This window comes from Melozone crissalis, unplaced genomic scaffold (genome assembly GCF_028551555.1).
Source record: "Melozone crissalis strain CALT ecotype California unplaced genomic scaffold, PUWL_Pcris_2 ptg000006l_1, whole genome shotgun sequence".
NCBI classification, from domain to species: Eukaryota; Metazoa; Chordata; class Aves; order Passeriformes; family Passerellidae; genus Melozone; species Melozone crissalis.
The window spans coordinates 16,201,475-16,345,653 of NW_026535784.1; positions in this window are offsets into that span (position 1 = coordinate 16,201,475).

Here is a 144,179-nt window from a genome sequence, read left to right on the forward strand (position 1 = left end):
CTCAGCAGCTGCCACTGTCTGATTCAATACTGCACAGACATGATTCCAGCTGCTGTGTTTAGCTGCAAGGTTTTGATAGCAAAGCCAGTCCTCCCTGATTTGTTAGTGTACCATCTTGTACTTTGAAATTTTATATTCATTTCCTCGATTATATTGGTTTTGTCTTCTTCAATTCTTCTCTACCTTGTTGTTTTGTTAGTGTACTTGTCATTAGTGTATTTGTCATTACTTCTCATTTTTCCATTCTACTCTGAAGCCATCAGTTGAAATATTAAGCAAGATCTTTATTCAGAATAGATCCCAGTGGCTGTTCGTCTGATGATGACAGAACAGTTCAAGCAGTGTCTGGATTCTCAGGAATCTACATTTTTTGCCTTGTATCTGTGTGTTTATCTGTGTCTTTGCTGTTATCCACAGGACAGTCTATTCTGTTTCCTGCCTGCCAGCTGCACAGTTAGTCAGGCTTGATGGGAGAGGGTCACTGAATCAGTCAAATGCTAAAAGTCAAAATGTGCCTTAAGACCCTCCTCATGACAGTGCCACTATTTACTTACTGACCTTCAGAGAGGTCAAGATTTGATGCTGCTTTGCTCCTCTTCTCTTGTGGCAGCAGCCAGTAAGGATTCTTCTGAATTATTGGATCTACTCAATGTTTTTGTTGGAGACGGATGAAAGATGGTCCCAAATGAACCATCTCAACTGATGAACTCCCAAATGGTCTGGGAGTTCGTGTAAGCAAAGGTCAGTAGCAGATGCAGACTAATTCCTTTCTTGAATGTGTTGGCTCTCCTGTAAATATGTGGGTTGATGTGAAACTGTTCACTGGAGAAAGAGAAAATGGTAACAGCCTTGAAACCTATTCCGTACCCTGGCTCTTACAGCTGCACAATGAGATTGATGCTCCACTACTCCTAGCTGTTGCAAACCTGAAGAGTTTTTTGATCCGTTGTGTCCTACACACCTGCCAGCTTTGTTATTCTTGGGTAGCAGGAATAGGACTCTGGCACTGAGTGTGAACAGCTCATCTCTATTTTAAAATAAAATAGAAAATTCTTTTATACCTTATTTTACTATCTTTGCAAGATGTAATTCTCCTTGAACCTTGGCAATTCTCATGATACCCTTGCGTAACTCTGAGAGTTAGCAATTTTTCTCTGATCAGATGACCTTTTTGTTCCATGTAAGTTATCAGCTTGTTTGACACTTCACAGATGGTAATTCAGGCTAGATCTCAATTATGCAAGTTCTTTCCACACCCCCTTTGCTTCAAATCCCAACCCCTTGTAGTTTTATTGATTTGTATAGTCTTGTACAGTTCTGTACCAGCTCTGTACCAACTAGTCCTTTAACAAGTTGATTCTAATTAGTTCCTTTGACGAATGAAAGATTGCCTTTCAAAATTGAGAACTTCATGGAAGGGGTGTATGATTAAGTATAAATTATGCAGTAAAATCCAGCATGTCAGCCTCTCCACAGTAACCAGCTGCACCTTTGCACCTGCCTAATCCTTCACTAAGAGTAAATTGATCTGACTCTACAGTATGACCATAAGTAAAATTGACTACTTTGCAAGTTTTCACTGCATTCCACTATAACTTGCATGTCAAGATTTAAATATCCTTCTTCATTTAATGTTCCAGGGAAATTAACATTTATTAACTCATAATTATATTCTTACCATACTGTGATGTTATTTGCTCATTGGATTAAAAGATACTTAATGTTGAATTTTGCAAAAACAGTCATCAGTGTCTACACCACATTACTATTTACTACTACTACTACATCTGTGTCTATTACCACATTACCAATTCTGCTGTCTATGTGTGGAAGAGGTTTTACAGCAACTTCTCTGAGCTAGAGGGAAGTTTGATAAGAGGATCCATGTTTACCCCTGGAAGAATTTCCTACCAAGGTCGTTGACATGGAAACCAAGAAAGAGAGAAGGATAAATGAGAGAAACCTGCAACTGTGTATTCCAATAAGCACTTTGTTTGTCTCTTCTGACCAATGAGTAAAGTGTAAACTTAGGAGTTTTTTCAGAGTGAATAAAAAGCACGCATGCTAGAATAAAGATGGTTTTGAAGACTTCTGAAAATGGGGTGTGTTGTTTTGTGTGGTCTCCGTCTCAACTATGACATCTATGCATTGCAGCAACATAAAAAAATCCTAATATTTCTCAAATATTTTGAGAAATCCTTTCTCAAAATATCCTTTATAATAAATATATCCTTTAATAAATCCCTTCATGTCATGCAATATTTCAAACTCTTCAATGTCATTTCCTGGAAGAACCATTTAACAAAGATGGAATTCATTTAACTACTGCTTTCAAAAATATTAATATCATTTTGGATGGTGTCTGGCCAACTACTCAGGGAAATCTATCACCCATTTGTTAAAATTTTTTACCAACTTTTCTCTCACATTAGCCCCCAATTTCTATAATCTCTGAGCCTCATGATGAGAAGGTAGTTGGAATAGGCTTTTTCATTCATGCCTCCTAGGTATGTGAGCTGCTGCCAAGTGAGGGGAGATTGGTTTATGTGAAGGTTTGTCTGTAGTGAGAGTCAGGATTGCTAAAGCTGGACTTAAAGCTAAATGAGAATAAGGCTGAGGAATTAGATTTCTTAACAAATTAGATTTCTAAATAAGTTATGACCACATCTTGTAAGTAAAGTAGCTAATTCTTATCAGGATTAGAGACCTCGCTGAACTCAGGCTCAGCACTGTGTGGCTGTAATGATCAAACTGTGATTACTTGCTAGGAGAGCAGCTTTAAATGGAAAACAGTTTGGCTACCCCACTTATCAACATTGTTTAAGACCTCTGAACTATCCTTTTAGCCTTTAACTCTGCCATGACTGTGCATAGACAAAAAGGAAGGTGGCAAACAGAGATGTCACCCAATAGCCCTTGAGTGTGCTGCAGACATAGTTAAACAATCTGCTCTCTGAATTGCCCTCTAGGAATATGTTTGTGCACATGGTATCTATATAAAGAAGATGAAATTAATCTGATTCTCAGGTTTCCTTTGCTTTGTGCATTCATCTTCATCAGGAGCAAGTGCAACATTCAGCTGAACCCAAGGAGAATTGTTCAAACCCAATTAGCACTCTAAAGGTGTGAAATTATTGCAAAAGCACCAGAGCAAGGTTAGAAAAACATTTAAGACAGTTTGAATCTGAAATAACACTAACCTGATGCTTAATGGGTATCTTTCACAGTGAAAGATTACTGGCCAAGTCTGTGATTCAGTTATAACATTATTCTATTTGTATTACAGGGAAGGCAGTTTAAAACACCCTTTCTGTGGTTAATGAACACTGGAACAATGTTCTTCATTACCACAAGGTGTCACTTTTACAACTGTTGGATGAACAACAAAGTTTAAAAGTGAAATATTAGATGGAATCATTCCCTACTTTTTCCTGAAATTGCTATGCTAGCTTCTCTAATTTGCTTATTATATTTGGTATGAAAATTGAATTAGCTACATATTAGATCTGAGCAGACATCTCATGAAGAATAGTATGTGTAGTTTAGCATCTGTTTCTGCTTTTGAAATTTTAGGAACAAGATACAACTTCCTTACATTTGCTAATTATTTAGATTTTTATAATATTTGTGATATAGTTAATATTACCCCAAATTTAGGTATTGCACACTGGGTATTAGTTAGATAATACTGCTAATAATTCTGCCCTTTGGCTAATCACTTGTGCATTTATAGAAGCATAGCTTAGAATATTTTAAGATAAGGCTGTGACTACTGTTCTTTTAAAAAAATTTTGGCAGTAATCCTTTTTTAATTTACTCAGTTTACAAATTCACAGACTCACATGCTCAGACTCACCTCGAGCTCACACAGAGCTGCAGCAGCCTCACCCCTGCTAGGCTACTGAATTCAGCAATCCCTGACAATTGCAATGAAAAATGTGTGTGTCCTAAGCCATTGTGGGTCAGTAAAAATGTCCCCATGAGCTTCTACACACTTCAAATAAAACATGTTTGAAGCATTAAATAATTGCAGTTTATTTAAGACAATAGAACAGCCTAAGTTATGTCTTAAGCAAACCTATCTAAATAGTTGCATGATTTAAAATTTCAGTCTAAGCCAGAAAGACAAATAAAGTATATCACTATTGCTATTATTGTTAGAAAACTGATAAAGGAAACTGGAAATGTACAGAACTGTTTTCAGGGAAGGTCTTGGTCTTAAGTGGACTTGTTACTGCAACTTTAATGGAAAAACCCCAAATATTTAATTGTAAGGGTTTGTTTGGAGTTTTTTTCCTGTGGTTTCTCACTCAAAGAAAAAAAAATTTTAAAAACCCAATACATTATTTTAAGAATTTAAATGTTTATTTTTTAATATCAACATAACTTATTAATCTTCTCACAGCATAATTTGTAAAATTATCAGCTACAGTGATACTTTTAACAAATCACGTATATCTATAACATTTCTCATCAATTTTAATAAGCTGGTGCGATTTTATAATTGCCTTGTAATCACTAATGTGGTAAATACCAGTGCATTTCTACTTGGTAAATGCACTTCAATTGCTCAAGAGAACATTTACTCTGACATCCTCTTTTATAAATCTGGAAGGCCTGTTCTTTTACTTATATAGAAGTAAAACCTTTTCATTATAATAAAACATTTAACTTTAAAAAAACCACTATCATTTGTCTTGAGATGTGCCATTTCAGAAATTTGTTTCCAAATTTGCCGGAAGCCTCTGAGGGAAAATGCAAATTAAATTATACCTATCATAAAACATTTATGCATTTTTAGTGCATGTTAAAAAAAAAAAAAAAAAAACAAAATCAAGGAGTATCTCTCAAAACAAAAGGAGGTCACAAGAACCAAGAGGAAACTGGCTAAGTTAGTTTTGCTAATCAGATATCTTGAATGCATTTTGGCATATTTTAAGCCACTACTCCAGGGTGACTGAGATCCATAAATGCACTGACAAAGACTTTGGGGAAATGAAATGAAACTGACAGTTTTTCCTTAAGTGATCATCTAAATTTACCACAAAGGTCATTTAGCAATATGCACATTTGCATAATGATACATAGCCTCAGACAACACGCAACTAATTCATAGATGAGTAGCTGGTTTCAAAATCTGGCTGACAAAGTAACTACTTCTAACAGATTAAGCTATGAGTTCTAGAAGGAAAAATAATTGCACTTATTCTGCTGTTATTTCTCTTCTTTTTAACAAAAAGAGAAGTTATTTTTTTTTTAAAATCATGATGGTTTGTGTGAGGTGTTGCTGATGAGAAACTGATATTAAGTCTCAGACTACACTGTGTGATACTGTCTTTGAAAGGTCACAATCTTTTAATATTTCTGCAATAAAAACATTCTGTTCCTGTAGGATTCAATGCAATTCAATGCACAGTGTTAGCATATTATACATTACCAATAAATCCAAAACCAGGAAATTGGTGGATTAAACCAGTGTGTGTTGAAATTCCTCACTTATATGAGGAACTTATTCCACATATGTTACATATTTCACAAAGTTATTTTGGAATAGATGGAGTGTGATTCTTGGACCAAATGCCTGTCATCCTAGAGCTATGAAGCCACGAGGCATTGTTACCAAACACTGAGGAAATTATCCCAAAAGGTCTTAGCTTATAAAGATTTGCAAAAATGCTGTTGTCTCTTAGCTTTGATTAAGTTTACTGGAGAAATACAGGACCTACTGATTAAAATTCAAGCGTGCATGTCAACTTTTCCCAGGATGAAAGTGTCCAGATCTTTGGTTGTAATTCAGAGCAATGTACACTTCATACCCAGTTACCCATTTACAACAATAGACAGGCAAGGAAGAGATAATTGGATACTGTCCTGTAGCATACTGGTATATTAAAATTTCCAAATGATTTTTTAATTATTGTGTTCTAACTTTGTGAATAGAACTGTCTGACTAATCCTTTTGTTTTAAATGAAAGGAAAACAAATATAAATCCACTAACCTTCTTTCTCAATGAGTAGCAGTAGAAATTGTACAAAAATTTCATGAAAGATTTTGGATTAATTTGCTTCTGTATAGGTTTTTACTAAGTGCAAACATGAATAGGACAATTAATTCAGGTTGCCGTTTTTAGTTTATAATAGAAAAAATTAGAATCAGAACATCTTCAAAAATACATAATAGCTTAGTTCTTTCAGATGTGAAGAAACAGTCCATATTTGAACACTGACATTTTCCATAACTTATATCAATCGTATATCTATTGGGAAAAGATTGCATGGGTAATTCAGGAAAAGAATTAAAGAAAACCATTAATGGTCTGGAAGATTTGATTTAGATATTTAAGAACAAGTGGGTTAACATAAGCATGTGTGTCTTTGCTTAACAATTACAAAGGATGTGGTAGAAATGTGAGCATTTAAAATCTCTAAAAGCCATGATTTCAAAAAGTGTTTTTATTACTTGGGGTATATCACAAGGATTAGAAATAATAGCTCAAAACTTCAGAGAAAAAATTTGATTTACTAGATATGTAAAAATAATTTGTCAATAAAATATCAAGTAAATTACCCAAGTATTCACTCATATTGTCAACTGGAAAACTGGCAGTAGTAGTTCCCAGTGAACACCATTTCCATTATCTGACATATCCATGATTTCTACTGATGCTGAGAACTATCTTTTGGGGCAATCTGGTATCCTTTGGAGGATGAACTCATGTCAGCTCTCTATTTAGCACCTACTTTTAATATTTAGGTCTTTCCTTTTTACTTCCTTAGGATAAGTTCTATCTCTTCTTTTGACAGCAAAGGATAAAGGAGTCCATGGTGGTTGATTACCTTCCCAAGCAGATGTGTCCATATAAGTTTTTGCAGCTGTATTCCTGTTGAACATAAGCCAAGTTAGACATAAGCCAAGTACAGGCTGATGGCTCAGACCTATTCCTCTTCTACTTTGTCTAAATAGCAGCCCAATACTGTCATCAGGTGCTTCTCTTCCTCCCTTCACAGAGAGAATTCAGTCAGGCTTTCATGTGCTTCAGAGATGAAGGACAGAGTAAATGGGGTTTTTTTCCATTTCAATACCTGTAAATTAAAATACACTATTTAAAATGCATTCATTAATTTAGCTGCATTTGTTCTTAAAAAATTCTTGAGCTTGGGATTAGAATTTCAATGAATCTACATTAGCATGGTCAAAACATGCCAGTATTTCTACCATATGGAGCAGTTGCTCATATTTAGCTCTCTGCTGTGAGGATAAGGTTCTCTGACATTGACCACACAATCTATACAGACACTACACAGGGAAGCATGTAACATTCAAATATATATCAATATGATTTAGCCACAATGGCTTCAATTTTTTTCCCTTCAAATGTTAATTTACATCCTCATCTCCTCCCACAATTTATTTCTTGCAGCAAGACTCAAAGAGGTTTTAAAAGACTGTTGCAAATATAAATTACTCACCACTAAACCATAATTCTTGCTCATCTGTGAGATATGATCACTTCCAACTAAATGAAAACTTCAGCCTCAAGATCTTTCCTTCCTCTTCTAGCAAATGATTTACACAGGGCTTTACACACTAGTCTGTGGCTTTATTGGCACTGCAGGTGTAATGCACTTATAAAAGTTGTTGTACCAGCATGTAAACAGTGCAAACAGTGAGCAGCTGATGAAAAAAATGCATAAATTAGAAAGACCTGACAGCTTTTTCCTTACATCTTTCTCAGTAACTCTTATTTTAGAACAGGCTCTAATAGGATAAATACTTTTCTTGAACTTAAGATTGTAACAGGTGCTCTCCTCTCAGGCTTGTTAAATCTCACAGCATAGACAGATTCTTGATTATGAGCAAACTGGGACATCTGAACCTGAGCAAGCAAAACAACTTTATGTAACCAATCTGTTGATTCCATCAAAAGCAGAAATAATTTTAGCATATAGTGAGAATAAAATTGCAAAAGGTAAATGTTGATTTTACTCAATTAAATGTTGTGAGAGCAGACCTATATGCACTTAGTCTTAATGTTGGCAACATGAAGAAATAAACATGAGCTTTAAAAGGAAAGGAGGCTTTCATTTAGTAAATCTCTTAAAGCAATTTAGAGGCATGCACAAGATAAGAGAAATGCTCTTTTGAAATATAATAAAGCTATTATAAGAATAGTGTATATGAATATTGAGACAGAAAAATCTATCTTGAAAAATATAAAATAGGTCAAAATATATATCATGGTGTAAATGGTACTTGTAATCCTAATATGAACACCACAAAGAAGAGTATAATGCAATTATACTGCATTTCTGCATGTCAAACTGCATTTCAAACCCCATTAAATGTGTATTACATTCACTGAACTCAATGGCAACAGTTAGATATTTACTTGTAACTCACAGTATCTTTGAATTTCATTTGCTTTTAATTTCTTGCTTTCTTGTGTTGTAATTCTGCCATCAGCAAAAAGTTTTGGTGACTACTGAATTCCTGAATTCATCCATAAAGTATGATGTATTGTATTTCATAGCCAACAGATAAAAACCAATCACTGGAATTACAATCCCCAGCATTCACACTCAAATTCCCAAAATCCGAGAGTCACAGGAATTATTTCACTTTGGTATTTGTTCTTTTAAGTTTTAGATTTATTTGTCTCTTTTCCAAGAAGAATATCTTTAACAACAGATGATCTATTTCTCCTAGTTATTAATATTAGTAATTGCAAGACAGGTAATTGAGTGCAAGTTAATCATGATTTATCAGTAAGCAAAATTTATATGAGATATACAAAGAGTTCTTGGAAGACAGAATAGTAAATTGTCCAAGTAGATGAACCCAAACCGTAAGTCTTAACTGCTAGAAATAATTTTGCCTTTCTCTTTTACAGTAATTTCAGTTGCCTTTTTCATGTTTAATTTATTACCATAGATGGTTTTGTTTTAATCTCCAACAGATAGAATTCCTATTATGTATTTCCTATTATGTATTCATTGTTTTGTATTTAAGCCTGTGTTCTCTTCTGTCTCTGATTCTACAAAAGAGGTAGAATTTTTCAAATATTATTTTATATTTTCAATCTTTTATCACCATTTCTTCAATACATTTTTTTTCCTGTTCATTTATCTGGGTTTTGCAACAGGGAACTTACTTTAAGTATTTTAAATTGAAATTATATACTGTGTCTGGAGCAGGATGTCAACCGCTTCCATGTTTTGCTGTTGAGATTCTGCATTTATTGAACTTCCAACCCTTACCAAGTGCAACAGCAATGAACATTTCTGAAGTCAACTTACATGACCTATTACTCTTTCATTTTTTGCTCAAATATATAAATTGAAAAACTCTGGACAAAAAGAAGACAGTGTGTGGTGAACATCTGCGGGTTCAGGCATTGGAGACAGACAAACTTGAAATATATATGTGATAAAGCAGCAAAATGGCACAAAGGAGAGAGAAAGCAATGAAAGTCTTCCTGAGGGAAGGCGGGTTTAAAAGTTTCCAACATATCAATCAGCACAGATATTTCTGATCCCTTCCTGAAATACTGCTGGCAAATAGTTTATAGAAGTCAGAACATCTTCCTCTATGTGAAGCCCTCCATGTGTGTTGAAAAAAAATCTCCCAATTTGTTTTAAAGGAAAGCAAAAATGCATTGAGAACCATATAGATGGAGGGGAAAGGTTTAAGGAAAAAGACAGCAAATTACCATGTACTGCATTGTTTTCACAAATAACTAAAATTCACATAGTCAAAAATGAAAGTTGCATTGCATAAAATGTTGTTTACTGATTAAAAGCCATTATATTTGCTGCTATATCAAGATAATTTATGACAAGACTGATTAGGAGAACAGTTCTACTCACTGATTTGCAGAAGATAGATGGGATCATTTTGAACATATATTTTTATTTCATATAAAAAAGTCAGAGAATATCTACCTATTATTGAGTAGATCAATGTTAATCCAAACAGCCTTTGACCAAAAAGAATTAATTAAATGTCATGGTTGGACAACCTTTTCCATCCACTAGTTTATTAGTTAATTTTCATTTTATGTATATTCAAATTTATAAAGTGGAAACTCACTTCTGAAGTTGATCAAAACTTGCAGTCAGCCTTGGAAACCTGGTTTGTCATTATTTCAACCCATGTTAATGCTTGTTTATGAACTGCAGCACCAACTTGAACAGATTCTGTGATAATACCTTTTTGCAGGTGGAACAAGACATGAGCACAATTCCTCCAACCTTAGGCTAGGAAGTCTTCCAAATGCAGGAGGAACAGGAAAGTATTGCCTAAATGTGCAAGAAAACTTTGAAATTCTCTATATATTTTAAGTTACAAAGTGCTAATATCAGTGTGCATTTATTATAAACAATAGATTTCTTCTGTACTGAAGGAGAGCTAGAGCTTCAGCAATTTAAACAGGCAGCATACTTGGAAATAAACTCCACTGTCATCTACTCCACTGAAAACACTGGGACAGTACCAGTAGTAGTGATTAAATATAATCTCATATCTGAGTTGATTGAAATCTCCAACATAGAGCATGCTACTGTGTGTTTCAGGAGGCTTCTGAAGATTATTCTAATGCTGCATTTCCTGGGACCTGATTAAAACTTAATTGAAGTTTTTGAAGGTGAAATGTTACATTTCTAGATTTTCCCAGACTTACTTTTAGTTTTTCAGTACTTTTTTCCCTGTAGAAAATTTTAACACCTACTACCAAGACTTTGTCAAAGCTTAACACATCAACTTAAATCTTCCTTAAAAAATGTTACTTAGAAGATCAGCATCAATAAGTGCTATCACATGGGACTCCTCAGCTGGATTCATCTATGGAGAAACCTTCAACTGACCAATTCAATATCTACTTTTCCCTCAGCTACAGCTGAGATTAGCAGCTGGCCATAGAAAAGATGTATTTAGTGGCATTTGAAGCTTAACATTCAGACTAAACACTGCTTTTCTGAGCTTTTCAAGTAGAGGAAATATGATTTAATTAAAGCAGAGCCTTTCACTGGAGACCTGTCCTAGAAGTCAGCATCAGGGATCCCACATGTCAGGACAGATAAACCCTCATCTGTGCTGCAAGTTCTGAATCTGTTATTTATTTCCAAGGCACATGTCAGCTTTCAGATCCCATGAGCTAACTTCAGTGTATCTGCCCATATCTACTACCTGTTCCCAAGTGAATTTTATCCCTTTCTAATCCTCCTTCCCTGTTTTCAGTGGGCCTGCTTCTCATCAAATATACCAAACATAAAGCTGTTAAATACCACTTATGCATTCTACTAAACTCATGACTCCTGCTGTGTTACTGGCTCTCTGGAGATGAACACAGGCTGCATTGCTCAGAACTACACGAGGCTCTGCAATTTTCTATGCCTACATCTGAAACGAGATGCTGAATATGCCAATATAATAGATTGCTCCTAACAAAAACCAGCACTGTACTCCCTCATCTTTTCCAGGTTCTCATCCAGCCCCAAGGTGATCTCATGCTGTTATCTTCTAGTTCATCTAGGTGACTGAAAACTGCCCCCTGGACGAAGAAAGAGATTCAGTCCATTGACAGTGGGACAGGAGAGATTGGTGTGAGCTTCCTGGGTTGTCTTCAGTGAATTCTTAGATCAGCTGGGCCAGTCTTAGATACTGACACCAAGAAAACAAGTTTCTTATTTCAGTTTCTCCTTGGCTCTTGTATTTTAATCTGTGCCCATTGTCTCTTGTCCTCTTACTGGACACTGCTGAGAATTTACATCTTCCCATTTGGTATTAATAGAATCTGGTTGGTTAATTGCATGGTCTCTCTTGCCCATATTATTGTGTGACTTTTCTTGCCAATACAGTCCAATTCTGTTGCTTTATATATTTAAATTTTACTTCTCACAAGTCTTACCCCACAAAAATCACACTTTCTTTTTACTATGGAAAAAATAGAATGGTTTGCTTCCTAAATGTTTATTCATAAAAGATATCAGTAATGTCATTAAATACAGTAAAAGGCTTGTAGGACTGAAAAATCGCTGTTGTCAAAGGCATAGGCTATTTGAGTGTGATAGAAATATCTAACAAATTTTAAAAAAACAAATTCCCTTTTGTATACTTGGCTTGACAGCTCCTTTACAGATTATTCTCCTATGTTTTCCCATTATAGAGAGCTGTTTATCAAAAATTTTGATACTTTTGTCCTATGACTGCTCTTCCAGTGTGACATCTTCTGGTTTCATAATAACTGAATTTGATCAGATGTTTTTAGTCACACCACTTTTTTCCTGAACTCTGTATGTGGCTGCATCTGTATCTCAGAAGATACTTATTCTGTACAAGAGACCATATGCTTATTTTTCTTTATTTTCTTCAATGACACCTTTAAGACAGGCTAAAGATAGACAAATACACAATTTGACAATTGTATTCATGATGGTCATATATTACAGCATTCTGCAGAAAACAGAAAATGAAAAGTTCTTCCCAATAACCATGAAAATCTGTCACAGGGATGATTTTAGACTGAGGTAATTGGGCAGATGCCAGACAAAAATAGTACTATAAATTTCACAGTGGCATTGGCTTCTAAGCTGCCTGGATTTTACACTCAAAAGATCAGTCCCTTACACAAATTCAACTTCTTCTATGTGTATTTACAATGGAAAATTGACATTCTTGCACCATTGGGGCTGCATAAACAATGGAAAGAAAAAAAGATTTTAATAACATCACTTAGCTTAACTGCATAGATATTGAGTATTTTGTTTAGTTTGCTGCATGTCTTTGATCTCTTCACTGGCACAGCTCCCTAGCAAAATATTTTGTCTCCAGGATGATACTCTGAAATCTAAAGCCATGAACTGACAGAACAATGATAACAAAATAGAGAGTCAGATGATAATGGAAAATAGTCTATGGTACCATCTAATAGTAATTCCTTCTCCTAGGAGTCACAGAATCAATGCATTTTCTGGAAAGGGAGAAGGAAGTCTTTCCTTACAAAAGAATAAGAACAAAATTATTTTTTAATTAAAGCAATGCAGGAACCTCACTTGTAAGGGTTACTGGTGATACATGATCCTGGCCTCTTGCATCTTTGTTTACCCATATAAGTGAGATCTCATTTTGGGTAAGCAGAGATGAGCAGTTCTGCTTTCATCTTTTTCTTTAACATAAACTTTGGTTTACAATTCTGAGCTATCACATTTCTTCTCCTCCCCTCACAACAATGCAGCTGTCACCCAATACAGTATATTTGTATGAAAAAAATAAAAACAATGCTATTGCAATATGCTGGTTGACATAATAAGTATTTGTGCACAGCCAGCAATGACAACATCATTTTGAAAAGATTAATATGACCCCCACCTTGCACTTTGCATGTTACCTCAGTGATATCAAGAACTAAAATATTTTGCACTTCTTATCAGCAAAGAAATTAAGAACAAGTAAAACCACTTTGTTTTATCCAGTGACATTTACAACTCAAAGATATTCTACTTTTAGTTTTAATTAGTAGAATTTCTTCCCAAAGTTTTAGTTTTTTCAAGCTCACCCTAAATCCTGATTTTCATTTTACCCATCTTATGAAAGTGTAGCCAATTTTGTTTTTTTCAAGGAAGGGAAGCAATGTGTGAAACACAACTTCTTTGTAAAGCTGAGTAAGTAACAATGTCTGAATCCAGAGATCAGTTTTCTAGGCTTTTTCCAAACAGTGCAGTGGCACTAACATGTAATGCATCCAGAACAGCTTTTGTTTTCAGCTACGTGTGACATTGTGCTCTTTCTGCAAATACACATGTGCAAATTTTTGCAAAGCAGTAACACCCTCTTCAGCTAGAATGCTCAAACATCCTAGCAACATTTCATTTCAAGATCTTTACTGGTTCAATTTTTTTCATATGTTCACCATCAACTGCTCCATTTCTAAGAAATGTGCTTGTGGCTTGTAGAACTGATTAGAAAGCTACCCACACACATGACATCCACATATGTACCACTTAATACTTAATGTGCCAAATTAAAGACATGATGTGAAGCAACCTCATGACTCCTCATGACTTATGCATAAAAATGCATGTACAATTTAAGACAGACAGGATAGAAACACTTTTAGCTGTGATTGTAGCAAGAGATCACTGGGACAGGGTTCCCTTTCTGCTCCCTTGTTCTCTGAAAGTGGGTTGCCAAGACTGTTTCAGAGAAAGGAGAGAGGTGGGGAAAATAATATTCATGTCAACGAATCCAGGTGTGCATTCATGGGAAGAACGGATTCCAGACAATTATTTATATGTTAATAAAGGCAAGTACACATACCTGGGAGGGATGGACTCCTTAGGGAGCTTGTTATCTGACTCAGCTGACACTGTGGAAAGATCCTTCTTGGTGGAGCCTGTGGGAGCACCACATCCAGCATCAGCTTAAGTCATTGCAGATAGACAGCCTTCCAACAGAAGGGATTTTCCTTTTGTTAGGATAAACTTAACTAGATTTCTCAAAAATATATTAATAATTTTTCATGATACCTGTAAAGTTATTTTTATTGGATGATTCCTGACAACTCGAAAGGATGATTTCACTATGAAAAAGAGATAGTCATAAGAAAGACATATAATTATACAAAAAAACTGAGCCTGTTGGTCTTTTCAGACTTTCTGAACAGCATGTTAAGTGAAAATTAATGTGTATAAGAGTATATTTTATTTGCAAAAAAGCATTTAAATGTGGAAAACATTTGTTTTTAATTATTGAAGCTTGGCATTTTTTGTACCCTATTTTTGTATTATGCTGGCTGTCGAAGAGTTCTTGAGACTACAATCACTAATATTCATATCAGCCAATCCCTAGAGATCAACTGCAGCTTCCTTTGCATAAATGATGATTATCTTCATTAGTGACTTGTTTAATTTTCACAATTCCTTGCTCTTTTTACAGTTGTTTTTGATAATCAGAATGGAGATGGAAAAGTGAAGCACTGAAAAATAGCTCTCAGGAAAATCCTGCCATTTCAGGTGCATACAAGAGGGTAGAATTAAGTCTCTTTTAACTTGTAAACACTTCATGCAGTTTTACTGCCAATTTTCTACATGTTTGCTCTAACAAGGACATATACGAAGAGTTCATTGGAATGTTTATGCACTAAGCTTCAGAGGATTGCATCTGACAATCAACCATGGCGTGACAGGAGATTTTTCATTAGTGACAGAAAAACTGTGGTTTGTAAAACCAGGCTTGGGACCACTATGAGAATTATATGTGTGTACAAACATCTCTTTAAGCCCTTTATTACTATTATTTGGAACATGTATTAATCATACTTTTACAAATGTATTTATTTAGTCAGATACCAACCTGTCTGAACAATCTGTTGTCTTTTTATTTAAAAACGAACAGATTTAGTTCGTTCTGCATTATGGGACTAGAACAGATTCCATTGGAAAACCAGTGCGGGCACTCTGCCCAGGCTGAGGTAGAATTGGTTGGCATTTAGAGATTACTCAATCAGAACATTTTATTTAAACTTTACATGTAAATTTACTAGTGTAATTTTCTGCATAGTTTCACATAAGCTTTTTGATAGTTTCTAGAACAGATTTGGACTACTCTGAAACCCCAAGTGCAAGCTGATAAATGCCTAGTTACTGTTATACTCCACTTAGTATTCCAACACAGACAAACTGAAATATGTGAATGTACTTTTCAGTTGTCTCTCTGTGTGTATGATAAGAACTCTTAATAAAGATTCTCTGACTTACCATATTCCTACCTCACCATCCGTGTGAAAGTATTCACAAAATAGTCTCCCAGCTGAGGGGCAATCCCTGTCTGCAAATGACAGTTAAGATTTCATCACAGGTCCTCTTGCCTGCCTCACTTCCAGCCTTTATCAAAATTGTGAGAGTTAGGACGCTCTTCTTTCTTGTGCAGCAGATTGGAGCACACAGATTATGGCTTTCCCTGTATTCCAAAAAAGTGGCTGTGGTGATTTTTATTACTTACTGATCATGGTCTTTTCCAAAGGAGAAGTTTCAGCTGTGACACAGAGGTATAAAGTAACCACAAATTCTGTTCTGCACAAGATTTTTAGTTAAATCATAGTTACCTAATTAAGAGACTGAAGATAAAGAAAAACATTGTCTGGAAAAATTTAAATCCTTAGAAAAATTTCTTTCAGGACTGGGATTAAAAAGATCTGGAGAAGGAATCTGTTCCTTTGAGAATTTGAGGGAGAGGGACTGTTGGGATATATCACAGCTGATCGGTCTGACTGGTCTAAAAGAAGCAGATACCCTAAAGGAGGTCTTATTATGCTATCTCATTTCTGTGAAAACATAGAAAAAAGCCCCTCCCTTTATTCAAATATGATACCCATGCAAGAGGCTAAGGATACAATTACATTAGTGTATTAGTTTGCATCAACAGTGTCCTATTCAATCTATTGATGATCAACCCACACGTGGTTTTGGATTACAATGTGGAGTGCACTTGGAGCAAATAAAAACTTTTCTGAGTTGAAACAGGAGCACAAGATCTAATCCAGGGGCTTTCTTACTGCATTCCAACCATTCACTTCACAGATCAAACTAAAGCTAGTATTAAAAAACCAATTTTAGTCTGCATATGAGGTCCTCAGCATCAACTGTTTCACTTTGCAGATCTCCTCTTGTAGCAGAATTAGTGCTAATACAGATGGAATCAATATAAGAAAGGTCAGGTCAACTTCGCAACAATTCTCCAAAAAGCTTTGCTATCCACATTTATTTTTGGGAGGAGAAAAACCAAACAAACTATTCCAAATCGCAAATCTCACAGCCTTTAAAAATTTACATTGAATCTGAGATGTGCAGTTGATAATATTCTATTTTGTGTACTTGGAAATTGGAGCTGAGTTAACTGGCTCATTAACACCATACAGGCATTTTTGTGTCTGAGCTGACTTCTTCTTCCAATTCCCAGTCATATATACAAGGAAAGGTGACTTTACCACAGCTTTAGAGAATTGAAACTCCAATATGAAAAACATGCTTGTCCTCAGAAATATTTACATATCTTGCATCAGTAAAGCAAAAGCATTTCTGCTGTACACACAAAAGATGAATATATATATATATTTAAAAGATGAATATATATATATATTTTCTCCTCAAATACATGTACAGATCTAAAAAATTTAGAAAATGGACCACTAGCTATAATGACATAGTAATATTGTAATTTTTCAGGGAGGAAGACACCTGTGGAGGTACCAGTCGTTGGTTTCTCTGGGTGTGGATTGAAGGCACTTGAGACAGTAGTTCATATTTGGACTCAGGTGTTTATTATTTCTTATCAGTAAAACAGTCCCACAACTGTGAGTTTGGCAGCTTTTCATCAGAAGGCACAAAATGGCCAACAATCTCTTGTTACATGGTCTTTTAAGACTAAACTATCCAATTAAGAACTGACACCTAGATTATTTTCCTTTTTAATCCAATAACTGATCCCAAAGAGCCCACAATGGGACTTTTCTGCCCAATTACAAAATGCCTCCCAAAGCCATGAGGAAGAAGGAAGAAGAAGCATGAAGAAGAAATCCAGGACAAAACCCTGTCCCCTCCATCCTGCTTCCATCCACAACATACTAAAAATCCCAAAACCTAAATTTCTCACCAAGTGATACACTTACACAACTATGTCATCTATTTCACACTTTTGTGGATTCCAGTCCATCTTGAAGTCTAGGAAACTTTCTCCATGAATGAGGGTCAAAGTCAGTGCTCCCCTAGGGGTCAGGGCACCCCAGAGCAGACAGAGAAATATTCCCAGTGCCCTGGGTTTCCATGGACACAGGTATTATTCTTTCTTTCCTGGTCCCAGAGATTTTAGATTCTCCACAGCCTGAGGAGATTCACACTCCTCCATTACCATGGAGATGTTTTACCCTCAGAGTTGCATGCTTCCAAAACAGTAAACCCTGTTTATCTGGTTGCAAGAATGGCTGCCTATTCTAAGGAGTGATTTTGGAAATTTTGTGGGAGTAGAGGTGTTTTCTCAAAATACCTTCTGCTCTGCAGAGAACAGTAGGGTTTCAAACACACCTTTTTGTGCTTTTTCTTTTGACTAGCTCTAAGGGACAGTATGCATGTTTTCCTCTTCTGCCAAGAGTCCATCCCTAGGTGCCTATCTTACCACATTTGAAAGTTTCACCAGTTAACAGAGGGAATAAAAAATTCTAGAGGTCAAGAGCCTGAAAGGTATGCCTTGTAGTGTACAAAGCATAGCTAAGTATAAATCTTTCCTTTAGGATTTTCAGGAATCAGACCAATTACATTGTCAGTTCTGCTTTGTGTGTTGAAATAATGACACAAGGATTTCAAATAGCAATTACCCAATGGGAATGCGCTCTCTTTTGGCATAATGTAGAAAATCTGCCATTATGCTTCACATGTAGCATCAAGCTTGTTTCACTTACAGTCAGTGTCAGAGATTAAATAAAGTTACCCAATGTGATGGGGTACTTATTTTACTGATTCATTGTCTCCACTAGCATTCAGTAGAATGCCAGTCTTTTCACAAGAGACAGCACTTTTCTTCTGCACTAAAAAATTGCTTGTACAAATCTCTCTCTATTCATCAATGCATAAATTTTTTTCTTAACTTGCATTATTATAAGACTTGCCAGTATGATGCTGGGGTATCAACATTTCATATGGGTCATTTCTTCATATTTCTTTCAGAAAAGAAAGAGGAAACATGACTGGTTAAAATTTCCTGGTGTGCTTCAAGAGTCACAGGATATAAGACTTTCAACACACAAAATAAAATTTGGAACCTGAAGAGGTTTTGGTCTTAACATTGAGTCTTAATTTAGTGTGGTGAACTTGGCTTCTGACTCCTGGAGTGCAGTCTATAACCCTAAATACCCTATGCACATGCTTTAAAATGCATCACGTATCAGCTGAGACAGCCAAAACAGATCTTGAGGAGATATTTCTTAAATCCTGCCATTTCGGGGGTATGTCTTGGTTATATCTATGTCTGAGCAGGCCTTAAAGTGTGTATTTTAGGATACAGCTCTTGCAAAATCAGTGACTGTGCCCAGAGAATTCATCTAAGGACAAAGATCATCCATCTAATTTCAACTCCTTACAAGAAATACTCTCAGGTAATTAAACATTCCAACCTTCTTGTAAGGTTTTCTAAGTATCTTTGTTCAATCTCAGTGGCTAACTGCAGATTTTGGGGTGAAGTGGGAAGCATCTTTAAACACAATCTGCATAGACAGAGGGTGACTTGAAAACACCCACAATTAGGGTCAGCTTTTACCTGAGAGCCAAGCTGGCAGAACTGCTCAAACCTCACTGATACTTTTATCATTTTGTACCACTACCATCATGAACTACAAGGCCAAGGTAATTGTAATATGAACACAATGTGTAGAATGGGGAGCAATGTAGGGTGGGTGGGATTTGTCACATGTAGCAGGTTTCCCTTCCCATGAGCCTTCTTTCATAAATGTTCATGTTAGTAGAGTTTGTACTAATGCAGTAGAAAGCTCTTGAGCAAAGTCAGTTGTAGTGTGAATTTCTCTAGTAATACAAGCTAAATAATAAAAAAACCATAACAAAACCAAAACAAAAATAAAAAAGCAGAGGGATATGTAAGAAAAATTTACAAATATTTTCTATTTTCTAAAGTCAAGCAAGAATCTTTTTGTTTCTTTGGTATTGTTTGGATAGCAAATAACCTAAACTCTTCATGTTTTCTGTTTTATTGTTCTCCTAATTCACTGGTACATTATTCACAAGCATGTATAAACACAAACTTCAGAATAATCCATGGAGGTCCCCAGAAACCACACAGCATTAAAGCTGCTACTGGTTTAGTCCCTGGATGAAGTATGGAATTCGACCAGAGGCTCAGTGTACAGTTAAGTTATGAAAGAAAGAAAAGGTTAGAAAATACAGATGTAAAACAGTCAGAGAGGGTTTTTGAGGGGCAAATGGTGGACATGAGAATTATTCTTCTCTGTGAGGAAGAGAGGAAGGCAAAGAATATCTTGTCTAAGGATCACTTTAGCATTGAGAGGAAGGAAAGCCCAGAGCTACAAAGGAAATAATAATAGAGAATAGCTGTCAAAGGAAATTAAGCATTTTTAAATAACTATCATTTTGTTTCTCGATGAGTCAAAGGGCCTTGGCTCCCTGTAGTTCAGCCTAGGGTAAAGGGTGAAGATTAAAGAGAGTGGATGCTTGGAGCTACATACAAGGCTGGGAACTGGAAAGAATTATGTATGAACAGCCAAGGGCTGATGCTAGAACTCTCCAGTGGAGAGTTTGGTTCCTGGGGGGAGAGGGATCCCCTGGGGTATGATAACCTATATATGGTTAGAGATGGGGTTCAGAGCAAAAGAGCGCTCATAGCTACAGCAGGAAATGGGACTTGGGAAAGGGGCTGCCAGAGGAAATATCACTGAGGAATTTTTTTGCCTTGCAGAGGGCAAAGGTACCTTGCCCAAATTTCAGTGTAGCAATTGGATCCAGGGAAAGAATAAACCCAGAACTGACATTTTCAGGGGGGGTTATATAATACTTTCCAATGTAAACTAAGGGTTGATTTTCATATGCTTTTGTGACTGTGTCTTCTCCAGACAAGATAATCTATCAAGGACATTTTGTTGCTGGACACTTTGTTGTGCCACTGGACCAAGGGAACTAGCACAAATATCTGAAAACTTTCATAACAGCAAATTATGTACTTCCAACTGAGAATGGAGATGAAATTTAGGAGGCAGAGGCAGATCTTGGTTTTAATAACTTAAGGAGAATATTATTCCAGTTTAAAGTAGAGTTAATATCAACAGAAAAAAACATATCTGTAATTTTTGCTTATTACTTGGTCAAAATGTTGGACTGACATGTCTGCAGATGTTTCTGGGCCTTCACATTCTGGCTCCATAGCAATACATTAAGTTTGGAAAGCAAGAAAACAAAACAGCAAAATGATATCACTAACTAAATAACATCTCGTTAAGATAGTGTTTCAAAAGTGGTGTTAAAAAAAGTCATTTTGCAGTTAAATTACAGCAGGATTCTATAGGCTTCTTCTGTTACCCCAGCAATAAGATAAATGAGGTCATATTGATAGGAAGGGGAAATGGCATGCGCTTTCTCTGTGGTAGAGCAGGAGTGGTGAAAATAACACAGTGGATCTGACTACCACCTGATTCATCTACAACCATTCCTGAGAAATAAGAAAGGCTTTAGGAAACCATATATTTTGTGAATAGACTGTTTTACCTTAACTGTATAGAACACTGTCTGGGATTTTTCAATTTACTTTTTTTCTTGAACTATAATACAATTTGTAATACTACAGATGGAACACTATTTTAAAGTCTTTTTCCCCAGTGATTTTTTAGAGAAAAAACACATAACCATTACAGTTTCCTTTCCCAATGTCAACACATCTTTTTCTTATATATTGCATCATTTCAGGGAGCTTTGCTACTGGCATCTGAACATCGCTGGATTTCTAATTAATTTTCTTCTGTCTTTTAAAAGTGATGTTTTGCTGCATAAAGACAGTGATAAATTTTAGACCACAACTGCTAAGATTTTAGGAAATTACTTTATTGGTAACAACTTGGCAGTGTGAATCCCTGAATCAATAGTAAAGTGACTCATGTGTCTCGGCTTTGTCTTTGGAAAGGCAGTGCAGACTATTAATTTCTTGGTGCTGCAGGTTGTGCTCATACATATGGAAAGGACATTCAGGCACACATGAGCACACTCTCAATGAAAGCATAACACTTCAGCCTTATTCAGAACACAGAAATTATATTAATTTTAATTTAGCTCATACAAACATCTATATGTTATTTCAATAGTAAATAAGCCAATAAATTAGTAGGAAGGACTACTCTTTATTACTCTTTCTGTACCTAAATTCAAAAGGCCATTTAACGCAGCAACTTTGTGAATTGTTTTGACTTCTGGTTCAACTGAAGAATGGAAATTCATGAGAAAAACCTTTAAGCATTTTTCTATTTTCTAACAGGAATACCAGGTAAGTATTAGTGTTCAGGAATGGACAGAGGAAAAGTATAATACTTTATATTCTCAGAAAAGATACAGTTTCTCTTGACCTACAATGTAAGAAGTAATTGCTGTTATCTTTTGGGCTTGACTTCAAATGCTCTGGGGTTAAAAATGTAATATTTGATTATATGCATTTTTGTGATTCTTTGACTACTCAAAGTAGTTGTGTAGCTTCAGACTCTGGAGATGTAGGTAAATAAAATTTAAATCATGAATACATGAAGTTAGCATTTATTATACTCATCTACTTACAATGATTTGCAGTTTCAATAACTTTAATGAAAATGAGATAGCTACTGAGATTTTATCATTGAAATCAAAGTAAATTCAGGTAAATACTGGAAATTCTATTTCCAGATCAAGGTATGTACAATAAAAATACCAAATTAGACTACATATTCTTAGGTAAGCTATATCATTCAGGTCTTTAGAACCGATATTTTACATTGTGATACTATGAAAAACCTACAACTGATCATTTTAAAGCGGCAAAGATCTATCTTTGAAATAAAATTCAATGAAAATTCAATGAAAGAATTCTTTTCGGACTGAAGATGAAGAATAAAGAAATAAACAAATCAGTTCTCATTTATTACATTTTGAATTTTCTCCTGAAAGAATATTCCTAAAAGTTTTTTTTATACCTTTTGGGCTCCAATTGAATTTTATTTGGGTCATGAATGTGAAGGTTAATAGAACTTTCATATTTTTTAATACTTGCATACCTTCCAGTCTGACTGGAAGTGAAGATGCTCTTTGCTTAGAATAATCTATGGACAGCAGTATCAAAGTGACAGTGCAAGATGAAGCAGGGAAAATTGATTAAGTAAAAAAAAGTACCTGATATCTTCAGCTGGATGATTAATAGTGTATCACAGAACTCAAGGAACAGATGTTTATTAATGACAAGAGGAATGGAAATGCCAAACAGAAAACTGAAAGGAATACTAACTCTTGAAAGCAGAGCTGTGCCAGGAGACAGGGGGACATAAGGGAGCCATGCCAGGAGAGGAAGGACATAGGGAAGCTGCTGAAGTAGAGGCTTATCTGTCATTATAATGTTAGAGGACATTTGGGCTTACTTGGGGTAAGCAGTGATTAATGTCCAGAATAGAGAAAGCTGTTGGACTAATATAAGACAAGGAAGCCTGGGAGATGTGTATTCAGAGAAGTTTGGATGATGAACTACAACAAAAACACATTCAAAGGCAGAAATACCCTTGCCTGGATCCTGCATTTAGTTCCTCAATTAGTAAGGTGTAGGAAGATACAATATAAGAAAATAAAGATAGTGTAGAAAGTAATCTTGCCCCTAAGGAGTTGCTGCTGGGCCAATTTTCAAAGATTAGAAACAGGCCTGACTTTAACAGGCCACAGCTGTGACCAATGAGAAGAAGAGTGCTATAAAAAAGTGGGGTGGCTGGTTGAGAAGGGAACTGGTGTCAGTTGGCTGCTTCAGGAAGATGAGAGAGTTAGTGTTCTGAAAAGCTGCTCAGGAGAAGAGACCATGAAGGTATGAAACTTTTACGATAAGGAGACAACAGTATGGAACTCCTGCAATAAGGTGGCAACGGTAAGGTAATTAGCGATGCTCTAAGTAGGGCCAAAATAAGCAAAGCCAGAAAGAATGAGGCCTTTTTTGGACTGGAAGACCTGAAGTCTCTGCAGTGTTTTCCAATTCTTCTTAATCCTTTATTGGGAGGAATAAATTGGTTTCACTAAAATGTATAAATCTATAAAAGGGAAGTGCAAAACCCACTAAGGTGGCACCCTGATTCCTGGCAGCACAGGGCAGATCTGCAGGATTCAGAGAGAAAAAATGTCTGTGTACAGGCAACCTTTAGTACATTCACTCAGCTCCAAAACTCACCTTAGGTGTGAAAGCTGAAATTAAAGCAGGATTTTCTACCATAGCTTTCCAGAGGTAGCAAACATCCAGCACACTGCTGAGGCAGAAAGGACACATCAGCCAAGGCCATGAACCATCAACCCTACCCAAATTTTCTAAAAATACATTCAGTGCTCAGTATCTGCGTATTTGATGGTATTTAAAAGGGTTATAAAAAGTTTTCAGAGACAGGAAACAACACTCAATCTATATACATCGTGCATCAAGATTTTGGTACGTTTTGTATCGTGTCCATTGCATTTGGAATATCCAGTGTGAAGTTTGTGGGCTGTATTACATTTGTAATTATTACCTCGTGCAGATCATTGCTGGTTTTTTCTGACTCATTGGGAAAATATTGCAGTCCTATCCCTGGACACCTCTTAAACATGTTACTACAACTTAACTATTGGTATTTCAGTGGGGATGAATTGGGTAAGCTTTGGTCCAAGTCCCTGGACTTCATGGCATCCCATGCCTTTTCATGTCTTTCACTTTGGCAATGATTTTTTTTTTCAGTATCCGTGCCAGGTCTCTCATATCTGCCACTGAAAGTCGTGTCTTCCTCCTTAAATTTTTCCCATGCCTTTTGCAACATCTGTGTGCTTAGTTTTGGCATTTTTGGGTTCTTTGCACTGCAACAGATTTAATCCTGGTTCATTCTCTGGTAGTCACTGAATTTCCCAATTTTCTGGTTTTTTGGGTGTTTTCCAGTTCAATTTCGATCCTATCTCCTTTCCAATGTGTTTGTAAGCCTTTCTTTTTGGGTTCGCTAGATTCCGTTTCCCTTCCTGACAGGAAATTAAATTCCATTTCAGTGGGGACCAATAGGGAAATCTTTGGTGCATGTTCCTGCACTTGATGGCATATGGCCTGCCTTTTGATGGCTTGGACTTTGGGGAAGATGTTTTCTTTTGTTTTTTTTTTTAAAGTATCCATGCCATGTCCCTCATATCTTCCCGTCCAAGTTTTGTCTTCCTCCTTGACTTTTTTCCCTGCTTTTGCAACATCTGTGAGCTTAGTTTTGGTATGTTGTGGTCCTTTGCACAGCAACTCGTTTCCTCACAGACCAATTTTTGAAGACACTAAATGTCCTGATTTTCTGGTTTTTTGGGTTTTTTTTTAATTGCATTTCATTTGATCCTATCTCCTTTCCAGAGTGTTTGTAAGCCTTTCTTTTTGGATTCGCAAGATTTCAATTAATTTTAATTGGGCAAGTCTTGGTCTATGTCCTTGCACTTCTTGGCATCACATGCCTTTTGATAGCTTTCACTTTTTGTAAGATATTTTGGTTTTGCTTTTTCAGTACCTATTCCATATCATGTTGCCTTTCCAGAGTGTTTGTATGTCTCTATTTTCTGTTCCTAAGATATCCACACAACCAACAGAAACAGATCTTATTTCTTACCACACTTTATGTACCATAATAAACTTTTGCTTTCACATCACTGTATCTTTGCTTTTGCCAATGACTTTTTTCCTTTTCCTGTATAATTTTGTGATTTATTTAAATCTGAAATTATGCAGGTCGTCTGAAAAGTCTCTTTAATTCCAGTTTTCTTCCAATGTAATAATAGCTTAGGTAATGTAGTCACTTAACAGTGTCTCAGCAGAACTGCATGCAGAAATGACATCATTTTGTATTCACTTGTGTATCAAAGCACAGTGTTTGGTCAGCTTATTCCCCAGAGATACTGAAGTCAAGCAACTTCAGGCCTCAGTCATCTTAACTGCAATTTTCATATATTACAGGTAAAAATAGAATGCCATTCTTTGAAGTGCTGGACATTATATTAAAGCACCTTTTGTGCATGCAATAATTTTAAACTTCAGGTGGTTTGAGATTCTTGGTATTTGTAAGCAATATTTGTGTCTTTAATTATTGTGCTTGCATCATAACTGAACTGAATGTCATATTTTGATTATATATTAATTTTTTTAAAATGTAATAATAACTTGGATTGTTTCAAGAAAAGTAGCAATCGACTGATATAATTCTTTATCATTGCTTCAGGGAGTTTTAATCTAGGCAGGTAATATATACACATGTGAGGGTAGGCCACACAAGAATTTTCAAATATGATATCAGCATGTGCAATGTTAATTTCTTAGGTAAAAAGAAAATAGAGTGTGATGGCCAAAAAGTCACAAAATGTGTATGTGAACTGAAAAAACATAACAGATATCAGAGCAACTTATATGATATAGCTGAAAATCTTCTTATAAATTGCAACATGTGGCTTCATAACCCAACACTAGTGTAAGATCTTCTTTGGGAATGACAAAACTGAAAAGTCTTTTTTCAAGAAGGGTTATTCATAGAATTTTGTCCAATAATCTGTTGGACAATCTGATATAAATGTCTAACATTTAAGATGAAAGTTCAAGGGGATTAACTTTGTATTAGAACATAAAAGTTTATTATTGCTCTATCAACAGTTCTTTCTTCAGGTCCCTCACACTGATATTTTTTATGTCTGACTACTAGAATAATTTTGACTGGTTAACAAATACAAGAATACAAGGAAAACTACTATTTGAACTTTTCTATAATTATGTTTTAAAAGGTAAGTCTAATGATTCTCAGTACAGAACAGAAAATTTAGGACAAAAGACTGAGGTAACTATTGAAGTGGGCTGAAAAGCGAGGAATTTGTCTTTAGAATATTTTTCTTACTAGAGTTAAACAAACTTCCATCTGAAGAACATGGCCAAATGGGAAAAATGGCCCCTTGAGCATGCTGTGATGGCCAGAGGCAAACACATGAAGAAGAGGTCTGGAAGAATTATTCTGGGAAAACTGACATAACAAAATGCGGAGCAGTTGGGTAATTGCAGTGCTCCAAATACATCCATTAGAATGATGAAATCCCATATGCTGGAACAGCAGGTTTCTCTGCCTTTTCCCTCTTTTTAAGAGTAAAAAATATTGCTTTTATTTACAGAGCATCCCAACAGATGAGTTTATCTGAGTAATAGCACGTGAGACCTTGGGCTGAAGGTTTCAGTTTGTTTGACCTCTCTATAAGGGAATTCATAACTTGTTTTCCAACACAGATGCTGCTCTGATAATTGTAATGAGCTTTGGGGAGCTTTTTAATCCTCACAGAAGCTGGAGCTGGATATACTAAAGTTCACTACAGTTACAAATATCAAAGAGGATAAAAAAAGATCCTTTAAAATTTCTAAAATGTTAGAATTTCTTATTGTCACCCTCAACATACAGTCCATATATATATAATCCATGGTAAATTCTCTGAGCTAAATCATATCAGCTAAGGTCTACCAGGCTTTTTATAATACATTTCCAACTTAAGATTTACATTTCCAGCAATCTGTGTTCATAGTATTTTGTGCACTAATGTTAGATGAGTCCTGCAGCTCTTCTATCATAGATGCTGTATGAACCCTTGCTGTGAGGAGACAGTTTTCCTGAGAGAAGCCAATTGCACTGACAGATGCATGGATGCATTCACTATAGGAGTTCTTTGCTGATATTGTTTTATGAAAGTGCCTGCAGCAAGGTCTTCATACATATATGCATACTTACATGAAGGCCTCAGGAATAGTAATTCTGTTGTAATCACAAATCAAATACTATTCAAGAAAAACTGTGCCAGGTTAATTGTGTTTCTTTTGGGAGATAACTACTAATAGTGTTTTTTCCTTGGTGACTGTTTAGTACAACTACTGACATTTCAGTGTTCCTGGTATTTCAAACTGCAGTTCATATCACTTCCACTGATTAAAAGTTCTATTCCTCTTGCATTATAGAATAATTTTTTGCTTAAGCAACTCTCTGCCAATGATAGTCTTTTCAGGATTCAAATATAAGCTTGGGTGTGACCCAAATTCAGCTGAAGCTGACCAAATATTTTAATTTCTTAATTGATTTTGTTTCTCAGCATTTCAATTCTGCTTTTGTCTAATAAACTTAATCATACTATTGTTTCTCAGTGGCATTGGTGCCCAGTGGGGCACTCAAATATAAAACCTCCTACTCAAAGCAGGTGGAACAAATTAAACATATGGCTAAATGGCCCTAGATGAAACTTAAACTTTATCCATCTGAAAAATTATATTGGGATTTGTACTTGATGCAATACCATGTGCTGCGGTATCTGCTCAAGCATACTTACAGAGTTGTTCCACATAGATAAAAATTCTATTTCCCTATAAAGGAATTATGGATCAACAGAGTAAAAGTGTATGATTTGCAAAGTAGTTTGCAAATTTCTGAACAGAGAGAATTATGGTTATGACAGATTCTGTTCCTTTTTTTAATTAATGTTTTAGTTGTGAAAGTAAGTAAATATATCTAACAAGAAAAGATATTCAGTTTGTTTACATTGTCATTATCTAATTTTTCAAAGCAAAAGTCAATATTTTCATAAAGAGTTTGTAGGAATAGTTTTGTTGGCTTATCACTACATTTTGTACGGTATTTTCAAGGATTATGTCATAATCACAACTGAAGTTACTAATGTATATTAAGATGTAAAGGAATTAAGAGAGTAATGGAAGTCCAATCCAATTTCTTTGCTGATGGGAGAAAATTTTTTCAAGTTTGTCTGTACAATCTGTGCCATTATGCGGTCATTTTTTTATAGAGAGCCCCTTCAACTTATGTTGTCTTTGACAAGGAAATAGTCTTACTGTAGCATGAAGAAAAGTAGCAGTGTGATACCAGAACGAGCAAATGCCTTGTTAATGAGAAATGTACTACCTGTCAGGTTCACAGTTGCAGAAGCAAAGAGTTAGAAAAATTAATTCAGAAGACTACAATGGCCAGAAGAAAAAGAAAGGAAATCTCTTGTTTCATTCAGGAGACTAGGCAGGATCAAATATGAGGTTTGACAGGCAAATGCAAATGTGAGTGATTTTATGCAAGCTAATAGAATAACATACCAAAACAGAGTTTGCCTATAATTAGAACTGGCAAGCAGGAAGGAAAGCCCATTAAGCTTGGAAGCTTGTAAGGTTCACAGTGTGTTAGACCATCCCAGAGAGAATTAAATTTTCAAAGACTTTCTCCTCTTCTAGGAGTTATCCCACATCAAGAACAAAATTGTTCAATTATCAACTATTTAGAATATAATTGAAATATAATTATATATTCACTTTGTATCATGATTGATTAATCCTCTGGAAAAGAGCATAGTCTTTCATTGTCAGTCATTGTCCCTGACCATCCACAGGAAAAAAGAGTGCCCCACAGAGCTCAGCCTAAGTCACTCATCAGTAGCCTTCAGGTCTGAGGGAATGAATATTGAATCAGATCACAGAGGGAATCAGCAACAATTTAGAAAGGAATAGAACAAACTTACAGAAATTATAATTCTTGGTGGAACTATACAAAGACAAGTGAATTCCATCTGATAGTCACTCCTGTGAAGACTGAAAATTTGAAAGCAAATCTTAGAAATCTGTGCTTAACTTTTATACTAAGTAGTGAAAGCCATGAAAAATAAATGGAACAGATATTTTAAGAGCAGATAGCATATCTCTCCACAGATAAGGAGATAGATGGTGTTTCCATTAAGCTTAGCAGTTTGTAATTCAGAACTGCCCAAGGAAGGAGGAATACAGACAGCCTAGCTAGACTATTTAGCTGTTCAGCCCGGAAGGAAGACTTTTAGCAATCAAACCTCATTTGTCCAACAGAGCTCAGCCCTCCAACAATATATGTATTTGACAAGAGCATAGACATGTCTAACCTTCCATAGGCAACTCATGTAAATAGCCACAAATTCTGTGTCATAGTATTGGTTTAAAAATCATCTTGGTTTGCTCCACAAAGAAAACAAACTGAAATCCTGGAAAAAAACTTTCTGGCAGGGCTACCACTTTCTGTAGTTTTCTGTCAAAAGCAAATTGATTATAGGTGTGGTTTACTGAGGATCACCTTTGATTCTCCTTCCTCCCTGATGCCTACCTGATGTCACAGGCTCTAGACATCACACAGACTCCCTCTCTCCTACACTCCAAGATTATACTTCAGCTATCCTTGCAGCACACTCTGGAACTCCTCTCAGTCCATAAAGAGGGATTGGACTAGGCTGAATAAAGCTAGGGTGAATAAAGATCTGGAGCTAGAGCAAGGGAAATTATAGCTTCAAAATACTGCCAGCAGAGAGCAACAAGACAAGTGAGTGAGTGGGCAGAGGACAGGCTCCACAGGGATTATGAGCAAATCACCTGTGGTCACTGTTAGGAATCCCATTGACAGCATCTCACTGCTGTTTTGGCTTTCAAGCTCCTACTCTTACACTGCCATCTATAGGGAAAGTAATTCAAGATGGGAACCATAAGCAAACATCATGCGCACAAGATGCTCTGAGCAGTTCTGGAGGTGTCAAAATGAGTCTGTACTCATCTGCTATCCATGATGTAGCTCTGCCCTTGGGCCTGACCAGCCAAAAGTGTGGCATAAAGCAGTTGTACTGCAAAAGTAGCTAGCATAGCCATGGTGATTATCCCCCTTTTCCTGTAACACCTGGAGTCTCAGAAAATATTGGACTGGAATCATCTACTAAAAGTCACTACCAGGGTTATTACCTGCTTTATGGCAAAGTGTGTTTGTTAATGTTCCCTAATCCCTTCATCTCTGAGAATTTATCCTTCTGGGAAAACATTAGGAAATGCGCTATTTGAAAATTATGGCAATCAAATAGCACGTGTGTGTATGCAAATCAGCCATATTCTTTCCTTAAGAAAAAAAGCAAATTTAATACCCCTCCATCATATGGCTGGCTAAACACTTAGATCTAAAGAATGCAACTCCTCATCTAGTCAATGTAATTCCACATGAAAAGTTTTGGATATTAGGAGAAAAGATTTAAAACCTCAATTTACAGAGAATTGAAATAATTAAATAGCTTTGGTTTTAATCAGAATCAGTTACCTTATAGGTCCCAGAATGCCTAATTTCAGAGATAGTAATCTGTATAAATCTTAGACTATGAAATGCTAAATTGTTAGGAAAGAAAAAGATAAATAATTTATTTAAGCCAAGATACGTTTAAAACATTTTAAATTCTGGTTTATATATAATTATGTTTTAATCTATCTGGCTGGCCTTTCACATACTGAGGTATTATTAAATAGAAGTTGCTATGAATTTTACATGTGAAAAATTACAAGCATTTATGCCTCTGACAACAAAAATTTTTGTTTAATAGACTAGATCATTTAACAGAGAGATGTTTAACATTTCTTATTATTTAATTTCTTATAGGAGTAAAAAACATTTATTAAAACACAAAAAAAAACCCTTTTGGCCTGAAGAAATTTAGTTATTCACAGTTATGTTAATGAAGAATACAAGCTAAGGTTCTAAGTAATTACTGAGATCCAAAATATTTACTTAATAGATCAATCAGAATCAATTACATGAAATAACTAACAGGCAATTTAGTTTGTTTTTTTTTTAAGTGAGTAACTAAATGCAGTTTTTTTGCCAGAAGTAGTTCTGGAGTTGACAAGGGTTGGGACATTTGAAAAAGAAAATTTGGCTTCACCTCTTTCAAAAAGCAGCCTAATCTTTTTGTTTGTGGATAACTCATCTGCAATTGGGATCCCTAGCAAACTAATGCCCCTTAGATACTCCCTAGGAACACTGTGGTGGTTGTCTGGTTTCAGTGTATTATAAATTGTAATTTGTTTTCAAATGTGTGTATGAGGTCCTTTTCCTTGCTTGTTTTGTCCTGGGTCAGGTGAGAATCTCTAGAAGAGTTTCTCTTCTTGGAAGAAACCATGTGTCTTGGTTTAAGACAATTTAAAGAGATGGATTCTCTAAAATGACTTACATCCTCTCAGTTTTAACCAATCCTTTTCCACCAATATGAATACGAGTAGATATAAGTGAAAAAATAACAATTTAGTAACAAGCAAATGAGCAATGGGCAAAGAAAAAAAAAATAACAGTGAATAATCACTAGATACAAAATTGCTAACTCTCAGAAATTCCAGGGGAACAAAGAAACACCCAAAATGTTTGGATACCACCCTTCCAACATGGCAGCCCCCACTGCCGGTTGTGTGTAGGAAGACAAAGAGAGAATGGCGCCAGCTCTCTCCCCTGGTTGGTGCCCTCCAGGCAACCACATGGTCCGAGGTAAAGGGAAAAGATGGTGCACAGAGCTGTCCCGGGAAGGCAGGGGCTTACGGAGCAGTCCTGGTGGCAAATGAGAAGTGCTGGAATCTGTGAGGTCAGCGCTGCCACCCTCAGCTTCCTCTTGCCGGAGCCCGCGGGTGCTGGTGCCGCTGTCCTCAGCGCTGTGCGTGCGTCGGGAGGAGCAGACACGCCTGCCCAAGCACCATAAAGGCCACCCCAGACCCAGGGCCACATTGCCAAGCCTGCTTGGGCAGCTCTGACTCTTCAAAGGGACTGGTTCATCCTGACCTCACAATTCCAAAAGCAGGCCTCAGAACTGAGAGAAAAGGAGACTTTCAAGGCATTCTGGTAAGGCCATGTGGAATTTGTGCAGCCAGGAAGGCTTTTTAAAATTTGACTTTAAAAGAAACAGATAAAGACGGTTCTGCCCTAAAAAAGACACAGGTGGCAAGTAAAAAGACGTTTTCAGGTCTTTTGTTAAGGCAGGCCTTTCTCACCTTTTTGTCACATTACAATCAGTGCAACTTTAGGCTCTGATCTAACTTTGTAATTGGTCCTGCCTTGGAGCAATAACTAGAAAAAATGTCCAAAATTCCAGTCAAACTTATTCTACAGTCCTATAGTGGAAATAAATGAATAAACAAATCATCTCTATGAATTCAATATGTGTAAGCTTTTCCAAGGATCTGAAGAACACAGGAATTCACTTATTGGCCCATGGTAAAGCCTCCTACCACCTGCCACTACTGGTGAGGTTCTTCCAGCACCTGCGATAGTAAGTTACATTCCCTATCACCAAAATGACAAACAGATTCGATCTTCTCAACTGAATAAGTCTCAACCAAATGCTTACAAGTTGTGTTATGTTGGTATACTAGAAACTTTTGTGTAAATACGTTCTCTTGAAGTCACTGGATCAAAAAAAGTAAATCAAGGATCTGTTAGACAGGTCTATCCAATTAATTTCATTAAAAGTGCCTGTGAAATGTTGCATGCTGAATATTCACTTCTATTATTGGAAATATAATTGAGACTTTCAAAGCTCTCTATTTTTAATCTGAAAATCAGCCATGCCCTGAAATCTATTACAGAAGGGTTCCTCAGAAAACCGTTGGGTCAACAGGAAGAACAGACAAATTAAGAAAACTTTTGTATAAACTGTCAGTGCAGTGATGGAGTATTTTGCCTAGTATCATTTTAAGTTATGGAAGACACAGCAATTTGTTTCTTCCATTAGAAGACTATTCTGACTTGCTGGATCTGACTGTAAGGAATATTTTTCTAGTGCCAAGTTAAATTCACACGGTTTCTTCCCGTGTAAGAAGTGGAATTAATTAAAATATTCAGGTAGAGGTATTGGAAGAGGAAGCAGTGAAACATTACCTTGTTTCTCAGAGTACTTTTATAGAAATTAGAAAGGAAAACTTGCAAATCTTTAACACTTATGCATGTGGAATAAGCATAGCTTTATTTGATGTTTACATCCTCTACATTTTCTTTCCCGAGAGGAGAAATCTATCGCTAGATAGCTCTCGGGAACATATGGAAGGGATAGGACAAGGTCCATTTTAAGGACCAATAAATCGCAGAGCCAATTTATTGTCTTGGCAAATGTTTACCAGTAGGAAGCTGAGAAAACTCACTGAAATTGCTTCTACACATAGAAGCAATAACTTACATGGAAAGTAAAGTAAAGCATATGGAATAAGCCCACCAGCTCAGGACAAGAGCCACATCCATTGTCACACCCAGTGACAATGACTGTTGAGTTGATATTGCCTACATTCCTAGATGTCTGGTTTCCACAGCTGTCTCCAGTCTTTTGGCTAAATGCATTGGCTCCCTACTTTGTTTATGTAGCAAGGTGTCTCAGAGAGGGAAACATAACAAGTATTTTCAGCAACAATTTGCCAAGTTTCAGACATAGAACCTGAAAACAAGCTGAGCAGAATTACTATATCTGCTTTACTGTAAAAGTTTCTAACTTAGTGCTTCAGAATAAAAATAAACATCAGTTTATTGCAGTGGGTCCCACTTCTAACACAGAGCCAGGCATTTCTACAGAGAACTGGTATTTAAAACCTATTTCTCTTCTCAGTTCTTTACTAATCAATTTATGCTGTCCTTGAAACATACACAATGGATAGCAGAATTCCTCCAATCACTCAATGAAGCCAGGATTTTTTTCTTTTCCTCATTCTGTTGAAGAGTGGAAGTATTTCAAAAGGGAGTCTTGAGAGTAGTGTATGATCTTAAGTTTCACCTCTGTCTAGGGAGGTGGAGATGTGGGCTTGAAGCATTAAGAGGCAAACAGTATTCTACCTAGGTCTCTTGTAAGCTAAAGGGCTATTTGGAGAGAGTGGATAATAGTCCACAATCTCCACATTTTTAAAAGAAGAGTAATGCATATGTAGACTTACTGAGTTTGCTTGCTTTCCTTTGCTAGCTTTCACACTTATCTGAAGGGTGTGTAAATAGGTGAGAGGCACTGTGCTCCTGGATTGAACATCAAATGCATCATGAACTCAGATCAAGACTGTAGAATAGATATTTTCGGAGCACATTGATTTGCGTGCATTTTTCAAGCAAGAGAGATCAAGAACTACTCATTTTCAGATTCAGATTTGTCTTATGGAGAGGTGAACAGCATGCAGTCATGTCAAGTCTGACAACATTGTCACAGCATTTGTGTTCCTGACATAGCTGTGCACTGTCTGAGAAGCAAGGTAAACTGCTTGCACAAAAATGCCTTATTCTGTGACTACTTTGCCAATGGTGACTTATGTCAACTTTAACTTGCAGCTTGCTCATTTCTCTATCTGAGACACAGCAGTCACTTGTCTGCCTGCACTGTGATGCCTGTACAGCTTTGTATCTTTGCAGCACGAACAGATAAGGATCTCATGGCCCTTCAGAAACCTGTGTGATCCTCAAGTGCACTGTGCTGCTTGCAGGTTCACAGGACTTGGCAGCTATTAATCAGAATGTTCAGGCTCTTCACTTGGGATTGAGGGATCTCAGTTCTGCTATCTAACCTCTAGCACTGTGTAAAGCTGAAGCTGAGTAAATGTTAGATACTCTCATTAAATTATAAAATAATAGACATTTTTAATAGTAGAGTTGAAAAGGAATGGGAAGAATCATACAGTCCATCCTATTCCTTTAAACCAGGATCAAGTCTAAATGTACCACTTTTAACATTTGTCAGGAGTGATTTTAAAGTTCATCCGCTGCTGAAATTACATGACATTTCTATGCAGTCCTATTTCAGTGCTTGGCTGTTCTAACCATAAGAAAATGCTCATTATGTTAAACTAAATCCTTAATGTGACTAGGGACTATACTCAATAAATTAAATAATTCATATTCTTTATCATGCAGACAACTGTTTTTTTGGAATAAGCTTTGCTTCTTTAAAAAGCTGTCAAGTACTTTCATTCTTGTGCATTTCTTTCATACAGGCTTTTTTGATGTGATCCAAATTATTTCTTTCAGAAAGTTTCTTCATTTTATTAATGGAATACTCTCAATAAAATTTATTATTTTATGCCAATGTATTCTCATTATGTCCAGTGCAGGCTTGCATAAGAAAAATAACAATCCATGTCCCAAAATAGATAGACAAATGCATAATGGGCATTTCAGTAGTGTTTTCATAAATTTCTGAAAGCCTGATTTAACATCTCCATTTCTTTTAGGATTAGCTGCTATCTGACAGCCTGTCAAAGGGGTGCAAAACTAAGATCTGATTTACTTACTGAGCCATTTTTACAGTGTAGATGAAAAATGGTTTTTTTCCTATCTCACCAATGGCATTACACATGTGTACATTTTCATGCCCATCATCTCCCTCAGAATTACAAGGAACCTAGTCCTGTAATCTCTCTTTGCATGAAAGATGTTTAAGTTTGGGCAGATATACCTAGATTCTTTTCTCCTAGGTAATCCAACAGCTTTAATGATAGGTCCAAATATTCCCATGTCTTGTTTCTGAAGAAAGCCAGTAGCAAATAATTGGGAATATATGAATTAGGAAAAATACAGAACTTTTTTTCATTTCTCTGTCCTTTCATGTCACAGAAGTAAGAGTATGGCTCTGCCTGGCCTGCATTACATAGCTAATTTGCTTAATCCAGCTATGATTTCTATTTATTCTTTTAAATACCACAGCTTTATGAACAAGTTTCACAGTGAAAGTATACATTTTTCAAAAATAATTCAGATTGTTTACCTAAAATCTTCTGCCTGGCACCATCCTTTAATGCAACCATATATTTCATTCTAAGAAGCAATGAATGTATTTCCTGTGTAAACTCTTTTCCATATTTTTTTTAATTTCTCAGAGTTCTTTACTATAACTTCTCTCATTCAGTTCTTTTACTACAGCAATTACTAATTCAAATACCTATTTAGAAGAATGCAAAGACAGATAATTTCCCTTTCAGTATCTATCTTGCTTATTATCTTGTTATTGCAGCTTTCCTTTTATATTGTCACACTTTGTTGAAGTGAATTTGTACTTGTTTCTAGCTTTGTTGTTTTGTTGGTGGTTTTTTTTTCCAGTTTTAAATGGTGATTCAAATAAGAAGATAAATAATTTCTGCTATTGCTGTGCTAGTGAAAAAATTTGTAAATGAAGAATTTGGCAAATTTTTTTTTCCAATTTTATTGCAGTATCTGACTGAAAACTTCAAATGTGAAAATTGATCTTGTAGCAGAAGGTTAATATACTTATTAGGGCTGAGTTTTGCTTTAGTTGTTGAACTAAGAACTGTTATTTACTTGAATAAAGAATTGCACCATTTGATAAAAAAAAGTTTAAAAGGTTTTGGTCACTTGGAAGCCATCTATTTCCCTATTATCTGTAACTGGTTTTTTTTACAGCTGTAACTGTAACTTACCTATTAGCTATAAGAACATTTAAAATGTTATTAATATCAACTAAACTCAATTTCCCACAAAGTCAAGAAACTTTTAAAATATCCATCTCCACTGCTGAATCTTAGAGAGAACAGATTTGGTGCTCTCATTAAGTTTTTCTAGAAAGTCAGTGTTAACTTCCTCGGAAACTGCTTCTGGCAGTGCAGGGTTAAGCCGGTGTTCTACAGCCAGTCACGCACACCTTGGCTTGCGTGTGTGAATACGTGCAAGGGAGACACTGAGGCAGAAACTCCAATGAATCCATGAATCATTCTCATCCTGAGCATGCAAGAACAAATTAACCAGGCACCTCACACTTGAGAGAGACTACCAATGTCCCCCGGACTTCAGCACTGTCCACTTCCCAGTTTTGGAGAGGAGAAGGAAAGGCTATTCCTGAGGTAACAAAAAGCACTTTTACACTATTAAATATTATATGCAATGTCCTTCCTAGCTACTTTCCTTCACATAAGAGTGTGCAGAGGACTTTATAAGCTTTGAGGTTATTTAGACCATCAGATCAGATGATTACTAGCTATAAAAGAAACAAGTCTGTCCCATTCAGGTGCAATATAGCAGCAATTTCTCTCCCAAAGGTTTTGGGAGAGAAACCAAGATGATCAGTCCAATTTCTAGAATATTGATTAGTTTGTTGTCTAATGTAATGGTGAAACTCAGATCTAGAAATTCTCCAGCAGATTACAGTTGCTGCTTCTCTCATTCTTCTCCTTTCACACCCCACTTGGCTCCAATCCAGAAAATCTACAATACAGAAAACCTTGTATAATCAGTGTTTACACTATTTGTGTCATAAACGGCAGAAGAAATTGAGTCAGAACAGTAGAACTCCTCCAAGAGACCTTTCTCATAACTTGTATATCAGAAAGACAAGTCTGTCTCAACAGGGCTGTAATTTGTCCAGTCAGTTGTTGCAGAAAACTTGGAAGACTGGGTATAAATTACCTTGACATTACTCCAGTAATTTTTATAGGTGCCAGGGTGAATATTTAATGTTGAGATCTGCTAGTGTAGGTATTTTTCCATTTCAGTCATGATTTATAATGAATGTTTATGTATAGGGATCTATTTTTTAAAAATAATAATTCAGAGGATACAATAACCTGCTTTATCTAGCAGAGTATTATCAGGAAGACTTAATTCTAACAATCTCAAAAAGAAAAAACATATTTTCCAAGACTACACAAGTAGAAAAGTATGAAGTATGTAATTTTTTAATTTCAATAAACCTCTTTTTTATCTCAATAATCTCATTTTCCTAAATTGAATTCAAAATGCAGGATGTATTACACATGTTCAGAGAAAACCCCCCCTCCAAAAGCAGTAGGTAATGAGGGGATTCCATCTCTATTTTCTACTGTTCATAGGTTGTTGAGTATGCTGAGAAAATAACATCAAATTTGAGAAGGTATATTAGAATTTAATGGCCTTTTTTAAAAGAAATTATGAACTAAGAGACATTTTCTTTCTAAATATTTTCACAATGGACTAAATCACTAGAGTACCTCTGGTAATTTTTTAGTGTTCTGCTATCCACAAAGCATAAATCATTGTAAGAAACAGCATGTATTAGTTTTCATGGGAAATTGATAAGAAGAAAAAGTATTTTTAGAATTCTTTTCTAGGCTAATTAATCTGCCTTGAGCAGTCTATGTATGTAAGTAGGAGGCACTTAATCATCCTTCTGAAGCAGCAAGTGCAAGTTTTGTAACATGCATCCACTTGTCAGAATCGACCACGCACCTTTGAAACAGAGCCTTATTTTTAAAGCTGAAAAGATGGACACCCCTGAACTCTCTGAGTGAAATACATGAAATTGAAAATACACCCAAACATAGTCCACTTAAATAAAATTAAGCATTCAAATCTCTGCAACTCCATTCTCATTGCTTTCTACACCTCTACTATTCTGAAAACTTCCAGTATAAGGAGGGCGAACCAGAGATATTCACTGCTTTATTAGAGAATGGAAATGCCCTTAGCTTATTGCCTAATTTACCATGTAAAAGGATTAATGTATCTTTTTGTATCTCATGATGTTGACATAGACAAAAATAGTACACAGATGTGTTTATTACGATTTAAAGGAAATATCTGAAAATACCAGTGGCATCTGCCTTCAAGGTGTGGGTGGATTGTATTCATAAAAATTACACATGTTCAAATAAATAAAAATCACGTTTCACATAAGCTTCTGAATTTAAAATTTTACTATTTTAGCTTTCCTGAATTTCTGTATAAAATCCTATTATCACTCTGGAAAGAAACACCAGCCTTATTTTCCTTCAGGTCATATAGGATGTGAAGATGGTGAGGACATACATAATTCCAAGGCAGCTCTTTAGGATAAGATGCAATTGGACAAATAGATACAGAAAGTGTGACTTTCAGAATTTGAAAAGCAGAAAGAAACATTCAGGTACCATACACTTTTAAATGCAATCTCCTGTATTGTAGAATGAATTTATTATTTATTAAATACTACAGCTGTAATGTCAAAAAGGTTAGAGGTCAAATATTTTGATAAGGGACATTGAGACAAATGAACCCATGTATCTGACTTCTCATGTATCTGCACTGTCTCTTGAAAACTTAAAATAGCAGAAAAGAGTAATTATTACAAACCCAAGGGCATGGATAAATAGAGTGTCTGCCATCTCACACGCACTAAATGTCAGAGAAGAAAGATTGAAAGTACTGACTACAAAAACTGATTCTCACCCTGTCAGAACTTTGCACATATTGAAAAATGAATATGATATCTGTAGTAATCACATCACACCTCTTCCATCCATTTTTCATTAAAAAATGGTACACAGAAGAATTTCAGGGGTACTGTATGCCACATCCTTGTAGCCACAAAATCCTACACAATAATGAGGCAGATTTTTATCTAAACAGGTACTGATGTTGTTTTCCTTTAGTGGCCATACCTGATAACTCCATTGATTTATGTCTTAAACTATTTAATTTCTATTTTCTTAACATGATAGGATTGTTCAGACACTAAAGAGTGACGTTCAAAATGTGAGCTTACTCACAAAATTACTAATAAACTCCAGACACTGCCAGGAAATTTTCCTGGAAAAGCCTGCTAATTATTTTTCTTGATTTTATTGAGTTCATTCTTCTTTGGTTAAACATTTGTATAAATATTTTTTTTCACCCTGTCATGAAACACCTCATTTTCTTTAGACTGCATTTTCTTCTGTGATATACTAATAGGAGTCTAAAAAAGTCATGCATATCAACCAGGAGAAAAAAATAGAATCCTTTGGGGAAAAAAGAAAACAAACATCATGATATTACTTGATAATGCAAATCAATGAACATTTTCATCCAATTCAACTTTTAACTCTATGTTCTGCCAGGGTGTTTCACTCACGTGTTGCATGACAGTCTGGAAGCCTTGTCATCATATATCCTGTACTTAATGCTGGAGCAGGAGCAACACCCAGGGATATCATTTGCAGTACCCAGTGACATAATTTTCCTCTGCATCTTTCCCAGAAGAAAGGATAGTGCTTACTTCTCTTGTAGCTGCTTGTGTTTACCAGAAATAGCTGCTTATGCAATTAGATTTTCACATTGTATTTTCTGTATTTTCCCTAAAAGCAGGATCAGATATGATCTACATAAGCAATCCACCATTATATTTACTAACCATAGAAGCTAGAACATTTTTCCTTACTACAATGTAAATGATCCTGACTGAAGCTTCATTGTGTATAGAGCATAAACTCCAAATGCCAACTTGCTAGGCTCCAGTGTTTTTGTGCACTGTTTCCTTAAGCTGAATTCTATCCCCATGTCGTCTAAATCAGTGTGAACACATGGAGCACCAGATATTTTCATTTTATTATTGTCCATTTCTAGTGTCTTCATTCTAGCACGTTGTTGACCAATGTCATGTAATTCCCCAGCCATATATGGCAAATATTTTCACTTTTTCTACCGACAGAATTGTTAAGTAGTTAATTTTGTAGACAGATATTTTATTAATTAGACTTAGTTGTGAACGAAAATATTTCACTGATATAATGGAATGGGACCGTAATTAGAAAAAACACAGCAGAATTTTAGGGGAGAAATGTTTACTTTGAGAATGAGAGTGTGATTAATCTTTCTTCAATACAAGAGAGCAGTGCATGATGTGACATTGAAAGAATAAATAGTTACTCCTTACTACAGACAACAAAACTACAGATTAGAAATTAAGTGGGGACTCCCAAAATTTCCTTCTTCAACAATAAGGGCTAAAGTAAAAATTTAACAGAAGCAGTCATGTTTATGTTTTACTTTCAAACAAAAACTTTAATTACTACACTTGTGTGTCAAGGTTACACTATGGTTTTACTAACATGAGAAAGACTGAACCAGTTATTCAGTCTCAGTCAAAGGATAGAGCAATAGTTTCAAAAATGTGCTGATTTAATAATCAAAAAGTACCAATAGGCTAAAGCAAATTCAATGTGTAGCAAAGAGATCAAATTTACTCTAATGTCTAGCTGTCCTTTTTTTTCTTATCTAGTTATTGAAGAAAGAATTATTTTGGTTGCATCTATCTGCACTAATGAAATAGAGCTACTAGCAAGCAAGTGGAATGGTCATAGAGACAGCATAATGTCTCTTTCCACAAAAAAAAATTAAGCATCCTTGATGCTTTGAAGCTTGCAAAGACCAACTTCTTTAAGGAATAAATCTTGTGTTTCCATGTAAAATCTCCATACTCTTCCTCACATAGAAAAGCACCAAACTGGAGTCTCACCTGTCTTATGAAGCTAATTCTGGATCATTGGTTTGATTTTTTGGTTCACAAGAGCTATTCATCAAACAACACTGTAAAGCAAAACAAGGTACATAAAATATTATTAGATAACCAAGTCATCTAACTTTAAAAAATAGAATTTTCTGAAGTATAAGCACATTGATCAATTAGGCAGTTTAATGAATCTGTCATCTTGCATCAGTAATATTTTCTAAATGAAGTCATATTCAGTATAAAAGCCTTATTATTATTCAGAACACTTTTCAGCTACAGCTGTAAGATTTGATTAAATCAGTATGTGCCTAGTAGGAACAGTTGAGAAAAGCAGTGTGAAAATACATGCAATGTTCACAGTTCAAGAGGAACAAAATGCCAGGCCAAATTCCACAGATAAAATCAAAGTAGGTATTAAACTCTACTTTTCTGAGATGTTTCCTATATTAAAGCGAAGTTTTTCTCAACTATTTAAAATTGTTAAAATTTAAAATGTTTTAAAATGCTAAAATTAGCAAAAATAATACATGTTTTTTGAGATTACTGTTCATATAGTCCTGCAGCAGTCTCTCTGGCTGTTTTTGCTTCCTGCATACCAAAGCATGAAAGCTGATATAAAATTAGAAGAATGAGAAGTGAGAGGTCATAGAATCACAGAACGGTGAAAATTGAAACAGACCTCCAAAGGTGACGTTGTCCAAATCCCCTGCTCAAGCAGACCCATTTAGAGCAGGCTGCTAAAGACCATGTCCAGGCAGCTCTTTAATATCTCCAAGGACAGAGGTTCTTCAGAGAACCCATGCCAGTGACCAGTCATAATGAAAAAGTCTTGCCTGGTATTCACCTTGAGCCTTCTGTTTCAGCTGGCGTTCACTGCCTCTTGTTTGCTTGCTAGCACACCTGAAAGGAGCCTGACTCAATCCCTCGTGCACCCTCCCTTCAGGTTCTTGTACACACTGCTTAGAGCACCCCCAGGTTTTCTAGGCTAAGCATTGCCTTCTCCCTCAGCCTTTCCTAATACTCTGGGCCATTCACCATCTTTGTGGCCCTCTGCTGAACTCTTTCCAGTATGTCCATGTCTCTGGATGCTGGATGCAGCACTCCACTTGCGGCCTCACCAAAGCTCTAAGCAGAGGGGAAGGGTCACCTCCCTCAACTTACTGGCAGCACTTCAAATGAACCATTAACATTCTTTGCTCCAAGTGCAGATTGGTGGCTCATGTTCAGCTTGGAGACCACCAGGATCTCTAAGTTCTTTCTCAAAGCTACTTCCCAGCTGCTTGGTCCCTAGCATGTATGGGCATCTGGGGTCGTTCCTTCCCAGGTGCAGGGCTGCACTTTGTTGTACTTCATTAAGTTCCTGACAGCTCATTTCCCCAGCCTGTTAAAGGTCCTTCTGGATGGCAGCATGACCCTCTGGCATATTAGTTACTGCAGCTGATTTTAAGTCATTTCCAGAAATCAGTGCTCGTTCATAACAGTAGGACACAAAATTCACATGAATTTAATATGAAGAGGCAACAGTTTCAATTAGCAATGTCAAAATTTTATTTTGATCTGCAGATCTTTTCTTATTTACATCAAAGTATGTCTGATTTATGTTGAGAAGGCAGAGTTTCTGGCATTTACTAGAAAATAGGCTTCCAGGAACAGCCACCTGTAATTAAAAGCACCCACTCCTAGGTGCATGTCAACAGGATTGATACATATTCCTAAAAGATCAGCATATAGAACATGTACATCCTAAGAAGACTTATCAATGTGCTATGCTAGTAGGCCTTAGAATCTCTTCCAAAATGGGTATGTATTTTTTGAATCATTATGCAGGAGTTGCTAAGAAACTGAAATATATTCTTTTTATGTTTAGTATGCCGAATCTTAAGTTTTGCATACCCTTTTCGTGACTCCTCTATTTTACCATTAAGTTGCCTTACCCACAGGAAAGTCGAATCAAACAAAAAACATGAGACGGACATTATAAATTTCAGATGACAAAGCAACATCAAATTAGCTATCAATTATTTGAAAGAAACTCCATATGTGTAGATAAGTATGTACACAGAAAAATGTTTTTCTGGAGATTGAAAGACTGGGGAAAAAAAGGAGATATAAAGGAGATATAAAGGAAACTAACATGATTCAATATTGAGGAAATATCAAATCATAAAGTTTTTACATATTTTTTGCATCAAAGGACCCCCTGAAATCCAACATAGATTACAACAAATTGTTCATAATGCAACAATTTGTTTATAACCTCAATGAAGAGAGGTTGCTCTGCTCTGGGGAGTTGCCCACAGTAGCAGTACAAGTATAAATTAGGTAGATACTCATCACGTTCCTGCCCCTGCACTAGAACAAGGATTCTGCCTCAGGAAAAGGAGGTCTTTGGAAATCAGTTCATGATGCATGATGACACTTTGGCATGGCCTTCTGATACAATGGGAAGAGCAGAGCTGCTCAGATATACAAATAGAAACCACTACACACACCCTTTTACGTCATGGTTCTATAAATGCTTCACTCTGTTTCCTCAGGATATATTATCTGGAGCATTATAAATTCAATAAAGTCAATTAATGTGAACTATTTCTAGGTAGACTACTCTTAAAAATCATGGATTTAAGTCTAAGTAATGTCTACTTTTCCAGATCGTGTTCTCTTTTGTATCGGAGATAAATAACAGATTCTGACGCAAAAGAGGGAGCTAGTATTCTATTTTAAATTCAAGTCTAATTTAAAAATATAACCTCCAGCAACTTCACTGTCACTACAATCAATCAAAGTGATAGCCTTGGAACTGCAAACCACTTCCTAAGTCACATCTGCTACTGCAATATTTATGAATTGCTTTCCTCATCATAGCAATTTAACTGGTACTGTTATTACAGAGACAAGAACAGAGACTGTTCTTGTCTCTGTAATATGATTAGCTATGATACCAGCTATCATAACTAATACTATTATTTTCAAAATATTTTAATTGCTCTTGAATTCCAAAACATATAGGCTACTTTTAAAGTATACATACCACAAAAGATTACATATGCTCTTGTACATGCACATAAATATGCTGACATGTGTACTTTTTTTTCTGTCAGCTGAAGGTCAGTGCTGTTTTTAAGCTAAAAAGGCTCCTCCGTTCTATTTTATTGAGAAGGAATATGTACAATTTACAAGCTGGAACAGATGAGAAGGAAAGCAATACTCTGTGTCATAAACACAACATAGGCATTAATTCCACAGTACCACCCAGCAGTTAGAGCTACCTTCCAGGAAGGACACAATTGCCTTCAAGACCAGTGATGAGAACCCTAAATGCTCCATGTCTGATCCTTGAAGAGGGTTTCCAAGCCTGAAAAGAGCGCATAAACGGGCCACAGGGACTGGACTAATGTATATCTGGCCAGGAGGGAACACACAGGGCTGCTCCCAGGCTTCATGCTTGTGAATGTGCCTGAAAAGAGGTGTAAAACTGGCGCTATGACCAGAAGACATTCTGAGCACAGAATCCACTCCAGGGGTAAACACTTGAAAGCTCAGATTTCTTGCCCAATTCTTTTGAGCCTAGTTATAATCTTGGATTTTTATTCTGGGAGGTATTGAAAAACACCTGAAGAACAACACAGTCATTAGTCACAGCCAGCCCAGCTTCATGAGAGGAAATCCCAGCTTAGCAAACCTGATTTCCTTTTATGACCAGGTAACCTACCTAGTTATCAAGGGAAACCAGTAATAAGAGGTAATCTGTTAAGAATTCAACAAAGCTTTTGATACTGTCTCTCAGAGGATCATTCTGGACAAAATGTCCAGTACACATCTGAATAAAGACATCATGGGGTGGGTGAGCAACTGGCTGACAGGTCAGGTACAAAGGGTTGTAGAGAATGAGGTGATGTCAGAGTGGTGACTTGTCTCTATGCTCCACAGGGCTCCATCCGTGGCCCTGTCCTCTTCAACACCTTCATTAATGATGTAGCAAGACTGGATGCAATACTGAGCAATTTTACAGGTGATACAAAAGTGGGAGGAGCTCTTGATTCCCTCAAAAGCAGAGAGGCCCTTCAGAGAGACCTCAACAAATCACCAACCACATGAAGTTCAACAAGGGAAAATGCTGGATTCTGCAGTGGGAATGGGGTAACCCTGGATGTATGTGCAGACTGGGAAGTTAGATTCTGAAAAGCAGTGCCATGGACATGAGATCCTAGGGGTCATAGCAAATATGAGCCAGCAGTGCCCTGGGAGCCAGGAGGGCCAACCCCATCCTGGGGGGCATCAGGCACAGCATGGCCAGCCAGGCAAGAGAGGGGATTGTCCTGCTCTGCTCTGGGCTGGTGCAGCCTCATCACAAGTGCTGGGGGCAGTTTTGGACACCACAGTGTAAGAAGGACATTAAGCTGTTAGAGAGAATCCAAAGGAGGGTTTTGCATACCACAAAGATGATGAAGGGCCTTGAAGGGAATCCATAGGAGGAGTGGCCAAGGGCACTTGGCTTATTCAGCCTGGTGACAAGGAGACTGAGGGGGGACCTCAATGCAGTCTACAACTTCCTCATGAGGGGAGAGGCAGACTCTTCTATATGGTGACCAGCAAGAAGACCCAAGGGAATAGCCTTCCCTGTGTGAGGGGAAGTTTAGATTGGATATTAGAGAAAGTTCTTCACTCAGAGGGTGGTTGGGCACTGGAAAAGGCTCTGCAGGGAAGTGTTCACAGCACCAAACCTGAGAGAGTTCAAGAAGTGTTTGGACAATATCCCTGGACACCTGTGTGACCCTTGGAGATTGTGCTGTGCAGGGCCAGGAATTGGTCTCAAGGATCCTTGAGGTCCCTTCCCTTCCCAGCTTGTTCTGGGATTCTGGTGTGACGGTGTTCCCAGGGGTTCTTGGATGAGGGAAGAGACAAGGATCTGACTCCATGTTTCAGAAGGCTTGATTGATTATTTCATGATATATATTACATTAAAACTATACTAAAAGAATAGAAGAAAGGATTTAATCAGAAGGCTAGCTAAGAATAGAATAGTCAAGAATGATAACAAAGATTTGTGGTCCACTCTCCGTCCGAGCCAGCTGGGCTGTGATTGACCATTAATTACAAACATACAACATGGGCCAATCACAGATACACTTGTTGCATTCCACAGCAGCAGATAATCAATGTTTATATTTTGTACCTGAGGCCTCCCAGCTTCTCAGGAGGAAAAAATCCTAAGGAAAGGATTTTTCATAAAAGATGTCTGAGACATTCTGTGATTATTTTTATTGCTTGTATCTGTCTAATACTTACTTGCAAGTTCCATAAAAAATTGCAGGAATCCCACACTATTCTTACAGCCATGATTTCTGGTGAGTACATTTTGCAATATTTATAAGTCATTTGTGAACATTGGCAATTTGCTGAATAAGGATTTTACTAGAGCTGCCCACTGCATCTTCTTGTTATGATTTAAACATGAATAAGCCAACCAAAGACTGATCTGTGGCTTAGGCTTCAGTGAAATAATAAAACATAATTCTCAGTGTCATTGCAATTGTCACACATCTAAGAAAGGACCCAGACAAAAATTGGGAATTGTACCTCTCTTCTGATTTATTACATTTTTATCAGACTTTTTAAAAATATTACATTGGGATCTTACACCTCAATTAAACACAGTTGTAAGTTTTCTCAAGACAGTTGAGGCTACAGGCATTTTTTTTTCCTTTTCTAATTTACTCTTACTTCTTTGAAATTCCTTATAACTACAAAATAGCTTGATTGAAATCCAAAAGGGTTAGTAAAATGGCTTGGAACCATACATAAATATTTTGACTTGCAAAATTTTTGATTCCTGTGCTTTAGCTCTAGCCTAACACAAGTAATACAGTTGTGTGAACTCAAGCAAGAGCTAGGATGTGCTCCAAAACTGCAGTGCTATCCTGATTATGCTCTGTTCACAGCAAAATCATACAAGCAGAAAAACAAGGCTTCCTGTCAGACAGGCTGCTGCACCTGAAATTTTTAAACTTAAAAGCCTAAATTTAAGTAGGCTGCAACAGTTCCACCGTTCCTTCTGGAGCTAAGTATATTTAGACACTGATGACAGTGCCTTTGAGAGCAGTCCCTGAAGTACAGTCTTTTTTCATTTACCAGAAACAGTATGATAAGCAGTGTAATACATAAATACTGCCCTGATATAATCATATAATTATTCAAGTTGATTTGTATTATCTGCAAGTACACAGGAAAGATCCCTCTGACCCCAGCTTCATATGCCCTTGCTTTTTTCAACAGATGTTGAAAAGATGGCAGCTTTAAAAATCTCATTAGTGTACTATTGATGGGGCCCAAAGGAAATTGTCTGTGACAGATCATTCCCCCCCCCCCCGACCTTGCTGAGCAATAGAGAATAGCAGTCCACTTCTTTGCAACTATACAAACTATATACCTTTACAGTTTAGCCTACTTTTATTTTATAAACCAAAGAATATGACCTAGCCCAGTCTTAGCTCATAAAAAACTGTGAGCAGTCACAAGTCAAAACCTATCTCACGGCTTTTTTCAAGTAGGGAATTTTATGGCAGATTAAGGGAGATTTTGCTCCCCCTCTACTCTGCTCTATCGACACCCCACCTGGAGTACTGTGTCCCACTCCAGGATCTTCAGCACAGGAAGAATACGGACCTGCTGGAGTGAGTCCAGAGGAGGGAACAAAGATGATCAGAGGGATGGAGGACGTGTCCCACAAAGACAGGCTGAGAGAGATAGGCTGAGAGAGATGGAGTTGTTCAGCCTAGAGAAGAGAAGGCTCCAAGGAAACCTTATAGAACCTTCTAATACGTAAAGAGGCTCTACAAGACAGTTGTGTAGCCATGATATTTTCTGAAAAATCCTTTCCTTAGGATTTTTTCTCCTGAGAAGCTGGGGTGCCTCATATTGGAATATGAATCCCAGTATTACCAGTTATATTGTGCCTGGGCCAGTCTGACCCTCGCTGCTGGGCCAAAGGCAGCAACTGTGGTGTAATCACCCCAGAGATACCTTGGCTTGCTGGAGATTGCTGCAGGGCACTGAACAAGTCCAGGCTTGTTAGGAACTCCGTTTACCTCAGGATGAAAGCTTCAGGCGATGGTGAAGAGAAAAAGGAGAGGATTCTGCTGGAGGGTTTAAATCCAGAGGTTTATTCCATGGTTACAGAGGTCTGAACGTGGGCAACTGCTCCAACAGAATCCCGGCCGCATGGTCTGATTAACCTTTTAAGCGCAGGGACAGGGGGAGGGGAGGGGACAGGTGAGCCACCAACCAGGTGAGAGGGGCAGGGTCTCAGGGGAAGATGATGCCCAGACAGGCCAATGACCCCTGGGCATAGGGGCATCCTTTGAACTTGACCAACCACACGACGCCTTGCTGGAATGTTAAACCTGATTGACAGGGCTCACTCAGAATGGGGGCAAGGGGGAAGGGAGAGAGGTATAGGCACACCTGGGGAAGGGACCCAGAAGTTTAAGACACACCACAACATCTCCCTCTAGTTTTGTTTAAAAAGAAGAGGACTGTGTTTGTGGTGCAGAATGATTTCCAAACCATGGTTGGTAAATCGGTTCTTCCTCTACAGGAGGGTCAGGGTTTTCCACTGAGGCCTCCAGGTCATCCATTGGAGCACTGAGGGCCTCCAAATGGTAGACCTCAGGAGGGGGAGATGAGCTTGAAATTAACTTGAGAACCATGCGTTTGATTAGCCCAAAAACAATGCTAAAAACTACAATAACTATAACTAAATAAACAGCACTAAAAACACAGTTTTCAGAATAGATCCCAACCAGCCCGAGAGTCCCCAGCCTTTGAACAGTCCATTCAGCCCGTTGTCAGTTTCTCTGTTGATGTCCGAGAACCTTTGTCAAGGTAGTCCATACGTGCTTTGGGCTGAGGGACTATGCAGGAGATCGCAGGTGGGATGATCACGAGTAGGACGAGAAGCAGGCTCAGTCTCATGGCGTCTCGAGGCTACACACGAACAGTGGGATCTAAACTGGTACAAAAACTTGAAACAAACATATGTTACAAACTATTCCAGATAGGAGGCTTAAATGGAATTTCCTCCAGAGAACGCGTGCGGCACCGCAACAGCCTCAGGAGCAAAATGTAAACAATAATTATCTGCTGCTGTGGAATGCAACAGGTGCATCTGTGATTGGTCTCATGTGGTTGTTTCTAATTAATGGCCAATCACAGTCAGCTGCCTTGGACTCTCTGTCCGAGACACAAGCTTTTGTTATCATTCTTGGCTATTCTATTCTTTGCTAGCCTTCTGATGAAATCCTTTTTTCTATTATTTTAGTATAGCTTTAATATAATATATATTATAAAATAATAAATCAAGCCTTCTGAAACATGGACTCAACATTCCCGTCTCTTCCCTCATCTTAAGACCTCTGTGAACACCGTCACACAGCTGGAGAGGGAATTTTTACAGGGGTGTGTAGTGAAAGGACAAGGGCTAATGGTTTTAACTGAAAGACAGTAGGTTTAGGTAGGATGTTAGGAAGAAATTCTTCACCTGTGGGGGTGGTGATGCACTGAAACAGGTTGTCCAGAGAAACCATCAATGTCCCATCCATGGAAGTGTTCAAAGCCAGGCGAGATGGGGCTCTGAGCAACACAGTCTGATGCAAGTTGTCTCTGTCCGCTGTAGGGGGGGCTGGAACTAGACGGTCTTTACTAAGGCCCATCCTGACCCAAAACATTCTGTGATACTGTGATATCATACTGCAAGGAAAACAAGAAAAAGAACACATTTCTCCTCATTTTTGCTTCAGCGCTCTACTAAAGTCTATTTGCCACAGGCTCACCATAACCTTTTTTCAACACATTTGACAGAATATGTTCTATCACTGTTGTTATATTTCAGTCCTTGCAGAAAGTGATGCCCTAAGTGTAAAAAAAGGTGTATTTAAAGTATAAATTCAGGGAAGAAAAATACCAATTCTTATGGATAAAAATGCTCATTGATATTATCACTCAAATATCCAACCTTTAAATACTTTTATTATCAGAATTTCCAGTGAACTAGCTGTTCTGCCCAAGATTGACAGTTAGTTGTTCCCTTGATAGTTCACAATTATGTAAATCAATTATCCTTAATGAAAAGGGACTTTGTTTACAATACCTACCCTTTTGTACGTGCTCAGTTTGATTACAACTTGGCAAGGCATTTCAGAACTTGCTTGTTCATTATGATTTTTTGCCATTGTATCTAATAACTCTTATTTTAACAATATATGGTAAAAGAGTGACAGTTAATAGAGAGACTATTCCAGCTTATTCTGATTTTTTATTATTATTACTATTTTAGTAATAGTAACATAATAATAATTTCCTACATGCTTTCAAAAAGTTTAAGTTTACAGTTCTCGTATTTCTAGCTCTTGGCTATTCAACTCATGTTGAAGAAGAAATGTCTCAGGAGCCCCAAAGCCATGAGTAAGCATGAGTAAGCATTCTTGTTTACTAATGTCTTTCTCATGCTGCTGCTCATGGCATAAAAAAGTTACAAAAATGAGATGAATCACATAAGATACAGCCTGAAAATAAAAAAATAAAACACATAAGATACAGCATGAAAATAAAAAAATAAAACACCAAAACCTTCAAGAATTTACTTTCTACTTTTACAAAAACTCAAAGGGGTAAAAAAGATTCGTTTTATAAGGGATATTGGTTATATGTAAGATAGAAAACATAGGTAAAGACCAGCATGATGCACAGGGAAAGAAACCTAAAATTAACTTTCATTTCTGTTTTCTGTTCATCACTTTTTTAGTTCTTACATTCAATTGTTTTTCCCAAGAGTGCAAGTGTCCAACACCACTACTGTCTTGGATGACACTTTGACAAGCTGTTCTGAGTGTTGTCTTCTCAGTATCACAGCCCACTGAAAGAGAAATTCAGATCATTTGGTGGCTCCAGAACAAGAAATGTAATTTTTCTATATGGCCAGGTAAAAGCAAAAAGTTTTTGTACTTCATCCTTGCTCTTTATTGTTTTTCATCTACACTTAAATACACACCTGCAAGAAAAAAACCCCAGAAATATGGAAGTAGGAATACACATGACATTTCAATTTTACTGCCCAATTTCTCTGTTTGCAGTATGTGTATGTGTGCATATACACATACAAAAGAGCAAATTAAAAAAATTAGTGAAATTTGAAGCTTTCTGTTCTGATAAGAACAGAAATGTGGCACTAGAGGATTTCTGAGTCTGCATCTTTCATCTCTTTTGCATCAATATTCACAGAAAATTTACTGCTCAAACAGTTGACACAATACAGACTTAAGGCTGAGACCAAAGACACTTTTTCCTCTTTCAATATTCACAGGGTAGCTAACAAAACATGGGCATACTTGTTCAGGTCCTCTTGGTGCTTCTATAGTAACAGAAACAACAGTTTCTGGTACTGCAGTGCAATACCTACTAGCAGAAATTCTGGGAAGCAATTTAGAAAATTATGCTATTTCAACCTGCCTATTCCTTTTATAAAGTAAACTGAAAACATACTGACTGATTTTTGATTAATTTTCATATAGCAGTAATTTTTTGTTTCGTTTTCCTATCAACTGTTAAAATGGGAAAACTAAACTTTCAGTTTTAGGCTATCCCATCTAACTTCCAGTACAGACATACACATGCCTGAAAAAAAAAAGAGTCATTGTGCCAAATTTGTCTTTCTGATATCCCCCTGGGTCCAGAGTTCCCAAAACTAAAGAGCATTCTCTTTCAGCAATATCTAAATGCAAATTAGTTTAATTTTAAGGGATATGTATATTAGGAAACATGGAGGCTATTCTTAGGTTTTCAGGTTTTTAAGAACTTTATTCACTGTGAAAGCCTAGTTTCAATGTCCATTATAGAATAAAGTGATAAAGAATGATCTCAGTCTTGGAAAATTTGTGGTCATTTTGTCTTCCTTGTGGCCCTACTTTCTGCCAAATCTTGCTGGCAGTAACATCTGGGATATTTTTTTTGTTATCCAGCATTAACCTATTATAGTGAGTATACTGAACTCGAATCATACATCCTTCAATTTTGAGGTGCCTTTTTGGGCACCAGGTAAAAACTTGCATATAACATCAGCAGATTAAGACTCATTTGTCTATGGAGCATAAGACAGTTTTCATTCCCACTTCATGTAGCAGTGCAGTATTCAGTCCCTGTGTATCATAAGATGACACAGATAAGTGAATGAGATGCCAATGAGCTGTAGCTTTTTACACAAATAAATACAAACATATCTTTTATTTGCTTTTCATGTCAGACTGATTAAAAATATATCAACATTTATTTATGGTATATAGATGAGTGAAATTACTAGATAACAGCAATAAAATAAAATAGAGCACAGTATTAGGTTATCTGATAGGAAATCACACAATAAAATTATGGGTGTGATAATTTGAAAACTATTATTACCTATCAATTCTCGACTGACAAAAAGTGCAGAATCGAATAATTAGTATCTAACATAATATTTTAAAAATACACCACACATTACTGTATATGGATTCTTAATGAAGCTAAATAAAAATTTTTCATTAAAGGTAAATTTTTGATACTTCAGTTCAATTAATACTAAAAATTAAATAACATTAATTTACTTTTTGTAATGTAATTAAAAACATAAACATATGGAAATATTTCCCTGAATTGTGGCATACAAAATATGTATTAGCCTGATTAGAATCTTATTTTGGCAGTTCACTGAATGATTTTATTTATTTATTTAATAGGATTTAAATACCTACAGGATGTGTTGGCTACCAGAGAAGTTAGACTTTAAGTTGTGGCTTGGCAATCCAAATGCCAAAATTACATTCCGTTTTGAAAGGTATATGGGAAAATTAATCAGACATGGTAAGCAGACAATTTCTCTCAGCAGTATCTTCCATAGTTACTGAGTTCTGTCATACATCACTGGAAAGATTTTTCTTTTCTTCCTAAAAAAAAGGATACTAGGACTATTAGGATGCTTGCCTTTTCAGAAAACTATGAACTGTTTTATTTGCCCTACAATCTGGAGTAAAGCAGGAGGAATTTCTATCTTTTTCCAGCTACAAAGTGTTTCTACATACTACTTTACCGTGGATTTGCCACAGGAAAAATAGACACAAACATCAAAGGAATCACAGCAATGAAATACCTACTTAACAAAATCATTTAATGGTTTTTTTGATCTCTAACAGCATTACACAACTATTACAGCCTACTCCTGAGTAGCCTGGATCCATCATTTGGCCTCCAGCAGGTGATAGGAACAGGAATAAAGAGTTTAGCTAAACAAACATGGCATTGATTGATAATGGGGATAGGTGCTTTGATCAATTTATAAGAAGATGAAGTATTTGAAGCATCATGAAAAGAAATCTTTTCTGCAATAAATCTCTAAGAGGCTTTCAGAGCTGTGATTACCAGGGGGATTATTTCCTACTGTATCATACAATAGACTTTTCAGGCATTTACTTGAAATTGTAAGTACATGGAGCTGGACCAGAAGCCAACAACGAAGGGTGCCTTGGAAACAGTCTATATGTGGGTTTTAAAGCTCTTTTCCATTGCTTTCATATCTACAAAATTAAACATTAAAAATTATATGTTCAAAACAATACCTTCAGGAACAATGTACAGCCACTGTCCCTACCTCAGCACTTCCTTTTTCTACTATCATCTCTTTCTTCAGCTCCTTAATTTTTTAATAATTTTTCTGCCAGTTTCAACTTTCTGCAGCTTCAAAGTAATTTTCTCATGTCGTTAAAGTGCATATTTTATTACTCAGGCATAGTACAAAACACCCTGTAAACCTCTGTCTAGCTGTCCTTATTAAAGAAAGATATAAGATGTTATATCATATCCCGTTCTTTAATTCCCCATTCCTTTAAATACATTTTTTTCAAAGTTAGATATACCAAATGTATACTTGGGAATAGCTCCATCCAATAAAAGAGACCCAAGAACTATAGGAAGAAATTATTGATTTGAAACTACTCCTGTGTTTTCATCATTTTCCTGCATTTCTTAATGGCTACTATAACAACAGAGTGGGGACACAGCTAAGCAAGTAGAATTACACTGTAGTTCTTGAATTTCCTCTGTATTTCTATCTCTGACCGCTGTAGAATCCCAATTTCTGATCTAGCTTTAGATGATTTCATTGGATAAAAATGGAAAGGGAAGATAAGATGGCATAAAAGCAAAACTAAAAATCTATCACAAATGCTTTGTTGCATATCAAATCCTCATTTTAGATAGCTTTTCTGAACTCTAGTTTCATTAATTTATTTGAGGTGTGAAAATATTTTCTTATTACCCCTCACCAATATGATATGTTGATCCTATTTTGGAAGCTAGTTTTTCCTCCTTATTTTATGCCTGAGGCTTTCATGTATCTGTTTTTACCTATTTGACGTTACTTTGGTTGGCTCTGTGAAGTGAAATCAAAGGGATCTGCTAGCCATAAAGAGCAGAAAACAAACTATTGTCTTCGTTAGGATATCTTCAGTCAGAATATTAGAACTCCTCATGGGAAATAATTGGTGAATCAATCAGTAACAAATATCTTTCACCAGCCCGTTTCTCAAGGTTAGAAAGGCACTGATCTGTAAGGATCTCAGCCTGGAGGAAAGCAGAGGGGAACATGCAGCAGGAAGAGGAAAGTCTGTCTCTTGGTGCCAAGTTAGACAGAGGCCATTGCAATGGTGTGGCAATGAGCTAAGGCCATTTCTCGAGACTGCAGATCTCAAATAAGTGTTGCAGCAGGTGATCCCCAGGCTGTTCGCATCCTGTGTACTTTGGGTGAATAAACAGTACGTCTATTTAAAAGACACTATTCCATGTCTCTGTAACTACTCACACGCCCAGGCCTCCTGGATGAAAGTGTCCTTTAACATTAACCCTGTTGCACTTTCACAGTCAGAGGATTTCAAACACATGAGAGAGCTCCATACTGAGATGGAAGATTTGTGGGCATCCACACGGAAAGATGTGAATATATCAAGGACTGATACCTAGGGATTGTTTCTTCTCTTAAAAAAATACAAAGAGTACAAAGCCCTCTTTTACCACTAACCAGACTGAGGACAAGCAGTGTTATCAAGTCATCTATCTGGGTTAGAAAGATTCCCCCAGTAGGAGAACCCACAGAGAGAGAGTATAGAAGAGAGCTCACAGGTGCAATTTACCCAGAAGCAGTCAAAAGAAAAAAGATGTGAAAAAAGAATGACTTCTTATGAAATATTTTAATATAACAGAAATTAAACAAAAAAGTTAAGCAATTCATTTTGACACATTCCTGTCAAAAATGGTGTTAGAAGTGATGCAGGCCCACAAGATGGTTCAGTTTTCTTTAGAAAGATGCTGTTTTGTCAGAATTGCTCAGTGTGACACTTTTTATCCAGATTTACAGCTGTGGCAGTAACTGCCTCTTGACATTAATGTCGTTCCTCCATAACATCTGTCAATCTCAAGATGCTTTGCTACAAAAGTATAATCACTAAATATCATCACTACTCTGACTACCACTCCTGCTACTGCCTCACTCCTTAAGGAAAACTACTTACACCAAATATTGGTAAGGTTTCCTTTAAAAAGAAACAAGCTGTATTCACAATCAATCAAGAAAGAAGACATTCTTGCCAGGTATAGTAAAGGTCATCTAGAGCCATGTATCATTCATCCTAGTTCTGTAAATATAAAACAGCAGAGGAAGTATTACTGGGATATGTGAAACACAGCACCTCCTGCTAGCCATCTCCCCATCCATCCAACACTACAGCACCCCAAAGGGCAAAGTTCCCATCTGCACTTGAGTAGTTCATGCAAATATTGGTGCTCAGAGCCTGGAACTACATTAAGTCCAGGACCATGTTAAATTTCTAATAATTTAACTGTGTGGGAGACCCAGATGACATCTGCAGCCTGTACTCACTAGCAGAGAGAAAAAGCACCTAGTTTATTTCCATACTTATTTTCTTCTAGAAAACTCTCCAAATTCCTTAATTATATAAAAAAGTTTATTTGTGGACATGTCTCAGCTTTCCATGCTGAAATCCCATGACAGGCATTATATATCTATGTTTCTATTCCATTTTTTTTATTTAGACTAAGACACTATATGCACTTACATGGTGCATTAAGCTATGCAATTCCAGATTCAACTAAGCCCTACAGAGTTACTTATAATATTGTTAGCTATTATTTTGATGGTTGTTTCTTAAGTGACTGTATTAAAAGGGAGATTTCACTTTTTTATAATAATTATTTTGGTGAAATTTCTGCCAAGGTCTAAGAAACGTCTTCATCTATTTCACAAATTTTATGTGTACTAGCCAAACTAGATCAGGATACTCTTTTTAGCATCTCTAGATTTGGTTTCTACATTATAACAGCTCCAGATCTGTAAATTAATGTTCCAGCATATCTCTTCCCTTAGTAAGAAAACAAGCTCAAGTTCAAACTATACCAGAAGTGTAAAACTATAAAATTATCATATTAAAGGCTGGGAGTCCTATTAAAATCAAGAACATGTTATAAATTATTCTGGAACATTCAGTTTTACAATTTCACTTCTCAATGAGAAAAGGCTGACATGCTATAAGCAGAGAGAGCATGAAGCACCAGATATAGCAGAGTAAAAACTGTGAAACAGCAAACAGTGATCCTTCTGATAGCATGGGGCAAACGTGTATAGAAATGTCAAATGATAGCCTAGGGATTAATACTCTCTACTTGGTAAACATTAAAAAATACATGGTCAAGGTAGAAAAGCTAAAAGTCAGACATTAAAAATATTTGAGTATTCTTTTCATCTTTTGGATAATAATTTTATCTGACAGACTTGTAATCTTTTTTTCTTGTTGTTGTTTATGCATTCATAAATAAAATCTGTCACAGTATTCACCTTCAGTGAAGACTCGGAACCATTGTATTTTTTTATGGTGTCTTTAGTGCTGGTCTCATTTGTGTCTAGAAATGTTTTGGTTGCTATGGAATACAATGCATTAATTAGAAATTTCTCTCCCAATTGCGGTGCAAAAGATTTGGTCAGTGCTACAATAATTCATAAAAGAACTTGGGGAAAAAAAAACCCAACAGGAAGCAATTAAGAACAATCCAGCATTTTTCAAATTGCAGTTCATCAATATATGTTTTAGTAAACTGACTGCTTTATTCTAAAAGGCCTTTCTAGAAGGGCTTGATGCCTCCCACAGCAAGGCAGGTGGTGCCAGTTCAGTCAGCTTGCCATTGATTGCTTCTTCCTTGCCAGAGTCTGCTATAGGCGCTGCAAAAAATACACATAAGCTGACCTTTTCCTTAGGGGTACTGAAATGTCACCCATCAGATCTAGGTATCCAAAAAGCAATTTAGCTTCTGGAAGCATAGTTTGGACAGATGTCTCTCAAGCTGAAGCTGTGGTCTGAAATCTGTTCATGCATGTCACCAATGCTTAGTGTGCAGTCATAGCAGAGATCAGACACTGTTGGTTTTCCTCATGTTAAGTTGGAGAAAGGATCAGAATCCCTTCTCCAGGTCTATCTGTCTCTGGAATTTGGAATGATCACTAGGCTTCAGCATCATGTTCCCTATCTCTGAAATGTCATATTATTTGTTGCAAAAGGTTCCATCCAGACAGGATAGTTCAACTTATTTGGGTCAGGTTACTCTCCTGACAGAAAATGTGAGGTTTACCTCAGTCAGAGAAGATATTGAATATTCATCTTCTACATCTTGTGGCAATTTGGGGCTAAAAGTAAAAAGTGAGCTTTGGTCAGTTATTTGAAAGATCAGTAGAGGTCTCAATTTTCAACCCTGATTAGTGTATCTGAGAAGAAAAGCAAGATCTTGGACCCGACAGTCAGCTTGTCTCATTGGCTACTCATGGTTGCTACCCATACTGGTTCTAACTCACCCAGGTCCTCTTCTCAGGAGCTTCAGAGTCTGCCTACATGGGTGGATGGAATTGAGCTTTGCCTGCACCCTGAGCTCCTCAGACATTGCTCAAGTCAGTAAAGGTGCTTTATTTCAGTGCTGTGGTGTGTCCACATTACTGAGCCAGGCTGAACCAGAACCCAGATCAATCACTAAAAGGTTTCAGCAGAGCCAAAATCGAAGATTGTGTGTCCTTTCTTCATCTCTAACCATTGTGTGCAAGTTCAAGGCACAACCAGCCCATTTAGTGGTAGGCAACACTATGCCATAATCCATTAGAGGATGTTACCTTTCCATTTAATTAAAGTAATAGAGAGATATATTGCAGTCAGGCTTACTAATCAGTCACTGTAAAAATATCTTGGCCAAAGTCCTGTTGCTTAACAACGGTAATAGCCTTGCTTTCTTCATAGCTTCTAGGATAATTCACAAAACAAATCTAATAACTTTAACCAAGCAAAAAGCAATACTTCACTGAAAGTAGTAACTAAATAGTTACCATGTCTTCCATTACACAAATGAAACATTTTCTTTTTTTTCCACCATCTTCCTAAGGAAGCAAGGTTTCCATTTCATCCCTATGCATATGCACAAACAAGCAGGAATATTCACATTTTGTCTGTTGGTTCCCTCCTAAATTATTTCAAAACTGTAGGAAATCTTAACCACACTGGGAAAATCGTAAGAGACTGAACAGGTATTGCAATTTTACAATCAGCAACACAGTGGAAGAGAATGAACCTTGGGGGGGTTAACAGAGCATGAAATTACTTTCCCTTACATCACATAACATCTGTACAGGGGGAAACATTTTGAGTGCCCCAAACACAAGGACAGCTTTGATCAGCTGCAAAAGACTGCTGAAAACCTGACTACAAGACAAGCATCTGTCCATCTACACCCTGTTTGTCCCACTGCTGATGAAGGCACAAGCAGATATGAGGACATGATTGATATGACTGGATGACTGGCTTTTGTCTCTTCCTACCCCTAGCAGGAATGTTATGTCACCAGCACAGTGCCTGTGGTTCCTGAGCTGAAGAGGACTAAGGGGACATACTGCTACCTGGCTTCTGAGGAGGTTTTCTCAGTCTGAACGTAACATTGAGATGATGTTAGTGAAAGTGCAGTCTTAAAGATGCCAGATCTGCTTTCTCATAGATGGGCAGAAAGAGCAGGAGATATGACAGATAAAGTCGTTTATCTGTGTCCATCTCTTGTAGCAAGCCCACAGAAAAGCAGGTTTCTAATGTAATATCCACTTCATCTGTTAAGAAAAAGCAGAATTCTGAAAATATAACTGGATATAATACTCATGTACTATCTACCAAAAAAAATCCAATGGTAAACAATTTCTTCAAACATACATATTCTTTCTAGAAACCATATTTTAAGGGATGTGAAGACTGTGTGGCTTTCCTTCCAGCACTTAATAGAAATTTAAAAGATGCTAAAGGGTGAAGCCTACATTCCATAATTGCACAGAGTGTCATTTGTATGATTTTACACTTTCCAGTCACAAACTGTCTTCAAGAAGAAATGCTACTGCTCACTATAATGAACTTCAGGAACATTATTACTGTTACAGTAATTTTTTTTTTAACAGGAAATCTTACATTTAAAAAAATAACATTAACAGTTGCTTAATTAGATTATAAAACAAAAGAACAGGAGACAGAAAAGTGATTAAAAGAACACAGCATTAGCATTTTCTTCCTGCCAGAGCTGATCATTTCAAGCACTGCCTCTGTGGTTGGAAATAGGTAATTACAGTAGTAATAGAGAAAATTGCCATTGCTACTGCCTTCTTGCAGAATATTCACAATTGCTTAAAACACAATATTAAACATCCACAGTAATAAATGAGAAATAATTGCTGTTTCAATATTAATCACCAATGTTTTAAACAGTGACTTACACAATATAAATGAAAAAGAGTAATTTGAAAGATCAGTTGCAGAAAATATTAGATTATCCTTTTTTAAGAAAAATCCTAAAATATCAAAGTGACTTCACACTTGCAGCTGCATTTTGCAGCTTGACAATATCTGACCAGTTTTTCCAGCAGGGCAATTACTTCTGTCACCTCATCCATTAGATCAAATGTCCTCCATGTTCTTAAGGAAATTCTTTACCTTCATTTGGTAAATTTATGATATCATTCCACTTGCACAAATTTTTCTCTGAAATTTGTGGGGATTTGGCCATGGTTTCAATAAAAAAACAAACTTGGCAAGACAGAGCTTGACCATTCCTTTTCTCCCAGTCTCACCATTTATCTGCACATTCTGCATCACTGCTTCCTGTGCAATTTTTTTAAAAAATAAAACTTATTCAGGGTCACATCCAACTCTGTCTGCATCTTAATAATATTCTGGACATTTTCCTCTTTGGCTGCTGTTCAAAGATAAATGTCATCAACGGGTTTAGCTCTATTAGGTAAAGACCTAAGCTGCATAGTCTCTAGGAGAAAGTTCTGCACAATTTGGACCAGGAAGACAGTGGCTCTCTGTATTTGAGGATTAGTTATTTTTTCTTATCTTACACTCCAGGAAGAATCTCTAAATAACTCCTTCTCAGCAGCTATTTAATACTCCTCCAAGACATGTAAACATTTTCTGTTCGCTTCCCATGTGCTAAGAGGTAGCGGGGCTTATTAGAGATAACATGAGATATTTCAGTTTAGCTGAGGTTTCCTGAGTGTGAAAGAGGAGGTCCTGACCCTCTCCTTTCAGCCTTCTCCTATACTCTAACTCCTGGATCACTCTCAGGAAAATCATAGAACTCTATTCTGGTAGTTAAAAAGGGAAGTTTAATAATCTATCTGATTTACCATGCAACCAGCACAAGAGAAGCAGGGAAATCTGCTCCTGGAAGGAGGACAGGGAAAGAAGATAGCAAGTAAAAGAAGACTGAAAATTCTCTTGAACTGTTAACTCAACCTATGCCATTGTGTTGTGCAACTTCATCCTAACATATCAAAATATACTTCACTTGGACCATATTGAATGAAGCACAGTGGGCAATTGCTGCTCTTTTCCCAGAAATTCTGAATTAATCTCTCTTGGCTTTTATACCATTCTGTTTAGAAGCAAGTAGAAGAGGCTGTAAAATGGCATGAACTCACAATCTGATCAATTTACAGGTCTCTTATATCAGAAAAAAACAAAATGCTAGCAAAAGCCATAAAGGCTTCCTAAACATGTAACTTTTTCCTTCCATTTCACTTTAAATTTAAAAAAAAATGTCTTTGCATTGATCAAGGCAATGTGTATTTCAATATATGGTTGGATTTTCATATTTTAAATGCAATGAAGTAAACTTTGAAATACCAGAATCTTTTATGATCTCTCAAACAATAAGAAAATACCTCAAAATTCAATAAATTCCCCAGTGACACTACTGCTGTTCTGTATCTCCTGAGACTAATTTTCAGAACAATAAATGTTTAACAGGAATTTATTTCTGCTTGTAAACAATACTCTGTCAGAAAGATTGCACAGTAAAATGCACAAGCAGTGAAGAATTATGAATTAAACAGTACATTTATCTCCATAGTCTGAGGAAAGCATGTATAATGTAGAAATTTCAGTTTCAAAATTCTATGCCATTTTCCTGCAACCTGGGCATTACACATATGCATTGCATATACATGAGACAAAAGAATAGACTGATGGTACCACAGCTAAAATACAGAATAATGAACGACAGAGAAAAAAAAGACTTGGGAGACTGTTATGCACTGAAACACATGAACTGAATGCCATAAAATATGAACTGGTGTCCTTTAATTAAACCTGTGTCTGCTCCTATCAATGTACAGCTTATTGCTTTCCATGGGCTGCTTACATGGAGGAACAGAACATGCTTGCTTGTAAGACAAAACTTGAATTAAAAGGTTAAAATTTCAGCAATATATTGCAACAGTCGAAGTCCATGTTAAACTTTAGTTGAATTTCAGCAAAGATGCTACTTGTTGCCATGGCAACAGCTGAAGTGAGAGATATTGACAAAAGAGAATTCTATGTTCCACATAAAGCATGAGTTATGTGTTAGCACAGACAAAAGAATAGTAAATGGCCTCTGTCTTCAGAACTTCATGGATACAAACACCTCAGAACCAGACTAGAAAGGATAGTTTTCCTGCTCAGTATAGAGAACAATATATATGAGAAATCTTTGACATTGCAGATCGCTGTTCTCGAATAGCTCACCCCTCACATTGGATCTATAAACACCATCTGTGTACACTGCAGAAACATTTCCAGAAAGAGATGAGTCATATACCATTATCTCTTGTCAGAACACAGCAGATAGATTTGTAGCAAATGATAAACAAAACAACAAGACTTATAAAATAATTGCTTACATAGGATGGATAAAAAACATTGCGAGTTTATTTTCATGCTGATGATCAACTAATCTAGCTTTTCAATACTCCCTGCTTTATTACTCTCCCACTAATCATGCCTAAATTGACAACTCTCAGCATACACCCTTCTGGGATTTTACTCGAAGTCTCATTGTTTGAACATATACTAGAACACCTGAAAGATACTACTGACATATTACCTACCATGGCTTTCAAAGTGAACAAAGGAAGAAGAAAAGGGAGAAGGAACACCTGCTAAAGCATACCAAATCAGAGATTTTTTCACTAGCATAGGTATAGAGGTTTCAGGATCCAGTGAACATGAGGGACCTGCACCTGTGCATATGGTTCTTGCAGCTGATAGTGCCTTCCAGGATAAAATCACAGCTTGGATAGGAGCAGCATGGGCAAAGTCATGCACCTGTGCCTACAAGGCAAACATTGTTCTAAAGACCTTACAAAAGCAGAAAGAAAGATAAAAGTTGGCAGACAAGGAGACCCAGAAGAGTAATTTGCCTGGTTGGACCCATCATTCCTTAAAGAGGTCGATCACCTCCTAGCCTCTCAGAGAACAATCAAATGCTCAAAGGACCTTTCTTAAAGGAAGCAGCCATGAGCCTTCTGTCTGGGCTAAAGCACAGATGACTCCTTCTTCCACACACTGAATTTGCTGAGCTGAGGTCAGTTGAAATCTGAGCTTGGTGTATTTATATCATTTTACTTTCATTAAATGGTTTACTTAGAATGAGAATATTTTTTTCTAATTAATATTTCTATAAATAACTGTCATACAAGGAATTATATATATTGAATAAAATGCTGCTTTCCATGAGGAAAAATACAGTGGGTATATAAGGCTATGCTACTCATATTTAAAGAGTACTTTCCAAAGGGCTCTTTCTGTCTCAAAACAGCAAATAGAACTGGAGAAAAGAGTGAGAGTTGATCAGAGAGTACAAGAGTTGATCTTTATTTCTGAAAATCATAAATATGTTTCAAAACTTCCTCAACAGAGAGTGGCCTTATGAACCAACCCAGAAAAGGTTTTGCAACATGGAGACAGAAAGCATGGACATGACTCTATCAGCAAAAGAGAATGAATTGTTGAGAAAGATATCTTTTGCAAATGGCATACAGTAGCAACATGAAGACAAAACTTAGAATCTTGGAGGTTCATAGTTATGCAAGATGCTTGGAAAAAAGATGTAAAAAGTATGATATTTTCTGCAGTATGAGAAAGGGGAAGGGAAGCTTCGGGGGAAAAAATAAATATAGTCAATCAGGTGGCACAAGGAGATCCCCGAGTCTTTGTGGGAATAAGTACCTATCAATGTGAGTAAAATCTGCAAAAGCAACAGTCCTTCACATTAAAGATTAAACTCAACTTTCACCTCCAAGGACAAGGTCCGACTTTTCAGTATAAAGGTTCTTCTAGAATGAGTAAAAGTGGGGAGAGAACTGTGATTCCATCTGTAATGTTAGCAGAATTTATTTGGAAACAGAGAGATTTAATGTTGGGATCGGAAGGGAAGTCAGAGAAAGACAATTGAGCTTGGCAATAAAGAAGCATTGGCAAGAACTGAGTGCTCAGCAGAAGTAAGAGAAACAAATTTAGAGATGGTTTCAACAGCACAAAAGTGGAGAAGATAGTCTTCTGGAACAGAAGTCATATATTTGAGTGAAGGAGAAAGGCTTCACATGTTGCCTATTCTGGAATAAGGCATGACAACAGGGTCAAGAGGAAAATGGGGAATTTCATTTTATAAAGGTAAGGTTTTATAAATAATTTTATAGAATTTTATGAGGTGTGAGGAAAGAGTATTACCTGATAAATTATGAGCAGAAGTAAAAATTCAAGAGTGAAAATATGTTCCTCCACTGATACCAAAAAAAGATAAGACAATCACAAGCTAATTTTAAAGAACAGAATTCAGTATTCAAGTCAGACTGCTCTCAACAAATGGAAAAGTTTATAATTATCAAATAGAAAGTATTGTATTCAGAAAGTACAATGTCAGTGAGAAACAGTGGTGTGACACTGTAACTTTACAATATAAGGTCTCATTAGTGCAATCTCTCTCAATCTGTGCATAATTACATCTTTCACTTGTTTGTGTGATGTTGAGGTTTTAGACCCAGTGTTTGCTTTTTCTAGCTTTGATCTCAAAACATTATTTTCTGTGTTTCAGTTTGATTTTTGTCATTTTTATTACCAGTCTATCCAAAGAGAGCATTCACATTGTTCTGACCAACAACTTAAAAGGGAACCCATTAGTGAGATGTTGAATTCGTACTTTCTGTTCTGGTGGAAAGGAGAGTTATAAAATATCACCCTTATATTTTAGTTTTATCCTTTAGCAACAACAACACTTCTATTTTTGAAAGTTCAACAAGTGAAAATGGGGGAAAAAAGGTTTTCAAATTATAAGACATGGTTTTCTTGATACAGAATATTGAAAAAAATCTCAGTTTTTCTGTCAAATAATCACTTAACACTTTAAATTCTTTCTCTGTCCTCCCCTTTTATTTTTCATCCACCTATCTTTTTATCACTTCAAAGATGAATTTAAAACTGAAAGACTGTGAAATATATAACACCATCAGAAGCTGTTATACCACATATCATTGTTGTTTTGTGATACCTCTAACATTTGTGTAAGTAACCATGAATCTCTTCCTACCATCTAGACTCGAACGTCTCATCTTGACAGAGACTGCTCTAATCACCCAGGCTGTCAAAGGGGGCATATCAAAGTGTTTTAACAAAAAATGAAGACGAAAAATAGAAGGTTAATGAGTTGTGATTGTGAGTCCCTCTTCAAATATTTTTGTATTTTAATTAATGTCTGGGTAGTAGATAAAATGCCCCCTCCCCCCCTCCAATAAATTATGGAAATATCTGGCAAGGCCTGAACCCTACATTCTTTATCATCATGTGCAAATTTTCAGCATGTTGTCTTACACTTTCTGTGCTTTGTGCTACTGACTACCACCTGCTGGGCCCGATGCAGAAAATGTTTTGGTTTTTATCTCAGGTCAGGTTAGGTGTGAAACAGATGTTTAACTCAGACAGAGTTGTTTATTGATGTGCCCAAAAAAACATCCACGTCAATTCTGCATTGAAACTGTCACCTGCCTAGCAACTAACTGGAAAGAGAAGCCTCAGGACCACAGTTTTAGATACAGACACTAAAATAATGATTGATGGAGAAGCCACTTGGAACCACTTAGCCACTATAGAAACTGGTTTTTAAAACCAGTTCTTATTGCATATGTCATGCAACATAAAATATGTATCTGACAGCTGTGAAAACTATGACTTTCATGTCTGCATTTTCTAATTTTTTTCTTAATTCAGCTTATGTGGAATAGCCAAAAACGAGCCTGAGTCACTGTATGGCATTGATACTCTTTAGCCAAAGGAAACTGTTTTGGCTCAGCTACTGAAAATGTTGCCTAAGAGTCATAGACATTTTTTTCAATTCATGATTAATAAAGACTGCCTTGTGCACACACCAGAGTTAAATCTCCAGATGGGAAGGATGAAGGCTTTACTAATTAGGTAGGTCCGCTCTCGTACCCGTCCATCACTTGGCAGATGTACAATGATCTACTCTAAGCTATTCTGTGGTTTCTCAGCTCCTGCAGAATTTGTTTCTGCCATTGGTTATTTCCCAGACTCTCCTCATTATTTTACCTGGTGGAGCACGTTCAGGCTCTATCCTCTGAGACAACCACCACACAGATTAATTACATTGATCTATCACCTCAGACCTGGACAACTTAAGATGATGATTCTGTCTTTAGCCTTAAATCAAAAAAGTATCTTGCAATTTATGTAACAAATATCAATTACATAAACCTCATTATTGCATTCACCAGAGTAATTTAATCCTGTGCTAATGTAATCAATCAGTTCACCTTCAGATCAAGAAACTTACTATCACTATTATTTGACTTTAGATAGATTTAAAAAAATCCATCTTTATGTTATAAAAATGAAACAACAATTTCTCTTTTTAGTTCAACTGAAATATTTTGTGTTGTTTGGCAGCAGTCCTGTTAAATAAAGCTTGCATTTAGTTCTCATATATCTTTAATTTTTAATATCTGTAACTAATATTTATTGAATCAGCAAATGAGATTTTAATCCTACTACTTTAGTCTTTGGATTATTAAAGGAGGAAAAATTGTCCGGTATTTACACTGTTCTGTCTTTATACTTTTTCAAAAGTTTAAAATTCACATCTTAAAAAGAACTAAAACAATAAAAGGGCTATTTTTTGTTTTCCTCTTTGTATTTTTTCATTAAAAAATAAAAATATTTTAGAACTTCTAGCACCTCATAAACAGTTTAACTGACCTTGCCAGATACTATTCCACAGAGTATATATCTCTGGTTAGCAAATTAAATTCTTAAGTTAGAAAACAGTAATGCCTGGAAGCACCAAGACTTGTGTTGCAGTTAGAACAGAACTGGATACAGCAGCAGCCCCTATAGCTATGCCAGCATTTGCCAGAAATGCACCACACAATAGTACCTGACATACTGGAGCTCGCCCTGTGTAAATTAAACAGGGTGAGGTGCTGAGTGCCACTCTTAGCAGGCCTTGGAAAATATTTGCTTTCATTGCTCTAAGTGCATTCATAAATACAAACACACTCTGGCTCTGAATTTTCTGCTAAAATATTCTCAAAAACTGGATTCTAAAGAATACCCTCTTGGTTGCGCAAATCCCTGTTCACTTGAAATAGATTTGTTTACAACCATTATGTCTTCTTCTATGTTTCATAAAGGCAGAAATGGATGTTGACTAGGAAGAATTTGAGTAGCTAAGTTCAGTCCTCAACAAACAACTGATTTCTACAAAATGAACCTATTTGGGTATCCTACAGAGCTGTATGTATTTTTATTTCAATTTTCTTTCATTATTTTTTGTTTCAGATGGGTTTTTTGGTATTGTCTTCTCTTCAGTTACAATGAGGTTCATAGATATAACATGGGGCGAAGCACCTCTCGTGGCAGATGGTTGATTAAAATCATGGACAGAGATTAAGCAAGAAAAAAGTTGCAGGGCTGAAAGAGGCAATTAAAATGGCAGCTTGCTCAAGAAAGCAGAAGAGAGGTCATTTTTGCCCTTAAGAAATGCATTAAACCATGCTACAGTGGTCAGGATTACCAACTGCTCAATGGTTAGTGACAGAAAATCCTCTCTTTATGTCAGTATTTTTCAACAAAATCAGTTCTCAAATTTGATTCCAGTTATGTGCTGTTCTTTTTTCCAAACTTAGAGGAGTAGCTCAACCAGCTCTTCCAGAGTCAAAGACAAAGTCTTAGAGTCTTTGTTGCAGTTCAAGTGATCCATTTTAAGTTCAGGAAGCACCATTATTTCCACTTTTAGGGTGGTGTGTCTTCCATTTCATGGATCTTTTAAACTTAAATATTTCACCCTTTTATTTGTTTGTTGCTCTGTTTCTGGGCTCAGGTGCAGCCAATTGACATGACTTTTTTCAAATGTGTTTCCAGTTAGAGTACAGAAATTGCTCTCTAGTGTGCTTTGCCATCAATCTTTATCCAAAATATTGATTGGATAAAAGATTGCTGAAAGATGCGTGTGAACACAGAGAGTAATTCAAATATGGTCAAATAAAACTTCTTCTTTACCACAAAAAACAAGGAATAGGGATTGAAGGAAGGCTGTGAAAAAAGGTGTCAAATTCAGCTCCTAAGCAGAACGCAAAACTTATTTTTCAAAAATATCTAACATTTAAACAGGCATGACACCTTCCCTAGAGTTCATCAATTTAAAGTACCATTCCCTAACAATGCTCAGTGCTATACTACAGTAGCATAGCAATACACACTTGAGTGCAAAATGCTTTCAGTCACCCCTTTACCACCAGAAAAAGATCAAGACAGAGTACAAGTAAGACAGACCTACTTAGACTCTTACCAATTGTTGCCGTGGGTTTATGTAAAGCCCTCTCTTGTGAGGAATTAAAAGATAAAAATTAGGGCACCCTTCAAAACAGATTAAGGACAATAGAAGCTGATTATCTAAATGAAAACATGCAAAGCTAGATGAATTCTCACATCTAATACAGGTATGGATCAAGCTAACAGGTTTTTGGGAAAGAAACAGCACCAGCTCAAGTTACATCATTTATTTATAAAATCTGTTGCCATTCTTGCAATACATCATTATTATTATACTATCATTTGAAATTTAGTATGGGGGAAAAAGCAGCCCTGTACTTCAGAAGTGAAAACATACAGTCTGTGTAGAACACCAGCTAACTGTTATAATTAACAGCACAATTAATAGCAATCTGTGCACAATGTAAGCTGGCTGTCAAGATGCACACAGCACCAGGGTTTCAATTGATCCTGGTATCAACAGAAAGACTGGCTCACCAGAAATATGAAAACTTTAAGTCAATTTTTTTTAACCAGAGTTATTATAGAGTGTCCATAAAAAATCAGGTTCAAGATCACTCGCCTGATATTCCCCTGCCCAGAACTGGTGCTGATGAAACACATCACTCTAAAGCAGCACGTGTGGGAAGGCAAATGGAAAGCTGCAGACCCACCTCTTTTTTTTGGACATGGAGAACAGTGCTGGGGGTGCGCCCACTGAATCAGCAGGGAGAGCAACACAGCTTGAAACACTTCCTCAGTGTTCAGCCTTCCTTTATTGCCTCTTGCTCCCTGGAAAAAACCACACAAACATCGAGCAGGTGCCCATGCATCAGGTCTGTGTCTTTCAAGTCTCTACATTTTTACTGTGTTTTACAGCACTTCAAATAAAATTCAATGGATTTTAGAAAATTTTAAGTATTACTGCCTTTGAAGCAATAAGCAATATTCAATCACCATGGAAACACAGCTGCTGGGAGTTTATCTACAATGTCCACAAAAGTAACTGCAAGGAAGGAACACACTGTATCATTGTAGCACAGGTCTTGTAAAGGTCCATTTAAATAGGTAAACTCATGTAAAAAATTCCATTAAAACTTTCAGTTTTATTTGCACAGTTAGCCCTCCTCAAGATGCTACAGAAAAACCAAATAATCTAGGGATGTTCGCTTCATGTAAACTACCAGATGTTTCTTGATGACCAAAAAGTAGCCTGGCCACACAAGAAATAGACATTTTGGAGCATTATGCATATCCTAGTACACAAAATTGTATTAAAAACAATATTTTAAATAGAACTGCACAGGAATTACTTAGCTCTGACCCATGACTGATGAAGGGAACAAATGACACTGGAAGGCAGAGAGAAGTGTTTTATACAAAAATTATAAAAGTTAGGAGGCAAAGAGAATGATACAAAGTTACAGAGGGTGGTGAATGAAATTAGTCAAAAATTTAATAACCATTTGGTAGATTTTGATCTAAATTCAAAATTCCTTTTTGGAAACTTTAATGTTATCAGAAATAACATAGTAGTAAAAACAAGAGACAACTTCAGTTCCTATTTGTTGTCTTTCTCTTCAGAGGCAGGATACAGCACAGACATTATGTTGTAAAGATTTCTTGTAGAAAATTGCTAAATTTAAATTATCCAGTGTAATGGATTCCTTATTTGTTCCAAGTTAAATGTTGGTACATCTATTAATTTTTCAGAATCTTTATGGCACATAGATTGCTCTCTGTCAATGACTCCTTCATTTGTAATTGCTGTGCTGCATCAAGCATTCATATTTCATGCTCAACTTTTGTCCACCATCATTTTTATGTGGTTAAATTTAACATATAATTTGTTTAAAATGGTGAAGATTTTTTTTCTTCTATAAAAGTCCTTCTAAATAGGACTCAAGCAATTAAGAATTTTTAAGAATTCTACTTTAAATTTTTTTTCTCTGTTCAAATTTTTGCAAAAGTTATGAATGTACAATGCAGAGCTTTTTTGAGTTTCAAATCAACTTTTTAAAATTAACAAAATTAATTTTTTCACTACTTTTTTATATTTCTGACTACTTAAATTATTATTCATTTTTCACCTTCTAATCATATGATATTTATAAATTCTGCAAATTGCTGAGCAATTTCTGGAAGATAAATTATGTTTCATTCCTTCTTTACTTATGGAGTATGTGATATCCAGTGAGTCACTCAATGTTTCATTCAATTAAGTTAGAGTAAATAGACATCAACTTTTTAAAGCAATGTCTAATCTTCTGACCTCCATTACAGTTATTGCTTTGGCAAACACACTAAAAGCTGCATTCATAACATGTATTCTCTATTTTAGTAGTGTCCCAAGTGCATGAATTAGCAAACCTAGAGCTCCAAAGTGTGATTGATTAAGCTTCACGATAGATGGTTTTAATGCATTTTGCTTTAATGCTTGGGTTTAAATTATGGCAAAGCCATCAAGGTGATTAGTTTAGGTGTGGCAGCTTCTAATAAATGTACTTAGCATAATTGATTGTCTGTGTGACTCAGCTAATTCATGAATTGATTATGAAATGCTAAAACAGCAATGCAATGTTTTTAAAAGGAATTACTTTTGCTGTTTCCTTTCTACAGATTTTACTTTATGTAAGTGAAGTATTGGTCTCTTCTTGGCTGGCACCCATAATGCAGATCAGCTTAGCAAATGAAAGGCAGAGTCTGATTGTGCCACTTTGCCCTTTCTGGGATCATATTCACCTCCCAGGCAATCTCTTCCAGTAGCTGTGAGTACTAACATCAGACAACATGCCTCAAGTTACTCACTGGACAACAAAAGAATGACATTGTACTTTGTTTAGAAACACAAGGTGAGAAAAAACTTGCAGAGCCTTTCCTGCACTTCCCTTCAAAAAGCAACTAATAGAGGAGACTATAAAATCCCTGAAGCAGAAGCCTTGATTTATAGACTGTGAAGCAGATAACACATTTTCATCAGTTTATCAGTAATAAATAAAATTTGTGACCTCACTGAGGGTCATAGTTACTGTAACTCGTGCACTGTGCTATTCCTGAAGACTTCACCCTGTGGAAGGAGGAGTTAATGAAGAAGGGCAGCCCGTGGGAAGGACTCACACTGAAGAGGTTGGGGAGGACCCCATCCTGGAGAAAGTTCTCCCCGAGGAGGAAGGAGCAGCAAACAAAACATGTGATGCAACAACTATAAGCCCCATTCCCCATCTGCCCAGGTAGATGATGGGGAGGAGGCAGAGAACTGGCAATAAAATTAAGCCCAGGAAAGAGGGAAATAGAGGGAGGAAGGTGTTCTAGGAGTTCTTTTACTTCTCATTATCCTGCTCTGATTTTGATTGGTGATAAATTCAACTGATTTCCCTAAGTTGTCTGTTTTGCCCATTGGTGGGCAAAACATTATTCCATTTATTCCTCCCTGGCCTTATCTCAACCTGTGACCCTTTCATTGTATTTTTCTCTCTGCTGCCCAGATGAGGAGGGGAGTGATAGAGGCTTTGGTGCATCCCTGTCACTCAGTCAGGGTCAAACCACAACACAGCATTGCTAAGATCAGCAATTTATGTGAGTTCTGAGCTAGATGGAAAGGAAAGAGATCCCCTTGGATGTATGCAAAGAAGGTTTGGAGAGCAAAGAAAATAACAAAACTGAGAAACTCGTGAGGCGATGTTGTGTGGATGCTAAGAGCAAAGAAAGGAAATTGTTCATTTGGCAGTCAGTGGAGATTCAAGGTTTAACGTGGTGCTTTATACAGTCATTAGCATTTTTCCAACAGAATTTGCAAGGCACTAATGAAAAAACAGGGAATTGCCATAGCAAAAGTGGTACTACAAGCCTCATGAGTAAGGTAGTAATCAGTTGTCCATGGGGGGGAAAAGGGGACACAAATATGTTCATTATTCTGTACTGTGAGGGTGTGAGGATGGTGAAGCACTGGAACCGGTTGGATGGGGTTTGAGTAACCTGGTGTAATGGAAGGTATCACTGCACACAACAGAGGGGCTGTAATTAGATAATCTTTAAGGTCCCTCCAAATCCAATTCTTCAGTTCTGTAAATACATTATCTTTATACTACATGTAAGATATTGTAACATTATTATTATTGTTATTTTTATTATTGATATTGCTCCAGATATAATAATTATAATGTAATAGAATAGATTATTATTTGATTCTATAACTCTGAATAACCATTTGTCTCTTTCAATTAATTTTAAAACACTTTTTAAAAATTTTGATTTGGATAAACAGTTTTTCTAATGTTTTCTTTGTTCAGACTTAGACTCATTTTCACTCACAATGCTCCTCTTTCTTTTCAGTCCTCAAGGTCTGTATGACAGCCTTGGACTTCAGTGAAGAATTTTTCATTTACTTCTGTAAGGAATTAGGGAATAGAAAGATTTATAAAGGAATGAATATGATTTTCCTTCTTCCTACCATCATGAGTCCCCTGAGAAAGAGCACTGTATCATAAAAATATAAAAGCACACCTAATATTTCCTAACTATTTTCAGTACTTGACAGTAAAAGATAAAATTGTCTGTAGGGAAATTCATAAAAATAGTGTGAAGCTTCAGACTCATAAATGTATTTACTTGGTAAGCCTCTGCTTGTTATTTTATTACTTGGAGTAGAAAGTGTTCCTGTTTTATAGCTCTATTGAAGTTTCAGGAATTTAAACAAATTGTATTTTTTCCCTTCTATGGCTATATAATTCATCAAGCCAGGGTCTTGCTCAGTTTATTACATTATTTTTCCATGCATGAAAATCCATTTGCTGCCCTGGTTCTTATTGAAAACGGTAATTTCCTGGGTGGATGCACATCTGTTATCATTTCACTGTCCAGTGTGATGAGCCTGAGTGCAAAACCTCTTCTCAATGGCACTAGAGCAATGGTAATACTCTTTTGGTTTATCATTTACTCAAAAAACCTAAGAAAATAATAATAAAATAAAATAAATAAAACTTTTTCAACACTGGAAGATATTGAGCATCATTTCTGCTCTTTTCCCATTGCTAGGTTTCTATTCTAAGTCATGGAATCATACGACTACAAATGAATCAAGGAGTCAGGTATATACACACCTCACAGCAGGAGAATACACCAACAGAATAATGGAGGCCAAATCAATCATAATTTTGCTGCTGACATCATGGGCAGAAATTCCCTAGAACCAGGGAGAAAACAAAAAACAGAATACTAAACTTTTTTTCATATTAAAAATTTGTGTCTGTGCATGAGTGTTAGGTGTGCATTAGGAATAAAATATGAAAAAAACTTCTCAAAAAATTATATCTTTAATGAAGCATTTTGTTTAAGCAACTTTCAGAGCAAAATTCATAGAATCACAGAATATCCTGTGTTGGAAGGGACCCGATGAAGATCATCGAGTCCAACTCCTGGCCCTTCAGGACACCCCCAGGACTCATACCATGTGCATGAAGTGCTGTATAACACTCCTTGAACTCTGTCAGGCTCAGTGCCATGACCACTTCTGTAAGGAACCTGATCCAGTGCTCAACTACCCTCATGGAGAAAAACCTTTTCCTAATATCCAACCTAAACCTCCCGACACAACTCCAGGCCATTTTCCCTCAGGTTCTGTCTCTGGTCACTAGAGAGATCAGTGTCTGCCCCTCCTCCTCCCCTCATGAGAGGGCTGTAGCCTGCAGTGAGGTCTCTCAGTGTCCTCCTCTCCAGGATGAACTGACCAAGTGACCCCACCCACGCCTCACATGGCTTCTCCCCCATATCTTTCATCATCCTGGGCTTTGGACCTTCTCCAATAACTTGATATTCTTCTTAAATTGTGGTGCCCAAAAATGAACACAGATCTCTATTTAAAAAGTTTTCTTATTTCCGAAGTCAGGAAAGCTTCCAGATGAAGGAAAAGGGATGCATTTTCATGTATGGCACTGCATGAATTGGTAATCCAATTTATATTTTGCTCACACAGACTTTATTATTTAGTGAGAAGTAACACATTCAAAAGCAGAGTGACCTTCAGTAACATATGGGGATATTTTTCAAGGAGAACACTGATGCCAAAAAGGAATTTCATTTTGTTGTATTTCCTTCCATTCCTTCAGAAAGTCAGAATGACAGGAAAGACACTTCAAGAGGTTTCTGTACAAAGCCACATTTTGGGCAGAACATGGTGCTCACAACTATGTAACAAGTCATGGTGATGAATGAAAATGTCTAGGAAACAGAAGGTTAACTATCTCAGTGCACAATCTTGCAGCCCTGCAGTTGCTTTCAGCAACCCAACAATTAGTTTTAATAAGACAGCAAGCATTCCATGGGGAAATAAAGACAAGAATAATTGACAGCATGCACCTGCTTCTCTATGGAAGAGGAACTCCTACCTGTATCAAGGAGAAAGATTGTGAGCTGGACTACTGTGTCCGCAGAGTGCAAATGGGCAACTTTCATTTTGTCTTTGATATTGGGTAGTGGTAATTCCCTGTGTGAATATAGAGTACATTTTTAATTACTAAAAACATTTTTTGCACTAGTCTAAAAACATTAGCTTGCTAACAAGTACAGTTTCATCAATTTAAAACTAGAATATATTCTTGTCCTGACCTTAAAAAAGTCAGGTTTTTTTCAGATGGCAAATTTGTCCTGTATGGTAACAAGATAACTGGTTTTCCTCCTGCAGCAGAAGTATAGGGAATTTATAAAGATCTTGCTTCTTTTATACTATATAAAGAAATTATGAATGACCTTTTCTAAATTTGCAAGCCAACTGCACCACATAACGTCAAGTTGTTATCGGGAATGTAGTGCTAACGTAATGCAGAGCATGCTCTGTGAAGTATACTGCTTCTGGTTCGATCAAGGTTAGTATCTGAAAATTTACTTTCAATACATATTCTCTATGCTATTTGTGAGATGGACCTATGTTCTCAGACCAGCTTACTCATAAAAATAACACTAACAAGAGAATCAACATACCTCCTACATCTTCTGATATTCAGGTATGCTGGAAAATTAAATTCTTCAAAACAGAGTTTTGAAGATAGAATGTTATCTACTATTCAACACATGGAAACACACAACTTTGATCTTTATATGTTCTCTGGTTGAAATGTTAACCTTTTAAGTAGCCAGATCAAAAATGGTTTTTTGTTGCTGTGCATTTTCTCAATACACTTGCAATTGCGTCTAATTTCTCTGCATGTACTTCTCCAAATCCATAACACTTTCTACCAAAAGAGATTTATTCTGGTCATTTTTATGATAATATTTTTATTTGTCTTATTGTAGCTGGAAAAGCATTAAATTTAACACAGCTGCTTTTCTCTTGTGTTTCAACACATTGTCACTTCTGTCAAGCAAAGTACAGATGACAATAGTGTCATTAGACTTTACTGAAAGATTAATGGACCCATCTGTCAGTAGATTTTTTTCCTAGTCACATGCTAGCTTGAGTCCTGCTATCTACAAAGCATCTCAATACACTGAAGTTTATATCAACTGTACATCAAAGGGAAAGGAAAGAATCCTAAGAAAAAGGGTCCTGCTATCAAGCAACCAATACCTGTAAAAAAAAAAATAGGTTTTTAGAAAGTAAGTAATTTCCTGTATTACTTACTAAAACCAGAAGAAAATAGAAAAAAAAATCTAAGTTAAAACATAGTGTTGGGACAATTTCCTTCTGGGATGTGTGACTTGCAGAAATAGACTTTTAGAAAGAGAGAGCAGAAACTACAAAAGCTGATGCCCTCTTGTACATTGACAGAGCTGAGGTCCTACAGCTGCTCAGTCCCTCACACCCCACCCCAACAGCTGAGATCTGTTCTGTTCCATTCTTTGGGGGCCAGAGGCAGCAGGAGGACCAAGAGCATTTTAGAAATCAGCTTATTCAAACAAACCTGAGGCAGCAAACAGTGAAGTATTTTCTCTGGTTCATTGTGACTGTTCAGTGATTGCCCTGCACGTCCTATGAAAGTCAGTGAGAACTGGGAGCCTAATTTCCACTTTTTCTCACCAAAAGCTCACTGTCTTGGGCCATGCTCTGCCATTATTATACAAAAAAAAAAAAAAAAAAAATAGGTCCTTTGCTACATATATTTAAATTCCACAGAATTTCAAGACAAAAATAGACCAAAATACTGAGAAAATCATATTGAATGATTATCAAAGTGCTGTTTCTACCACTGGAGTTTTCTGAAGTCTAATTCTATCTTTCCAAAGTCTGATCCCATTTATTTTCTAGTGGAAATATTATTAAATTTCCATATTTCAACATAATACTATGATATATTAAATATTGAGTTTAAGCTGAGAGAGCATGAATAGTGTAATTATGTCAAAGAAAGGTTCATAAGTCAAAGAAATATTGTACTATTTCAATGCACAATCACAATGATAATAATAAACCTGAAGTTCAAAGAACTTGAATGTGTGAACACTCTAGTGTAATCCTGTACGATATTCATGTTACAAATAAGTACACTCTGCAATTAATGAGGTATACATTTTAACGTGCAAGCTCTGATCACACAAAATTATTTTTAAAATCATTTCATTAAGGAGGAGGGGAAAATAGTTTAAATTTTCCCTTATAATACACATGCTACACTTTGACTGTCACATCTTTAATATCCAGTATCTCCTCAGGCCAAGTAATTTACGATTAAGAAGGCCCAGCAGAGCTCTTGCTGAGCCAGCAGGTACATTGCCCTGCACATGAGGCTCACAGCTCCTCCCAACCAAAGAATCACATGCAAGCTGCCTACTGGGAGAGGTCAATGGCTGGCTGAATCACCTGCTGTGCCTCAAAAAGCATCAAGTAAATACTATACAAAACAGCCGAGACATGGAGAAATATATCTATCTTCCCAGTGTTCATTTTAGGCAATTAATTTATCAACCCCACCTCCAAATACTTTCATTTGCTGCCAGTGGGAAGTGGCGGGGTTCCCAGAGATGTACTGGACTTGTCAGTCCAGCTGCAGCTCCAACGTGCTGCCTCAAGGAGCCTCTCCCTCTTCACTGACAGTGGGGGGAAATGACACAACCTAACCTCCTCCTAAGCTTAGGTGCCTACAACAGGCGTTCCTCAAAACCATAGCAACGAAAAGTTAAACTACTTTGGTCTCTTTCATCCGTAGATCTATTTCAATCTTACTGTTGGTGAACTCTCTCCCTTCCTTCCAATGTTCTACTGGCAAGTTCTTTATTGTCCAAGCAGTATTGTATCTGATAAAATTTTGATAGCTGTGCAGCCATTTTTCAACTTACACTTTTATGAACTGAAAAAACTCAAGGCTCAAGAAAGCTTGAGTTTTTTCATCATCATGCTTATTATACAGGTTTAAACATCAAAGGGATATCATCACAAGTGCTTAATTTTGATCATGCACTCTTGGGTGTGGTTTCCTCTCTCATTCAACTGTTTAGCATCAAAAATACTGTGGTTTTGCAAGCTGAGAATCTATTTCCACTGCACTTCAGATAATGTAAGGTAGAGAATGGAGTCCTAGCAAACTAATTGCAGTTTAGACAATGAACAGTTTTCAGTGAAGTACTGTGTCTTTAAAGAAATTTAATTGCTTGGAATACACTGATTTTATGCATTACTACCCAGATTCTCATATTCTGCTGGAATAGTTCAGGCAGGAAAAAAAATTCATAATTTAAAAGATTTTTCGTTGTTATTTTGTACCATTTAATGTAATTTTGGGACCATGTGTGCTCATTTATGCCTGTATAACCTAATGCCTTTGGGCATTTATTAACACTGCCTTTGACAGTAATTCCCAGGACAATTATTTTGATACTGCTGGCACTTATCATTTGTCATGGAACTAGTGCAGAAATTCACCTCCAAGAGTAGCTCCCCCCTACATTTCACAGACATCAAACATCTTTTCAATATCTCACATTAAAATCTCATCAAGAATACTGTAAAAACAGTTTAGAGTCTTCCAGTCAACATGTTACGAAACCCCACAACACCAAGTTTGCTCATTATGTAATATATTACTATGGAAGAGGTGAGAATTGTTGAGAACAAATTGGATCACATTTTGTTTCCCTGCTCTGTTGGGATTCTCTCGTGGTTCATAACTAGATAGCTACAGAAAGCAGCAATCCCAGAGATCATACTGGAGAACATAATTTTCCTTAATTATTCCTTAGCTAGCCTGCCCAGGCTGATCTTGAGGTGAGGGCAGTAGACTCCCACAGCCTGATATTTAAGTAGTAATTTTACTTGCTTTCAATTTTACTTTTGTCCTGCTGGCACTAATAAGTAAAGTTTATTATTCGTAAAGTGCATTTACATTTTGTACCAGCACACAATAAGGCCCTTTTAGACTCTACTGACATGGACTGGAATTCACATATATTCCCTTTAAGTTGGCATTTCCAGGAAGCAGCAAGTAAGAACTCAAAAAAATTGAAAAAGCTTAAGGGCGTACTTCAAATATGCCTATCTATTGTTCTGAGAAAAATTTTGGTCCAGGCATGAAAGAGCCGAAGTGTTCACTTATCAAACCAATAGCAACACCAATTTCCATAGTGGGGTGCAAAAAAACCCATAATAGCTTTTCAAACTAATAAAATACATAAGTATAAGCTTTCAAGCTTACAGTTCAGCAAATGAATCAGCACTTGGACAAAATGGTAAGAAGAAAACAGGATCAAAATAATTTTTATTACTGAATTTTTTTTATGAGGCAATTTTATCACTAGGAAGGGTTTTGAATATCAAAATCCATTAAGCAAGGACCTTGGCAGTCTACAGGTGGTTCCTGTGAAATGGAAAAATTATTTAAGGCTTATAAATTAAATATGGGACTGCTTTTGTTTGCTCTGATGATGCTGTTCTCTTCAGTGATTTTGAATGAGGCTGAAACATAGACCATTCTTTTGATGCAACAGCAACATCTAATTTCAAAACGTCCATTATGCCAAACCAAGGGCAGAATAATTCACTTTTATGCTAAACATATGTCAAGAAACATGCCACAAACAGCTTTTAGACAAGTAACAATGGAAAACACTTTTATTTCCCTGCAGTTCATCTACCTCTTCTTTTTGCCCATGAACTTAAAGTTTTGAAGCCATAAGCTAATGAAAATTAGCTTTGAAATTCTTTTTTTGGGCACTTTTGGTAAAAGACTGAGAAAGCATTCATTTGTATGTAGTTCAGTGTAATTGGAAAATAGTTTTACTTACCCTGGTATTACCATGAAGGTAATTTTCTCAAGTTTGGATCCTACATGGCAGCATTTTAATAGTGTGACCTACCACAATTTAATAGCAAGTCCCACTAAAGATGAAGCCCTGTGATAGACAGTCTAAATTCAACACACACTAAAAAAGCTATATCTCTCAGCTCTGAGTGCCCCATCCAGCAGGGGATTTACTGTGCCATGCTGCAGACACAGGGGTTTGCTCCATGGGAAGTCATCCCTCCTCCTGAAGTATTCCAGTACCTGCCATGTATAACCCAGCACTAATTCACAGTGGCCAAGGCAAAGCACTTCCAGAGGCCCTGATCTCCAGCAAACGCCGTGGCCAGCACAGTTCAGCCTGGCTGGCACAGGCCTTGCATCCTGGATTAAATCCTCTTTTTTTCAAAGCTGCTCTGGTAGGTTCAACTGCATACAAGTTACCTCTGTTTTAAATAAAGCAGTTATAAAGCACTTTGTCAAAAGTGCAAAGGAAACAGAAAGGATGAGTTCAGAGGACATCTGAAGAGATGACTCATCTGGATGTTTATAAAACATGGACACAAGTGTTTAAAGTAGAGCCTATGAGACAGGCAAAGGCAGAAGCTGCTCTGGCACAATGTCAAAATGCAACCTAGGCTACACACACCTGGTTCTGGTGTGGTGGGCTATACTGAATATTCCATTGCATCAGAAAAATTAAATGCATTGCAGAAGGATTTCCCAAAGTAGAGCAGCTTCAGAACTACGGTAACAACACAAAACTAGTCTGAACAAGTTCAAAACTGCCACCAAAACAAATGTCCAGAAAACATGATCATCCCGTTCTTTTATCCTTTTCTGTTGTGTTTTGGTCTACATGTCCTTCTCCATTAACAGACCTTGCCTGGAAGATCAGAATATAAATAAATCAAGATGTTCTACAGCTGAGAGAAATCTCTATGTGCATGAAGCCTGTTAGATTTTCTTCATGTGCCCAATATGAGGTAAAATGAATCACAATCTGCACAGGACTCACTCTTGTCTCTAATACAAGGAGACACAAGACCTTCAGGGCAGGAGTGTTTTCTAATTTGTTTTGCCACTTCCACCCTCCCAAACCAGATAGCACTTGGTTGGAGAACTGAACAAGCTGAGCACCTCCCTGTGCCCTCCCCCAGACAGGGGAAACTAGCAAAGAACAGCACACAAAATGCCATGGACCTCTAACCCATGAGGAACCCAAACAAAGCACCTGCTCCCTCCACAGAGCGCTTTACCAATGAATCTCACTCAATATTTAGGATAATCATAAGCACTCTTTGCATCTTATTTCCTGAAAGATACTGGAATATTATTAATGTGCTCATTATCAGTCACTACTGCTTTAAAGTAACTTAATTTGAGGCAATATTCTCTCTTTCATCAGGACTACTTTTCTCACTAGAAGTGTGCTTGAATAGGCTTGAATAGGCTTGAATAGCTGAAAAGCTATCACATGCTTCAGCTGGAAACAATACCCAAAGTCACAATTTTCCTGTTACCTAGCCAGGATTTGGAGTAGATGAGGATATAAAAAAAAAACGTGCTCCTTGATTAATTCATAAACAAAGTTGGATAACTGAAGAGAAGTTGACATTAAACAAAGCAACCTTCAGGGAACATCCTGGGCTCTTGCTGCTCTACTGGGAAATATTCTGCAGGACTCTGAAAACCACTTGTTTATCAAGGTAAATATGTCAAGCAGGAGTTATTCAGACATAGCCTGAAAACAATACAGCTTTTAAAAATAATACACTTGAGGTATTGTGAGGACACTTCCCCAGAGAAAACCATTCAAAATGTCATACAAAAAACAAATAAAAGTAATTAAGTTGTAAAATGATAGAAAAACAAACAGCAATAAGAAGACAAGGACAAATACACAGCTGTCTTTCAGGAAGAAGAAAAAAAAGGTAAATACTGAGTCCAGAGGACCTACACTGGCACTTTTCTACCTGCATTCCTATGTACCCTTCTGTCTTAACAAATCCACCACTTCTACCACCATTTTCAGATTTAACCTTTTCTTCTCCCCTTCCCCACACATGATGGGTCTGGTTTTTTTCTTGCACCTTACACCTATATCACAGCTGGTATCATCGAAGTGAGGAGGAAGAGGAGGAACAACCCGAGAAGAGAACTAGTCTAGAAGGCCAGGGAAGGCTCTGCAAGGCTTTGATAAGCAATGCTGGTGGGGATGGGAGAGCTGAGGCAAGCAGCAACCACAGCCCCACCGAGTCCTCCCTGGCAGGAGCTCTGAAACCTCCTTCCCATGTGTCTGATAGGTATCACAGGCTCTCACACACTCCCTGACTCAGCCTATAAAGGAAGAAACAGGCAATTATTCCCACCAACATCTTCTAGACTCTAAGCTATGACCTACTTAACCTAACAGAAAAAGGTACATGCTTTATCTGGAGGTTGTAAATTCCTGGCTGAAGTTCAACACCAACAGACTCTTGTTACCTTACCAGGAAAGTACAACATAGAAGATTTTTTTTTTTTTTTTTAATTAGAAGATACCATTTCAAGTGTTATGTCAACAACTGTTTAATGTTGGCAACACAGCTATCAAGACTGCATAGACACAATGTGCAAGCACGTGCAAATATTCTTACATCTGCTTCTACATGCAGCAAGTCTAGAAAATCAGCACTAGCATTTAATTCAGTGCAGAGAGTAAAAAAGGTGCTTTCACTTCAATGTTAGCTTTTCCAGTTTTTTATACAATGCAACCTGAGACAAATAGAGGTCATGCAAGAACCTTAAACTGAAGCTAACAGGCTTTTAACCAAACTTAGGTTAATAGTGAAACCAGAAGATACAGCTTTCCCAAAGCAGATTTTTAGCTAGTCAGAGATGAGTGTTTTTTAAATACCTGCTTATTAATACTCTCATCTTCTTAATTTTGGATAGTCCTATTAGGCCAGCTCTGATGTTTGAGATAAGTGATGGAGGGTAATAAAATACAATGTATATAAAGAACACATTGATCTGTTGGGGGTTGCTTTCTTCAGACAAATGCTGATAATATTTTTGAAGGCAACCTCTAAGTAATGAAAATTTTAAACTCCAACATTAACAGGGAGAATGCAATACACATCCCAAGATTTAACACTATGATAGGAATATTATCCAGGAAAATCTTTACAAAAACTTTACTGCATTAGGAAACACTTTATACAGAGCTTGAGGACTAATTTATTGGAACCAAAATATTGCAGAATGCCCTACAACATTCTCAGAGAATTTACAGGAATCAGGCAGCTTGGAGTAAAATCAGGATCAAATTTCAAAGCTACCCAAAGATCACAAGTCTGTGCAGCAGTTCATTATACATTTTTGCAAAGCTAAGACTTTGAATTTGTCTAGAAAGGAGTGTGGAAGCCTTTTTAATACAAGGCTCCTCCAGCTCATCCTCAAAAATAAAAGGATCATTAGGATTGCAAAGACAGATCTGATTTTTAAGTTGCAGAACAAATCTTACTTCTACATGAGCTGTAGTGTATGTATGTAGGTATGAGACAGATTTCTTTCACCATCGCTTCTGTAGTTCAGATTTAGACTTATAAGAATCATCTTCAGGGGTAATTTTTTTTTCCTTTTCAATTCTTGTCTTCTTCCTTTCAGACATCACATTTTAGAAACAGTCTCCTCATCTCAAATTTGATCTGTCCAAACGTGACCTTTTCTACTTTAACAATTCTTGTCTTTATCTTTTCTAAAATATTTAAAAATTTCACCACACTTTCTGTCTCTCAGGATCTCCCATAAGAACAAACAAGTAAAAACTTTTTTGTAAACATAATAAAAAAGGAATTATTTTTGTTTTCCACCATTATCAAAATAATGACAAAAAATATGTCAGGCTGAACTGAAGCTCCTTAAGTCCTTATGTGATATATTCTGGAATTTTGAGAGGTTTTCACTGGCAAACTAGTTACCAATTAGTCTAATTTAGCAAGCCAAAAAGATCAGGTCATATAGAAATTTTGTTGTTCTTCTGATGAAAAATAATGCAAAATCTCACACCCCTAATTTAAAAAATATCTAGCTGTCATTTCCCAGTCACTATAGCTTTAACTGAGAAGAAACTGTTCCGTCTTCTTCCTGTTCTCTAGGATTTCTTTTAAAAATAAATCTTATTTCCTCTCTAAGCTAGTTTCTTTTTTAAACTGCTTGGTTTTCCTTTCCAATTATTGAATTGGGGCTTTGGGGGCATCTAATTAAATGTTCTTAAACTGCTCCCAATTAATATCATTCTATTTCAGTTTAAATTGTCTTCCACCTGAATGGGATTATAATTGCTTTCTAATTGCTAAGTTAGTCTTTTCAAAACACCAAGTAGATATCCATTAGTGATGTGAACTATGGTGTATATTTAACTCAAGTTAAATCATTGTCTTCATAAGTTAGATTTTTCATTTTTCATAGATTCCATAGAAGGAATCAATTTTGTAGTTTGCCTCATTGATTTGCTGCATAAATCAGCTTGTATACTGCATTATACTACAGTTTTTAAAATCCTAATCAATGTAAACTAATGTAAATAAACACAGGGAGTGTTATTTTTCTGTTTCATTTAAATACTTGTGAAACTGTGGGTTGGATACCAATGTCATCTTGTTAAGAAAAAAAGGAGAAATACAGTAGTTGCCAGTTTGTTTTCCAGCTACCTTAGAAGGAGAAAGGGAATTTCATAACAATATTATGACACAGGAAAAGCATAATTTTAAAGCCATTCAGCCTCTGTTATAATATTTTCATTTCAGAATAGACACTGCTTCTCCAGATCCTGACTTTATTAACACACTTGTGAGTGAATTTAAAATTGAAAGACACACAAAATCACATTGCACATTTTTATCTGTGTGCAAATGAACACTATAACTGGAATTCTTACTGACTTAACTTTTTTTTTCCTGCAGAAGCAGGGCATATTTGAAGCCCTCTTTAGACTGAAGAGCAAAAATCATGCTGTACTTTTCAGAGTTTTCACTATCTAATTATTTTCTTATTACCATGACCAAATTCTAATAGAGAGATATGAAAAGTTAACACAGGAGGTTTCTTCAACCTTCCTCCAGTTACAAAGTTTGAAGTTAAAATTTTTTAATACACTCTTACAAAAAATTCTTCATACTGAAATAATTAATAATTTGAATTAATATTAGAAACTGACGCACTTCAAAGGAATAGAAGATTAGTTCAGATTAGTACACAAAATCTGAAAGCTCAAGTAGACATCTTAGTGCTAGAAAATCCTCAAATATGATGCCTGACTCTAAAAAAATAGGTGTTACAGCAATACCAAAAAGCTCCAGAAGGATGAGGCACCACTCTCATAAGAGAGCAGATTGTGACAAAACTCTAGTAGATGGGAAATCTCAAGGAAAAAAAATAAAAAGGGAATTTAAAGAAAAAAGCTGAAATGCAAGTTAACAACCCAAGGTGAGCTCAGTATGGCCATGGTTAACTTCCTTTCAATGCTGCAGGTAACTCAGGGATTTAATTCTGCTATGTACCACTGACTTATTTTGTATCATTATTTTAGCTGCCCAGTAGTAATAAATTTAGTCAACAGCTGAGCTTCCACCCCGTGGCAGTTTTTAAGGAGCGTTGGGACCAAGTTTGATCATGAAGAGGGGTATCTGTTTATGTACACTGAAAAACAGACAAGTTCAAGATATGGCCCTACTGGAGAAGGCGCAGCATAGGGTCACTAAAATGATGAAAGAACTGGAGCATTTCTCCTGTGAGGAATGGCTCAGAAGCTGTGACTGATTAGCATGGAACAAAGAAGGTTTGGTGGAGTCCTATCAATGTATAGAAAGACCTGAAGGGAGAGTACAAAAAGAACTTGTTATAATGATGCCCAGTGACAGGACCAGAGGCAATGGATACAAAATTAAACACAGGAGGTTCTCTCTGAACACCAGAAAGCACTTTTTCACTGTGAGGGCAGCTAAGCACTGGAACAGCCTGCTCAGTAGATTTTGGAGTTCTTCATGCTTGAAGATATTCAAAAGCCATACATAGCAGGGCATCTTGCCCCAGAAAGTCTTACCTGTTGCTTTTAGCTGGTGAAATAACTCAGGGCATCTCGACCCCCACAACAGCTTATCTGCTGCTTGCTACCTGATGAAATCACTCAATCAGGACAGCTTGTCCTGTAGGGAGTTAATTTGTCATCATGACAGTAACACTTCCAGCTAGCAATAAACACCTTGCTGGGGAGGTGAGGCCTGGAAAAATAAAATGAATTTCTGACTGACAGACACAAACTACACCAAACTTTCAAAAAGCAGGAATTTTCTGCATGTTTCCAGGAAAAGTGTTGGGATTTCTCCCCAAAGCTGGGACACCCACTTTGTTGTTATTTCTCTGGAGGCTGAGTAAAAGGACTTTGTGTTCGCTGTTTCATTTTGGCAGTAAATTACACTGACTCCTTATCTGCACTATTTCTTTGCTAGCTTCAGTAGAAATACCTTGATATTGTGTACTTCCATGTCATCTACTAGCAGTTCTGTTTGATTTATACTGCGTAGTAAGTAACTCTGTTTGAGGCCTTTTTCTGCTATCTCCTGTCTATTCAATAAATAGAATAGACGGTCCTTTTATAATTGACCCGATCTGCCATCCTTAGAACTTGCAGGCCAGAAAAAATTTAGGCGCAGGCCACCTAAATTTAAGCCGCTGCCAAAAATCTGAGGCTAAGGCAGGGCTTGCCTGAAGCTGCCACTCAATCCGTAACACATCTGAACTTGGTCCTGGACTATCAGCTCTGGGTGACCCTGCCTGAGCAGGGGAGGGTTGGACAAAATGACCTCCGGAGGTCCCTTCCAACCCCCAGCAATTCTATGGTTCTAATACCATTTTATTCCAGAACATTCTGGAAGAAAGAAAGTCCAGTAAGAAGGAAGATTAGGAACCTAAGTGGTGGAACACAAGTAAATGTCAAACCCAAATCAAAGCTTCTGCTGGTTCAGTGTTTCATCTGTTTGAAAAACTGAGAACATTTCCATGACTGCGTGGTTGCCTCAAGTTTTCTAATATACTTCCTTCACACTCCATACATGTGCACTTCATCATTTAAAAACAGTAATCTATAATTCAAGAGAAAAGTGAACTTCTTCATTACATAAGATATTAGCAGTTCCTAGTTTGATATAGTAATGCTCTCCAGTGTAGGACATATGTTTACATAAAGGGCTAAAAAGACCTTTTATCCTTTAAAGAAAGCAGCAAATCCCAATCAAACAAAGAATCCTCTCAAAACTAAGTTTCTTAGTCCAGACTTTTAATCTGAAGAGGTAGTTTTATTTCTGCAAAAATACCTGCACTTTTAGCACAGGCATGTGCCTGTGTGCTTTGCAGAAATACAGTTTCTGCATTATTAATAACACAAAAGCTTTCATTACCTGTCATATAGGATTTCAGTTTTCAACATTTTTCTGATAGCAGTGCTAATTTCCTGAAGTACCAAGACATTCTTGATGCTCTCAGCATCTGAAAATGCATCTATCAGCACTGAACCTAGCTGTAGAACTGATATTAAAGGTCTACATTATGTACTGTTGAACACATAAATCTAACCTGGCATTTCACAATTTCTTTAACCTTCTCTCTGACAAGACAAACACAAAAAGAATGTTACAACTAAAAAGGTGAAGGCAGCAATGCACTTCCAGAGTTTAGAAGAAAGTTAGGTGCTATTCACTCCTGAGGAAGGTGTTATCCCAAGACTGATCTAATGAGGAACATTTCTTTAGTCGCATTCACCTCAAATAATACAGTGGCTGATTTTCTTCTTTATTCAAGACATCCTCTTTCTGTTAGGCACAAAACCTGTTTAAATTGAACGATGTTTTCTGGTTTTAACATTTTTGATCATGAGTTATCCTTCACCCAAATGTTATTAATTTGTAGGTTGTGACCTTCTAACAATGTTTCAGATAAACTATTAGATGAGAAAACAAGAGGAGACCAGAAGAGCAATGCTTACATATTTCACTTGAAATAGGTGTAAACGCCTGAATGTGTGAATATCAGGATTTTCCAGCAACTAACTGGCACTTCCAGTAACTTTGGCACTTATCAACAAATTTTTTTTACTATAGAAGTACTTCAAACTAGTTTCTACAGAATGATGTTTCTTACACTTCTGTTTCAGTCTTTATCTTTCCAAAGACTGCGCACTGCTGTATGTGAGTGCCTGCCACCCTTAGGAAAGACCTTCAGCCTTCCTAGTTATGTGGTATTCACTAAAATATTATTCAAGGTTCTCTAACTTTTATTTAGTTATCATTTCTACCTAAAAGCTGGATTAAGCCATAAACCCATTAACAGTCAGCAGTTAAAAATCTAATTGAATAAGAAATATTGAAGCATCAGGATAAACTACTCTAGGCAAATTTTACTTGCAAATTGGTTCATTAATTTTTGTATATAGGAAGAATTTTAAAGAAATTTTGGAAGTAGAAATAACTAATAACTTTTTATTCAGGATGGTATTCCTCTGGATTTGCTAAAATGACAGAAAGACATGTGTTTTAAATAAATTTTTAAAAAAAGGAACAAACAAACAAAAAATCCTACCCAAATTATATGCTAGAAAAGCCCTTAATCTTCTCATTTGAAATTTAAATTTTGATGTGGATTCAAGAAATATAAATTTTCTCTATTATGCATTGTCTTGAACAAAATTTCATAGCAAAACTTTGCAAGTTTTCAGTGTATTTTTATCAGCGTTATTTCCAATCTGTTTAATGAAAACACCAATTTTCTTCCTGCTAGTTATTTTTAATTTTCCATTATTTTATAAGAAATTTAAAATACAAAAACTCCAGGCCAACAAAATAGAACTTTCCCCCAAGCCTCAGAACATCACACTCATAAATAGAACAAAATAAACTTATTCCAAGAATTTTTTCTCTCTTCATCTCTGGAGTGTGATGCTTTAAATATTGAAATTGTATTATTATTTTAACCTAAAACCCATGCACAAAAACACATATGTCACGGTGTATATCACCTAGCTAGCCAGAGTCAGGAGCACCAAGACTTCAGTGAGGAAAATATTTGTAAAACTTTTGTAAAACAATTTAAAAATATGAGTAACATCTCAGTGTGTGATTTGGGACTGAACACTAAAGGGTTGGTAAGGACCTTTCCCTTGCAAAAAAAAAAGGGATACTTGGATCTTATTTTTCCATCCTCCTTTGTTAAGAGTTACTTTGCTATTCTTTTGCATCCCTAAATTGTGGAAGGCAGTAGAGACTTCTCTCGGCCACATGCAACAAGTTGCAGGTGCAATCTGGGAAGGAAGGTGCAGGTAGTTATGTCTTGGACATCCCCGCTCCAGCTCCCTGCTCTCCACTGCTCGCCCAAAGACAGAGGCTCCTCTCCAAGGGTAACGGGGAGAGGGAGAGGTAAGTGCCTACTCTGCTTCACAGACATTTCTCCCAAAAGGAAAATATGCCAGTCAGGTAAATGGGGCTCAGGTACCTTGCTTCTGACAAGGAAAGGAAAAAGAGATGAGTGCTATACAGCTGACTCAGGATGGCAAGTAATGGTTCCTTACAGTGCAAGATTCTTATGCCAAGAATATTGCAGTGTTGGATTCATAATCAACCGTAACTATAGGATTTCCCCAACACATTTCCCTTCTTGTAATTTACAGAAAAATCACAATGACATTGTCATCCACTTTGCATTCAATTGCCATGAATATTCAACAGATAGACTTTGAATGTTAGAAAACTTTGGTAGAAAGAATTCTCTTGGAAAGAAGAGAGAAACCCATTCAATGACTGGTGTATCTATCCCACAAGCTAGGTTTTCAGGTAGTGGATAGAAACAACAGGTTTTTAAATAATTATGTTGAGTCCTGTAATGATTGGCAGGATGATTCAGGAAACAGCTTGGGATAGCTAACTGTTTAAAAACAAAACAAAGTCATTTGTAGACAAATAAGATGACATTAGAAATAAATATCAATTTTATGTTTAGACCCTTTAAGGGTACAGTTAGACCATTAAATAGTTAAATTTCAATGCTAATAAAGCCTACTTTTACTTTGAAACTGAACATTCATTTTCCCTGAAAGAAATTAATCATATGCTTAAATACAAATATTACATTGTCATCAACTGAGAAAAGTTTGAATAACCTTAGCCTTCATCTGCCAAAATCTACTATTTCAAAATATACTGCTAGAACTGAATGCAAAAATTGGTCAAAAAATATTTTAAATCCTTGAATACCACTACAGAATATACTCTACACTAACATGCAAACATTAGCTTATAAATGTTAAAAGCTTTTAAAAGTTACATTCTAGTCAAATATATTTTTAATGAAACTTAATTTTTTACATTTTGAAGGTTCACTGAACACTTGAACCCAAATTTTTCCACTCGTAATCAGAAGTTCACAAATTAAAAATACAAAATTACTCAAAATGCAAAATTGCCTTACTAACTCTATCTTCAAAAATTGCAGTCACTACATAAATTATGGTCTTCTCAATAAAATATTGCAATCTCCTCTTAAAATTGGAAAGGTTGTGTGGGAACAAAAGCTGCATTTCCAGTAGTAAATCACATTTGTGATTTACAGGTAAGTTTTACAGTCAATAAACCTGTTGAAACTAATAAATGATAGCAAAGTTCTTTCATATATCTTTAAAATATCATGTCACTGGAAACAGAAAAAACAGTTTCAACAGGAAAACTATATCACTCCTGAATTATATTCATTGCATGCAATTATTTTTCACAACTTGCAATCTTGATGGGTAACTGAAGGAACACCTGAGCATTAAAAAAGTTCTAACTTAAAGAAAATTAGTCCTTAATTTGTTCTCAATCACACTGTGAAAGCTCCTGTTGATAGTTCTTGGTCACAGCTCCTGTTTACATCTTGCACACGAGTTGACACAACTAATGGGAAACTATAAAAGGAATAATCTCCACCCTTATTTAATGAAATTTATCTTTCATTTTTGCATAAATAGATTGTGTTTTAAAAAAAAACCACACAACTGTTATTGTGGGATTCCACAAAATTTCAGCATTTCCTACATAATGCATGCAAAGTTATTGCATAGTTTTGCATCTTATTGCATTTTGGCTCCTATTTTCCCAAGAAAAACATATATATACACTCTTGATATTCAAACATACATAGTATATGTATCAGAAAGAATAATTTTATGTTGAACCTCAGTATAAAGCTGAGCCTCTGAAATGGATGTGGCCTGGTTTTATTAAGGACCTCCTCTATTTGATCATATTAACATCCATTGCATTTCAATGAAAACCTATTCTTTGTCATAGGTAGAATATTCATCTCCACCATTTTAAAATGCATTGAAGTTATTTAGATTTCCTTAGGAGGGAAAAATACATTAGCCTGCTTCATGTCCATTTCAGCAGAGCAATTTTCAAAACGTGTTTAAGATATCATATGTCAATGATATATGTTCATTCAGTTCTATGCAACAGATTCAAAAATAGATAAAACCATTCCAAATATATTTCTAGCCCATTATTTTTCATGGATGGTGAAGAATCAGAGACACCCTAAAGCCTAACTGCAACACTTCCTGTATATCAAGAATTATGAATTTCATCCACTATAGAGAGTTATGAAGCAGATCAAACTTTCATTAATGTCAAGGGTTAAACACATTTCTGTTAATTGACAAGTGTACATGGAGGATCAGAAATGTGCTTTTTTTTCAAGGCAGTAATAATTTTCTTTTGCACTGATTCATTTCAAATAGACACTTACAGAACAAAAGAACTCCAGACATCACAAGGCAAGTTCTAGTGCATGTCTCCCTTATGGTGTTGTAGGATAAACAGAAAACCTCACACAAACATTGCCACACACTAGGATATGAGTAATTGAAATATTTGCAAATGGTGAGATTGGTATTTTTTCCTTACTTTTTTGTAAACAGCCTAACCAGACAAGTAAATTAAAACATGCTAAGCTAAAATTCTTGCTGATGATTATCTGAAGTGACACCAAAAACACTTTTAGAAATAAGGTGGGCCTCAAAGCCTGCCTTCTTCCTCTTCAGATAAACACTTTGGATAAAAGTTGGGTCTTGTAATACTCAATATGATGAGAAATGTCATTGCATGGGTACATTTCAAAATTCACTAGGCTGTCTGGAGCAGATGAAAGTGTATTTTTAACTGATGCATGGAACAAAAAGCACATGCATATAGCACGATTCATTCTGCTAAGAAGCACTTTTACTTCTGTCCTAAAAAATGCATTTTGGTATGAATGCAGAGAAGCAAAAATCCCTGACAAAGGGTATTATGCAAAACCTTGGATTTCCATATTCAGTCTATAACCAGCAGTGCTCAGTAGGTATTTCTGAAAGTTTTCACAAGGAGACATAGGCAGGAGACATTTCCCTCCCTCCTTCCTTTTTGGTCTTTAACAGCATTTACCCATTCATCATTTTCTTGTTTCTTTGAGAATAATAAGTAGTTATTTTCATCTCATCAAAAAGATTGATCTTCAGCCTCATCATCCAAAGGATGAAAGACCTTTTCCTAAATAATACAAACACAAGGACCGGGCTGAAATCTGACAGAAGAATGACTGAATTCACAAGTGAAGTGCATCAGGTAAGACCAACAGGCAGAATGCTTCTCCTGAAATCAGACTGGAGAGCTTCCAGATAGAGAGTTTAGATGTCAAATGGAAACTAAGCAAAATCAAGCCCATGTACTGGCTAGAACACACGGGAAGAAAAATTATTTCAGAACTAGCTTTGAGCATGCTTAACCACATTACTGGAGACTCCACTATTATTAAAAGGCAGAAAAGGTATTATCTAAAAATTTTCGTGGAAACACATTTGAATTTTAAATGTCTCTGTTAGATTCTGGGTTTCAGACTGCAGAATAGACTTTCATTCATTCATTTTTCTGAGGAAGTGATCTCTTCTTTTAGATTATTTGAGACACTATATAGTTCAGTCTTTCTTAACCTAACATTTTTTCTGATGGTTCTTAAGCTATGGAAGATGAAAGTGTGTGCTATTTTTTAACCCAAGTGAGGTCTTCATATAAATCTCATTTATCTCAGACACTTAATAATTGTGTGTCTTTGACACAGCAGGCTGTTGGAGTTAAATGTTCCTATTTAACTATGTGTTCCTCAATGTTATATGAATGTTATTTTTTGTTTGTTTCCTCTCCCTTGCCACACTCACTTTGTATAATGAGATGTGGCACTCCTGCAAGTTCAAACCCCAGCTTATGGATTGCATGAAAGTAACTGTCACTTGTAATCATTATCAGTAAGGACTGGTTTGGGGTTTTTTTGTCTTATATGCTGTGATAGCATTTTGTTTGCCTGCTTCTATTATTCAGAGCGGGTAACTTAAGGTTGTGATGGTGCAATTCATGATGATGCCTGGAGACATTTAGAGAATTCCATTCAAGGAAAACTCAATGATTATTTATTTGTCACTAATTCATTCATGTACTGAGGCAAAGAGCATGCTTAAGGAGAAAGAGAATAATTTCCCTTTTTTATTTTTAAAGGGTTGCAAAAATTCTCTTGCATGAAACACTGTCCTCATAACCATCTCATTTAAACTTCATATTGCTAACTAAATAATAACTTGAGCTCATTAGACTATTTAGGGCATAATCAAAAGAGGAAATATACAGCTTTCAGCTCATGAAATTTCTCATTATCCTGGCTTTGTTTAGGACAATTGCTTGAATATGCATTTAGGACAGGCAGGAAGCCAACTATTTGTCCCTTAAACTGAATAGGGACTTTGGCAAACTCCACCCTTCGCAGCAAATGAGTTTTCAGAAATAGCTGTTCTCCTTTGAGCAGACTAACTGGTGCAGTGCCAAATTTGATACACCCTGGAAGAGGATGAGAGGCAAGGGCAGGGGAGGGCAGGAAGTGCAGAGAGGAGAAAACCAGCAAGAAAGATAGATAAATTAAATCAAGCATTAAAAAACTTCAGAGAAATTCAGAGGATAATATGCTAGAAAAAGGAGGCAGGAAGACAGAACAGTGTAGTGTAACACAAAAAATGTTCAGTTTATATGTTGTCCATCAGTTAGAGTGCTTGCACCACAGTACCTAACTCCTTCCACTCTGAGATTGGGTTTGCAATTTCCTATACCTCTGGCAACTTTTTACTTTACAGAGTGAAACATTCCAGTTGGAACTCTTCTTTTTGAATCTGTATCCATACCTTCATTGGGCCTCTTTCTCCTATCCTGTTGACTATCATAAAAAGAGTTGAAATACAATATAATATTACAAGCGTTCTTACATTCAAAAACTATTAAAATTAGGCTCTTATAAAATAAGTTTCTATCTTGACTATGAAGATTTCAGCCTTCTACAGAGGGGAAAAAAGTCAAACATCTTTCAAGTAGGGAAAGGAGAAATATTTGTGCTTTTATCCCTCCTTCTAAGACATCGGCAACTTACAGGCAATCTATAAGAGGATTCGCACTCACATGTGCACAGGATACATTTTTTAAAATTAAGAGATGTTCAATTTTATTCCTACAGTGTATGTTGCAGCTGCTCTGCAGATGTCTAGTATACGACCATTCCATCTAAAATTTTCCAGCCCAGGCTGGTGGGGACCTGAGATGCTCTTGTCAATAGCCTGCCTTGGCTCTGTGGGGGCCTTCATCAATGGTTTCTCTCCATTGGTGTCAAGTGCTGAACTCCACCTCTGGATATCAGGAAAAGGACTGACCTTCTGGAGGTTCTTTCATGATGCACACACAGTCCCCTTCAGGCTACACACAAGAGGAGCCTGTCTATAAAAGGTGAGATGGCAAAAGGATTAAGAGTTGTAGACATTGAAGAGCAAGGGTTACAAAAAGAGCGGGTAATGAACTCAGAAAGGAAATAAGAAAAAATTAGTCAAAACCAAAAGAGTGAAAGGAAGATGAGACTAATGAGTGCACAGCAGTAAATCATCTCTAGCTGTGCACTCAGTATCCAATGCTAACAGAGTTTGCATTCAAAATTCCTAAGCAAGCCTATTCATGAACTTACAGAAAGTAACTGACCCATTTTGGTTTTCCTTCTCGGAACAAAAGTAACATCTATGGATCCAACTATCTGAATGTGTTATGCATCACATAATTCAGAAATATTTCTCCTTCTAGCTTTCCATACTCTTTTCTGTGACTTCATGCATTATTTTTAAAGCAGATTAGAGAAGAAATCCTAAAACTTAGGCCTAGCAGGAAAAATAGTACATCATTTTACCCTGGAACAGGTTGCCCAGAGAAGTTTTTGATGCCCCAACCTTGGAACTGTTTAAGTTCACGTTGGATGGAGCTCTGAGAATTCTGGTCTAGTGGGACGTGTTCCTGCCCATGACAGGAGGGTTGAAAAAAGATGAGCTTTAAGTTTCTTTCCAAACCAAACCATTCTATGATTCTAATATTTAGTACTTTTTCAAAGACATTTATAATGAACCTTACTTGACCCATTGTTTTAATTAGACCAAAAAAATTGGTAAATTTTGTCCTGTTGTTTTCCAAAGTTTGTCAATTTAGTTTTTGGATCATAACAATTTGCATATGTCTTTTCTTAGACTATGAAGGTGAATCAAATAATTTGGCTACAGAGTCCTGTTCAACTTTCTGTTTACTGTGCACAGACACAATGTCACTGGCTCATAGTCAAACAGACAGTCTGAAAATTGTATTAAATACACAGCTTTCCAAAATCTCTGTTCATCCAAATTCAATTTCTAAAATCTAATACAGTTTTGTCTCTCAGTTTCTTTAAAAAAACCTAATGAAATGTTACAGTCTCATATTGTAGAATGAAGTCATCACAATATTCAGGCTAAGAGACAAATTCAAAAGATTCATCCACAATGCATATTAAATCCTCACCTCATTTTTAAACTGCACTTAGAGATCATTACAATAAATACAATATATTAACTGGTTTTTTTTCTCTCTGAGGGCATAGAGCAAGTGGAGCTGTACTTGATGCTCAGTCTTGTATATTTTTAACTGTAAAGTGGATGGATATTCCTGCCCTGTTTCATGCACCCACTTTTTTCCTTCACTAGCAAAACAGACCTTAAAAGTGCAAATTAGTTGGTGTAGAAGGATGTATGAAAAAACTAAATACTAATTCATATTACTGGAGCAGTGAAGCAGGGTTACCAATCTCAAGAGGAAAATGGTAGCAGAAATGAAGTAGAATGATGTTTATCACTGCTGGTGTGGGGCAGGGTCACCAAAAGGCACACTCCAGAGTGCGGCAGCAGGATCACACCCAGCCCTTGAGATGTGTATTGCAGAATAGGGAATGAAGCTGCACATTTCACAAGTGAGGGAGAGGATGGAGCCAATGACTATGTCCTTCCCCTTCCACAGATCTCAGCATTTTCCCTCTATCACAAAACATATAAAAATCCACAGAGAAGTATCCTGGGGATGACACACCATCAAAAGCCTTATGGATGGCCCTCTGAATTAATGAAAGATGGAGAAGAATCCCTGTGAGTGACTGAAACAGATAATTGTTAAAGCACAGCACTGAGGCTAATCTGAAAGGAGCTCAAAGCAATTGGTCAGTTGAGCTTGACAGACCAGTGTGGATTTTACTGGCTGACATCTCTCCATCATAATCTTACAGTTTCTAGGAAGAAGAATCTGGCCCCATTTCCCTAGCATCTAGTCAGTCAGTAAAGATAAGTAACAAGTATAGGCAGAGATTTGTCTATGGAAGACAATTTCATGTGCCATGCAGAATTGGTATGTTCACTGGTTTAATTCTGTATTTGTTTAGGCTGATGGTCTTTGCTGCTTCTTTATACAGTGTCCTTTAATTTGTCCCATTACTGCAAAAACATTCTTTCAAAATGCTTTAAACAATCATTTAACAAGAACAAGGTATATTTATTGGCCTACCAACGCGCCTACAGAGCATCTCCCAAAGCTATTTGTGGTTGATATCATGTCACCAAATTGCCTGAATAAGTGGTAATAACATGCCATTACTAGTAATAACATGCCAACCTACAGTTCTTCCTAGCCAGAAAAAACCCACTGAAATTGCATGTCATATATATATAAAATCTCTAATATAAAAAGTGGAAAGTAAAACATCAAAATAGCTAAAGACATAAAGAACAGACTAAAACTTAACTGACAGTTCAAATATTAGTGGATATGCTGCAAAATAAAATTAAAATAATGTAATGGCAGAAAGTGAAGTCATTGTCATAATAAAATTTGCACTTATATGAAATTCACATTCAAACTGAGCCTGAGAATTTTAAATTCCTTGTAGAATCTTGCATGGATTTGTTTTTCAGGGTCCTGCACGTCCTGGTACCATGGGGCAAAGATTGCCCCAGTGAGTAGCTGTGATCAGGAGCAGATCAGGATGACAAAGCTGTTTTGCTTTCAGCTGGTAACAAGGTTTACTAAACATCCTGGGAATTCTTATCTAAAACATGCAATTCCTCAGAGTCCCAGGGAAAAGTGCAGAACCTGACAGTGATGGCTCAGAGGAAAAGGGACAGTAGCAGTGCTGGTTCAGGCATAAGAATTACTGAGAGCCCTGATAGTGCCAGAGGAACTGCTCCATCTTCAGAAAACAACAAGAAAGTATCAGCACCAAGGCCTTCAGCAAGCAATCAAACCATTTAAGAGACTAACTACTCTCCAAAGTGTTGTGGGGCATCTGAATTCAGCAGTCAATAATATTTCATACATTGCAGAAAGTCAAATACAGAAGCAGTGAGAGGGCTTAAACTTCATATTTCATTAAGTTCAGCATTTCATTATTGTTATTTCAGCTGTTTGGTACTTTCTGTTCGTATATTCAGAGTTCTTTCCCCAAGAAAAATAAATTTCTTTATCTCCTGCAGAGACCTGGGTATTAGTAATACTCCAGAGCAGGAGAGGTAATTCAGACATGATGCTGCTCCATACCAGAGTAATAAAGAAGCATCCAATCAATAGCTTTGTCTTCTATATAGAATAAATTTAGCTGTGCTCTTTGCATCCTCACAGGTCTCCATCATACCCCAAAATATTTCTTATTTCCAGCCCATAAATAGAATAGCTAACACAGTTTAGATTTTTATTCCGTAGTTCCCTAATAAAGGCTTGTCTTATTTATAACAACACAACATACAAAGCACTGTAGCCTAAAAACTAAACCAACCTGCCATAATATGCTGGGGATATTCCACAAACATCACTCCTCTGAAGAGAATTCACCTCCCAGTGCTCTTCTCAACACACATCTCACACAAATGGAGTTACTACTGGAGTAGAGCAAGAACACCCCAGGAGGCATCATCATCTACTAAATAAATATGAATAAGCAGCGTCCACAGTTTAAAAGTCCAGTGTAAGATCTAATAATGAATTTTAGGGATGCTAACTATATCTCCAGTGTCCTAATTGACAGAAGTTACTTTATAATAGGTATCATACATTGAGTATTGGGATTAATTTCTCTTCCATTCTGTGCTTAGAGTTGTTACAGATCTGCACCATGAGCACCCATGACCAGCTCAGAGTTTGTTCTGTCCATAGTTTCAGAGTACTGAGATGCATTATGGTGCTTTGCTGTCTGAGCTTTTACATGATAAATGAAAATTATATACCAATTTTGATAAAACAGAATTATAATTAAATTTCTTCAATAATAACTATGCATAATGTATCAATGTGCATAAATAGTCTTAAAATATACATATTTTAAAAAGGAACAAGAACATCTTTCTTTAAATACTGACAAGAATAAAGATCTTAGGCAACAGATTGGATTTTTTTTTTTTGAGGCTTCAAGAAAGAGGCAGAAAACAAAAAAAATTTCTTCAGAATCCATCACTCAAAAACCTATAAACAAAATTGTTGACAGATATAAAAGGTCAAAACATGTTTTCTGAGAACAGAAAAAATTATACAACTGACCAAGATGAAATATTAAATTGCAAAGATACCCAATTGCAAGCAGAGTTCAATCCACTCTTTCAGAGCATATTGCCACATCTCTGCTCTCATATTTGAAGAACAAAAATCCAGGATATTTTAAATAAATTGCATTTAGCTTAGGAAAGAGAGAAAAACAAATTTAATAACAACTCCAAAGTATCAGATTTACATGCACAAAAAGTTTCATAAGCAAGTAGGCTGAGATAGGCAAGAAGCTGGAAGGGGACACAGAGGGGACAGCTGATCTGATCTGATCTGGCCAAAGGGGTATTCTGTACCATGAAACATCATGCACACTAACAAAAGTTGTGTAGAGGAAGAAAGGAGGAGTGCTTCCAAGTTGGTCATTGCTCAGACTGGCAGGGCATTGCTCCTTGTATGAGAGGTGGTGAGTGGCTGCCTTTGCATTACTTGAGGTTTTTCCGTCCTTTCCTTCACTTGTTTAAACTGTCTTTATCTCAATCCAAAGGTGTTCTCCTTTTTGCCATTCCTACTCTGTCCACTGTCCTCCTGGAAAGGTGGGGTAGGGAGGAGCAAATGGCACTGTGGGCACCCACCTTCTGGCTGGGGTCAATACACAGCACAGCAGAACATAAATACACCTTGTCTACCTACATATTTGAGTAAAGCTCATTTGAAAAAAATTTTTACTCTGTAGCTATGCAGGAAACACAAACATCCTAAACACCTTTTATCACTTTTCTATATTTTCTTCTTTTATTTGGTGATGGGGTGGGTGGATGCTATGTTTTAAGAATTGTTGTACAATTCTGTAAGGTCATTTTTAAGTATATACATGTGATACATTTAAGTTTTTTAAAAATTCAATAGTTTATAATGAAAGGTGTTTTCACTGAACTGGATATACTTCTTTTCAGCCATTGTGGGTCAGTTTGCTGTTGCATTCTCCAAGGCAAGCTCTCAGAGGTTTCTGATTTTCCTTTCCACTGGGTCCAGTAATATTCTGCACCACACCTCAGCCACTAGAGTTTTCAAACTAAAGACTTGCAGGCAGCTAATAAGTTAATAATTTTTGATCTTATATGTTGAAATTTACCTAAGCAGATGAAGGATTGTGAAATGGTTTATTTTTGAAACAGTAATGCTCACATTCACCTGGTCAGACTATCAGTTTTCAGTTCATGTGAATGGACAGATAGGAATGTCCTGTGGACAAGTTAAGATTAAAATTAAGACTTCAATTAAAAAAACCCATTAACCAGAAAATCACTTTTATTCACTCATCTTAATAATTAAAGTGCCAAAATCCAGAACTCTTTTTTTGTATATAGCAGAACACAACCTTTACTTACATATGCTTGCAGCATTCTTAAATAAGAATCAAGCTTAATTTCCTTATGAAGAGTGAACAGCTTTAATTTCCATGCTTTTTTGGTTTTAATTGAGATAAAACAAATATATTACATTGGATGTGGTTTGAAAATAACTGAGTATTATTAAGAAACAGATGACTACTTACACATCCTTAAAACTTTTTTTTCTGTAGTTCAGAAAAGGCTAAGTACTACTCTGCTGACTTCATCAGCAACATGGAAAATTCTGCTGCAATATCAGAGCTTGGGTGGGAAATGGCCAAAAGTACAAGCTCTGGTCATCAGCATTTTCATAGGAAAAGGAGAAAAAGAAGAGCTTCCAGGAGAGAAACAGCCTTTTGTTTCAGCTTGAACCACACTACAAGAACTGACTCAAACACTCATTAAATTGAAAGCATTAATTCTGCAGAGTTCAGCTCAAAATATAAATAATTTCATTGACAACCTTTTTCTTTCTCACAGAAAGTGAAGTCGTGAGATATTAACTGTATTCATAGGTTAAAAGACAGTAATTTAAAAGGTAATCTTTTGTACCTTATCAGTATGCCACAATAGACACTTGACTGATCAGGAGTGGATTTTAACCCCAGAAGTAATAAGGCTCTGAAACTCTTCAGTGAATAATTCAGGGTTTTCAACAGCAATTCATTAAATAGTTGCATTTTTCATAGATGTAGTATATAATGGGTTTAGGGACACAGGGACAGAGCTGGAAAAACATTCCAGAGCCAAAATCTCTCTCTTGAAACCAGAACTCAGTTCTGCACTACCTCAGATACTTCCTAACCCTGAAACATTCCATTCCCACAGGCATTTCATATTTCAATATGGAATTTCAATCAGTTCTTACTGTTTTGCTGGTGAGAAAGTCCAGAATCTCTACCGTCTTGAAAGCACCAAGCAGTTTGGTGCTCAGTTCTGTCAGGACCCAGGAGCAGACTGAGGACGTCGCCTGGAGGGATTTTATTTCCTCCTGCAACAGGTGGTAAATTGTTCTGCTGGTGGCAGGTGGAGAGGGATCATCTCTGCATCACTTGTTGGGTTGTTTCCTTCTTCTATTAAACTGCCTTCATCTTGATTCATGAGTATCCCTTGCTTTTGCCTTCCAGGGAAGGGGGGATGTGGAAGGGGAGCAGAAAGCAGGTGACTGGGTGGGAACTTAGCTGCTGGTTGGGTTCAACTCACCACAGCACGAAATATTTAACATTTAACATTTCAAAGTGTAATATTACAATTACAAAATATTACAAGTCAAGAAAGCAAAAGACAGAGTACTTCATTCTGACTTCAGAACTTCTGTTTGGTATGTAACAGAGTAAATTTCTCCAGTGCTTCCCTCAGTGCAATAGCTATAGCAGAGTAGTATTTAAAAAATAATTTCACCAACATTGAAAATAGTTTCTGGTTGCCTCACATCACAGTTATTCTAACTGACCTTTACTGCAGCATTGGAAGCACACAAATAAGATGGCAAATACACCAGGGTCTGGATAAGATTCCTGACCTTAAACCAAAAAGCAAGTCCTCCACCTGCTGCCAAGCCTGTTAACGCATGATTTTTGGCAACTGAATGGTACTTCAGAGCAAGACCATAACTGCTGTCACACAGGAAAGCCTGTAATATAGTTTCCACCTCAGGCTGAGGACTGAAGGACATCATTCACAGCCAGCAGCTGCCCAGCCTGCATGTTCTGAGAGGTCCAGTTGGAGGAGAGTCTTTAGTCCTGCTGGGCAGAGTGTGTTCAGCACAAAACACAGCAGCTACACTGATTTCCACAGAAACTTGAGTTCAGTCTTTAGCTATCCAAAGCCTTTCTTCTAGCCTTTCTGAGTAGCACTCTAACTACCCCCCTGAGGTCCTTGATACAGACATCTCCTCATCTCCTGCACCACCCTGGAGCACAGGCACCTCCTTTGCTTGTACATTGGCTGCGCTCTGCTCCGCTCTGTTTGATGCCGTCATGACAGGGCTCTGATGCTCAGGAGGTGCATGCAGCAGTTCTTCCTGCTGCAAAATACTCCACTGATGCAGGATGGTTTTAAAACCATTCTTCTGGTCTCTCACTAAGGGCTAAATTGTTTTTAATGCACAGTCTGAGGAATTTAGCATATTGGTGGGCTTTTTTTCTCTCCCACATTTTTAGTACTTGTAACAAATGTCACTAACTGGATTAGTTCAGTTGGAAAGTCTCATTGTTTTAGCTAGGACCCAAAAAAATCCACCACAATGAGTATTCAAAGTCACCATGCAATTTTAAAAATTTAAGTATATGAGAGCAGCTTTGCACTGGACATAGCTTGGTGTTATCCACAATAGATTATTCCAGCACTTGCAGGGTATGAGAAGGAATACACTTCAATCATTACAATCTCTTGAGTAATCTCTGCTTCAACATCCATGTTCTATAATGACAAACATCAATATTTGACTCTAAATTGCATGTTTCTGAATCCTATAGCATATTTTTCCTACTGACAATGGCAAGGCCCCAAGTGCAATTTGAAAACTGTGTCACAATTCAAATAATGCTTCATCTTTAGATTTTGAACCCATTTAGTTTAATGGTTTGATTATAATAGGATCACATTGTCACAAATCACAAAAGACAAATATTTTTACCAGGAAACTTTAAATACATTCTAGGAAGTCCAACTAACTATGGATTAAAGCTGACCTTTGATGTTACCATTTGCATGATTTACTTGTCTAAAATAAAAATCTTCGTGAGAGAGTGACACCTGCAAGAAAAAATACAATGGAAAAAAATGCTAGGAAGTGCAGATATCCTCCTATAGCTCTACCATTTCTAGACTGATGCTGTCCAAAAAGACCTAAATCCTACTCCAAAATAATACTGTGCCTAACATTGTACAGCTAATTTCAGTTCCTGAAAGAGTTTCCAGCTGGGTACACAATAGCATTTGTTATTTTCCTCTTATTAGTTAATCTCATTCTCATAAATAAAATTACAGGATAACAGTGAGACAATTTAAGTTACTAGGATTTATTCTGCTGTAATGAGCTAAATGCATGGACTAAAGATATGGAAGCTGTCTCTTTTGTAGTTTTATGTACTGAAAGATTATTAGAGATATCTAGAACTGTAAGTTATTTTAGATTGTGTACTACAATAATCTCAGAGGCAGAATGAAAATTCTGTGTTGTGTTGCATCCCCTAAGGTGTATTTCTGTACATTCTTCCAAGGTGTTACTGCATGTGCTTTATCGTAGCCAATTCTGCTAGACTAGCAAAGTCACCTGGTGATTCCAAGTATCAGTACCCATAGATAAAAGAAGAATCAAAAGAGAATTTTTCAGAAGTTTGTATAACAAATCATTACTATGAATCATGTGGTCTTCAGCTAAAGAAACTCCCAAACTTGCCTAATTCCCAAAGTTCTGAGTTATCTGCTGTAACTAGTGCTGAAGCTTATAAATACTCGGCGTAAATACAACATTCTGAACACATTTCTAGAAAAATCAGGCCAAATATATGTGATTTGTGATACATTTTAGTTATTCCCTTGAAGACTGAAATACAGTGGGGATGATTACAGCATTCCTGATGCTGATAGGCAACAAGAAGCAGATAAGAATCAACAAAGTGCCATGGAAAACAAAACACAACAAAGAGTTAACAAAAAGTTATTTCTGCCATTCTTAAGAACCAGGTATAAATCAGGAGAGGCGTTTTCTAAATATTTACATCAAATATTACAGTAAGCACAGAACAAATAGTAATCAAGAATAAATACAATCATGTTCCTTCCAGCTAAGTTATCAGACATTTATTTAATTCTGTTACAGTTAAGACCTGGGAGAAATATTCATAATTATCCATATCCTTTATATCACCAGAAAAAAATGGCAACCATCAATTCAGACTTTTTGACTGTCAAGAGAATTATTATAATCAAAGTAAATGCAGAAAAACACTGTTAGTCCATGTGTTTTACCCATGACAGTATAGTCCCTTTATTTGATGGAGGCAGCACTATTATTATTATTAAACAGAATTATGTAATTCCTAACTTATAACTAAAGGAGCAGAGTTCAATAATATATTTGTTCTGTGTAACAAGACTTCTAAGGCCTCTAAAGATACATTAATTCAACTGAATTGTCCTATATTAACAGATATAATAATTAGAGACAAAAGTTGCCAGTCCATCATAAAATGAGACCTTTTTGGAAAGATGATGCACATTTAAAATTATGACAAGAATAAGGAGCAATGCATGACTTAAATTACTGTTCATTCCAGAGAAGTCCTTAAAATCACTTTAAGGGTGATAAAAACAAAGACAAAAATTTACAGAATCTGCTTATATTTTAATTTGCCTTTAAAATTTGTTCATATTTGTAAATCAATTTATCCAATATTTTTATGACATAAGATAAACTGAGGTAGCTAAAACAAAATTTCTCAAATCTGATGAAAGTGCTCTAGCCTTAGGGCTATTGTATAAAGCCATTTCTGGAGAGCAGTAGCTTCTAATCAACTCCTGAAAGCTGAGCTGGATGGGTGCCATAGTGCAGTTTTTCCATGGGCTTGATTCAGGGCTGAAAGCACAGACCTTAGGTAAAGTAATGAAATGTCAGTGACATCTTGTTCTTCCCTTTATCCAAATTTCCCCTTTATCCAAATCTAGTGGTCCTCTCACTCAGATTGCTGACTTTTAGGATCACTTTACTGTACAGCCTAAAGCATTATCTTAGCAGTCTGAGCACAGCACCTTCACTCCAGGGTCTGGACATTAATAGCCAGAGGCCTAAAATCTCTAAATTACCTAAACCTAGACCCTCCAGAAACAGAACAAGATCTACTATTACCATTTTGTATAAAATTTATAAAATCTGCACCGTAGAAGTTGCCTCTTAAACATGCAACAAGGCCTCCAGGCAATATTCTTTTTCTTGTCATCTCTTTGGTCATTACTACAGAAAGGAAGGATAATTTCCCTCAACCTGCTGGCAATGGTCTTCCTAACACAGTCCAGGAGGGTGTTGACTGCTTTTATCACTGAAAGACGTCGCTAATTCATGTTGTTTATTGACCAGGATTCCCAGGCCCTTTTCTGCAAAAATGCTTTCCATCCAACTGGTCCCCAACATGTATTGCAGCCTGGGGTTATCCCTCCCCTGGTGCAGACTTGCTATCTCCTTTTGTGGAACATCAGGACACTCCTGTTAGTCCATGTTTCCAACCTATTACAATCTAGCTGAATAACTGGTCTATTGACCACCCCTCCCAGTTTTGCATCACTTCCAAACTTGTTGAGGGTGCACTCTGACCCACCATCCAAAAAATTAACAAAGATATTAAACTGTATAGGAACCAGTATCATCCTTGGGTACTACATGTGAATAGTCTTCAACTGGGTTTCGTTACCACTGGTCACAACCCCCTAAATCCTGAAGTTTAACCACTTTTCAATCTCCTTGAATGTCTGTATATCTAGTTCATAGTTCTTCAGCTTGTCTGTGAGGATGTACTATATTAGAAAGCCTTGCTAAGTTCAAAAAGCAGTACTACACTCCATCCACCAATCCAGTCATCTCCTCATGGAAGGATGACATTTGCTATCTACCCACAGTCAAAAGTCTCTCCAAGTTACTGCAGCCTCTCATACCTAATCAAGGTGCACAGCCCCTCAGTGATGTTGGCCAACTCTCTTTGCACTAGTGAGTACCTCTAGGCTTAAATACAGCCCATGTGTTTAGACATTCTCTAAACTGATCCCCTTCCACTGAGGGTAAATCCCAGTGCTCCAGACTTCCCCACACATCTCAGGGATGTGGGATTCCCAAAGGCAAAGAAGATGTGGAGTACCCCAGCTCTGTCCATACCCTTCATCGCCATGCCCTCAGATACATTCAGCAGCAGGCCCACACGTTCCCTCATGTTCATTCTGCTGCTAGTAAACTGGCAGAAGCCATTATTGTTGCTCTTCCTGTCCCTTGCCACATTCAACTTCACATGGCTTTAGCTTTCCTAACCCTGTCCCCAAGCATGATTGGGCCAGGTCTTCATGTTCCTCTCAGGCCATACATCCCTGCTTCCACCCCTTGTATGCTTCCTTCATTTTGAAGGCCTCCTAATATATGTATATATGTGATGGATTAAAAAAAAAATTACTTTATTTACAATTATGTGTGTGTGTGGTTTCAGTGCCACAAAAATATTCCCAGCATTAATCAACCCACAAGAGATAAAGCATGTATTAAATGCATCCTTTTAATGCTCCTGTAGCAGGATTCAACCACTAACAACAAATTAATCATGTTCTGAGGTGAAGAAATTATGCAGTTCCCCATGTAATCAATAATCAGTGCAATCATTTACAACCCTAACTTCTGAGGTAATCCTGATTTCGCTAGAAAAAACTCTGCACTGCTAAAACTAGCGTGACTCATATGCCAGGGCAATCACTTGCATCCTCAGAATTGCTGGTTGTCTCGCTGAAATTATATGACTATATAAATGTTTGAGTAGCTCATTATCATGAGACCTCTGATTTTTGAATAGTCTTGGGAATCCAAAGAGATGCCCATCAACTGGGAGCTGCATGTCCTAATTTACAAGAAGGTCAAGAAGAATGTTCCTGGAAACTACAGGACTGGCAGTCTAACTTCAGGGCCTGGTAAAGTTACAGAGGAGATTATTCTAGGAGTTACTGGAAAACACCTGAAGGGCAATGCAGTCATTGTTCACAGCCAGCACAACTTCACAAGACCCAAGTCCAGCATAATCACCGATATTCTTCTATGTCTTCATAAACTTCAAAATTTTCAAAAAGTATACTAAGTAAGTTCGCCTATGACAGATATTCTGGAGGAGCTCTTGACTCCCTTAAAAGCAGAGAGGTCCTGCAGAAAGATCCTGCCAAATCAGAGGGTTGGACAATCACCAACCATATGAAGTTTAACGAGGACTTATCCTGGATTCTGCACTTGGAATAAGGCAACCACATTGTACGTACTGACAAGTGAGTGGGAGGCTGGAGAACAGTCCTGCAGCAAGAGACCTGGAGATCCTGGTCCTTGACAAGCTGAACAAAAGTCAGCCAGGAGGGCCACTCATTTGGGCATCAGGCACAGCATCACCAGCCAGGCAAGGCAGGGGATTGCCCTGTTCTGCTCTGAAGCAGCCTCACCTTGAATATTGTGTGCAGTTTTGGGTATCAGAGCATACAAAGGTTGCTTGATTTGTTCAGCCTGGAGAAGGGGAAGGGGACACCTCACTGCAGTCTACAGTTTTCTCTCAAGGGGAAGCAGAGGGGCAGGCACTGATCTCTTCTCCCTGGTGACTAGTGACAGCACCCAAAGGAGCAGCATGAATCTCCATCAGGGAACTTTTAGGCTGGATATGAGGAAAAGGTTTCTCACACAAAGGTTAGTTGGACACTGTAACAGGCTCCCCGGGGAAGCATCCACAGCACTAAATCTGCCAAAGTGCAAGAAGCCTTTGGACAAAGCTCTCAAAAGCATGATCTGATTCTTAAGGCTATTCTGTGCAGGGCCAGGAGTTGGACTTGATGATTCTTGCTGGTCCTTCCCAACCCTGGATATTCTAAGATTATATGAATATGTATAGAAAAATAACCCCTACAACATCTAAAAGGTGCAAATCCAGGGGTTTTCAGAGATGGGTTCTGCATTTGTGATAATTTTTCCGTACTCATTTTAGGCAACATTTGCTTAGCACTATTCAGAAACATTCACAAATGTTATCTTGTCAAAGCAGCTATTGCATCTTCTTAAACAACAGCTGTAATAAGCCTGCTTATATTTCCACCGAGAGTTTCCAGAGGGATCTCTGAGGAGCATTTACTCCAGCCTTTGATTTATATCAGTTCTGGTTTGATCAGTTTCGTCAGATGTTTACCTATTTAAGATTTGGATATCCCCAAGGAGGAAAGTTCTATGTGGAGCCTCTCTGGGAAACATATTCCTACATTTGATCATTATAATGGTAAAGCACATGTTTGATATTTAATTGAATTTTCTGTGGTTGTACCTTGTGTCCTCATTCCTATTTAAAGTGCACAAGAAGGTTCCAGCTTCACCTTCTCTTTCCATCAGGCAGGTGATGACAGCAGTAAGGTCCCTGTTTAGCTTTGTTATGACTGAACAAACCCATCTCTCCTGCACATTATACACTCCATTCATTTTAGTGCCATCTGTTAGATTTGCTCCACTACATTAGCATCTTCCTCACATTGGGAATCCAAAACTGTAGCTTAGATGGAGATTCACAACTGATGAGTCAGGGGCTGAAGCACTTTTTACACTGCTCGTTACCCTTACCCCCATGTGACACTCCAGCTAGGCAGAGTGTCATTTGCCTAAGTGGCACTGACTGGGTCCACCTGCTTCACATATTCTTAAACACACTCCCCTCTCTGCACTTTAGCAGGAAACCCAGCAGGATGTAAAGTTAGAGCTGTAACCCTAAATTCCACTGTCTGGGGATGGAAGAACTATTTGATTTGCTTTGTTTGTTGTTGGTGGAGTACATGTTTTGTGTCTTTTAGCTCTGTAATTGCTCCAGAACAATGAGGCTGTTTAGACTCATGCCACAATCTGGACTACTTTCCAGTTCTAAATATCTAAACTACCAACTCTATTTTTCTTAATTTGTTTTATTACATAATATTTTCTACTTTTGGCAAAGAGCTGCAGAATATGCAGAATAGCCACCATGGCAAACCTGTAAATCATAAGTCACATGGACGAAATTGCAAGTGAGTTTGCTTTTCTTGGCAAAAATCTAGCTGAAGAAAAACTAATGTCACTGTTTTGATAATAAAAACTGTGGAAGAATAATAATTTATCATAAAAGACATTGTATAGAAGTTGGAGTCAGAAGACTTGATTTTGTGGAAAATCCACACAGTAGAAGACATGGATGAGAATGAGCACGTTCAATTCCATATATAGTCCAGTATGAAACAGAGGAAACTGAGACACAAATATAAAGTAACTGTCATACAAATAACCCATTTATCTTTGTTTAAATTAAAGTTGAAGGATTCTTTGAATGGATTGGTGGTTTAATGTTAAAATTTTGATTGGTTAATCACAGTCTTTCTTTCACAGACTCTTCTGAAATCTCTTCGACTCCAGAGAGGAGAATCATGTGCAAGAGATTCAATACAGACCTCCTAGAAAGCCACCTCCAGGTGGATTATAAATTCTTTGCCTCTTGCCTCAATGCATCCACCCCACTAAACTTATTTTTTCAAGTCTCAGTAAAATACCATACGACTAAATCAGAAAAACAGCTATCACCAGAAATAGGAAAATGTCATTCCTGAAATACAGATTGGATAGTAGAGGTTGAACTCAAAAGATCTCAAGCACTGTTCCATGCTTCTGGAGTACCCTGCTTCAATAAACATATTCATAAAAGAAAGCAGCAGTATGATGGGTCAGTAACTAAAATAGGATACACTGGAATATATAAATAACTCTCACATAGTAGCCACTTACATTATTTTAAATTAGAAACAAACTAGGCCTTCAGGTAGCTCTTACCATACAGAAATAAAAGCTACTGAGGGAAGAGCCATTTTGTCCCATGTCCAACACAGCCCATGGTGAAGTACCAGATAAAATCACAGCACTACACCTGTGAGGGGCAGGAAAAAGTGCTGGAGGCCAGAAGCATGATCCTGAACTTTATCCCTGCTCCTCCCCATCAGTCAGTTCCTGCCATAAAGAAATGCAATTCCTGAACTGCTCTCACATGCAGCAGGCACAGAGAGCTGCTGGTACGGACCAGCCCCAGCGTCCTGCTAATTGTGTGACCGCAGGTTCATCACTGCACTGCACACCAGCACCTCACTCCTGCACAGATGGGCCTTTCACCACCTATGGCTCCTGCAGATCTCTGCACCATGTAACTGATGTGCTGGGGACCACTTTCTTGTAAAAGATGGATGACAATGGAAATCCCCTTCATTCTGTCCAAAATTTACTGCTTTTGGACTGGGGCCTTCCCTGCCCTCCGGAGTGAGAGGGTTCAGTCCCATCTCTGCACTGCCCAGTGCTCCAGTGACCATCTGCAGGACTGTTCATGGGAGGTTGATGCTTTCTCCAGCCAGGGCAGGCACTCTGTCCTTGCATCTCATGTAACTTTAAATGGAGATCAGCTGCAGGGAGGAGGAAAGATAGGGAACCCTGCCTCCTCTCACTGGCTCCAGGTCTGTCTCCATAACATGTGCCCTGTGCTGCCCAGTGTAAAATACAGCTCTGGCCTTTAGAAAGATGGCCAAGAAAGAAGGAGTAGAAATCCCCTCTGGCCAAGGAACTGCTACAGCCACTACTGTATTGCGTGTAAAAAGGCACTTTGCTCATTCAGAAAAGATATCCACTCTCTTTTGGGAGGAAAAGTGACATGGAGGGAGGGTGTTTCTGCCTTTACAAGAGTTTCTGACTCCACTTTTTAGTCTTGGTAGAGCCCTGGTGACACCAGCCCAGTGACTGTGTAGAGATTAACTGGGTGCTGACTGCACACATCTGTCTCAGCCTGGTGGTACTCCCTTGGTACCAAGATTCGGTACTCCAAATTTTGGACTCCTTTGCCTTTGTTGTATCACCTCTTAGTGAAATTTTATCAGACTAGTTGCTGCACACTTCTGCTTTGCATCCCAGAGGATCAGAGATTCTACACAAAATTTGCAAGAACCAACCTGTCTCTCTATTCTATATGTTTAATATAAACCTTGTATAGTGGGATAAATATTTGGTTACCTAGGGACAGTAGCCATTAATGTTTCAGCAAAATTCTGGAAAAAAGTCCTCAGCTTTTCCTTTTCTACCTTTTTGTTTGTGTTTGGGTTTATTTTAGATTCCTGACTGATTCTTCTATATTGTCACTCAACGTATCAATAGCTATTTAGAAATCTCTGTAACGATATCATGCTATCAAAATTTTCAGATAAGGTCTTAAGATAAAAACACTAATAGATATGGATTTATCTTTTCCAGCATTGCCATATGAGATTGGTTTCATTTCTGGCATATGACAAAGAGCCCTGAAATATTTAACAGAATCTTAAGAATTAAGCAACACAGACTCAGAAGCTTTTGTTATAGGACAAATGACTGCAAGGTTACTTCAGCTATTCAGAAAAATTAGTGCAAGAATATAATTATTTTCTTGCTATTTTGACCCATCTCCAAGACAAAATATTTGTTCTTTTCATTATTTTGTTTGGAGAGAAACTATGCAGGAAGAATAATAAATTAGAAGCTAGCAATATCTGCTAGTTAGTATGCAATGGTTTCAGACAAAGCATGAACTAAATTGGGGAGTCTCTACACTCTATAAATCAGGTGATGGGCAATTTTTGTGCTGTCAATAGAATAAACGTTTTTATTATGTGTAATTTATGTCTACATCTTTCTGCAAAACCCATGGGTTACTGTAGCAAGTGTGTCTATTTTGGCAATCTCTTTACTTTTATTAAATCTTGTTACTAGAGATTGCTATTTTTGCTTGCTATTATTGTCAAAAATTTTGTTACTATTTTCTCTGAAGTTCTTATGAATCATTACACTTACAGATAGCACAGTCATAGTGTTCTAGCTCTGAAAAACTCTAGATATTTTGTACATCTTACTCAAATTGTTGAAGTGTTCACTTGCATTTATTAAAAAAATGCTTGCAAGAGAAATGTTTTGCTACACAATAATCAGCAGGTATGTCAGCTATCAGGTGTGACCTTTCTGTACCTGCTGTATTTAACCCAGTATATCTGTCCTGGCTGTGGGATTCAAAACAGTAACAATATCTGCTAAGGATCCAAAGAGCAAATATTTGCTTTCAGTCTTCAAAATGAAGAGAGAAATATCCTACAGGTATGGCAACCTGACTAAAAGCATCTGACTGGGATATGTTTTCAGAAAAACTCAAAGAAGAAAACAGAACAAAAAATGATAATGATGCACAGAATACCGAATGAGGCCCAGTTTTCAAAAATGGAGAAATGGATTTAGGTATAAGGACCCATTTGCAGTGATCCTATTCCTACAAATTAATTTAGACACCGTATAAATGTTGCTTTTTCTCCAAACTTGAGAGGTTTTAAGGTTTTAAGGACAGAATTCCTCCCACTGACAGATGTTGTTTCTTGGTTTATCTCAGAAACACTTACCTTGAAAATTCTCCAGCATTTTAAATAATAAATAAAAATCAATACAAAAGTATTTATGTTTCCCTCCACAATTTCTACACCATCACAAAAACATGACATTAAATAATTATCCCCTTCAAGGAAGAACACATTATTGGGTTAAGCCTAAGGAAATAAAAAACCCTCAAAAACATACTAAAGTTTTATTTGTTTCATAAGGTCAAGTTCCAGATGGCAGAAAAAAATAGCTTTAGCAGTAGGAAAAGTAGCCTGAGCAGTTATCTCTGGCTAGCCAGAATTCAGCATCACCTGGAATGTCTGAAAATACTTTGGATTTGCAAGAATATGTGCACCAAATAAACTACAGCACTCCCTGCTCTCTGTAATCCTTCCTCACCAGATACACACACAACCGGAGGCATAATAGCCATTTCCTAATTATTCTGTAACTCTGTTTCTATTTAGAGCACTCTGAGAGGCTCTGCTCTTTCCATGAGAAACATATTCAAGCCATATCATCACATTTACTGAGAGGCACTGCTGCCAAGATCCAGGCATGTAAAGTTCTATCCTATACAGTCAAGAACATTTTTAGGACTTATATTTTACCCTGCCTGAGGCTATCAAAAAAGGATATATATAACAGAAGCCAAAGATAAGAAATTGAGTAAAGGTGATGATGTCTGAAAGAGTGATTGCTGCTCAAAAAGCCTATGGATGATATTATAAATCTTAGAGCTTTAGACTGAAAAACAAATTTAGACAGCTAAACATTTTCTGAGAAAATGATAATTCAGTCTTAAAAGTACCTCCTACAAAGACAGTCCAAGGCACAGAGGGATGATTTCTTTGGCAAATCAGGACACACCCTACACTTGAGAGAAACAGAGGGACTCAGGTGAATAGACAAGGCATTTTTTCTATGGTATGTAACACCTCTGAGTGAATAAATACTGGGTTTCTGTTAGGGATTTTTAGTATGCTCTTTTGAATTATCCACTTGTCCCAAAATCCTAGAGGAAATATCCTGCCTTATATCTCATGCAATTTCCAGGGCGCAGCATAGGAGCAAACATGCAAGCGCAGGATCACACAGGATTTGGGTGTAACCCTGCAGTTTGCAGATGGGGTGAAAGGCTGCTTATTTCTATGGAATTTTTGCAGCCCAAGTAAAGGTGATCACTCTGTACTACATAATTAGAAACCTTAAAGCTATAGCACAGAGAAAGCAGGGGCTGATGTAGGCAATGTCATGGTTTGTCATTAACAGAACAAGTAGTAGAAACAGAAAAATCAGCAAGAGAATTTGCAACAGAGGTATATTCCAGGAACACAAGTTATTCTGTGTGAGGAAGAAACTCAAAGACAAAAAGGATGGATATTAGCAAACAGGGTGTGGGGTGAGGGGAGAAGAGTCATGGAGAAAAAAAATAAGCACGAAAATAGAAAGCTTAAGGAAATGGATAAGCAGACTGAAATAATACATAGCTATATTTTTACACACATAGAGTGTATTCATAAAGTGATAAGCAAAAATCCTACTGGAAATGAAAGTTTGCACATAACTCAAGATCAGTCATGAAAGATTTTCAAATGGATTTCAAAGATGGAGACAGTATGACAAATCCTTGGAGGGTTTTTAAGGTGACCTAAGAGGGCAGAGCTAAATCTCTTCCCCATATTAGTATTTATCATTGTAGGAAAAATTAAAAAGAAATGCAGAAGTTGAGAGTGAAATAAGAAAAATATGAACAAATGAGAAGGAATCCAAATAAGATGAGAAATAGATTTCAAACATAGAAATAGACTAAAATAGGAAAAGAAATATAAGCCCAAATACAGTAATGAGCTAACCTAATACATTAGTGATAATGAGGAAAAAGAAGAGGAAAAATTCTGAAGTGAATGCAGTGTATGCATATACCTATATATATTTCATGATATTTATACAACCAGTTCAAAAAAGAAACATTGCTTATTTGATATATTTTAAAAATAAAATCATAAAAGTAGAAATACTTGTAAGTATAGGTCATATTTAGGTATTACTTATTAGGTATTACATATGTAGGTATTACTTCAGAAAGACTTACATTTACTGCACAACAGAGAAACCATAGAATTCCAAGTAGTCTGATCAAAACTCATTTTCTTACCAGAAAATAAAGTTTGATTTGAAAGTGCTAGTGCTTTCTGCAACATACAGAAAGATAAGAATTTAACAAAGTTGTAATCATTCACAAGAATGGTCCTGGATTCAGCAGTATCACTTAAAGACCTTCTGTTTCCAGATACTATCATTTCCCCAGATACTGTAGCAAGCTTAGATTATCTTTCTTATTATGTAAAACTTTCCTTCACTTTCTCTCATATTTCAAGTTGTAATGCAAAAGGACATATTGAATTGTCTCTATGAGTCACCCAAGAGCCCTTTGACTCCTTTGTTTATTAAAATCATTTTTTCATCTCATGAAGCACGCAGAAAAGGCAACATGCAGGCTGCAGAAATATTTGACTTCTATCTGCTTTTAACACTTACTAGGATTCATATTTTTGCAGAGCTGTATATACATTTTGGAGGAATCACAATTTAACAACTCTTTCTAAAGAAATGTCCAACTGAAAATACCTTTTCCCCTTTAATTTTGAAGCTATTTTCTTTTATTTTCCTCATTTTCAGCACTCCCAATGGTCAAAATCAAGTTGGACTGAGCATGTTTCTGGCAGTCTTCTGGCTTTGGAGACTGTTTTCTGACAGATGGGAGAAACTTTTGACCTTTCAGCTTTGGAATGCTTCGCGATGAATGATTCAAACATTCTTTTCTAACTTTTCTTACACAAATACATCAAAGTTTCTATTTGATGCTGAGAGTTTTATCTACAATGAAAATAAATCATTTCTTCCTATTTATTGCTGTTTCAACTTCACTACACAATTCTTTATAGGGGAAAAAAGAAAAGATCTTCTGTGACCCAGTTGCCAGTAACTACCTATCCACAGTAGACCTGTACAAAAGCTCTAGCTGTTTCTGACAAAAAGTTTCTAAAAATTTTTACTAAAAGGAGTATGAAAAAGAAATGGAACCCTAGGAAGCTGATCCTGCTCTGCTCTACACCACAGGCAGAACTACCATATTATATGATGCTGGAAGATGAGCATATATGAGTACCTCAGACCTAAAACTCAAGCTAAACTGAGTCTATTTTACAAATATGTAGGCTCATTTAGGTTTTATTTAGTTCAGATAGCAGCTTCTTGAGAAGGTAGCAAAGCTGCTGCAATGCTTCTTCTATGGCATTTTCTGTAGGGTCATAGTCAAAACCCTTGGGCTTCTTGGAATACAGTTAGGACTTCTTGTGGGCTGGACTTTGCACTTTTTTGGTCAAAGAAGCAACAGACTCAAGGCAATACAAAAAGACAGAAGATAGGAAGATTGACTTTACTGCCCTTATTTTTGTACACTACCTCAAAGGAAATCATAATATTGGCCAAAATATTGGGGTTTTTTCCTCTTCAATCCATATCTGTTCCTTTACATTAGTTGAGGAGAGAATGACTTTTCAGATTTTTCATTTACAGGCAGCCTTCTCACATAATGTGTCTTGCAGTTCATCAAGGATGCTCCATTTGCAGAAGCATCATCCTGTGGCCTGTGCACCAGCTAAATACTAAAACAGAGACAGTGCTCCTGTTACTCCTCCATGGGCTTCTGGGAATCAGTTTGATTCTTTACTAAAACTTGGACAAACAAGAACTGTCCTGAATCATCATTCATTAAGGAAAGCCCCTAAGGACTATTAAAGTGGTAGAGAAGCAGTGGACTGAAAAATCATCAGGGACATAGGAGAAAACACTGAGATTTCCGTACAGGCTGTCTCGCCTTTTGTTGCTTTAGTGCAGCACATGGAAAGAGATATGGGATAAAGGGGATGCTGGTATACAGCATGTCTTTAGAATCTTTCACTTTCTGTAATGTTTTATCTAGTTTTTTAATGACTATCTACACATAGCCTATGACAGGAAAAATGTTAGTTTTGAAAAGAATAGAGAACTGACATGAAGAAACTGGAAGCTATGGCCCAAAATTATTTTCATTGCATTAATTGTTAAAATCACGGTGTTATCTTCAGTTTATAAGTCAGAATATTTAATATGTTTTACTTTTCTGACAGCTACAACATAACCAACTCCAGCAGCACGGTGAATTACATCTATAAAGCAGGAGCAAAACATTGTTGCACATTGTATCCCCATAGAAAAAGTTTATGTTGGAAGACAGCTCAGGGGAGTCAAGCAGTTCAAATTCTTACTCAAAGTAGGGCTAACTTCAAGGCAAAATCAGGCCTTGTCTACACATCATTTGTACCTATACACAGTTGGTAGATACTTTCTTATTCAGTCCTGAAACTCTTCTGTCTAAGAAACTTATTTCACTGCTTAAATTACTTTCATTTCAAAATTTAGTCTTATTAAATGACAGCAGTGTTTTCTCTGCACATTACTTCTATTTTTAAAATAGCAGAGGAAGATGAAAGATAACAGAGCAAATGACAGTGAGAAAAAATAAATTGACACACAGAATTTTAGAATTATTTTGGTTGGAAAAAATCTTTAAGATCACCAGGTCCAACCATAAGCCTAAAACTGACAAGTCCGCCACTAAGTACTACATTTAAGTTCCTAAGCGCCACAGCTCTAAGCACCACATCTACACATTTTTTAAATACTTCCAAGTTTGGTGGCTCAATCACTTCCCTGGGCACTTTGTTCCAGTGCTTGCCAAGCCTTTCAGTGAAGAAATTTTCATAAAGCCCAATTTAAACCTCCCCAGGAGCAACTTGAAGCTTATTCCTACTGCTAATTACCTGGGAGAAGAGACCAACTCCCACCTTGCTGCAATCTCCTTTCAGGCAGTTGTAGAGACCAATATCTCTCCTGAGCCTCCTTTTCCCCAGGCTAAACACCCCCAGCTCCCCCTCATAGGATTTGTGCTCCAGATCCTTCACCAGCTCTTCTCTGGACACGCTCCAGCCCCTCAATGTCTTTCCTGTAATGAGAGGCACAAGCTAATGCTGCTAATGATCAGAGTACTACACACCTTGGGACCAGCGTGCAAGGACAAAGCTGTTGCACAACACATTCTCATGTTTGCCTGGTACTAGAGCACCTACACCATGCAAATGCCAGTAGAACTGGGTGTCAGCCACTTCTTAGTGAGAAATCACCAGAGGTGTAACTTGAAATCGCCTCGGGAAAAAAAATACTAAGAAATTTAGAGATATTATCAGCAGGAACCTTCAGTATGAATGATCAGCTTTTTCTCAGCTTTTTGGGGGTGCAGAGGAAAGTCTTTCTTATTCACATTCTTTCATCTTACAGAGAGAAGATTCAATATAGAGCAGTGAAAGGAAACCTGCTTTCTCTATTCAGTGTCTTTGTTCCACTTCAGACATGAGAAAGACAGATAGGTCCAGAGCCTTGTGCTACATTCCCCTTTGTATTCTGTTTTCTTCCAACTATTCTTTAACATCTTACAGCCTTTTGAATGTCTCATGGTTGTTTTATTAAGCAAAGTACCTGCAGGGTCTGATCTTTAGAAATCATGAAGGATCTGGGAAAGAGTGAGCAATGTTTTAAAAACCTTTTCAGATAATAAAATATATTTTAAAATTAGGGCTCAGCTGTAACTATCTGGCAATCCTGAGTACCCGCATAAGAAATTGCACACAGAAAATTTCACATCAAGAGGGAGAAATACCTCTACCTAAAAAGAGAGAACTGCCTAAAAAAAAAAAGGTCCCTGACCTGAAAGATCTCTGCCTCTTATAATCTTTATATTGGAAATTGCACTGAAGCTTTAGCTGTATAAAGGTTATTGACACATCTTCCACTGGTAATATTGAAAAGGAGTTAAACTTCTGAGTCCTAGCTTCAACTGACATTTTATGCCTTTGATGCTTTTAGTCCATTTAAAGTTTATTATATGACATGAGATGCAAGGCAGTCCACAAAATGTGCCTCAAATTTGATTTTTCAAATCAAATTTGGAAGTTGTCATTTAGACGTTGAGACAATTAAATGCTTGCAGCTCATATTTAAAACTAAAGCTCCCTTTCTGTAAAATACATAATTAAATTGCTGCCCTTATTGCCTCTGCATTTTTTGGTTGCTACCTTTCTACAGACTAATCATATGGTAACACTATTATTTTTTTCTGGTTTTTTTCTGCTGTATTAAAACTGCTGTGATATATTTTTATCAGTTTATTTTTTCTGGTGCAGTACTTATGTTTCACTTGACTATGACTTGATATGAAATTCAGGAAAATAATCAAGCATACAATAAATATGTTGGATCTTCTTAAGGTCCTGACTTTTAGCTGGTTTAAATTAATAGATTTGTGTAGCAGTTCATATAAGCATAATTTTTCAAATTATTTACCAGATTTCATAAATATTTCCTTGAACACCAAAAATATTTTACAGCCCAAAAATAAAGGCTAAAATGCCAGGCTCCTAACAGAATTAGATGTGTCAAGTCTCATCAGACTCCAGCAGAAGTGCTCAGAGCACAATTCCAACAAGCAGAGTGGGATATTTCTTACAGATGATGGGCCATGCTGCACTTTTCAGTCAGTTTTCTGGCTTCCTTGCAAGTACATGTTTTTCTTTCACTAAATCTCTGGTTAAAGCTCTGTGAAGGTCACCTTTAAAATTAGGATATTGGAAAGCTGAAAGGGGATCTTCCACACAGGACTGCAGAGTCTCTAAATGTATTTTTTAGGTGAATGGGTTCTGTCTATAATTTTTTCCTACATTTCTTTAATGAAAGCACAGAAGTTAGTATACACAATTTAGAATCTATGATCCTAAGTGCCAAAGGAAATTAAGCTGTTTTCCAATGACTGAAATCATGAAAATAAAAATTAGTAATCAGATGTAAGGCACTTAAACTCTAACAATCACATCAAACTGGGAGGCTACAGGTATATCTAATTTCTCAATTAAGTTGTGAGAACAGAGAGGGAAACAGATTCTCACATTATTCCTAAATGTTAGAGTTCACTCCGATTTACAGAAGCAATTTTCTCCTGAGCAGTAATTTTTGAGGAAATGCTATTAAGTAATTATTCAAAGATATTTTAGAAAAATAAAATATACAGAAGTAACTTAAGTTGTTGGGGGTTTTGTTTGAGTTTTTTATGAAGCTAGAATATTTTTAAGGAAGCATGATCTAAAAGTTCTAAATGCCATGTAAAATAAATCAATATTGCTCTTGTACTAATTTCCACAGAAAAAAAAATGAGATACAGTGACTTTTCAATATATAGAAAAATAAAAGGAGAGGAGGACAATTACTCAGTAAATATTCCCATAATAGGCAAGCCCGGGGTTTTATCACAATCAGCAAAGATGGATCTATATGCTTGATTCTCTAACAGAGTACTTGCAGATATTCCACTAGTGTGCAAATATAAGTGCAAAATAAAACTAAAGCACTCTACAATTCTGTGAGCAAGAAGAGTTCTTTAAACTACAAATAGTACTTTCTAGAACTGCGGCTTCAAGGAGTCATTCTCTGCGTGTGCAGCTAAAAATATTCTTCATTGAAAGCCAGGACAAAGAAAAGGATGATTAATAACACAAGCTTCCAGAACTCTTCAGCATGCAAGTTACACAAGACATTACTATTTCCTCTCTACCTATCTGAATACCAAGTCAGATTGTAAATCCTAGGTACAAGACGGTTTTACACTCCTCACAAGGGGTAGTGAATGCTTCTACCAATATATCATCAGTGTAGTTGGGCTAAAAATAAGCAAACATAACAACAGAATAAGGATAAAATCAGGCAACAAAGTCTATGAGATTTCACTCCTGTGATTCAAATGTCAATCAAGTGAGTTTACTACCTTTTATTTATACACACTGCTTATTTCATTGATTTTATTTTTAATTCACCATTGCCTGGTGATAGAGTACCAATGTAAACAAAGCAAATAAAAAGCTTTTTACAGGGACAGGAGGGAAGTAAGCAGATTGTCCACTACACAGAACATCGTTGGCAATTTCAATGGCATGCACATGTGCAATGCTACATGCTGAAGGAGATCAAAGAATGATGAATTTGGCAAAAATAATTATTAATCTCTTCCGACTTGCCTGTTAAAACAGGCACTACAACTGTAATTGTGGCAGGACTGTTATTTAAGTTGTTGAGGTTCCTTGGTACATAATTTTAAATTAAATAAACAGAAAACACCAATCTTAGATGACCAATCACATTTGCAGCTGTTACGTTGGCCCATTTACAAAGCTAAGTGAGCTCTTTGTGCATTATCACTTTACAAGGTTGAACACAATGATCTTGGAGGTCTTTTCCAACCTTAATGATTCTAGAAGTCTATGATTCAGCAAGTCACACATGGCAGCTGTGACAATGCCCATCACACATAGTCACTATGACAACCTGCTTACCAAGCTACTATAACATTTATTGGGCAGTATGCAAGACAACTCTAAGACTGCCCTGCTCAACAGCTTAGTCCCACAAAAAAAAAAGTACCTTCCACAGGTTAAGGTGTATTATGTTCAGAAGTCTTATTTAAATGTGGAATAAGTGACCATAACATCGCTTGATATCCCTTGCATTCCCATTTCTGCAAAATTTGCAGAACTTTACTCTCACATTTATTCTAAAGCAATTTCTCAGACATAGGTTCTACCTGCCTCTTGCCAGAGGCAGGGAAAACATGCAAAAAACCTCAAACCAAAACTGACTGTAACTGTATTATTTCACCACCACCACAGGCCCTATAGCTTCCCATAAGTCTCTTAAGAGAGAATCCTTTTTGTATAATTTTCATAAATATATTTTTGTTTTTCTTTCTATCACATTTAAACAATCAAAAACATTTCATCTAAATTTGCTTCCATCTATATTAAAAGAAAACAGAATGTGTCTAGGAGCCAACACCTAAACTGATCAGGTGAGACTACTCCTTCACAAAACAGCATGGTGAGTACTCTTCGCCTTTTGGTCTACCAGAAAGCTACACAGATGCCACTGACAAGCTGAAGCAATGCATTTCCACCAGGACTGAGAGGATGACTACTTGTGCTGTTTGTCTGAGACACCCTGGTACCTTCCCTCACTACAGGCCAGAGAAGCCATCATGGCTGACAACCATCAAGAGCAGAACAGAAGAAACAGGATTTACAGGGTATACACACACACACACACACAGCTGATTCAAGATAAAGTTGAATATCTCAGAATGCAGCACATTGCTGGTGGTGCTGCTACCTGGTGCACTACAATGAGCAAATAGTTATGGGGGAATTACCTAGTTTGACTCATACAACCAGAGATTGCCTTAATTTCTTTATGTGTTTCTTCACAAAATACAGTATGGGTGAAAAAGTTCACAATTTCCATGTCTAGATTTATCTGCTAGGGAATTTAGTTTCTCATGAAACATAAGGGGAAAACAAACAAACAAATACCAAAAAGCCCAAATAGAAACTGAGATCAAGACAGCATAAACAAATGAACAGAGTTCATATAATGCACCACAGCACGAGAGTCAAAGCTCATTTCTGAATGCAGTCTAATTATGTTAACTGAGCTTTGTAACTCATAGCTAATGAGTTATAGCTAGTCATAGCTTGTTAAACTAGGTGTCAGATCAGGGAATTTGGGGGGACTACATGTGGACCTACACTGACTTCTATGCAGTTACCTCTAGCAGCTCTGCAATCTCCTCTGTGGAGGCCTGGCAGAAAAACCAGATGCCACTACTCTTCCTGGGGTGTATTACCTGCATGTGCTCACTAGAAAAAATTATTTCTTGTTACATGAAAGATGAGGGCCTGATGCACTGAGGTTATTATTTAGTATACAACTGGTTCCCTTATCCTGTCATTACAGGACCTGGTAGATTCTTGCCCTATCTCTCTAGTGAACCCACTTTAATGGCAGGATGCAATAAGATCTCTTCCTCAAGTTAAACAAACTTCAGCTCTCTCTGCCTTTATCCACAGGAGAGGAGTTGCAGCACTTTGGTCAATTTTTTGGTCTTTCTCTGGACCCACTCAAACAAATCCATTCTTTCTTGTACTTGTGGGCCAAAAGCTGGACACAGCTCTTCAGCTGGGGTCTCACAAAAGTAGAGGGCCAAAATCATCTCCCTCAACCTGCTGGTCACACTTATCTTGATGCAGCCAGGGTGTAGTTGGCTCTCTGGTTTGTTGGCACACTTGCCAGCTCATTGCCAGCTTTTCAACCACTGGTGTTCCCCAAGCCCTTCTCCACAGGGCTGCTCTCAATCCATTCATCACTCAGTCTGCACTTATATCGGAGACTGCATCAACCCAGGTGCAGGACCTTGTGCTCAGCCTTGTTGAACTCTGAGTTTTTCACGAGCCCACTTCTCCAGCCCGTAACATTCCCTGCAGATGTCATCCCTCCCCTGCAGCATATCAACTGCTTAGCTCAGTGCTGGGTCGTGTATTCGTGTTCTACAAAATGCATTTAGGTACACTAAACATTGTTTTTGTACCTGCATGCCTCCAAATTGATCTGGCTCTGCCTTCAGCAGATGCAAGCAGGTTATTTCATAAGCTTACAAGTATAGATGCAATTAAGGAGACCCCAGACTAAGCCTATGCACCAGGCCTCAGCAGCAGTTATGCATGCATTGCCAACCTTAATTTAATGTCCTGGGGGAGTAAGAGAAGGCTGACTGCTCTCCTGTATGAACAGCACAGGTAGCTCATTAATGGAGCTGCACTGCCTGTTTCGTCATTCTGCTCACAGTGCCACAGGCGATAGTGACAAGAATGAAACTTAAGAAAAACTAACAATTCACAGGACCTGTCAAAACCCATTACTGTGACTTGTGCAGGTCTGCATCCCATCACTATCAGCTATCAGAGCTCACAAAGGAGGGTAAGCTGGAATGTATCTCAGCCTGGTGGGCAGTCAAGTGCACCAAAATCTTTCTGATGCTGCAAAATGCAGCTGATTCTGACAGGAAAATAAAAGAGAAATTGGAAAACTAATGGTAAAAGAATTAACATTTAAACATAAAACCAAATGTAAAAGTGTGAAAGAAACTGAATGGATATTTTATGAATCTTAATTCTTATGTTTCTCACACTGCTGTATTTATTATAGATGAACTGTAGGAAATATCCACAGTGCTAGAAGCTGCTGTTAACATACTGCTCCAAGTCTATAATCATTATCCATCAAATAATATAAGGTAATTTATTGTACACTAAGTGCTTAGTGTTGCTACTTTTACTTCTAGAAATAGCTTTGGCTCATTTGGGCAATACATTCTACTTTTGATTAAAATGACTGCTTGGGACTTGACTGATGTGAGAGTTTGAACAGATAGCAATTGCCAACCTGGGTTGCTCATCAAAAGCTGGAATTTAGGAAAAAAAGGTTAATTCACTGAATGAAAAACTTTGTGCTCTGTGAAGAGCCGTGATGCATAATGCTGTGACTAGACAAGATTGTCATTCTATACCATGAAGAACCAATGATAATGTGCTAAGACAAAAGAATTTTAATTACACCAAATTCAGCTATAAGGTATATGTTTCTTGTTTTAACATCCAGAATAAATGGAAAAAAAGCAAGTAATATATACAGTGACAAAATTATCATAATAATTAATCCTCAGAACTCTGAATGCCAACATATTGTAAATTATGGCTGCTTGGAAGCAGGCCATCCTTTGACCCTAATTATTTTATTTTATTGTTCACTGATACACTTGGAAGATAATTAGACCTTCTAATCTATTTGGTAATAAGTAGGAATAATTTCTCTTTTGCCCTATGAACTGCTTTTGTAGGGATATTAGTGACTGCCAATGGGAGAAGCCTTCAGCTCTCCTATAAAAATCTCAGGTTATAGGGTAACAGCTGAGGTAGAATGGTACAGCTTCATGTAATTTCATAATAATTGTAGATCATAATTACAAGGCTGTTATTCCACCATTATATAATTTTCCACATAGCCTAATGAGATTGCAGATTACAGTACCACCTCTTCAGGAATGCCTACAGAAGTAACTTTACTCATTCAAGTATTTTAATGTGATCAGTTCAAGAACTTAAGTACATGTAAGGTTTTGCAGAACTGAGACTCAACATCCTCATTCTACACTTAAAATGAACTCGGAAAACAATTTTTATCTGGAGCTTAGGGAGCAATATGTTGCAATTATGTACAGTCTGTCCTTTTAAAAACTGTGAATAAAACAATTATAAACTGAAAGAGAAAACAACAAGGAAAGTGGACTTCTAAATATGCTTTAGCAAAGGATACTTCATTTTGCTTCTATGGGTTCTGATCTGAGCATGTTTGTGTTACGTTTATATAATTTAAGTTACAATAAGACTATATTAAAAGTATATACTACAAGGAAATTAAGGTAAGAATTTAATTTGCATTTCACCAGCATTTACACCAAAAAAATCTATCATATCAAGAAAGTAATCTCCATTATGTGATCAATTACTGGATTTTAGTTTATATCTTTTTGTTGAAACTGGGTGATCTTTCAACCCAAACCATTCTATGATTCTAGAATTGTTTAACACGAACAGTGATAACTTGTTCAGTATTTCCTGTACAGCTACCTGTGTTAGCCCTACTAAGTGAAACTTGCCAACTGCATTAGTTAGAATAAGAATTTTTAAAAGGTTTAAATAAAATGACAGTATTGATTTACTGATTTTCCCACTAATTTCACAGAAAAAAAAAAAAGTTAAAGAAATGTTTAAAAAAATTAATGGTTAAGCAAGTCCTTAAATGTCAGGAAGATAACATATGCGGAATCTTAGCAAGAAGCAATTGCAAATTTCTGAAAACTACATACAAAGGAAGGTGAAAGGTCAGTGTCACATGCTTTCCTTGCAATAGCTGCAAATACAGCCAGTGAAAACAGGCATGTCTTAGCCTACCTTAAAGACAGCATTTGATTTGGGACCTTTTGAAAAAGGAGACAGAAAAGAAACAAGAGAGAAACCACTGCCTGGCTCACTGCCATACATGTCAATGATTTCTCAGAAACTATCGGTTGAAAGAAAAAGAATCCCATAGCTAATTCATCACAAGGAAGGAGTGGATGAGAACAGAACATACTTTAAAAGATTTGCTCAGCCAGAACCACGTTTTAATTAAAGAAAATAAGAGAGACCATAGCAACACACAGCACTCCATAGCTACCATGCATCTCAGAGGATTTACTCCACGTGCAAATCGGTGTCTGTCTGCCCTCACAGCCCTCACAGAACATTGCAGGTGGTTTGACAGAGATGCTTTCTAGAATGAGCTCAGTAAAGAAACTGACATTTTAATTTGAGTTAAAGATAATTCAGGACTTCTGACCAGAAACTTTGCAGTACTGTAGAAAACTAAAAAAATACTTTTCATCTCTCCTTTCAATAAGCCTGCAAAATTTTGTTTAGCAGCTTTATCAACCCTCAAATTCTCCAACAAAATCTTGGAGCAGAACAAACCCCATCCTGAATACAGGTTTAATTTTCCATACTCACCTCTGGAAATCACACAATCAAGATGCCCTGAATTACTGAGCAAAATCTGTTACTCACATGGTATAATCCCAATGCATCCATGGATCTTGCTGACTGAGTACCTATGTGCCCTGTTCAGTCACCATGGATCCAACAACACTCCAGCTGAGCTGAATTCGTTGTCCAATCATGCTACACATGTCTAATGCTCTTTTGCAGGAGTAAACAGATAAACAGACAAATGTACCATGCTAAGTCACATTAAAAGGCACAGATAAAAAGCAAAATTTCCCTGAAAAATAGGAAAACCTCTTTCTGAATTGTCTTCTATTATGATCCTTCTGGGTCTCTTCCAACTCAGAATATTCCATGAAAGTTAAAGGTTCTGTGAAAGCTTTATCTTTCAAATCATAAACTCAGAGCTTGTGCATGAGTCTCTGAGAACTTGTACACGATTTCTGAATTTATCTGCCCCTATATGTTTTCAGGTTACTCGGTTAAAATAGGATAGACTCTCTTAAATCACACTGTTTAGAAAAATCAAGCAAGTTAGGGGACCACTGCCATCCAAATAGAAAATAATACATACTATTGACAACTGGCAACAGTAGGAGCCAGGAGAACTGATTGATACAGATGAACAACAGTGAAAAGAGTAGGTTTTGGTTTTTATACACTTTCCTAAAACATAATTTAGAATTTCAGAAAATGCTGAAATTCCAATGATTGCCAATTTTTCTTCCCAAATCTCTTTCTATAGCATTCCCCTTTTTTCGTTTACTTTTTTAAATTTTCTTTTTCTTTTTTCATTTACAATAAACCAGGAGATATAGCACAAGTCCCAGCAAGCCACAGATTAACTATTTCAATAAAATATACAACTGTGATTGTTTAGGACTGAGATTAAGCACAACAAACTATATCTCCAGCAGCTCTCTGTTGAATATTGTCAGTATCTCCAACCCTTACGCCTCAGTGGCTGTTGAGGGTACAGCATACATGCCATAGAGAGATTTGTAGAGAACCCTCCTGTCTAGTCCCTGAGCCCCCCAAGCAGACTCAGCTCTAACCTAGGAGCTGGGTAACCATGCCAACACAGCACTCAGGTGAAGGTAACATCCTAGCTTGTAACAAGATGCATTATTTTGCCCCTTTCCCTCATCTTAATAGAGCCACTGCCTGCCTTGTTTTCATCCTGATGGTTGCTCTCAGATGGGCAGACAAGGAGACATTCCTTGTTCCTGAGGAGTTTATTCCAGTCTGTAACCAGCCTACATCTGCAGACTGCAAAAAGCAGTTGCTGTTAGGGTGTTTATGATTTCATTGTCAGCAGCTCTAAGAACAAGCCTTAACAGTGCTTTAAACATTCACCTGGTGTGAAGAACTAACTTTGTATGAGTGCTCTTGGTAAGACTACCAGTTACATATTAAAAGAGAGAATAAAAACATGTATGCTTATAATCTCACAGTGGTAATATTCATTAGAAAATTTGCATAAGCAGTATATTAATACAGCAAAACACGTGAAATTTCACTTTTTAAAAATTTCTTAAATTGAACATTGTCAAAGTACAGGTGGAGTCGTATATGGATATGAGCTATCTGATTTTTAAAAGCTTCAGAAGAACTTTTATATTTAATTTTCATATATTGATCTTCAAAGGTGAAGAAAATCACATACAAATGGCTTTTTAATACATGAATGATTAAAGAGCAATTTTTGTTCATTATCTACTTGAACATTACAGCTCTAAGAAAAGGTCTTTTGAAAACAGTGCAGTTTCATTTGACATGTGGAAAAAAAACCCAAAAAATTTGTAAAAAATTTTTATTTCCTGTACATTCTTAATACTGATATAAAATATTGCTCCTTAAAGCATCTAGAAATATTGTATAATGCATTATAAACTAAAATAACACCAAATTCATTGGTTTCTTTTCAGAAAACCAATTGAAACTAGAAAGAAAATATTTTTTGTATTGATATAGAAATTTGAATACTTCTTTTTGATGCAGATTAATTTCTCCTTTTAATTAGACTAAATTCAAGAAAACATGTAAAACAAAATGAAAGCAACACATTAGGGGTCAAAAGTAACCTCCTCTAGTAACTGTCAGCATGAACATCATTTCTGAAGGAATCAAATTGTCCCTACAAGTTAAAAGAAGGAATAAAAGCCTTCAAGAGAATGAAAATAAGAATAGGAAACCATGGCCACTTTCTTTAGAGCAAAGCTGTTCAGCTCACAATATCACTATTTTCCACTGCAAAAGAAAAGGCATATTCCTTTCGGCTTACCTTTATGCATAACATAACATACACTTAAGTAAAAATCTTCTCCTAAGAATGACAAATAAGCAAGACACTTGAAATGAGCTTGGATAACTGAAGTTGAAGATGGTACAGAATTTGGTTAAGATCAAACATGGCATTTGCTTGTCACCATTCACACATCCATGCTTCAGACTCTGTGTGTTGTCAAGCTAAAGAGAATGCTGTTTACCACAGTTATCGGCAATTCCAGCTTCAACACAGGGAATTATCAGTGAATGGCTGAGTTTGGAAGAGACTATTGAAAGTCATTGCGTCCAAATTTCCTGCTCTAGCAGGGCCACCAGGGCCATATCCAGACATATCCAGAATATCTGCAAGGAGGGAAGCTCTGCAAAGTCCCTGGGCAGCCTGAGCCAGTGATCACTCAGCCTCACAGTAAATGATGAACCTGCACCCACAGAGACAAACAGCACTTCCTTGCCCACCAACACAAACAGCAATTTCAAGTCCCATCATTTACACATCTATACTCTCCAGACTTTTCCTGGAAAGTTGCTCGGATAAATTGACTGTTTTCACTACTGATCTTTGACATGAATCTAAGATTCATCTTGCCAAATTCAGTATCTGAATAGTTTATCTAATGGCTTATCAGTTAGTAGCTGAAAAACATTACTGCTTGTTGTTTTCTCTTTTATCATCTGTGTGTTGGACAATTTTGTCTGTATATTTATCACTTCCTGGTTATTCCCTTTATACTCCATAGTCCTTGACCAGCTAACTTAATAAAGAAGATATTCACATGTTTCAAAGATCATTACAGATTTCATCAGAAACACATCTTGCTTAAGAACAATTTCCCTAACTTTCCATCTGTAGTGATCCAAGAGACATGGGAACTGTAGCCAAAACACCCCTCAAAGCAATCCCAAATCAACCAACCTCAGAGAGGAATACATTTCTAAACTAGCAAACAGAATTGAAAAGGGTAAGGTACCTGAAACCTGAGAAAACTTACAATGCTATTTGAGTTAGAATGCTCTTAATAATAGTTTTGTTGATAAATTGAAGCTGAACTATATTTATTTTGATGAATCAAGGGGAAAAGTGTCAGACAATTTGAAAACTAGGAAACAGATTTGCCAGCATGAATTCTATTCAGCACTAGGATAATGTGATAAGCAATGAAAACACACTTATTTTTGTAGAAGTGAGAAATAGGTAGCAGTTCAGCATTTACCATGCAAAAGCTGGAAAAATTTGGGCTACTAGAGACCGCAGTTGCTAAAAAATGCAAATCAACTTCTCATTTTCCCAAAACAGAGATATGAAATTTGTCTAAATTATATGCATGGCTGTTTTAGACGAGATGTCAAAAGCATTTTATCCATTAGCCATTAATGATAAAAATGACACTACTGTTTCCATAAAATATACCAATTTCCAATAAATTGTTGCTCTCATTAGCACCTGACAGGGAAAATCTTTTGTTATCAAATTATAAAAGGCATAAAAATTTTCTGCCATCTTTTTTATACAATCAAAAAACACTGTCTGGCAAAAAAACCCACCTTTTTCTAGAAGGAAAAAAGTACTGCTTTTATGTGAATAATATGTTAATACAGGAATTAATAGTCTGGGAGGAGTAGATTTATAGTCACCATGTTAATGTACCAGCTCACATGTTAACATATCACTTCATATCTGTCTGAACTGATAAACTGCCGATTTCTAGTTCTTCTTTTTGGCTATATTTTTACATTATTTTTGCCTTTTTTGTTGCTCGACAATAGATAGGATTGATGATATAAGTTCTTTCCAAAGGTTAAGACAAGAGGATTTACTGGTCAGCTTGAAAGAATAATTATTAAACACTGATCTTAAACAATCTTAAAAGTAGTTTGGGTTTAAGAGATGTGTGAAGTTCCAGGTATGTGGACTTCTGCAGCTTCTTGAATCTTAAATTGGGTAAAAGTTTCTTCTTCTCACTGGCTACCCAATCACTTTTAAAGACTATGACACTTCTTTTACTTATTTGTAATATCATCAAGTGGAAGAAAACCAAAAGCTTAAAAAGATCTAGAGGTCATCCAGTCTACTGTTACTCTCCCCTAGCTGAACAATTTTGAAACTTAATTTACATATGAATAAATTTCACTTCACTGTTAAAGAGAGGGTAAGAGCAAGAAAACAGATTTACTGAAGAGCATGCTCTTCCCTCCCTTCTTCCACTGATTTAAAATCTTCTTTCAATGGACATCAATGTGCCAAAAACTGCCATTTCCAAGAGCTTATATTGGCTAGCAGTCCTCAACATTTAAGGGTAGAAAGATAACCAAGTTCATGAGCCAGCTCCACCTATTAAAACCATTCCAGATGTTTGTGCAATTTGTAGAAAATTATTCCAAATGCTTCTCCAAATTTAAGTCAATTAAACATTTCTGTATGAGAATAGGAACTACTGTGATGGCCAAGAGGCCTTATGCCAAAGAAAAGCTAGGATTCAAACAGAGAAAATCACAGCTCTTGAAAAGGTAATTACCAGCTACTGTGAAGTGCTAAAACACTTCCCTTCTATTAATATCCAGAAAAGCTTCATTTTCCCAGAAATCTCTACAAAATTGCAGCTTCTATATGCTTATTATTAATTTCAGCTGCTCTGAAATCAAACATTTCTAACAATACTTCCAGCTCATCATAAGGATGAAACAGATCAAAACAGAAGGACATGATCATACTAATAAAAATGAGAAAAATACATGAGTGCATGAATACCTTTTACCCCATAACATTCTCTGAAAGATCAGCCCTTAAAAAGTCCTAAAATAATAAACCCCCTTCATAAACTGAGCAGAGTTGCTCCAAGCAAAGTGGAACATGTACATAAAATGTAGTTTTTAGTGATTATTGTTCATGGGATTTGCATAATTTGAATCATCTGCGATTTATTTATTTTTACCACTGACTTACTTTTTAAAAAATAAGTCTGTATTTTGCGCTTTGTAAAACAAAGGGGAAATTATATTCCTGATACATTGTAGCTATTCCTAATCTCATGTGCAAATCACCCGTCTCTTTTTCTGTTTCTTCCCCTTTTTGTTTAATAAACGTTTTCCATTCCAACTAGAAGACTTCTGGAACATCTGATATTTTCTGTCTAGGTGTTTACTTCCTGAAATCCCTCTCTTACTGAGGATCTTCACAAAATTTAAAAAAATAAATAGCAAATGTGTAATGGAAAAGCTATTTGTTGAGATGGACCTCTTCATAAATTTCCTTAATAATTTCCTTCAAATTTCAAAAAAAATACCAAGATCTGGCTGCAAGGTTATAATTTAATCAGGCTTACAGGCATCTAAACTTCCATGAAATTTTTGATTGTAAAATACTGTTTTCCTAGTGATTTAAAATATTTCCATTCTTCCAAAGGAACTTCTAGTAGCTTAGCATTTTTAGTGGTCCTTTAGTTTAATCTGTAGTAATACAAAATGTTTCTCTTTTTCTCCATCCTTGTCATTGTATGAAACTGAGATAGTTCTTTTGTTTAGACCTTTAAGGAAAGTCTGGGTTACTATCTGGTATATTGATTTACCTAAAAAATTAAGACATTCAATTTTTACTAAAATGAGATGCCTTAATACACCACGGTTTTCTCTAGATTTTCCAGACAACTAAAATTCTTGCCTTTAAATCTAACCCAAGATATCCTGTCATAAAATCCTATGTCTCATCTATTGTGCAATATTTACTATTAATATTTGTTAGTCTGTAGCAGTTAGAAGATCCAAACAGGGATAACAGCTGCACATAAAAGACAATCTGTTTTCCAAAGAGCTGAAAACACTTATTCTTAATTTAATCAAATTTGTTATTTTAAACTCTTGGCACAGGCCACTGAGATTCTCACAAAAGCCAGAAACACATCCCAGCAGGAGAAGAAAAGCAAAGGGAAGAAGCAAGGATGCCTGAAGGAGTATTCACTAGAAAGTTAAGAGGTTGGGCTGTTAAAGACAGGGTAAGAGCAAGAAATTAGATTTAATGAAACAGAGAAGGAAAACCATACAAAGTGACAACTGCTTCAATTTTGAGAATCATTCAAATGCAATATTATTATTATATGAGAACAGATTTTATGAGAACAGATGGACAGGAAAAACTTGATAGAATAGATTTTTTTCTCCATAGCATGATTTTCAATCATGTCCCTTGCTTACCTAGACTCAGACACCTCTCAAAATATGTTTGGCTTCCTTCTTCTCATACAGTGTTTTAACAGAGTGAAGAGGAGAAGAGGATAAGGCTGCTGAGAGGTGGGCAGCTGCACCTTGTCCTGAACTGATCATTCTGCTAGGTTCTCCTAATACACTGCCAAGTTCAAAGAGGTCTTTGCTCTTACAGATTTAAAAGGTCTCACCTAATTTGTACCTGTCAGTTTACATCTGCTTCTGAGTTCTTTCAGGATCAGCAGCTTGGCTGTTGGGGATGGAGTGTGGAGTTGCTGCTCAGATGGTCTGCACAGCTTGCGGAGATTGTGGTCCTGGGGACACCCACCCAGGCACCAGCGTGCTTTGCTTCAACTACTGGACTACAGCAAACTCTGAGTAAATTATCCAGTCCACTGGCTTACTGTGCATGGGTTTCTGAGACACCCTGGTACAATGTGAGATGCCATTTAAAAGTCCTCAAAGATATCTCAAAGATTTTTGTGGGGTTTTTGCATGAGTATAAACCCCTGGTTACGCATTATTTCAATTTTGTATGCAACAAATTGACTTTCATCTTCGAAGTTACTTCTAAGAAACAAAGTCAGAAGCAGAGAATTGACACTGTACAAGCAGCAGCAGCAGGCTTGGTAATATGCCTCCTACAATAGCATGAATAATTGAAATTGCCCTATCACAGATCATGTGCCCCTTGACTTCAGACAACCAGTTCCTTGATTATCAAATCATGATAATCAGTGCAAGGCCCATTATTTTGCCTGGTGCAGTTTTACATCCTTTCAGACTTTTCTACTGATGCATGAGAAGATGAGAGCTATAAAGATGAAATACATTTTTTTGAGACTTAGCCAGCTGCTGCTTGCTTTGACACTGTTCTGCAATAGGCAAAACTCATTTGAAAAGAATGATTTTTAGAAGTAACGATAAATGCATAATATCCAAAAGAAAAATTCAGTGCAATCCCTTTCACAGAGTGATTCACATATTTTCCAATACTTAAAAAATTAAATACTAAAGCAGATCTTCGCTTCCCAAAATTTCAGCTTAACCTGAAAACCTGTCTGATGACTCTACTGTGCAGAAATTTGAGAAATCTGAGGGAATTTTAAGCGTTTGGAACTTTTGGAAGCCATGCTAAACCTATTCCACATTACTATTTATAAAGCATCACTGTTTTGTTCATCGACTTAGGAAACCATTAAAGTGACAAGTGTTATGTGGTAGCTGTATTTTCAGAACCTTTGTCTGCAACTGCAATAATAGTAATACCCTTTCATCAAGGATAAATGAAGGAATATAACTTTTTTTTGTTTAACCCCATATATCCAGTGACTTATCAGGCTACCACAGGCATCTGCTTTTCTGTTTTCCACATACAGCTGTTACCTAGATATAATTTTTCCCTGGGGCACTTGAAAATTTCATTACTCTGTCATATTAAGCACATATCCAACAGAAGAAATTATAGGAAAGACTGCAAGTATGTCCAGATTTTGTCTCTGTGTTTTGAGGGGGTGTTTGGATTTTTGGATTTTGGTTTATATTTAGGGTGGGGGAGCTATAATAGGATAATGAAAATTTTTATCCTTATCTATTTTGCACTCAAATGGACTTTCCGACACTGTTCTTAAGGCTTTACAGTGAGAAAGCAGTAGTCTGCAGAATCTTAAGATCTACAGAAGTTACAGATCTCCAAAATCTTTAATTACTGTCCACCATGACTAAACCCTTATTTAAAATACTAGTGACTTTTATGTCAAAAAGACAAAACCTTTTCTCTTTCTCAAACCAAGATAAATGCATTATCCCTTAAATTTAAAGCTGGGATAAGAAAGCAAGCAAGTCAAGAGGTAACTGAATGAGCCTTTAAAACAAATTCCACCTAGCTCCAGCTGTGTATATCTAAGTTTGAATTCACCAGGAGGACATCTGAAGAGTTCTTATGATCCATTTTTGGCCATCAACTTCTATAATCCCATGAATTCAATTCCTTGTTGACTTATTCACATGACTCAGGAGCTGCCATTTTGAAGGCATATTCATTTTTCCTTACTTTTCAAAATTATCTTTAATAATTCTGTCTCTCGTTAATTAATATTTTTTAACCAGTAATCAGTATATTTAAAAATACTTTTCTTCTGAGAGGGAGAAAAGAACAATGGAGCAATGTACATATATACATATCTGTGTGTATTTACACAAATACAGCACTGCTTGTGTGCACATACATATATAAACTGCGAACTATGAGATGCTTGATTATGAACATGCATAACACTTCTGTCAATCCCAGCAGTCAGTATTTTTCTCTCAGAACAAATTAATAATAATTTACCATGTTTTTTTTTCATTTGCAATCTGACCTGCAGTAACAGTTTCAGAGAACAACTAAAATTTTAAATAGAAAAAGTTGTCAACTAAGTTTTCAAGTAGTAATTCTGCACTCTTAAACACGAGATTTGAGCACAGTTTTGGCATAAATTTGAACCACATCAGACAAAAATACATTGCATTTCTGACCATCACGCAGAACCCTCCTACAACTAATTCAACTTTCTATACATCTGTGCTCATAGCAGTGCACCCAGCAAAACACCACCAGTATAAAGTTAATTTTGTTGATATTTTTGGAGGTGTTTGAAACAGCAGCATATGGTTATACTAGACCAGAGTTTTATATAATTTCATTGAGTAGACTCCTAAAGCTGCAGGTGCTCTATAATCAACCTGCAGTCTCACACTGTTGCAACTTATTCCACCCTACCCAGAAGCTGTGCTAAACTAAACTTACTTGAGATACCAAAAATAGAGACCTAGGTGAAAGAAAATGAACTATTTTCTCTCCTGTGATTTTCATCATTATATGAGCCCCAACTACTTTGAACAGCAACTCTCAGAGAATAGGAAATACTTAGGTAACTTCTCTGCAGGCATTATGCTGTTAAACAATTTGTGTAATAATGTGATTTTTCACACAACAATGGGAAAAGTTGTTCGATTTTTTTTCTGAAGAAGGTGGAAAAATAGCCACTAAACATCAGACTAAAAGTTTAGAAGAGAGAGCATACAAAGAGATCTAATCTTTGATACAACAGATGGCTATATAAATGGTAAACTACTTAGATGTTTTTTCCCAAAACTAAGGACTTTCCATTTTAGTTCAAGCCATGACACCATTATGTAAAGTTTTTCAGTGAACTGATTTGGACTGCTTTCATGAAAATCAGCAATTTAAATTATAGCTTCTGTTCATTTAAGGTTACAAATTAGATATATAAGGCAGCACTTCATCTACCACTGAAGTGCAGCCATCTGTTACATTGAAGGCATTTGTACAGAACAGCTCAAAAATTAGGAAAAATATTATAGAAAACTGAGAAGAAAAGTGGAGACAATTTGAACAGAATGCTGAGAACAGCTTCCTCCAAGCAGTCAACAACTGTGATTCCCACAGTCCAAAGGCCAATAATTACAAACTTGGACCCCAAAAACTGGGTACTCAAATCCATACTGAGACAGCTAAATCCATTACTGTATTCCAAAGCAGTTGAACACCATCTTTTTTAAGAGGATATTGTATATGGCACTTCCTAAATATGGAAGTAAATCAGTTAACTTAGTTTCCCACACTTTCTAAGGCTGCAAACCTGGACTCCATTGGGATATGGAAATGTCTGTGGTATGATGCTTCCTGTCCTACCACTCAGTGGCCCACACAGTTTTGTTGTTTATAGTGAAGGACACTGCCAGGTGGTCTGCCATGGATCCTCTCTGTGCTATCTAACTGTGTCAGTCATCACAGCAGAAATGAACAGGCACATTGTTGTGTGAAAACTAAAGTACCTAGAAAAAGTGCTTTTTATATTACAAAAAAGAGAGAGCTGAGAGAAAAAGAAGAGAGAAAAAAACCTGAGAGGAAAAGAGCCTGAGAAAAGAGGGGTTTATGTTCTTTTCCATACAACTTTACAACTAAAAAGGAATTTTTTCTTTCCTTCTTTAGCAATATTAAACAACTTCTGAGCAGCTTGTCTCAGAAACAGATGCTTACTGTAAAGCCTGACTGAAAATATAGATGAATATACCATAAATATTTTTATGAGTAACTAGAATATATTTTTAAAAGTACATTAAAAATTATTACTCCAAAGAAAGACAGTGGGACTTTAATAATGGACTTATTAACCAGGAATTTAGTCTCAGTATTTTATTTTTCTATAACTTGTCCTTTCCACCTGTTGGCTACTACTGTGACTTATGACTATACCTTAGCACTTCATTGTATGCATGTCAAGCAATTCTTTCTTTAGATCCCATTGTAACAAAAAACCATTACAGGTAACCACAGCAGGAGATACAAACTTATATATAAGGGACTCTACTTATTTCTAGAAGCTCTAAACAGCAAGTAGAAATTAACATGCAGCTATAGAAAAATGGCAAAACTTTAAAACTGATTTTTTTTTAACAAATTAAGGTTAGGATGGTCACGAAAGTCAGTAGTAACATCAATTTCTGAATGATGACAAAGCATAAATCTACAGAGAACATACTGTGATGTAACATCAAACAGGTCAAGATATTTGAATGAACAGAACGAAAACCTGACAGCCAAGCACACTGACCTATGAAAATTAATCAACTGGGGGAACCACAGACCAAAAAGGGCCTCATTTTTAAATATTTTATTGACTATGAAGTATTTTGCAGACATGGCACACATCCTGGCTGCAAACCCTGTTGTCATTGGCAACCACTTCCAGGACAGAAATTGTGTAACCACACGTCAGTGATATTTTGTTTGACTGAATAAACTCCTTATCAAGGGTGTTGTTTGGCTCAATCAAAATATTGTGGTAATAGACTAACAATATTCCTTATCAAAATAAGGGGTGGCTTGAGATGACCTGCCCAAATTTGGCCAGCTGCAAACTTAAGTCTGTCCACAAAGGGGGTGGTTTCAGAAACAGGTTAACTCACTCTGGATATATTTCTGTGCTGTTTGGGAAATTTACCATTGTCCAAACTAAATGAAAGTATTGTAATCCCCACTAACAAAGTGTTGATGTTGCTCTTTGAAAAATTTATTAAGTAAGGAAAAGGACATGTTAAGTGGTATATATGGGGGTTTTTAGCCAGTCTTTCCCATTGGCTTAGGGGACAGGACTTCTGACCTGGCATGCATATCAACCAGGATTGTTTCTGTTTCAGCAATACCCAAGAGTAAAGGAACTCCACAAGTCTCAAACAATATGTATAAATAAATTATAAATAAATTAATTATAAATAAATTTAAACTACAGTGCTTAAATTTTTGAAGTTAAGCCTCCTTCAAGGTTTGATGCCTGTTTAAGATAGACCTCCACTCTTCTTGACCAGAAGATGAGGCCACTGTAACTGTGCCCTCACTCTGCAAGGCAAGTTATGTTTGAGATTGAGGAGTTTGTTTCTGGCTTTGCATTGTATAACCAGACAAAACATAATTCAGCCTGATAAGTAGAATACATTAAGAATATCAAAAAGCAAAAAAAGAAATCAGCACATTCAGGGAACGATACAGGTTTTGTTTTGGATTGGGGGGTATGTTTGCATGGGGTTTTTTAATTTAGACAATCTTATTTTTCTCTAGGTTTTTTTTTGAAAGATAAATTCTTTCAAGCTGAACAGAGTGATTCAAAGTTTTTCTCAGAGTTGGTCCAAAACCAACCATCTATTTGTTTTTACAACATTACAAGACATGAGATTTTAGATTGATATATAATACACAGTGGAAAAAAACAGAGTTACAATTCCTTTTTCAAAATTCTCATAAGTTAATTCAGGACCAAAAAAAAGCACACAAAAAGAACAAATAGTAGCAATAACTGGAATAATTGTAATTGGGAAATTTTATTCTGAACAGTAGAAGCTTACATTTCACTCTTTCCCCTGAACACTGAACTAGGATGTACAATAACAAAAGAAAAACTTTAAAAATCTTTACTTTTTTCATTTATCCCATAATCATTTTTCTTATTGCTATAGTCTTACATAAAACATAATTAATATTAAAATACTAATAGTCTGTCTGTTTAAATGATTACTTGGCACAGAGATGCACAACATCAAAAATATACAGGCCACAAAGTGTCACCTTCACATGGAAGGAATTCCCTGCAGTGAAACTGGCAATGCTCAGTCTGGTCATGAGTCATGCTAAAGATTCATTTAAATTACTGGAGGGCATCCAACCTATTTAAAAGTCTGGCTACAGGGTATAACATGTTGCATTTTTGCCTTAGTTCTGATGCATTTGAGCATAACTAGATCATCTCTTAACTTCTTATCTTCCCCCATCCTTGCCAAAGTATACTCAAATGGTATTCCACTTACCTACCAATTCCTTTTCTTGACTTGTTGTTTTGCCTCTCATATCCATTTGCCCCACTGAAGATGCTTCTGCTTGGAAGTCTAAGAGCCCTAAAACTTTGTATCAGTTTTTTGAAGTGACCTCACATCTATGAAGACACCAGTTTGTTTTGGGAACATTCAGTATTTTCTGGCCATGTGTTGAAAAGAAAAAAAAAAACAAGAACAAAAATAACCCAGACAATATTCCCAAGGAGGCTGTTATCACAAGTCAGCAGCACAATAAGAATATCTTGGAAATGAGTGTCAGTGAAGAGATTATCTGCTGACTGCCGTGAGATGCAAAAGTGATTGCTCTGGAGGAAAACAGAAACCATGTTATGAACTACAATTACAAGACCACTGCGGCTCATTATCTTTATGCCATATCTTTGAATAGATGTATATCTGGTTTGGCTGATTATTAGCTTGTAACTCTTGGATGTATCTGAGTGCTAAAAGGAGCAAAGCCTTGTTTACCTGCCAGCATTTTCTCACAGCTGGAAAAAAAAAAAAGGATGGAGATTTCAAGTTGAAATTAACAAGCTTATCTCAAAGTTTCCTATTCAATAGCCATATTTTAACATAATTTTTTCCCATGCCTTAAAAATTTCAGCCCATCAATTATTTTTTGTTCCCTGAGGAAAAGAGCTCATGCACAGACTGAAGAAAAAAACCATACTCTCACGCTCCCACATGAAGGGCAAGATAGAGACAGTCAAAGTGTGAGGTCAGAGAAAAACAGGTGATGTGATTGTCCAAGATACACACAGGCTTTAGACTCCAAAATGCGCTTGAAAATTCCATTGTATTTTACCTCTAGTAATTTTTCTGTCCTCCCTTTCAGCATCTCCAGAAAGATAATAGGCAAGCTCAGTCTTACAGCTACAGAAACTAACAGGGCAGAGTACATAAGCAATATACTTCTTAACTAGCAGCAAAAAATTGTCACCAGCAACTCAGTTTCTGAAAATTATTTCTCCAGAGCAACGTAAGTAATTTTCTTAAAAAAATAAATGAAAATAATTAATTATGGTGCCACGCGCCTTACCCAAGTCGAATCACCTAACAGTTAGGTGCCTGGAATCTAGCATCTAGACTGAGCAATCAATAGAAAAGTATAGATCCATCCCCATTGATTCATCTCCTTGGCTCCTGGGGAACTATTTGTCACTCAGTAAGCTACACAGGACACCCAGCTTCTAGGAAGCTTAAATTTGCTTGGATAAATTCCAAACAAAGCTTTACAAAATTTTCAAAACCGGGGACAGAAAAACTGTTCCCATATCTGGAATCCAGTTCTCCTGACTGTGTTGGTTTGCATCAATGTTGTGGGGCTAAAAAAAACCATATTCAGAATACTTAGTAAAATGACTAAGCAAGATTAAGCAAGAGAAGTACATTTCAGTAGTGGGAATGGGTGATCATTAGTTACATTCTGGTTCTGTGTTCTTGGCTCTGACCCATACATTATGTTCAAATGGCAAACAGTTGCTATTAGCAAGACTATGCAGTATTCTGGATCAACACATGATGTGCCCAAATCTGAACATACAGAAAACCCTCGAGGGAAAGTAACTAAAGGACTAATATCCTTGTATAATTTATCAATTCTCCCTTTTGTACTCAGTTTCACAGTCTTACCAGTTCATTTGGTAAACTTATAATACCTCTCTGTGAATGATCTATCCATGAATTGAAATAATTTTGCAGCTCCAGAAAGTCGGACAGCAAGCCTCTTCCACAGTCCTATTTATAATGACCTATACCATGAAGTACAACATACCAAAACATTTTGAGACTAGCACTCAAAACTGTCCATGCTTTTGCCCCATACTCAGTGCCATTCATCTGATTACCCTCTGTTTACATATGTGAAAAGCTACTGTGAAGGTTGAGAAAATTTTATCTTCAGAAAAAATAGTTCAGACTATAGTCAAACAATGAATCATCCGAGCTAAGTCACAGTATTCTCATTTACTTGACTGCTCAATATTTAGTACTTATTCTGGTGCTAATGGAAGTAGTCATAAATCCTAGTAATCCTTTGGGATCTATTAATGCTGGCTTTTCACTGACACAGTCTTTCTCTGTTCTTCATTTGACTCCCCACACAATCAGACATACAAAAGACTATGCAATTTAAGTGCATTTCCTAAGAGAGAAAATTAAAAGCAAGTGTAACAGATAAAAAGAACAAAGCATTAGAATGGAAGAAGATGAATTAAGACCAGAGAACCAAAGGCAAACCCCCATCTTAGTAGGCCACCCACACTGTTAATATGGATAAGTGAACAATTTTAAAGAGGAGCATAAATGTTAGCATGTTTGTATTGCAAACTGGTAAATGCTCCAGTTACTGCTTCCCAAAATAGCAAGGAAGTGGCACATCTCTCCTCATGAGATCTCAGCATCACACTCTGAGCTATGAAGTAAACTAGGTTACACAGGTTTATTGGAAAGTCTGCTTATTGCCATTGGGAAAAGAGCATTTAATGGACCTGGCTAACAAAGAGGCTGTAATACTGAAACAGGTCATATGAATACAAATAAAATATACGTCTCATTGTACTTTTACCTTCACCATGACTAAAAGGGAAAAATTCTCAGAGCTTCCCCCATAACACCACCACGGATACTTGAACAAAAATTAGAAACAATGAAACTTCAAAGCAGAAGTCTTTTAGAGATTTGTGTTAACTGTTCTAGAATTCCACCAGGCAACTTAAGCTATTGTATGCTACTGTATCACTTAGGGAGAGACGTTTTGAACTTTCAGTGTTGTAAAACAGTTGAGTACATCTGTATTATGAGTGTTGAATAGCCACTGTAAAAACCAAGTGGTTAAGAATGGAACAACTGAAGCAACCCCTTTTATTCAGGGCTCATTTAACGAACATCGGTTGTTTGGATGTTCTGGGGAGAACCAATCACCATATTTATGTCTTTGGCTATAGGGCTATAGTTTCACCACCCTCAGTTTTATGCATCTTGAATAAAATACAGTACAGATGACTCTCTTGGCACTTGCTTCACATTTCTTTACTGTGAAGGGGTGCACTGATACTCTCCTTGACAGAGGGGGCTGCTCCTAAAGCCAGATGACCACAGGATCATTGGCTAATTGAATCTCCAGAACCTCTTAGGCCTCACTCTAATCAGCTGTAATTGTTCTCTTCCTTTCCTAATATAACACAGAACACATCTTTTCCATTTCCATTGAAATGGAGATGAAAGATGTCATTATTGAAAAGTCTTATAAGTCATTCACATAAAACAGACAGAAATATAAGGTGAATATTCTGAGAAAAATCTGAGCACACTTACCTTGTATTTTTCTTTAAAAGAGGAGTGAAAACTCTGAGTCTTCTTGATTTTTAGGTCATTTGACTTCTATTACTTTTGTCTTCTACCTTTTTGTAATCTTTCCTATAAATTATTTTATTAAAATTTATAAAACAAAATTTATCTGGAGTTTGTATAGCCTAGGATATGTTCAGGGGAAACTTCCACCATATTTGTGGACACAGTAGATTCCCTGACACAAGTGTTTAAAATCATACAAATATTCAGGAAACAAAACTTTTCTTTTTATTAGCTTCTCCTTGCTACACTAATCTGATTAGACTAATAAATTGTAAAGAATGAAAACTGGTAGTTACATCAAATTAATGTCAGTGAAACTATTGCAATCCAATCAAAACTATTCAATATCCAAACCCATTTTATAGCTTTTAGGATAATCAGCCTAATAAGAGGTTGATCATCTTCAATTACTTTCAAACTGAATGTCAGAATATTTCTCCTATTAATTTGATTAAAACAGTACCATCATCCTCCAAAGGCACTGTGTTTACAGTAGAACTGCCTTGATCTACACAACTCAGACATTGCCTTTAAAATCCAAAACATGGATTCATGAGCACAAAGCTCAGTTCCTTCTGGTTCCTTTTGCAGCACTGCTGCAATTCTGTCGGCTTGAGCTGAACCTCTTTGGTGTAACAGAAAGGAATCCCAAGCTCTACGGAAGTTTATTCTAAAAAATTGGCTTGAAATATTACAGACCAACTAATATTCAATTCTTTCAAGGGCTGTCAGATCTCTTCAGGAATCTGTAAGGCTTCTTTGCCTAGAATGAGGAACTTAGTGCTTGCTGAATTCCCACAGGGCTGCCTAAGAGCAGCCCCCATCACTGCCCGAGCAGGGCTGCAATCTGTGCTGATGCCCCAGAGCTTCTGTGAGAGGGGAAGAGGTCCTGCCACTGAAACCTCAAATCTGCAGTACTGGAAGGAAAGTTATAAATGGAATATGTAATTTCAAGAAGTTCTAGCTGAGTATCATAGTATAGATAATTTACCTGAATGTTTTGTTGGAAGACATTTCTGTATTCCTAAGACAGAACACAAGCAGTGTTAGGTGTAACTATAGGATGAAAAAGTAAATTTCACTACAACTGCTTCCTATTAATTTGTTAAATAATGCCAAAATCCAGAGGAGGTTATGTACCTGTAGCTCATTTACACTTGGGCTTTTTGCATGTACACATCATCTGTTCTGGACTAAAATACAAACAGTGCCTGTTCACAGTGAAATTATTCATGAAATAGGAAATAATCAGCCTAAATTTACTGAACTTTAGATAGCCATGTTGATATTTGACATGCTACACCCACCCAGCTCAAGAGTGCACAGGTTGTGAGGAACTGTTTTGGTTTGGGGTTTTTCCCCTGACCTCCCCTGTAGACTTGTAGGAACACATTCATGATGGAGCAAGACTATTTATGTTCTTAGAGCTGGCAGTAAAATAAAAGTCAAATTCAGATGTCTGCAGCCTCTAATTAAAAGAAGGAAAATGGTGTTTACAAGAAGGAAAATGGTATTTAACTAAAACTGTTTTAGACACAGTTCTGTTTGCCAGTTGAATGAAAACAAAGGTTAGCATGAAGCAAGTGAACATCCAGGATGAAGGTTTAAGAAACAAATAGTATCATCCAACTATTTTAAAAT